We start from the raw sequence: 131,595 nt of genomic DNA, 5'->3' as shown, positions 1-131,595 counted from the left end.
CCTTGTCTACACTGACTGTCAGAGAGTAAGCATACCACTTCAAAATTTCTTGCAAATTTCTCCTGTGTCCAACCCTGGGCTGAGATCTACTGGGAAAGGAATTCTAGAAAATGTAGTTCTGTTTAGCCAAGTTGACATATTATTAAGCCACCACTATACACACACACACACACACACACACACACACACACAAAATCTATATAGTAAATATTTGCATAACTATGTACCTATATAGGTATATGTAACGTAATTATGTCAATTAGGGACCAAGATATTTGATATAAGAGGAAAAAGATATAGACCTAACAATCCAGAAGTGAAGTCCATGAGATATTTAATTTGAATTGAAAGGTAAGTATGAACTCATGATTTGTTTCTCTTTTTTGAAAAAAAAATTAGTATGCCTTTCCTAGCTCTCAATCAGAAAGGCCTTGAAGCAAGCACAACAGTAGCATTGAGTATAGCTGATATCCATTCTGTTGTCTCCAAAGACCATTTCTCACTAAAAGGAACCAGGACTTCTTGAGAAATGGCTGTTTACAGGCCTAGGGCAGGAAAAGTACAGGATGAGCTTCAAACATCTCATATCAGAAAGCAAGGAAACTATCAGACTTTGAGGTTAATGTCAAAAACACAGGAATCAACTTAAAGGGAAGATTGAAACACATTGAATACATAAAAAATCATTAGTTCATCGTGGCAATGAAAGAGAAAAAGAAAAACACACATGTGCACACTCAACAACTCATCAGATACCAATAAACGAGTGGCTGGATAACTGTCTCCAAAATAAGTACTTTAATCCACAGTTTCAGCAAAGATGGGAAATATCACAGTTCACTTCATGAAGGTGTCCTAAGCATGTTGTGAAAACCTGACAAAGCAGCACAGAAAAGAAGCAGAGCATTAATATAATATTAACCAATAGAATGCAGTCACGTCAGAAGACTAACACAAATCTATTATCCTTAGAAAATCCTGCCACATTTTTGAGGTCACCAAAACAATCCTCCGATGGGTTCTTCCAGTGCTTTTTGGTTTCAGTTTTTACAGATAAGATTTATTTATCCCAGGATAGGATGTGAAGAAAGTTACTCAGTTTCCCCAAATTCATTCTTATTGTCAAAATATTCAAACATACATAAAAGTTGACCTTATATGCAGAATAGAATGACCTCCTGTCATCCAGCTTTAACGATTATAAATATTTGATGATTTCTGCTTTAGCTGTACCCTTCACACCCATCTCCTCTGACTCAACTATTTTACAGCATGAAGTCTGGACTTCATGATGTTCTAGGCCACTGATGTCTCTATTCAAATGCTAGCACCACATAATTTTAACTGCTGTCACTTTCAATACATTTTAATGTCATATAGAAAACATAACTTTCCACCTGAAATACTTTGGGATGTACTCTAAGAGATAAAAATTCTTCTCTTTTTAAAAACATAACCACCACATATCTATTATCTTCTCTTTTTTTAAAATGTTGCTTTAATATTATCAAATACAGTCAGTGTTTAAATTTTCCCAACTGTTGGTTTGGCTGGGTGGCTTAGTCAGTTAAAAATCCTACTCTTGGCTTCAGCTCAGGTGGTGATCAAGCCCCAGATGGGGCTTTGTGCTCAGCAGAGTCTGCATGAGAGTCTTCCCTCTCCTTCTCCCTCCCCATCTCCTCCTCTGTACTCCCTACCTGCTCACTCTTGTGCTCTCTCTCAAAATATATAAATAAAATCTTAAAAAAAAATTTTTCCCAACTGTCTCACAAATGTCTTTTCACAATCAGTTTGTCCAAAGCAGGTCCAGACAACGCATTTGCTAAGTCTCAAGGCTGCTTTAGATATCAACAATTTACCTCTCCTCCCCATTTTATTCCTACCATTTGTTAAAGACATTGGGATAAAAAAAAAAAAAAAAAAAAAAAAAAGACATTGGGACGATTTTCCCGTAGAATTTCTCACAGTCTGATTTTGGTTGATGGAATCCTTGTTGCTCACTTAATATTTAATATATCCCATATTACTAGTAAACTGATGATTAGATCCAAAAATGTGTTGCCATTCAGATTCAATTAGGTTGGAGGCAAAAATACTTCAAAGGTGGGGCAATATATTTCCTATCGCATCTCATGAGTACGTTCACTTAGGCCTGGTCACCTGCCTCAGTCACACAGAGGTTGAGTGACTCAGGTGTGGTCACCCTGACCATCCAATAGGACACTCCCCATCAACTGTTTACCTGCTGGCTTTAGAGGCCATTCTTCATTGCCTGGATCTGTTATTTCATTAGAAGAGGCACACAGTCACTTTCCAATGGTATCTTTCTCCCTGCCATCATTAACTTTGATCCCTCTATAAAGAAAAACTTATTCCATTAACTAATGTCTACTGTGAAACAACCCATCAGGGAGTCAGGGTAAATGCTTCACCTTTTCCCCTTATGTCCCAATTTTTGAAACAGCAAATGAGCACCATACCAAACTTAGAGCCATCTCCCATCCTATTCTCTCCTGTCCCCTCTTCATCTGAGTTGGCTTTTGTCTATCTTTTAAAGGAATTCCTTGGGGAAGTGGTCAAATCCCCCTTCATATACTTGCATAACTGTTATTCTACAACAGATAAGAATTCATTTGGTTGCATGTAACAGAACCCAATTTGGAAAAGCTTAAGAAAAAAAAAAAACATGCAATTTATTGGAAAGGTACTAGTTATTGCAGAATCATAGGAAGATCTAACCCAGAAGGAGAGGGAGTCGGGCCAGCTTTGAGCACCTAAACGGCAGACATTGTGGGCTTTCTCCTTAGAGAGTCACCACTTGTGTGACTCAGCAACACGGACTTCCAGAACCTGTATGCAGGAATTTAGTCCGTTGCCCAGTTAGAAGAGTTCCTGCAAGAGAATGTCCTTCCCTCTGACATCAATTGCAAGTTGAAGAGGTTCCCAAAACCACCTTCAGTTTTTATAACAGTGATGGTTATGTTTATTACGGAGGGAAAAAAAAAACAGATTAAAATCAGCCAAAGGCAGGGACACATGGGGCAGAGTCCAGGAGGGTCCAGACATGGAGCTTCTGTCTGGGCATCTTCTCCAGGTTTGCTGTGGATCCTGTTAACTTCTCCCAGCCATGATGTGACAATATTCATGGAGGACTGCCAACCCAGAAAGCTGACCAGAACCTTTGGTGTCCAAGATTTTTACTGGGGTTTGATCACATACTGCCCATGTGGCTGGACTCTGATCTCCAGCCTCTAAAGTTCTGGTCGATACTTTTCATCTCTAGTCTCTTGCAGAAGCAGAACTGATACCATGTAGCCCAAAGTCCTCGTCATAAAACGTTGTATGGTTGTATGGCTGTCGGTGGACAAAGATCCTAGGCAAACAAAGATACTCCCATCAGGCAGGACATTCCAGGGCCAGGAGATCACCTCCCAGTAGCTGAGGGCAAAGGCCAGACTTCCTCGTGGGTCAGGTTAATCCTTCACTGCACATTGGGTCCCTCTGTCGCAAGTATAAAATTACACAAGAGACAGAAACTGTGGAATCCAGTTTCTACAAAATCACTTCGTTCAGATAGAGCTACTAGAAAAAGACCTTCTCTATTTTATGTATACACTTCTTCCCCAACCATTTAGAGATGCCCCTGTCTAACACAACGGAACTAATTTGCCATGAACCCCTCTTTCCCCAAGAGGACATGACAAGTTAAGTTCAGCAGCTGCCTGTGAAAGTCATTTCATGGAGCCGCATTCCCCACGGTCAATATCGCAGGCTAGTCCCATACTTCCTTCTTTAGTCCGACTGAGGTCTCATTTCAATGTTCTGTACCTTAGGGACATGGGCACATTCAGAGGACAATATCACATTCAATATCAAGAAAAAGAGAGAAAAGAAAAGACAAATTATAATAACTTATTTTTAAAAAGGAAAAGGGTGGTAGGACACCTGGGTGGTTCAGTGGTTGAACATCTGCCTTTGGCTCAGGGCATGATCCCAGGGTTCTGCTTCTCCCTCTGCCTGTGTCTCTGCCTCTCTCTGCATCCCTCATGAATAAATAAATAAAATATTAAAAAATAAAGAAAGAAAAAGGTGGTTATCAGTTCACCCTGGCAGTAAGCAATAAAATACAGATGGAGGGATCCCTGGGTGGCTTAGTGGTTTGGCGCCTGCCTTTGGCCCAGGGCACAATCCTGGAGTCCCGTGATTGAGTCCCGCGTCGGGCTCCAGGCATGGAGCCTGCTTCTCTCTCTGCCTCTCTCTCTCTCTATGTCTATCATGAATAAATAAATAAATAAATAAATAAATAAATAAATAAATAAATCTTTAAAAAAATACAGATGGAAGCCCTTTATCTATTTTTCTGCAGCTGGTTATGAAGTTAGGATGGTAATGGGTTGAATTGTGTCCCTTCAAAAAGATATAAGGTGTCAGAATGTGACTGGATTTGGAACTGGGGTCTTTACAAAGGTGATTAAGCTAAAATGTCATTAAGGAGGGCCGTCATCCAATATGGCCAGGGTCCTTATACAAAGGGGAGATTTAGAGGCAGAAATGGGCATGTACAGAGGGCAGATTATGTGAAGAGACACAGAAAAAAGATGGCAATCTACAAGTCAAGGAGATAGATCTGGAACAGATCCTCCCCTCTCACCTTCAAAGAGAGCATGGCTTTGCTGATACCTTGATTTCAGATTTCTGGCCTCCAGAACTGCAAGACAACAAGTGTTCACTGCTCTGAGCCACCCAGCTTCTGGTACTTTGTGACAGTAACCCTAGCAAACTAACCCAGCTGGTAGTTATGCCTTTCCCCTTCCATGGTGTAATCTGTCCAGTGGCTGTGGCCCACCCTTACCCCCTGGGTTACTTGTCTGGGTGCAGAGGCTCAAACCTTACTGAGGATCTAGCTCTTCAGTCAAAACTATAATGCCCTTGGGCATAGAGAGCCCAAAAGAGCCCTGAGGCCATTTCATCTTGTAATTCAAAGGAACCATCATGGCGTCCTGGCTGCAAACTCCACTTTGACTATTTGGACACGTAACAGCTAAGGACTTACTGCCTAACTCCACAGCTAACCTCATTCCAGGGTTGTTTTCTTTGAAAGGAGGAACCTCACTCACCACAGACTTCAGAGCATATGTTTAGTACAACCTGTCTTTGATGTTTCAGTTTTCATGAGACCCAGAGTGGGACAAAGGAAAAGATAGCCCAAGAATGGAGTTTAGAGTAACAATATATCACCCTCAGGCAGGTTCATTCCAATAGTTGACGGTGTCCGAGTCCTTGCCACATGTCTGTCATTGGCTGTAAGCAGGCGCAACAGAAGCAGCCCCAGGTGAGTCATTTCCTCATTGCCTCAAGCTTGCCCAAAGAGATGGCCACTGTAGGGCCCTCACTTTTATGCTGGTTGGGTCTAGGACTAACTCTTCTCAAGAGGGGGTAGGCATTCAGAAGCCTACATCAGGACAAATACCCCACTTATATTTGGTTTAAATATATTTTAAACAGTGTCAAAACCTAATATTCTTAATATTGTACTATAACTAGAGATTATATCACCCAGTTTTATCACCATCAAGATTCTCATCATCTGAGGAACAGTCCAGAGACCAAAGAAAGAAAGACGAGGTAAGTATGCAAGTGTGCTTCTAAGAACACACAAACTTTCTGGAAGGACGCATGATTGAGTGCTAAATGGGAGGTACTGTGATGAATGCGAAGGATAGAAAAGAGTAAAAGACTTGTTTTTCTTTTATGCTTTTCTCAATTGTTTGAATTTCTAAACATAAACATGTATTAGTTTTACAATTTAACAAAAGGATTTCGGGATGCCTGGGTGGCTCAGTGGTTGAGCGTCTGCCTTTGCCTCAGGTCATGATCCCAGGGTCCTGGTATCAAGTCCCGCATCAGGCTCACCACAGGGAACCTGCTTCTCCCTCTACCTATGTCTCTGCCTCTCTTTGTGTGTCTCTTATGAATAAATAAATAAATCTTAAAAAAAAAAAAAGGATTTTTCCGTTGATGGATGAATGAATGAATGAAAGAAAGAAACGTGGTCTATACATACAATAGAATGTTAGTCATCCTTATAAAGAAGGAACATCCTGACCTTCAACAGATGAATGGATAAAGAAGATGTGGTCTATATGTACAATGGAATATTAGCCATCAGAAAGGACAAATACCCACCATTTGCTTCGACACGGATGGAACTGGAGGGTATTATGCTGAGTGAAATAAGTCAATCAGAGAAAGAAAATCATCATATAGTTTCACTCATTTGTGGAATATAAGAAATAGTGAAAGGGATTATAGGATAAAGGAGGGAAAATGAGTGGGAAAAATTCTAGAGGGTGATAAAACATGAGAGACTCCTAACTCTGGGGAAGAACAAAGGGTTTGCAGAAGGGGAGGTGGGCAGGGGAATGGGGTAACTGGGTGACTGACGGGCACTTGATGGGATGAGCACTGGATGTTATACTATATGTTGACAAATTGAATTTAAATAAATAAATAAGAAGAATAAGTAATCAACTTAAAAAAATTTTTTAAAAAGAAGGGACATCCAGACACATGCTGTAACATGGATGAGCCCTGAGGATATGTTAAGTGAAATAAGCCAGTCTCCAAAAAAGAAGTACCGTATGTTTCCACTTATATGAGGGACTTAGAGTAGTCAAATTCCTACAGACAAAATGTAGACTCATGATTGCCATGGTCAGGGGAGGCAAGAATGGGGCGTTATTGCTTAACAGGTGCAGAGTTTCAGTTTTACAGAATGAAGAGAGTTCTGGAGATGGCTGCACAACAATGTGGATGTACTTGATGTCGTTGAAATGTATACTTAGAAATGGTTAAAATGGTAAGTTTCGTATTGCACAGTTTTATATAGTTTATATAGAAATTATATAGTTTATGTATTCTACATTCTATCACAATTTACAAAATTACTTTATTTTTGTTTACTATTATGAATTATATTTTGCCCTTTACCACTAGTCCATTTATTTGAACTCTTTACACATTAGAAGGTACTTTTTAAAAACTTATTTATTTATTTATTTATTTATTTATTTATTTATTTATGAGAGAGAGAGAGATTGAGAGAGCACACAGAGGGAAAGGAGAAGCAGACTCCCTGCTGAGCAGAGTCTCAATCCCAGGACCCTGGGAATAATGACCTGAGCAAAAGGCAGATTCTTAACCAACTGAGCCACCCAGGTGCCCCTATATGTTGGAAGATATTAACCTTTTCTTTTGTATTTACTTAGAGTATATTTCAAAATTTGTCACTTATTTCCTTTTCTATTTGAAAAATGGGAATTTTTTAACTTAGAAGTTCATCATAATTAGTCATTTAAAAATCTTTTCCTTTGGGATTTCTCTTACAACTTTAAGCTTCTGAAGCACCCTAGCCCTCTCAATGTTTTGATATTTTTTCAGTTTTATCTTTTTTTTACATTAAATTCTTTGATTCATCAGTCATCCAGACACAAGTAATTGAACAATTTTTCATAACTACTGAGTTGAGATAACTTAATCACATATTAAATTTTAAATATAATAATCCAGTTGTTTGACTTTCTATTTTGTGCCATTGGTGAGTGTATTTTATTTTACTTTGCTAAAATCCTATTTAATGGGCAGCCTGGGTAGCTCAGCGGTTTAGCGCCGACTTCAGCCCAGGGAATGACCCTGGAGACCCGGGATCAAGTCCTATATCAGGCTTCCTGCATGGAGTCTGCTTCTCCCTCTGGCTCTCTCTCTCTCTCTTTGTGTCTCTCATGAATAAATAAAGTCTTTTAAAAATAAATAAATAAATAAATAAATAAATAAATAAATAAAAAAAATCCTATTTAATTATTGTAGTTTTGTGTGGCAGATTGCATTTTGCGAAAAATGACTGTGATAATATTTCCCATCCCACATAGTCTTCTAGAACCTTTGCCTTCTTCCATTAAGATGTAGAAGCTGTGTTTCCTCTCCTTAAAACTGGGTAGACCCTTGTAATTGCCTCAGGGAATATGATGCAATGAAGGTGATCCTGGGTGACCCTGGCTTTGGGAGTCCTGAGCCATATCCAACAAGTACTGCTATCCCAAGTCTACCATGTTGGAGAGAGCATGGTGGAAGAGAGAGATGACCAAGAGCCCCACAAGTCCAGCCTCAGCAATTTGAGTCCTCCCTGCACAAGTACCTACCAGGTCTGGGAGTGAAAAAAAATTTTTTAAGATTTTATTTATTTATTAGAGAGAGAGGGAGAGAGAGAGCACAGAAGCAGGGGGGAGGGGCAGAGGGAGAAGCCAACTGCCCACTGAGCAGGGAGCCCAACTTGGGGCTGGATCCCAGGACTGCAGGATCATGACCTGTGCCAAAAGCAGACACTTAACCAACTGAGCCATCCAGGCACAACTGACCTGTATTTGTTTGATAACTAGTGATGTTAGACATTTTCCCATTCATGAACTTTGCATTGTGTAGTCATGTCCTTTGCCAATTTCTATATTGGAACCATCGCTTTTCGTATTAACACTCTGAGTTTTTTTAGTGTTTAGTTCTTTATTGGTGAATGCAATGGGTGCATTAACCTTAAAAATAAAACTGCCAGTTATTTTGCTTGCAAAGATGAATTTAGGCAGGAATAGCAGAGATTTGCAGCTCAGAACTTGGAAGCCACAGTGAAACCATAGACAAGTCCAAGGAACAAAGGGGAGGAATGCTCTTTTATAGAGGAAAGAGAGGCATGGGGAGGGGTTGTTAGAAGCAGAGTCCATGGACTAAACTGGGAATTCAAAGTGTAGTGGCTCTTTGTTGGCTGAGCTGTGACAGTGTCTCATTGGTTGGGCTGTTGTGGGAGGAAGGAGAAAACCCTTCTTCCTCCAGCTGAGGTAGTAAAGCAGCATTGACTTGTAGGGTACATCTCTTCCTAATTGGGTCTGCAATTGACAAGGAGTGTTAGGGCAAGAGAGCTCCCCCTCTGGCTTCCCCATTTCTAAATGGAATTTTGAATAATGAGATTTCCTTTTATAGACTTTCACAGTTGCCACTTAGAACCCCCTTGAAGACAAGGGCTCTCATTGCCGCATTGCCAAGCAGACGTGCTGTGGACATTTAGAATCTGCTTCCTTCTCTAGTAATTGTCTTCAGGGAAGGGAACACCTTGCCTAAGGTTAGGCCCCCTCTCTGGGAGCACCATAGTTGAGTCCAGGGGAAACTAGCCCCCTTGACTCAATTTGAGACCATTCTGCAGGGCCATCTGAAGCCTGAGCTGCTTCTACATCACTACTCAGCTTCTTCCTCTGCCCAGCCCTGCTGCCTCCCTCCCTCGAGGGGGCTGTTTACAGAATCCTCCTCAATAAACTTTTTGTTCTTTCAGCTTCACTGAAATTACTATAATTGACAAATAAAATCATAAGATATTTAAAATGTAAAAAATAATAATAAGATATTTAAAATCTGAACGTGGGACGGCTGGGTGGCTCAGTAGTTGAGTGATCCTGAGGTCCTGGGATCGAGTCCCACATCCCACTCCCCTTGAGGAGCCTGCTTCTCCCTCTGCCTATGTCTCTCTGCCTCTCTCTGTGTGTGTCTCTCATGAATAAATAAAAATCTTTTTTTTATGTGAACGTAACAATTATATATACATATATGTACAAAATTTTGAAAAGATTCTCTGTTGAGTTAATTAACATGTCCATCACCTCACATCATTACCTTTTGTGTGTGTGTGTGAGAACATTTCAATTCTACTGTTAGCAAATTACAATGATATGGTACAGTGTTTTCAGCTACAATCACCAAGTCATATAGTATATTTTCAGATCTCATTCCTCTTATATCTGAAATTTTGTAAACTTTTACCAACCTTTCCCTACTTCTCCCACTCCCAGCCCCTGGCAACCACCATTCTGCAATTCGTTTCTATGAGTTTGATTTTTTTTTCTAAAAATCTTTTATTTATTTATTTGAGAGAGAGAGAGAGAGAGAGAGGCACAAGCAGGGGGAGGGCCAGAGGGAGAAGCAAACTCCCAGCTGAGCAGAGATCCTGATATGAGGCTGGATCCAGGACCCTGGGATCTTGACCTGAGCTGAAGGCAAGGCACTTGACCACTGAGCCACCCAGCTACCCAAGTTTGACTTTTTAAAAAAATACTACATACAAGGGATGCCTGTGTGGCTCAGTCAGTTAAGTGTCTGCCTTCCACTCAGGTCAGGATCTTGGAGTCCAGAGATAGAGCCCCTTGTGGAGATCCAGCCCCATGTCAGGGGCACTCTGCTCAGTGAAGAGCCTGCTTCTCCCTCTCCCTCTGCCCCTACCCCTGCTTCCACTGTGTCTCTCTCTCAAATAAATAATATCTTTAAAAAAAAAAAAAAGATTCCACATACAAGTTATACTGTGCAGTATTTGTTTCTGTCTGGCTTATTTTGGTTTGCATAATGCCCTTCAGGTTCATCCATGTTGTCACAAATGACAGGACTTCCTTCATTTTTAAGGCTGAATCTTAAACATTCTGCTATATAAATCTATCACATTTTCTTGATCTGTTCATCCACTGACAGAAACTTAGAGTCACAAAAACTTCTTGTATACTGAAGTTTCATCTTAGCCGGTTGCCAGGGAACCTGATCGAAGGCAACAATTAATCACTTGTTTCTCATTGACCTGTGATATTTCATCTTTTATCTTTTCACCTTTTTTGTTAATTGCAGATACTGAATTTCAAAATATGCATTCACTTCTTTTTTGCTATGTGATTTCTTCTAAACTTAGAAGACTTCCTCACATCCACACACCCGAGGTCTAATTACTATTCCATTATATTTTCTCCCAGTCTTCCTATGATTGCCATCTTATTCTTAGCTTCTGCTTCTAATGAATGTACTTATAGTGAAGGATTTGAAGTGAACGAGAAAATGCCATTTGTTGACTATGCCTCTCTCTCTCTTCATTCTCTTCATATATCTTAGATGGAGGCTGTGTTCTTACCATATTCTGCAGCTGTAAGAAAAGTTCAGAAGAAATACTGCTTGGAAATAATTGTCGATGCTGTCAACAACTTCCTCTCTGTGCATGGACTTCTCAAAGGTTCTTGTTGATGAAGTGCTCTGGCCAAACCCCCCTCTCTGCTCCCCTTCAGCAAGAAAAAGCACATTACCATGTTTAAGAAAAAGGTTGGATCCCAACACTGGCCCTCTTTTACTTTCCAAGAAACTTACCCATACATTAACGAACTGATAACTTTGCCCCCAGACACCAAATGGAACTTTATATTCAGTACAGATGTTTATTGCCAAATTGCCAAGAAAACATTCACAATTTCACTTCTTAATTAAACCAAATATTGTAAATGAGGGGAAAAGGAGTATGAAATTAAGGTCAGAATTTTATTGTCCAGTAAGCACACTTTTTGTGTGTGTTGCCAAGTGAGGATAATATGCCCTTTTAATACACAGTCGGCTCATTCATGTTTTGCCAACCAGGCATGAGGCTTATTTCAAAAGATCTTAGTGTATTTGGTGCCAACCAAGAAGTTTTTATTCAGATCTGTTGGCAGAGCCTCAGCCAATGGGTGTGTTTTCACTTGTGTGTTTTTTCCTCATAAGTGTTCATGAGAAACCTATTTATAACGTTTCCCAAACTAGAATTTCTGAACAAATCTGAATGGAATTCACACGTTCAAAGCTTAGGTGCAGTTGAAACAACCCCTGGAACGAAATGAGGGGCCATGATATTCAGAACTAGGGTTTCCATAAAGCTCCCCCTTAATGAGCTGTGCACACCATGAAAACAATCCAGAATGTGTCCTTGGTGCTCCTGGGCTGGGGGAACTAGGGAGGTGGGCATCCAGTGCATTGTACATATCACATAGGACTCAAGCGACTCATGGTTTCCAGCATTAAAACCCACATGGCGGGGCACCTGGATAGCTGAGCAGTAGTGTCTGCCTTCGGCTCAGGTTCTGATCCCAGGGTCCTGGGATTGAGTCCTGCATCAGGTTCCCCGCAGGGAGCCTGCTTCTCCCTCTGCCTGTGTCTCTGCCTCTCTCTCTCTCTGTGTCTCTCCTGAATAAATAAATATATTAAAAATAAATAAATAACAGAGTTTGGAGACTTTAGGGAAAGAGTGAGAAAGCTAGCACTTCAGGCTTTCTATTCTCACTGATGCATCCCTTTGTGTCATAATAGAGAGCCCAGTCTCACTGCCCAAACCTCTTATAACAGAAATCCAGTGGGTAAACACACTTTCTTCCCAATGCCATTTGTCTTTTTTATTTCTTTTCTTCTCCCCAAATTCCGGCCTCTCCCCTATCTTGGCAGCACAAGCTTCCTCCTCCCTTGCCCCAAGATGTGAGCAGATCCCAAACCCTCTGTGGCATCTTAGAGATTTTCCCAGCCCCCTCCTCGAATTGTAAATCAAAGCTATTTTCTTCTCTGCTTGTATCTGCTAAATGGAGGGAAGGTGCAAACACAGGAGCCCACAATTAAACAGAGTGAGGAGGAAGGGGTTCTGGGTGATTCTCCACTTCCCAGGTAGAGTTCGGTTTTTTGCTTTTCTTTGGTTGTTTCCAAGTCTATGTTTTTTAATATAGTTCACACTGAAACATTTAATCTTTTTACCATTGCCCTTTTGGGGTTTTCATGTGGACTTAAATCTCCAACCCAGCTGCTGCTGGCATGTGTGAGTTTACTATAAACAAAGAGTATTGGTTCAGCTCTGGCCTTTGGTTACATGACAAAGCCTCTTCCATCAATTTGGCATTGGTAGGAACCAGACCAGTGGACACTTCCCTCACTCCTAAGTAAAGCAACCGCATAGTTTTGGTGTTATCTATGTATTTCCACTGCTAGACGTGTTCTCGCTTCATCATTTGCTCCTCTCTGTCTCTGCTGTTTCGAGTGCATGGAGTGAAGCAATTGGAGCAGCTGACTCTGAGGTCTGGGGGCACACAGTGTACCCAGTCTGAGAAGTGGGCAAAAGCCACACTCATGGATGAGCCAAGAGGGTTGGTTGAGACACAGTGACTTCCGTGAAAGATTGGTTGCAACACATTTTTGTCAATTCTGTTGAAGAGTCTAGTGCCACGCAAGGTATTTTGACAAAGGCATGACTCGGGCCACCTCGTACCAACATCTTCAACATTCTTCCCCAAGACCTGAATAAAACCACCCTACTAATCCCTGAGTCATTCAGTCACTTACTGACACATCACAAATATCGGGTCTTATATATACATTTTTGGAGAACCTCTTGGACTTGATCAATCTAGGCATTTGTCTGAGGGGCAAGCTCAGCATGATTTCACCTGAGAGACACTGCCCCAGACATCTGTTGATGAAAGTTGGGATGGGGCAGCTTAGGTGATTCAGCAGTTCCTCACCCTGGGTGGAGGTCCATTTCTGCTGCCATGAAAGTCTGCCCCACCAAAAAGTATCACCGGGACAGTCAATAATAGCATCTTGTAGTGGAGACCACTAGTAGTCCATCACCCTGTGTTCCATAGTAATAGAGTTTAGACTGAGCTCATGGCTGCCCAGCTAGAGACTACATTTCCCAGATACCCGGGAGGCTAGGTGTGGCCCCGTGACTAAGTCAATAAGTGAGTAAACGCTGAGCAACTTCCTCATTGCTGGACAGGAAATTGCTCCTTCTGAACTTCTGCTTTTTGTCCTTACAGTGGGAAAACCAAAGTACCCAGTTTTGACCAGGCTTTTGACCAGGTCATAGTAGGACTATAACTGTGATCTAATACAGGGCTCTTAGGACCTTGTGTGCCATGGACACATTAGAGTCTGGTGACACCTAGATATGCCTTCTCAGAAAAATAAGTGCATAAAATAAAACACGCCACAAAACACCTACAAGAGTGACTAAAGTTTAAGACAGATAATCCTTTATATTTGTGAGAATGTGGGGCAACTGGATCTCTCATACGTTGCTTGCAGGAGTATAATCTCATTCAACCATTTTGAAAAATAGTTTGGCAGTATCCACGAAAGCTACACATATGTTTACCCATGACCAGCAACCCCACCCATACAATTAAATCCAAGGGAAGTGAGTGCACATATATACTAAAGATACATATCGGGGAGCCTGGGTAACTGAGTCAGTTGATCTTAGTCTAACTCTTGGTTTCCACTCAGGTGGAAATCCCCTGATCATGTAATTGAGCCTTGAGTCAAGCTCCACACCCAGTGCAGAGTCTGCTTGACTTTCTCTCTTCCTCTCCCCTTGTCGCTCCCCACTACATGCTCTCTTTCTCTAAAATAAATAACTAAACCTTAAAAAAAGATACATATATAAGAATATTTGTAGTAGCTTTATTTATGTCAAAAACAGGAAGTAACTCATGTCCATCAACAGAAGAATAGACAAATCAATTGTTCCTATTCATAAAATGAAATGCTATGCAAAATAAAGGAAATGGATTAATAATAAACATAAAAACTTGGATGAATCTTAAGACATTATGTTGAGTGAAAGAAACCAACACAAAAGTGTATACATATTTACTAAACTTTGTAGTTATCATTCCACAATAAACACAAATATCAAATCATTATGTTGCACACTTGAAATCAATATAATTTTATATGCCAATTAGATCCCAACAAAAAAAAAATATTCCAGAGTCACAGGAAAAGATGAATAGGCACAGCACAGAGGATTTTTAGGTCAGTGAAAACATTCTGCATGATATTATAACAATAGATATACATCATTAAGCATTTGTCCAAATGCACCACCAAGAGTGAACCCAAAAGTAAACTATGGACTGAGTGATCATGATGTGTCAATATAGGTTCATTCTTGGTAAAAAAAAAAAAAAAAAAAAAAAAAGTACCATTTTGGAGAGTTGTTAATGGAGGAGACTGTGCATGTGCAAGAATAGGGTGACTATGAGAAATTCGTACCTCCTTCTTAATTTTGTTGGAAGCCTAAAACTGCTCTAAAAACTCTTTAAAAAAAGTATACACACTATATAATTTCATTTATAGGAATGTCAAGAACAGATAATACTAATTAATGATGACAGAAGTCCAAATAATCATTACCTTTGCAAGAGATACACCACATAAGGACACAGGAAGTATCTGGGGTAATGAAAAAGTTCTATACCATCAGAATGAGTATTTTTACCAACTGATACACATGATATTTGTGTTTGTTTTATTCACTTTATTGTATATATAACTCAGTGAAAAAGCAGAAGAAAGAAAGAAAGAAAGAAAGAAAGAAAGAAAGAAAGAAAGAAAGAAAGAAAGAAAGAAAGAAAGAAAGAAAGAAGAAAGAAAGAAAGAAAATTCTTATATTCTGTATCAAAAATATACAATTCTTGGAGAACCTGGCCCATTTTCCACAGGGCTATTATGTAAAGGTCAAATAAAGCTCTATTTTTGATGAGCCATCCTATCTGGGGGCTCTTTGTCATAGCAGTTTAGCTTTTACCTACACTAATACAGACCACTATTCAGTGAATTCATGAACTTATGACCCTTTCACCGATTCCAAGTGAATTACTTCTCAGATCCTGGTTGTTTGGGACCTACTGTCCCTAGAGGGAATCCATAATGGAAATCCATTGTAATTATCCTCTCCTAGAAGATACATTTATCAAGTGAGAGCCCTAGAGTCCTGCCCCCTCTCCCCCGTTTCAATTCTAGGCCTTCAAATGGAAGAGCATATTAAAGAGCTCCAGCATAAAATTACAATATCACTTCCATATGTCTTAAATTCTTTCAAACAAACAATTCTTTAATATATAATTTTTAAAAACTATAACCCCACATACTTACTACCCTATGGTGCCTAGGTCAGGTGGCTGGGACACACAGCTCCACTAGGAGACTGTGTTCACAGACCCTGGGCTCTACATCTCCACATTGTCACCGTATCAGTGATAATTATCTCTGGCCACATGAGGGCTGCCACCTAGGATCTCTGGGAAAACAACTCTAAACTCTAATAAATGGCTACTAAAACTCATCTTCAGCATATACCACCATTAGTGTCACTTTCAAATCTTGGATTAATAAACAAGGAGGAAATTTTCTCCCCAAGTGGAGTTAAATGTCTAGAAATGGTTAAGAAATCAAACTGGGGTGCCTGTGTGGCTCAGTTGGTTAAGTGTCTGCCTTCTGCTCAGGTCCTGGGATTGAGCCTCATATAGGGCTCCCTGCTCAGCGAGGAGTCTGCTTCTCTCTCTGGAGCTCTGACTCTCTCCCCACTTGTATACTCTGTCTCTCTCAGAAATAAATAAACAAATCTTTTTAAAAAAATTTTTTTAAAAGGAAGGGATGCCTGGGGGGCTCAGCAGTTGAGCCTCTCTGCCTTCAGCTCAGGGTGTGATCCCAGGGTCCTGGGATTGAGTCCTGCATCAGGTTCCCCGCAGGGAGCCTGCTTCTCCCTCTGCCTGTGTCTCTGCCTCTCTCTCTGTGTCTCTCATGAATAAATAAGCAAAATCTTAAAAAAAAAAAAAAAAGGAAATAAAATCTACAGAGTTCAATAAATGCATTTTTGTTGTGGAATTTGTAAATTTGAATTTGATATAATTGCGAAGTTTTTAATGATTGGATTATCAGAGTCAGAGAAGTTAGCACAGTAATTCAAATTTAAAATATATAGGGCAGCCTGGGGGGGGGGTGGGGAGGCTCGGCAGTTTAGCGCCGCCTTCAGCCCAAGGCGTGATCCTGGAGACCAGAGATCGAGTGCCCTGTTGGGCTCCCGGCATGGAGCCTGCTTCTCCCACTGCCTATGTCTCTGCCTCTGTGTGTGTGTGTGTGTCTCTCATGAATAAATAGACAAAATCTTTAAAAATAAATAATTAAAAATAAAATAAAATGTATAACTACTTGATTTGTATTTTGTTGAAATCTGACCATGCATATATACTGTCAAAATACTGAGAACAGAAGAGAACAGAAGTTCAATTTATGAAGTTTTATTATCTACTTAAGAACTTGAGGAGCACCTGGATGGTGCAGTCGGTTAAGCTACCGACTCTTGGTTTTGGCTCAGGTTGTGATCTCAGGGTGGTGAGATAGAGCCCCAAGTCTGCTCTGCTCAGTGGGGAGTCTGCTTACATTTCTTTCTCTCTGACTGCCCCTCCTGGCCAAAAAAAAAAAAACAAAAACAAAAACTTGAGAAAGCTTTCAAGTTCAAGGTGCTTTAAAAAATCGAGTATATTACACAGTTTGAAATATCTAAGGGAATTTAAGTTGTAAAAAATCCCTCTAAAAGCAATGGCCGAAAGGTATCAAATTAATAAATAGAGTAAAAAGGTGGGGAATGGAGTGTAAATGCTTAAGAAAGAACTAAGTTTTTACAAATTTTAATTAATTGTGACTCATTTTCCCAATATTAAAAAAAAAAAAAAACTCTAAAAGAGCAGGAAAAACTCTTCTTAGCCAAAACCAAGCTGAGACAGCATTCCTGATGACTACCTACCTGGAAACCCTTGTTTGTGAGATTCTCGTACTAGCCTGGCTCTCGGTGGCTCCTGAGCGACTCAGGTAAAATATGAATTGCTCAGCCTCCACTCCAGACTAAATCAGGAATTGGGATGAAGTCTGGGAGCTGTGAGTTTCCCCTTCGTGTACCAGAGATGAGGACACCTCTAGTGCATTGAAGTCTGTTTGATATTAATGCCATGCTTCCAGTGAGGAACTTAAAATGCTTTCATATAATATCTGCTCTGTGCTAATAATATCGGAATGTGTGGTAATCATCACTCCAGGCATAGTGGACTTAAAAATGTCTCCATGGTAACAGTTCACTGTCTGGTCTCCATGGTGAGGTTTAGAAGGACCCTCCAATTTGCTTTATTTGAAATTCTAGGTTATTTTGCTGTTCATCCGACACACATAAAGAGCTTGGTTTTTAAAAATAACTCTAACCCTATTTGAAGAGTACTGTAAAAAAGAATAGAAAGTACTGGAAAAAAATAAAAAGAAGAGTAACAGCAATGAATCAGTCTCTCTTGTGAAAGCTCATTTTACATAGCAATGAATCAGAATATCAAGGTCAAATAGTGTAAAACTGAATTAAATAGCCTACATATTTTTTTTAATCTGACATCTATTTCTCATCATTTTGTATTATTTAACACATAAAAGGATTTATTGTTCAACTAGACATCATTTTGGTGCATTAAAAATTGTATAACTCATCTCAATATCCTTTATTCAGGAAACATATTTCTTTCCATCTAACACAGCTTACACAGATGTCTGATTGTGGGAGAAGCCACTGACAAACTGCTGTTGCATCAGACTGTCAGTCCCTGACGGGGAGGACATCGCACAATTAAATACACCATTTTAACACAAGTCCCTCCAAATATGTCGCAAAGTGTACCAGGCTTTCCCCTTCTGAAGGGTCTGGGTTCATTTACAAACGGAATTGCCAAATAAGGAAGCACTCTGCACATTCCAACCTCCAGGCCCCCAAGAGCGATGAACATCTATTCCTTAACTGCTTGCCTGAGCAGTGGCTCCCCAGAAGGGCTGAAATGAGTGGACTGAATTATGACCAGTTCTCCAGGGGAGGATGAACTAGCTCTGGGCCACACAGCACACACACTCTACTCTTTAGGAAAGGGACCTGCATCTGGCCTGTCTCAGGGTACCCACCTGAGTGCCCTTTTTCTGGTTCACTTTCAGGAGGGCCTTATATTTTTTTTAAGATTTTATTTATTTGGGGATCCCTGGGTGGCGCAGCGGTTTGGCGCCTGCCTTTGGCCCAGGGCACGATCCTGGAGACCCAGGATCGGATCCCACATCGGGCTCCCGGTGCATGGAGCCTGCTTATGTCTCTGCCTTTCTCTCTCTCTCTCTCTCTCTTTGTGACTATCATAAATAAATAAAAATTTAAAAAAAAATTTTTTTAAAGATTTTATTTATTCATTCACGAGAGACACACAGAGAGAGGCAGGGACACAGGCAGAGGGAGCAGCAGGCTCCCTGCAGGGAGCCCGATGTGGGACCCCATCCTGGGACCGCAGGGTCATGGCCTGAGCCGAAGGCAGCCGCTCAGTCGCTGCCCGGGCCTTCTGCACACTCACACATTGCTAGCTGGGGTACTTCCGAAGGTTCCTTAGCTCAGTTGTGTGAAAGCTTCATCTGGCCAACAGCTCAGCCGGACAGGAGACCACCTGTCAACACCCACAGGAGCGCTCACCTCTTGGTTTTCTCAGGTCCCTACTGCTCTGGCTCTCAGAGCAGGAGCCTGTTGCATATTTGTGGACTGAGAATGAATGAATGAACATCAGTGGATGAAGGACTCGAGTTGGCACAAGCAAGGGCACGGGGAGAAACACGTAGTCTGGGGGTGCGGTCGCCTGGGGCACAGAGCCTAGGGTGCTGGGATAAGGCCTTGGCCGGGGATCTAGCTCCACTTCACTGCTTCTTCTGAATACAGGCCTGCCCTGTATCTTAACTGCTACTTTTCTTCACTTTATTCCAGCACATCTTATCTCACTTCTACTTTTGGAACAAAGGTCTTTCATTCGTCTGTTATCGCAGGGCTCTAGTCTCCTAACACGGACGGGTGTGACATTGAGCTGCTAGTGAAAAACAATTATTTTCTAAAGAAATGATAGATGTCACGTGTGGTGATTTAGGAAAAAAAAAAAACAGGGTGGGTTCTACTTGGCCCCTCAAAAGTCTGCTTCTGGTTGTGGTCTCTGACACCACCAGACATGTTTTATTGTAGTTGTTTTGTTTTGTTTTAAGATTTTATTTTTTCATGAGAGAGAGAGAGAGAGGCAGAGACACAGGCAGAGCCCAGTATAGCCACAAGTAGAGGCTTCAGTCCAGGATCCCGCCCTGGGCTGAAGGCAGGCGCTCAACTGCTGAGCCACCCAGGGATCCCACCACATGTGTTTTTTAAAGTCACCTAGCAGGGCGCCCGGGTGGCTCAGTAGTTGAGTGTCTGGCTTGGCTCAGGGAGTGATCCAGTCCCATATCGGGCCCCCCACAGGGAGCCTGCTTCTCCCTCTGCCTGTGTCTCTGCCTCTCTCTGTGTGTCTCTTGTGAGTAAATAAATAAAACCTTAAAAAAAAAAAAAAAAAACAGTTTTTAAAAATAAATAAATAAATGAATAATAAAGTCACCTAGCATCCTGGGCCTCATTTTCTCCACCTGTAAACTAAGCTGAAAAAAGCAGACAATCTCAGGTTCCCTTCTAGGTCAGGATTCTCTTCTCTGCCTGTGGGTCTCCCACATTTAATTGCATCCGTGCTGGGGCCCAGCATGTTGGACACTGAGGCCACGTCCCTGGACATGCGCCCTCATGCAGCACGGCTGGCGCCCTGGGCCTGAGCGGAGAACAAGCCCGGGCTTGTCCTGGACCAACAGCAGTAAATGATCCGTGTATGCCATTCATCCTGTTATCCAAAAGACAGTGTCGGAGGATCAGGAGTTCACTCAAAATCACCAAGCGCCCTTTCCGGAGCTCTGGAGCCTATGGGAAAGCCAACTGGTGGGCGGGAAAACTGATGGTGTTGGGAGCATGAGTGGTTCATTCAATCAGCAGTCTATTTAGACAAACTTAACTGAACGGTATCTTGGTCATCTGTGTGGTTTTTATTAAACCAAACACTCCATTCTTGGGATAACTTTTGCCCTGGATCTCCTTAAAGTGACATTCAATCTCTAATATGGTATGCAGTCGGCAGAATAATGTCCCCCTGCCCCCAAACGATGTTCACACACTACTCCCTGAACCCTGTGGATATGTTAGATTACATGGCAAGAGATAATTAAGGCTACAGGTAGAATTAAGATGGCTAGTTGGCTGGCTTTAAAGAGATTCTTCTGGATCATCCAGGTGGGCCCAGTATACCCACAAGTAGAAGAGGGAGGCAGGAGGGGTCAGAGTCAGGGAGGACACTTGAGGATGCCACACTGCTGACTTTGAAGACAGAGGAGGGAGACGAGAGCCAACGAATGCAGGCAGCTCCCAGAAGCTGGAAAACTCAAGCAAATAGGATTTCCCTTAGAGCCTCCAGACAAACACCTTAATTTTAACTCAGTAAGACCCTTTTCAGACTTCTGACCTTCAGAACTGTAAGAGAACAAATGTCATTTTAAATCACTAATTATGTAGAAATTTGTACCAGCAGCAACAGGAAACTGACAGGCGGTATGTGTTTTCATGCTTCAGAAATGTAGTATAATGATCTCATTAAGATGGACGAAAACTGATCAATTTAAAGCAAAGGAGCAGCCAATTAAAAATTCCAGAATAAAACTACAAGGAAATGAAATGCACATTATTCTTTGAGTTGAAAAAAATATAATTGTTTCATCTTCCATTGTCATTGGGTGAACTGCGAGTACCAACTGGTCATGGAGATGCAGTAAGGTATCCAAAGTGAGAGAAAGGGAGGATGGGAAATAAGCACGGGATATGAAATTGGACTGAACCCGGAAGGTGCTCAAACACCAGGGTTCAAATTCAAAAGAAAAGTCAGAATGTTAGAAACGTGGGTAGGGCAGCCCGGATGGCTCAGCTGTTTAGCGCTGCCTTCAGCCCAGGGCGTGATCCTAGAGACTCAGGATCGAGTCCCACGTCGGGCTCCCTGCATGGAGCCTGCTTCTCCCTCTGCCTGTGTCTTTGCCTCTCTCTCTCTCTCTCTCATGAATAAATAAATAAAATCTTAAAAAAAAAAAAAAAGAAACATGTGGGTACCAGAAATCTCAGCAGGGCAGCGGGCCAGGCAGGTGTCAGGGACCACAGAGGGGTCTCGAAGCTCAAGGCAGGATTAGAAGCTAGGAAGAAAATAATGACAGCAGACCCAGGGCATCCCAGGGGAAGCTTTTAAAGTAAGGTACCATCTACATCAGCCAAGATGCCTCATACACACTCCCTGATAAATCTAGACCCATGGAGAGGGGGGGCAGACAAGGACCCAGAGGTGGGACTCAGGTGAGATGTGTCAAGGAGGTGCCTGCTGACAGTGTGGAGCCACAGCAAAGGAGACATTTTTTTGACATGTGCCCAATTTTAGATTAGGTGATGTCATTTGTCTGGTCATTCTTTAAGGTTTTTACTATGAAAACTTTCAAGGGCGTTGGTTAAGCATCTGCTTTGGTTCAGGTCATGATTCCAGAGTCCTGGGATCCCACATCAAGCTCCCTGCTCAGTGGGAGCCTGCTTCTTCCTCTCCCTCTCCTAGTTCACCTGTTTGTGCTCTTTCCCTCTGTCAAATAAATAAATAAAATCTGAAAGAAAGAAAGAAAGAAAGAAAGAAAGAAAGAAAGAAAGAAAGAAAGAAAGAAAGAAAGAAAAGAAGAAAGAGAAAGGAAAGAAAGAAAAAGAAAGAAAGAAAGAAAGAAAGAAGAAAGAAAGAGAAAGAAAGAAAGAAAGAAGAAAGAAAGAAAAAGAAAGAAAGAAAGAAAGAAAGAAAGAAAGAAAGAAAGAAAGAAAGAAAGAAATTTCAGATATATACCCAAAATGGCCAATTTTATCTGCACCCTCAACTGCTTGTCTCCCAGGGAAGCAAGTCCCAGACATCATATCACTTCACCTGGAAACATTTCAGCATTAGTCTCTTAAAAGTAAGGTCTCTACCCGACAAGTGTTTAATAGAAATACTCATGCTAAATTGCTTTAGCTCCCTTGCTCGACCTGCTTTACTGGTCCCCACCCTCCCACCAGTCCGATTTATCTTTATCCTTTGGAAATACTGTAATTGGCTAGCAGCTGGGAACTCTGTGCGCCATCTCGGACAGCCACACTCCTTTCAGTACCATACCCCAGGTGCTTCGGAATTTGCAAGTTGCAAAGAACTTACACACCTGTGCATCCATCCCTCCAGAATGCTTGACGTTCTAACCAATGCTGGCAATATTTCCCATAGTCTTTTCTGTCTTTCGGTATAGGGACAAGTGAACTAGCACTACAGGCAGGAGAATGGGTTTTGCAAAGCTGTTTGAAACATGTAGTATCACAATTTCCCCATGACTCATCCCTCCACATTATCAAACACTCGTGGCAAGCCTAGGGATTGGCCTAGGTATTTTAGATGTGTCGTGTCATTGAAACTGCCCATCCTCTGGAGTTGACGCCATTACAAATTATAATGGCACTTTCCCCCATTTTACAAATAAGAAATCTCAAGATCAGAAAGGTGAGGGAGCTAGTTGAGGATCAACTCTGGAACACTCTGGAATACCAGCCCAGGTCTGTCTGGCTCCTATTCCTGTGCAGTGATGGACCACACGAGGCCCCAGCCCTGCCCTGCCCAGTCTTCCTGCATCTTCACCATCACCCATTCCCTCTTCCCCAAGGGCAGCGAAGGAGTTGGCTGCTGGAGCTCTAGGTCCTTTACCCCCTAATGCAAAAACACTTCAGTGTATTTTAGTGAAGAATAGAGAATAAACAGATCACTCGTCTCCAAGCATTTCAAATCCTAGAGTTCTACTTCCCAGACAGTTAATGAAGCTGAAACTTTAAGGTCTCTCACTTGTTGAGATTCTCTCAGGCCTGGGAGGCACCCTACCAATATGTTCACACAGTCTTCTGTTCTTGTAAAATTGGCGAAAGTCAGCAATTTTTAATTTTTTTTTTTAAAGAGGCCCCAAATCTCTGTAAGCTGCAGGCCTCATAGACTGGATCCCCATAGACTGGACCCCACCACCACCAATCTCCCCAATCCCAGAAGCCTTGGCTGCCCTTTGGGATGTTGGCTTAGGATCTGGAGGGGGGAGTCGAGGAGGGGGCCCAGGTCCAGCATCCTATGTAGGAGCAGCAGGAAGCTGTGTGTCTAGCTCCAAACATTTGAACAGCCTGAACTTTCCCATGGAAGCCCTGACACAATATCTATGTGTAGTTGAAAGAATGTATTTATAACATTTCTCAAGTACATTGTGGGCTAAATGAACTCTTGTGGACAGACCAGAAACACAAAGAGCAGATAGAACATTGTTTCTATGCAAAGTACATTCCAAATACCAACCCGTCAACTTAAAAAGAAATTGTGCACCATTGATGAAAGTATGTTAGTCAGCTGCACCTGTACGGATCCTGCCCATTCTTCGAACCTCAGTCTTGAATATCCACTTTACCAGCCTTCCTGGATTGGCTCCAAGCTGAGTCATTCCTTTGCGTTCTGAAATTCCAACATCTTACAACACTTATCACCTTCTTCCTTGAATGATAGTTATCTGTGTGCCTGACTTAACTTGTCTGCTCTACTGCAAGTCCAAGGAGGGTGGCCCATTTCTTACTTATCTTGAAATCCGCTTAGCGTCTAAACACGAGTCCATAAATATTCATTGGTTGAATAAATGAATGAATTTGTGATGGAGTGAATGACCTGTGTTAGGAGTCCATCTCTCTTTTGAGTTTTAAAATCCCATGTTTACCTTTTCTCTCTAGCAGTTGAATATATACCACATATCGCCTATGACGGCTCTTGTCTGCTTGTTTTTTTTTTATGATCGCACATATTACATTTTATTTTTAAGCTTTCATTTAAATTCTAGTATAATTAACATACAGAGTCAAAGTACTTTCAGGTGAACAATAGAGTGATTCAGCATTTCCATAACCACCCGGTGCTCATCACAAGTGCACCCATTGATCCCCTTCACCTATTTCACCCATCCTCCCATCCATCTCCCATCTGGTAACCATCAGTGTGTTCTCTATGGTTAAGAGTTCATTCCTTGAGCACTGGGTGCTATACTATATGTTGGCAAATTGAATTTAAATAAAATATTTCTTTAAAAATAGTTTGTTTCTTGGTTTGTGTCTCTCCTTCCTCCTTTGCTCGTTTGTTTTGTTTCTTAAATTCCACAGATGCATGAAATCATATGGTATTTGTCTTTATCTGACTGACTTATTTCACTTAGCACAATACTCTCTAGACAGCTCCTGTTTCGTCCACTTTGTCCTCAAGAAAAAGTCAAGCTTCTTTAAGAAGGAATCATGGGGCAGTCCGGGTGGCTCAGCGGTTCAGCACCGCCTTTGGCCCAGGGCCTGATCCTGGAGTCTGGGATGGAGTCCCATGTTGGGCTCCCTGCATGGAGCCTGCTTCTCCCTCTGTCTGTCTGTCTGTCTCTCTCTCTCTTCTCGGTGTCTCTCATGAATAAATAAATAAAATCTTTTTGAAAAATTAAAAAAAAAAAAAGAAAGAATCATGACCTTCATTTTTGGTCTACTCCACAGTAGTGAGCCCTGGGGCTTGTACAGAATAGGAGGTCGGTAAACATTGCTGGGCTGAATGATCAGCTTTCAGGCAGAGGTTTTAGAACATGTAGAATCACGCAAATGGAACAGAAATAGGCCTTGATGTATCAAGCACTCATTCACAGGAAAAATTAGCTCCCAGAGATGTAAATCAATCAGCACAACGGACACTAGACCTGTTCTATTTAAATATCTTTACTACCAGGTCTGGAGCAAAGTTACCCTGGAATTCCTTGAAATGCAGCCAATAAAAGAGTAGCTCCTTTAACTTTCGAGATGAAACAAAGTGAAAAAATCAAATACAATCCAACATCAAAACTAAAAGAAACAAAAGAGCACTATTTTCTCTATGACATTGTCTTAGATTGGAAACTTCTCACACAGAGAACTGTCGCTTTCTTATTGAAAATGCGTACCCAATGTTTTCATGCCCACAGGCACCGGGGAGTTAGCAGAATTCATTTCCTTTTCATGCCTTGTTAACAATCCTCAGCAGCACAGGGAGTTCTTACCTGACTGGAGGCCTCTCCTACTTCAGTTTGAACAGGGACAGGTGCGGTGCAGGGATAGTTCTAATGCCAAGATAAGGGCCCCACAGGGCTCGTGGCCACAGGGCTGAGTCACTTCGTCTAGAAGCCATCACCAGCGCATTGGTTTTGTTTTAAAGTGGTCTGAGATGAAATGGCACTTGTTAGGGAAGAGAAATTCCATACATTTTTAAGAACAAGATAAGAGCTAAATCAACAACTGCACAGTTCACGTTGTATTATACGGTATTCCGGGGATGACAATGGGTGCACCACGGGACAGTGGCTATGAAGTCAAATCAGAATGAGAAACACCGAATCCGAGCTACAGAGAACGTGTATACACGCAGCGCATCCACATCGAAGCCAGGCTTTGATTATGACAGGCTTCCACCTGGGTCAGCACCATCCTCTTCTCACCCCAGTTCTAGATAGATGAGGAAAGTCAGGCCCAGAAAACCTGAGTGGGTAGCTCAAGACCTTTTTTTGAGCCTTGTAAAATGTGAGATAGGGACAAGAGGAAATAGGCGGGAAGGAACGATGATGGTTGAGGGAATTGAAGCTTCATCTAAATCCTGTCTATGTGAGTTCTTCTGCTTTCTCCACTCCCCTAGTCATGCTCCTTGTGATTAAACCCATTGAAGGTTCATCATCAGACACATTTAAGAATCTGACTTCCAGGGGGGAATCCCTGGATGGCTCAGAGGTTTAGCGCGCCTGCCTTTGGCCCAGGGTGTGATCCTGGAGACCCGGGATCGAGTCCCACATCGGGCTCCTTGCATGGGGCCTGATTCTCCCTCTGCCTGTGTCTCTGCCTCTGTGTGTGTCTCTCATGAATAAAATCTTAAAAAAAAAAAAAAGAATCTGACTTCCAGTTGGTGCTAACTCTGCAACCTTTGGCAAGCTACTTTCTCCAAGGTTCAATTTTCCCATCACCTCCCTACCATTGGAGATGGCACTTCCCCACAGTCTCATTGTGAGCGCTACTTGCAGCCTGCATGGAATCTGAGTTACGATAGACACTTGGCAAAGGAGACTCCTAGGCCTCTGTACCCATATTTCAAACCAGGATTGTACATCCTACAGCATCCAGCTTTGTATAGTTTGTATTGAGTCTTTAGCCTAGAAAGCTTTCATTCTGGGGCATCAGGAAGTGGGAGCCCAGCCCCAGAAGCACTTCTTCCTTTGCATTTGTAGAAGTTGCCCTCTATTAAGAGCCAGGAGGGGATTGAAACCAACTGCCATGGCCTCTTCTTAAGGAAGAAGAGGCCCCTCTGGCTTCTCCAGCCTGCATACTGGTCTTTGTCAATTCTGAGTCACCTTGTTTGACTTTCTGATAAGGGTTGGGGCAGCAGTAATGTTGCTTATTCCTATGATTTGCCCTAGACTTTGACACTTCGCAGCAACACATGGCACAGCCTAATGGTCTTCAGCCCTGCTCCTGACAGACTGGAACTTCCTGGAGCACGCTTAGTGCCAAGCGTTTATGTTTTCCTCACTGGAAGAGAGTAAGTAAACAAGGCACAAGAAGTAGCCAATGACTTAATTGTCCTTGGTGCCCAAGCTTGGGGAACTTTTGCAGTCTTTGGTTATTAACGCAATTGGAGCAGAAAACAGAAAAAAACTGATACAATTGAGCAAAAAGCCATTATCAACCAGGCTTTGTTTTTTTTTTTGTTTTTGTTTTTTATTTTTGTCAATGTCCCACATTTATTTACATATGAAATGTGTTTAATACAGTTATGATGGATGTAGTGCATAACACCTGACAGCAGCAAGACCTTTTGAGAAACCGAACGAACGTTGACTATAGTATATCATGCAAGTATCTATATATACACAAACACATTTCTTTTCTTTAAAAAAAAAAAAAGGTACAAAATATGTTTAGGGATAAATACAAGATATAAAATGCAAAAGAAAACACAGAAACAAAAACTGAAAAATAGAAGTCTCCCAGAGAACTATAAACGGAAGGGACAGAGGAATACCCCTGCTGCACTTCGATGAAGCGGAACTGCTGATATTGTACAGATGCCTATGGAAACGACCGAACTGAAGCCCAGTGGCTCCGGTGCGTAACCAACCACAAGGCCAATCACGACACGCACTTCGCTGCATTGATAGGTCGGTGGTGGAAGTTGTACATCCCAACTCCAAGTACCAGAACGTTTGGCAGTAGCACCCAGAACAGGAAATGCCAACTCTTTAGATAGCAAAGAGTTAAGTCGACTGTGATTTGTTTTTTTCCTGTCAAAAGCCAGAGAAATACTTGATATTTTTAGTTGTGTCTTTGTAATAGTTAATAAATTACATGACAAAAAACTCAACTATATAAATCTATTGGTCTAACTACATGTGTGCAACTTTTACAGTAGTCCAGCCCTTTTGTGACGTGACCTCCTTGTGCTCTTCCAGACAGCCGTGCAAACCTAGATGCCCAGAGAACCGCCAGCCTCTGGTGCTCCCTTCCTTCTGCATTCTACAGTGGAATTAAGGAAATCCACGCTCCTTACGGGAGTTCTGGCTCAAGGTTTTTTTGTTTTTGTTTTTTGTTTTTTATCCGCCACTGGGGGATGCTTTAGACACCGTGTGGCGTGGCGTGGAAGAAGATGCCACACGCCAGAGTGCAGTTACACGCAAAAAGGTGCACTCGCTGCTGACTCAGAGCAGGCACGTTGAGGGTAGTGCTAAGACACTTAAAAGTCTCTAGTGTTTTTGAGACCCACAATACCTACAATTTATGTAGTGAATTCTAAAAATTAAAAACACTAAAAAAGGCCTTATCTTAGCCTGTAATTAGTTAACCCATACAAAATGGTTTATTTGAATTCAGGAACTGCCCCTGTTACTAAGAACTCTGTGTTAAAGGAACAGTACAAAAAAAAGAAAAAATTCTAACCCAAAATAAAAACCCAAAAGAACAAAAACAAAAACGAAAACAAAAAAGAAAACAATAAAACCTCAAAACATTTTCCACTAAATACTGATACAAGAGTTTGTATATATTTAAATGAATAACTTTTCAACCGGGTTTTAAAGAGACAAAGATGTGTAACCAAGTCCAATAGGGCAAAGAAAATATTTAATATGAGGGCAAAGCAGCAAAGATAGTTGTGAATGCCAAACATTATCACACATTTCAAGGGGACAAGAGTCACTTTTTTTTTTTTTTTTTTTTTTTTTTTGGTGGATGATACAAGTTACTTGTTTTTGGTGTCCCAAATGATAGCACATTGGCGCCAGCCTATCATCTGTGATAGTGCCTAGGTTTTATTTTGCAGAAACTGAGACAGTGCTATCTTGCCTCATTTTTTAATCTGTTACTTGAGAGAATCTCCTATTAGGAACTTCCATTTTTCAACATTCTAAAAGATGAGCATCTTGAAATTACCTAGGTAACTACCGGCAAGTACAGTTCTGACATCGTTGTGTCTGAATTCTGAAAGCAGAGGCTGGGCTGGCCAGGGAGAAACAATGGTCATTTGTGAAGGAGAGGATGCTGGGAGCTCTGTGTCTCTGTAACAGGTGGCAAAACCATGTTCACCTATAAGGCTTCAAACCTTTGTTTAGTGAAATGAAGTGTTAGCAAACCCAGAGAGTTTTTAAGAGCTTATGCATCCATCAGAACCAGAGCCACAGAGTGGGAAGAGAACCACAAGACATTTCCACAAATACCTGTGGCTTTGTGTAAGTATGAATGAATAACAAGGCAATCTGTTCTTTTACTCTAAAATTGTTTTCCACTTTGAAAGAAAATCTGATTGACTTATGATGGCTACACAAATTTGTGACTGATTTATTAGACTTCTCCAATGCATCATTTCTCAAAACAACTGAGTACCAGTTAAGAGGAGGAAACAGTTGTATTTCCGCCTGGCAAATAATGTTGGTCATACTGCATGCAGGCACATTGGCTTTCTAGATATGCCCTTGAACATTCAGCGTCTAATGTGGTCTTTATCTTAGCAAAAGGGCAGCAATCCGTCCATAGTCTTAACACTACATGGGGCTTATACATTCTTAAAAGAGGTTGGCCTCCTTAGAAGAGGGAGGGAAAGCTTTTCAGTCTTGTCAGAGAAAACATTTTAACAGATTGGATTGGATTTCAAATAGAAACACAAGAAAACTGCTTGACCTACAATAGCAGAATTTTGCCTGATTCATAAAAATTCCTGTCTATCTAAAATCATTTTACTTTTCAAATCTTTTTTCTTTTTCAAGATTTATTTATTTATTCATAAGAAAGAGAGAGGCAGAGACACAGTCAGAGGGAGAAGCAGGCTCCCTGCGGGGAGCCCAATGCGGGATTCAAACCCGGGAATCTGGGATCATGCCCTGAGCCCAAGGCAGACGCTCAACTGCTGAGCCACCCGGGCATCCCTACTTTTCAAATCTTTCATATATAAATTTAAAATCCCTCAGGATGGGCAAGGAAAACTAATACTTGCAGAGTGTCTAAAACAGACCAGGCATTTTGTTGGGGACTTTGATACATTTTCATTTCATTTCCACCAGAGCCCTGGGAGACCAGTAGTTAGGAGCCCTAGGGACCACTTTATTACACCACTTCTGGTTGAATCAAAAATAAGGCATTCATTTCAGTTCATTCATTTTCAAAGTCTCTGTTCCCAAAAGAAGTAGAATTAAGGCATAGAAATTCTTTTTTCAGAGAATACGACTTTATCATTGATAATCCATTTGTATCTCGAGTGATCCTCAAACTAATATTGTAAAATTGTATCCAAAAAGGAGAACTGAACAGTTTTTCTAGTAAAAATCCAAGTTCTTGGGACACCTGGGTGGCTCAGTGGCTGAGCTCTGAGCTCTGCTCTGCCTTTGGCCCAGGTCGTGATCCTGGAGACCCGAGACCAAGTCCCACATTGGGCTCCCTGCATAGAGCCTGCTTCTCCCTCTGCCTGTGTCTCTGCCTCTCTGTTTGTCTCTCATGAATAAATAAATAAAATCTTTTTTTAAAAATCCAAGTTCTTGTGTATCATCTTGAAGTTATAACTTCAATAACAGGTAAAACAAAATAGATACAGTCAAAATAAACTTTAACATACAATTGGGGAGCTTTAAACTATTCTGACAAGCTTGGGTCCTATTTTTAAAATGAATTTTCCCATATAAGAGTATCATTTGAGCAAGTATTCTCTTATCAGAATCCAACATTACAACTGCGAATTATGTAAACATTTTGCAGTCATCTTTTCTGTTAAACATATGGTTTTGACTTTGGAAGAATGGGATGAAAGCAGACTCTAGTAGGTTTGTGAAAATGATCACCAAATCCCTGAAGTACTTGCGCTCATACTTGGTCTCTTAGGTCATTTTTATATAAGTGTATAAACATATGGGTGAGTACCCTAGCAACAACTGAGACCAGGCCAGCAGAAAGTCATCCAACAGCATTCCACAGCCCTTACTCTTCCCACAGCATGGGGAGCTAGCAACATTGCTCTTCTCTTTCTTAAATGCGGACACAATGAGATTATTTCTAATGTAAATCTAATTCAATGTATGGGAGGGGAGAAAAACACTAAATATAAACTCTATGGTTTTCATGGGATTTGATTCTTCTACAGTTATAAGAGCAGAACTGATGATGGATATTTCTGAATTGTCAAAATTGGAAAAAGCTGTATCACTAAGGGAAAAGAAACACGGGACATCTACCAACTGATGAGTTGATTGGTAGATTTAGTTGATCTCTGCTGAAGCACTAAATGACAGCTTTAACGTATCTTTGTGAGATATTTGTGTTGATTGAGAATGCTGGAAAGCTCAAATCCTCTCAAGATTCACAAATTGTAGTATTTTAGGCATTTTATGCCTTGAGATAACAGGAAGATATTCGGGAAAAGGCAGTCCTGCATCCCATACAGTAGCCCACCAGTGAGCCTTCAGTTGACTGACTCCACTGATAATTCTCACTAGAAAAAGTTAAATCATTGAGGTGCCTCGGTGGCTCAGTCAGTTAAGTTGTCTGACTCCAAGTTTCAGCTCAGGTCTTGATCTCAGGGTCAAGAGTTCAAGCCCTGTGTAAAAAACAAACAAAAAACATTTCACTGTTCAGCATGTTATTCCATCTATATTTGGACATGATCTTCATATTTAATTACAAATTGCTACTTCAGGAACGCCTGGGTGGCTCGGTTGAGCATCTGCCTTTGGTTCAGATCATGATCCTGGGATCCTGGGATCAAGTCCCACATCAGGCTCCCCCCAGGGAGCCTGCTTCTCTCTCTGCCTGTGTCTCTTTCCCTCTGTGTGTGTGTGTTTCATGAATAAATAAATAAAATCTTTTTTTAAAAATGCTACTTCAATAAAACTTATGTCTAAACATCCAGGCCAGGAGTAAAATGTTTCAAATGAAACTGAAGTGGAATTTCTTCTATGTGTGTGGAATGATGCTAAATTTCATCATAGACTATAGACATGATATCCTGATCACACTTTACTAACTGCACTTTTGGTATGTGCTCAGTTCCACCATCAAGGCTTCATTCATTAATATTTCCTGAGTGCCCACCCTCTGGCAGGCACTGACTGGCCTAATTACCAAGACTACAGCAGTAAGGTGACAGAAAGACCCTTATTCTCAAGGGTCTTACATTCTTATTATGAAAAATGAGGATTTACTATATTTTGGTTGAGCGTAGGACGTTATAAATAGGAAGGAAAGTTATAGGAAAGTCACCACTTAAATTTAGATGCATTAAAAAAAAAAACTAAATATTTCCTGCTGGTTGGAAAGCTATGACTTTGAATGACTCAAAATGGCACCAACAACAGGTTGCTTTTCTGTAGTAGCACAGAATTCTACAGAGAAACAGTAGGTATCTCATTAGTCACTTATTTATTAAACATTGTGGGGCAGCCCGGGTGGCTCAGCGGTTTAGCGCCGCCTTCAGCTCAGGGCGTGATCCTGGAGACCCGGGATCGAATCCCACGTCGGGCTCCCGGTGCATGGAGCCTGCTTCTCCCTCTGCTTGTGTCTCTGCCTCTCTCTCTATCTCTCTCTCTCTCACATGAATAAATAAATAAAATTAAAAAAAAAAAAACATTGTGATGGTTAATTAGATGTGTTAACTTGGCTAGGCCACAGTACCCAGATATCTGCTCAAACATTACAGATGTTGCTATGAAGGTGATTTGCTTGTTTTTTAAAGGTGAGATTTAATATTTAAATCAGTAGACTGAGTAAGGTAGCTTACTCTCCAAAATGTGGGTGGGCCTTGTTCAATCAGGTGAAGGCCTCACTAGAACAAGGACCAAGGTCCCCTAGAGAGGAGGGAGTTTTATCAGCAAACTCCCTTCAAACTCAAACTGCAGCATTAACTCTATCCAGGGTCTCCAGAATATCAGTCTTACAGATTTTGGACTTGCCAGCCTCCACAGTCACCAATTTCTTAAATCTTTCTCTTTCTGTCTCTGTTGATCACTGTCTCTCTCTCCATATATCCTATTGGTTCTGTTTAATAGGAGCACTTATATCACATTCAGAGATGTTGAACTACTGTGCAAGCCAGATTTCAAGCCATACATATAAACAAGAAGGAGCAAAACTTGTGGGCCTTGCCCATTTAGGAAGCATGTTCACATATACATTAAATTTTCATACAGGTTTATTATCACCAATTTACAAAGAAGGAATCAGAGGCTCAGAGAATTTAAATGACTTGTACAGGTTCATACAGTTAGTAAATAAGAAAGCCAGGAAAATGTTTAAACATAAATTTGAGGGGATCCCTGGGTGGCTCAGTGGTTTAGCACCTGCCTTTGGCCTAGGGTGTGATCTTGGAGTCCCAGGTTCGAGTCCCACATCAGGCTCCCTGCATGGAGCCTGCTTCTCCCTCTGCCTATGTCTCTGCCTGTGTCTCTGTCTCTCTCTGTGTCTCTCATGAATAAATAAATAAAATCTTTAAAAAAACCCATAAATTTGAAATCTAATACATTTTAACCTTCTATCATAATTGAAAACTTCCAAAATAAAAAAATACCAAGAAGAATGTAGTATGATCTACCCATTAACGAGTTTAGCAATAAATATTCAACACCTTTGCTTCATTTTTGCTGAAAGGTTTTCTATTAGAAACATGTCATTTCATCTTTAAATACTTAGAATGTTCCTCTGAACAATAAGGACATTTTCCTGCATAACTATAGTAGTATTAGCAACAAACCAAATTAGCAGTGATTCCTCTCTCATCAGCAAATAGCCAGCCAATATTCAAATTTCCCCAATTGCACTAAAATTGTCTTTGACAGGTGATTTATTCAAACCAATTCCAATTGAGATTACATCCTCCATTTGGTTGTTTAAAAAAATTTAAAATTTTGGGCACCTGGGCTTTGGCTCAGGTCATGATCTCAGGGTCCTGGAATCAAGCCCCACACATTGGGCTCCCTGCTCATTGGGGGGTCTGCTTCCCACCCCACCCCCTACTGCTCCCCCTGGTCTCACTCACTCTCTCTATCAAATAAATAAAAATAATTCTTTAAAAAAATTAAAATTTTCTTTTCATCAGTACTTCTCTGCTGCTTTTAATCTCGACACTAACTTGTTGAAGCGTCCTGTTTCATCTCCCACTTTCTAGAATTCTCCGTTTTCTCCAGATGCCGTTTCACTTGCTCTTCTGTCTCTTGTATTTCCAGTAACTTGGAAGTTAGATGGTTAAAACTTGATTATGTTCAGGTTAAATACGTTCTCGTTCTACTATATCACCCAGATTACTCTGTACAGAAATTTTACCCATGATAATTATCCATCCAGCTTTGTCAGTGACTTTTTCATTTTGGGAAGTTAAGAAACCAGGACATACCTTGCCAATGAGGACTTTGGGGGTGCTAGAGTAGGCTTCGTGCCTCTATAGATTCACATCAAGGGTGCTTACCACCTCTTGGTGCATTATCGCCAAGGCTGGACAACCTATTGACTAAGTTGAAGACTACTCCTGTCCTAGTCAGTTTATTTAATAAAAGAGAATTGAGAGTGCTATTAATTTGCCAGAAAAGGAAACTGGAGTCCTTTCTCCAAACATTCATGGTGGTCTACACAGTAGCAAGCTCTAGTTTTGGCCTGGTCCCTTCAGTGGCCAACAGCTGCTTGGGGTAAAGAAGCATCTGTGGCAAGTGTGTGGTGTGGACCCTATAGAGGGATTCAACTTGTCACCTGGCTTATTATAACTATTTTCCAATCAGCTGAGTTGACCATGTTTACAAAAGAACTTACTGAAAAGATATAATTTCTGCAACTTAAGGATTAGCCTTTCATATGTTCCTTCTTTGTTCCTCTACAAATATTTTTTTTCCTGTGGAGGTAAGTTGTCATTTTACTTCTAAAGATGGGGTCAGTATGAGTTGGAAGATATCCATTCCATGCTTAATTCAAGAGACTTTTTGTTTTTATTTCAAATATGGGGTGGGGGTGGGCACCTAAGCAGATAGAATATGTCACAGGAGAGAAAATGTTTAGGTTCTTCTTAAAAACAGTTGCAAATTCCTTTTGACAATGATTGCTCAAAAACATCAGATTTGAGGGAGCTTGGCTGAATTCAGTAAATAGTTGAGCTCATGCTACCATGTGTAAGGCACCTTGTTAGGGCCTTAATGGAGACTGCAAAAAGGACTTCAATTTTGTAAGAATGTCAAGCTGATCCATTGCACAAAGCAAGAATGAAGACAGAATAAGCCAATGTGTGTGTCATCCCTGGCACCACCTGTGGCATGGCGTGTCCTAGTGCATGAGGCTCTTTGAAGTGGCATCATGTGCATGGGGTCTTGTAGCTGAGCAAGCTGTTTCCAGCCACTTCCATTACTTTGTGTTTCATCTGGCTCTCAAAACAGCTGAAATTTGGAAAGTCACTCTGAGGAAGGCCGCACTCACCAGACAGCCAGGCATAGAATAAGCTAAGCCCCCCAGAAGTGGTTCTCGTGGGATGGCTTGTCATCAGGAGACAAAGAGGTCCCACAGATCCAGAGTCCCCAGGAGTTCCAGGCACGTGTCCCCAACAACAGGAAGATGGGTTAGCATGATCGCTATTTTACAGAAGAAACAAAGTCCTTTTTATGAGCTATGTACCTGGCAGATGAGGAGCTTTCAATAATGATATTCAAACTAAGTGAGTAAAGGTAAGGTCACACAGCTAAAAGGTGGCAGAAATAAAGTGAGGTCCCAGCTATTCTTTCAACCTTACATTTCAAATGTCCTGTGTTTATTAATCTGGGCAGATCGGTAGGCAGCTTTTTTATTTAAACAGCAAATAGCCCAGCCCCATTCCATGATTTATAGGACTCCAAGGGAAGGCCTTTAATTAAAAGCAAGACAAGCAATGTTGGGGGCCTTCCAGGGATTTTTTTCTCCTCTCTTGACTTAAGAACATAGCCCATAGAGGATTGATTTAAGTCAGGCACTGTGTGTCTTGTACTTGAAGCTTTACCAATATCGTTGCTCGTGCATGTCATAAAAATGGAGAGTTTGACAAAACTATATCCTCGATGTCACCATGCACTTCCAAGGATATAGATGCTTTTTCAGAATTGTAATTCATGTTTTTTCATTGCTATCTTTTTAATCTACTTTGCATTCTTAGTGTTTTGCTGTAAACACAGCTGCCAGGTAGGGAAAGAAAAGAAGCTGGTCATGTGACCCCGATCCACCCCTATAGCCTGTCTTCAGCCTGTCCTGCCCTGGGGTCTTCTCAACTGGGTCTTTAGGGATTGAAAACACAGGCCTTGGCTTTATTGCCCCCTTTTCTTTCAATACAAAGGTGTCTTCTATGGAAATAATCGTACATTCTCACCCATGAAATTTTGAAAATCTCAAGGTGCATCCCTTTGATTTTTTAAACTTTTTCATGGCTGTGTAATAGATGTTCTGTTTAAGAAGAGGAAATTTGAACATTTGAAAGAAGCAATCGTTATTTAATGCACATTTGTGAGATTAGTACAAGCTTTCACCACAAGCTTTGTGTATGTCAGTGGCCCTCAAAGCATGGCCTGTAGATCAGCAGCATCAGGACATGAAGCAGAAATATGAATTCTCAGGCCCATCCCAGACCTACTAAATCAGGATGGAGGCCAGCAATCTGTGCTTTGGAAAACCTCCAGAGGTATTCCTAAACAAACTACAGTTTGAGAACCACTGTTACAAGGCTTATGCAATGCGCTCAGTGTGGAGGCCGAGAAAAATCAAGGCCATCCCACCTCAAGTTTAGCATTAGCACAAGTACAGCCATCTTAGGCCCCTGTGAATAAGAGCTGAACTTTATGGGAAAAACTGCAGAATGTCCTCAATGTGTGTCTCATACTTGAAGCTTTACCAATAGGCAGGTAATCCCATATCAGAAAGACAACAGAGCCCACACCCATAGTAGAAAGTCTCATCTTAGAATAAGAACAGAGCTCAATGCCCTTGAAAGCCCCACATCAGAATGTAAACAGAACTTAGAGAAATTCTTCCATCCCTTCTGAAAATCCCCTAGACCAGCCTATAAAAAACCCAGCTGTAACCCACTTCGAGGTCCAAGTCCCTGCTCTGCTGTGTCGGGCACACTTGGACCCAAGCTCGAGCTTGCTAATAAATCCTCGTGTGTTTGCATCGGTGTCGGCTCCTCGGTGGTTTCTCGGATTCGCAATCTTGGGCACAACACTCAGCAGACAGCTAAACTTCCTAACCCAAGAGGGTCGACTGAATTCATGGTCAACTAAAGCATGTCGATTACATAATTTTCTCAATCTGATACTTGCTGGAATCCATTACATCCTTAAAGAAACATGATCTCTTTAGTCAACAAATACAATTTAAATACATATGCTATAAAAATTATTCACATCCTTGTGCAAATCCTGTGGACTGAAGCAGCGTAATAGCATAGCTTGTGGCACAGTGGCCAGCAGGCAGGGCTGGACACAGAAACACAAGGCCACAAGCAGCAGCTTGTACCTGTTGGTTGTGTGGTCAGATCTACAGACAAAGTCCAGGTATGCACCCTTTTTTGTTTTGTTTTGTTTAAGATTTTATTTATTCATGAGAGACACAGAGAGGCAGAGACATAGGCAGAGAGAGAAGCAGACTCCATGTGGGGAGCCCGATGTGGGACTGGATACCAGGACCCCTGGGACCACGACCTGAGCCAAAGGCAGACACTCAACCACTGAGCCACCCAGGTACCCCCTATGGACTCTTCACTATAGGCTGGGACTATGGGTCAGTGGCTGTAGAATGTGCTCACACAGAATCCGTGCTTCTTGCTAACCTAGGTTCCGTAGGGGGCACATCTGTGAACAGGCAAAGAACTGAGGCCCTCGGCACCTCATTAGGTGTCTTTAAATTAGCTTCCATGGGAAGAGCCAAGATGTCCATGGACAGATGAATGGTTTAAAAAGATGTGGTATATACATCGACGTGGATGGAACTGGAGGGTATTAGGCTGAGCAAAATAAGTCAATCAGAGAAAGACAATTATATGATCTCACTTATATGTGGAATTTAAGAAACAAAACACGATCATAGGGGAAGAGAGGAAAAAATAAAACAAGATGAAATCAGAGAGAGAGCCAAACCATACGAGACTATTAACTATAGGAAACAAACTGAGGGTCACTGGAGGGGAGGTGGGTGAGGTGGTGGGGTAACTGGGTGATGGGCATTAAGGAGGGCACATGATGTGATGATGCAACTGATGAATCACTGAACTCTGCCTCTGAAATTAATGACATACCGTACGTTGGCTAATTGAATTTAAATTAAAGAAATTTAAAAAGTTAGCTTCCATGGAAATGTTATTGTAAAATAAAAGTGTAGAAATCACACAAAAATAGTGTATGCATAAATGGGTCCGTGTATACTAAATACAGATTGAAAATCAGAAAAGACAATTGTCTAAAATTCAAAATTATGTGGTCCCTTTTTTCTTCCATGTTGCCTATGTACCTACTTTATAATGTTTAAACCTACTTAAAATAAAGTACCCACTTTAAATAATAAATAAGTACCTACTTTAAGCCTCCTGAGTCAGAAGGCCTGGGTTTCGCCCTCACTGGGCCACAAACTATCCACACGGCCTCACCTAGGTCTCTACTCATCAAAGTTCAGTCTCATCACCTGTAATTTGGAACTAACACCTGTTCTTTGATCTCGCAAGACTGTTTTGATTAACAGCTGAAATAATTTATAAAGGTGTTATAAGCTACAAAATGAAAGAAAAAAGGCCTACTTGATAGGGCCCTTGGCAGTTCTGCACTCAGGCCAGTGTATTTATAAAATGTCCTTTGTAGGCTGTGCCCAGTAGTAGCTAATGAGGAAGCAAAGAGCAGCAAACACCAGCCCCTGTAACCCCCTGTGACCTGGGCAGCATGGTGACACCAGTGACACCATTATTGGGAAGGTGGCAGGAATGAAAACAAATGAATATGAAAACCAAATATTTATTCGTAGGTCTGATTGAAATCAAAATGTGGCTCTTGGTGTCTTTCTCAGTGGCCTTAGTGGCCTTTCTTGTTCTCATCCTACTTGCTCATCAGATTCTGGGCTTGGAGTCCTCACTGACCTTTCTCTCTGTTCAGAAATGTGACTCTGAGAAACTGCATCACTTTGGTATAACTACAGCTTTCTGTTGCTCTCCAAGCTTGTAATCTTCTCAGGGGGAACCTGAGAAGTTGGTATTTTCAGTGTTTTGTTCGTTGGGAGAGGCAGCAAGATGTGGTACTGGCTTATGCAACTAGGCAATGCTCTCCTGGGAGGGTGACCAATACCAGCTGTGCTCTAGGACGTGGATAGCACAGCGACAAGACCAGAGGCAGGCCATACTCGGTCTCTCAGATTAACTTTCCTCCTCTGTAAAATGGGGGCAATCACAGTCCTTGCCTCATCGATGGCTGTTTGAGGTATAATTGCTTGGATTTTCAGGAGAGTCCCATGAGAAGGCTACAGGCCACAGTGTCCAATACTAGGCTCACTGGTCTCCAGAGACTATGTTTGAGCTGACCTAGGACATGCTCACAGAAGGTGAGGAGCTACAGGCAAGATTCTGGGTGCCAATAAATAGATAGGAATGGACCAGGTCACTTCATCTTTGGTGCATGAAGGTCATAAATGTCACCGCCTACAAATGGCTCAGGCAAGCCATGGAGGGGAGACCAGAGCAAACTGATTCCTGTGGGTGACCAGCATTCACAAAGGAGCACTCTGTTGGAACACTGCTGCAGGTGCTGCCCATAGAGCATGCCTCACTTAGGACCTCTGACCCAGTACTGTGTCCAGCCTCTTCAGAGTCATCCTGACTGTTCCCAGAGCACCCTCTGCCATCTCCCATCAAAGCACTCAACACATTTCATTCCGACTGTTTTACTCTTTATTGTCCCTGGACTGTGGGCTCCTTGAACATGCTTTTCTTACAGAACCCTGTCCTGTTCTTACAGAACACTGAAGCATATGGAAGGCACTGAGTAAATATTTTTCTGAGTGAATGAATAAGACTTATGTAGTAGGCTGAGTTCTTGGACATCTGCCTCCATCAGAAGCAGGATCTCCTGAGAATAAATTGAGATGAAAGGGAAGCTTTATTTGTCCATCAGCATCTCCAGTGAGCACTGGTGCTATTTGACAAGAAAAATGACGCTAAGTCTTGCCCTAGAAGGATAAGTGGTGTCCTAACCGTGCTGGTCTGGATTGGCGTAGGATGTTTCAGAGTCTGAGTCCAGAGGCTGCACAGACCTGAGATACAGCATCCTTAGGAGCTGACTTGCAAAGCCATGGAGACTAGCCATCTGGAGAGTCATCCATCCAGAGAGGTAAGTAGGGGAAGAAGACTCCAGCTATAAGCTGAAGGAATGAAAACCAGGGAAGTCGAGTAGCAGAGAAGCTTCAAGCAGAGCTTGGGAGACTGGCTTCTTCCATGTGATGGCATCCATACAGCCTTGAGGCCAGGACTGCTCCTTAACTGTGCTGATGGCATATAACCATTACACACTAGCAGCTGTTAGGTGCCCCACACGCTTTTTCAGTTGGATCAACTATCAGCGTCTCTAACCATCACTAAGATGGCCTGCATTTGAATACAGGACTATGGGTAATAAGAAACGACCTGTCTGACATGTCTAACCATGTAAATAGTTGATGAGGTCCCTTTTACTCACAGCACCCCAGTTGCATTCCAAAAATTGATCTCAATATCTTCCTCATTTCTAGAATTATGAAAAAAGTCAAGCAGTACCGTGACATACACCACAGACATGGTCAGGCGTATTAGCTCTCACTTTTTCATATCTCATCCAGTTCTGGACTTACCTCCCTCTCCCCTTGATACAATCAAGGTCCACTTGGACTTGACACGTGCCCAGTTCTTCACCTTAGGACTTCCTTCAAAGCTCTGGTGTGTATCCCCCACCTCCCACCCCAAGATTCCTAATCCTGGACCATGTAAAGTAGTGTATTTGTCCCAGCTTGGCTCCCAATTGTGGACCCTGGTCCACTGACTAGTGGGGACATCAGATCTTTCAAAGAAATGCCTTTTTCTATTATATCCTCCTGGTGCACTAGGAAAATGCTTTATCTGCAAAGTCAAAGCATCTTGATCAATGTTCTTTTCCCCATTTACTTCTCAGGAAAACCTCATCCTCACCCTGCCCGTTGTAGTCAAATAAGCATGTATAACACAGAAATATCTAAAATATAAAATGATTTTTTATTGTGATACAATATATGTAACCTAAAATATACCATTTTAAGTATACAATTCATTGGGATTAAGTAGATTCACATTGTTGTGCAACCATCAAACTAAAACTCTCTACCCATGAAATGCTTACTCCCCATTCCCTGCTCCCCCTCAAGCCCTGGCAACCTGCATTCTATTTTCTGCCTCACATAAGTAGAATCATACAGCAGCTGTCCTTTGTGACTGGTTTATTTCACTTAAAATAATGTCCTCAAGTTTCATCATGTTGTAGCATGTGTCAGAATGTACTTTTTAAGGCTGAATAATATTTCATTGTGTATGGAGGATATGTGTGCATGCGTACGTGTGTGTGTTTACCACATTTTGTTTGTTCATTTATCCATCAGCAGACACTTGGGTTGCTTTTACTTTTTGGCTAATGTGAATAATGCTACCATGAATATAGTTGTACAAATATCTGTTTGAGTCCCAGCTTTCATTTCTTCATACCCAGAATTGCTGGATCATATGCTAATTCGATGTTGAATTTCTCAAGGAACCACCATACTGTTTTCCATAGCAGCTGCACCATTGTATGTTCTTGCCAGAAATGCATGAAGGTTCTAGTTTCTCCACATCCTTGCCAATGCTTGTTATTTTTTCTTTTTCTTTTTTTAAATAATAGCCATTCTAATGGGTATGGAGTGATACATCATGTAGTTTTGACTTGTATTTTCCTAATAATTGTGATAATGGGCACCCTTTTGTGTACTTATTGGCCATTTGTATCTTTTTGGGGAAAATATCCAAGTCCTTTGCCCACAAAATATATAAATAATTTTTACTGGAATTCAGGGGAACTCATTTCTTATAATTCTTTAATATATATAAAAATACTTTCATCTTATTACAGGCCAGTGTCCCTTGTCAACCCATATTGATTTGGGACACATTGAGGAAAAATATAAAAAATATAAAGAAACCATAGGCAAGTTGAACTTACTCATTACCTACATTTGAGCAGTGCACTGAATAGTTTTCATGGCAAAACACCAAACAACCAAATCTTAAAAACCATATCCAGCCAAAGCTGGGAGAGCTCCAAATTCACTCTAAGCTGAAGCAGAAGCTAAATGTCATCATCACAGATTAAACCTCTGAAGTATTAAAATAAGTGGTATGTTATCAAAAATTTAATTAGGATTATAATTTGACCCTTAAATATTTTAGTAACCAATATTTTAAAGTTTGACGTTATGGTGAAGGAACAAAATTTATCAATGCTGTCATCTGTGAGATCACATTTGCAGGTGCTTTGCCACACATTCACGTGACTAAACTGTCACCAGCACATTGAACAAATGGCATTAATCTTTTATGAATGACAGAACATAATTGGGTTTTCAGGACTGACTTTTATCAAAGGAACTGTGCACCTAGGAAAATCTCAAAAATATCCTTTATCTTCAGTTACCAAAAAATAGTTGACAGACCACAGTAAACATCTGGCAAGCTTCATATTTTTTTAAAGATTTATTTATCTGAGAGAGAGAAAGCACATGTGGGAGGGGCAGAGGGAGAGAGAAGTATAAGCAGACTCCACCCCCACCTCCCCACTGAGTGCGCAGAGCCCCGGGGAGGCTCGATCTCACAACACTGGGATCAGGACCCGAGCCAAATCCAAGAGTAAGGTGCTTAACCAACTGTGCCCCCCAGGTACCCCAGCAAGCTTTATATTTTAATGTTTAGTTTCTATTGGCTCAAATCTATAAAGAATGGTTTTCTTCTAAGTGGTCTTACAGCATCTATTTTTAAGTTTATTCGAAGGAACAAAATGTATTTGAGATACCTAGCTTTTCTCTAATTTTCTTTTTTTCTTAAGATTTTATTTATTTTAGAGAGAGAAAGAGAGAGCACACATGTGGGCTGGGGGACAGGCAGAAAGGGAAAGAGGATGTGTCAAGCAGACTCCTGGATGACCTTGGAGCCCATCACAGGGCTCAATCTCAGGACCCTGAGATCATGACATGAGCTGAAACCAAGTCAGTCACTCAAAATGACTGAGCCACTCAGGTGCCCCTCTAATATTTCTTTTCTTCCTACTATTGACACACTTCACTGTACCTATTTGGATTAAAGATAGCTTGTCGTGGATTTATTGTATGCTGTTTTGGAATTACTTTTCTTTGCGGAATTGAGATGGCCAAGTTGACATTATGATTTTAATACCACTCTCATGAGATATAAAGAATTTTCAAATAGAACTTTTTTTAACAAGCCTCTTGGCCTAAAGAGAATATTTGTAACCTAAATCAAATGCAGTTGTTACAGATTATTTTGATTAGTGATAGAATTGCAAGGACAACAAACAATTCTGAAAAGATTGGAATCATGATATAATCACTATCTATCCTATTACCTTATGTTAGTAATTAAACTTTTTTTTAAGATTTGGCTTATTTATTTGATAGAGAGAGAGCACAAACAGGGGGAGCAGCAGGCAGAGTGAGAGAAGCAGGCTTCCCGCTGAGCAGAGAGCCTGACGTGGGGTTGTTCAATCATGTATCATGACCTGAGCCCAAGGCAGACACTTAACCGACTGAGCCTCCAGGCGCCTCAGTAATTAAATTTTTATGAGATTTTTTGGCTCCAAAAATATATAATGTTCTTTCTAAAATTAACTATCTAAAACACTCTCATTTAAAGATTTCACAATATTCATGAATATTGCAGCATTTACTCTGGCAATTATAAATTTATGGAGCACTTTTCATTGGCGGAATTTCAACACAGGAAGTACGTAAGGAGATTTTCCTCCAAGTTATATTTAGAATGCTTAATTATATTTGAGAGGGTATCTTCAGATAATAACAAGTCCAGGCCACGGTTATTGCCATTAGTATCACTGTCACACTGATCAGATGCTTGGGAATCTGTGCATATACTTGATCACTGAGAAGCAGTATCTCAGGGATTCTCGAAAAGTTGCTCCGGAAGCACTGGGCCGTTTAGCCTTCCAGAGGCTGAAAGCAAAGTCAAAGTTAAATAGCAGAGTTGGGCTGAGCCCCAAGGCTGTAGTCGAATGCCATTGCATCCCTGAGTTATGCATTATTTATCTCTAAAACAGCTGAAAGATAGAAATGAGAGCTCTGTGAGCGTGGGGATCCCAGGCCTAAGTGCCATTAAATTTGGGGGGCTGTCATTTCCATTTTCTGAAGAGCAATGATAGTTAAAAAAGAAAGCAATCAGAGGCAAAGCTTATTGGAACTCAGCTAGATCTACTAACGTTACTCCTTACCTCAGTAATTTCAGATGCTCATAATGGTGACTATTTAATAGACTCTCTGTTGAGTTTACTTACTGAGTTCTCACCGTGTGGCAGCCGCTCTAAGCACCTCACGGGTACTCACCCATCCAGGCCTCACAGTGATCCATGAAAAAGGCACTTCTATCTTATAAAAAAGTTTGCCTTTTCACAAACTTGGGAACCAAATAGAAAGAGGTGAAGCAATTGCTCAAGATCCACAGACATGGAGCTGCAGAGCAGGATCTAAGCTGGAGCCCTGCTGACACCCCCACGCCCCGGGGGTGGGGGTGTGCGAGTCCTGCAAACATGAAGGGATCCCACGAGGAGTGTAAGATGCCCTGTTCTCTCCAGGCCCAGGCCTGGGGACTTTGACCCGCGCTTAACGCCCAAGGGGCAAGCAGGTGCAGGGAGAGGCTGAGCATCCAACAGGGCAGCTGAGGGACACAGGGCTAAAGACAGCAGGGAAGGGAAGAAATGAGAAGTAAAAGAGAACAGATAGAGGAATAAAACCAAGGAGGTGTGATGGTTTCTTTAATTAGCCTGGAGAAAAGAAAAGTTTACCTTGCTCATGGAAGAACAGGTTGAAAAGACAAAATAGTTACTAAATAATCAAATTGAGTTAAGGATACATTTTCTTTATAAAACATCCAAACAGAAAAAAAAAAAAAAAAACCCAAATCGTAACATAAAGCATGAAAAATTATTAGGGAGTTCACACATCTATCTGCAGCCTTCACTCAGGTTAAGAAATGGAACGTTTCCCACACCCAGAAGCCCTGCTCAAATCCTTTTAATTTTATCCACTCATCCCCCCCAGACCCCTCCCCATTATCTCTAAACTGACTTCTAGAGCGATGGCTGCCCCCTGTGTGCTTGTCACCAGCTGCTCCTCCACCTTCTCTGGACACCAGCTGGTCCAGGATAACCTCAGAGCAGAGGATCTTATTGTGGAAGTGACTGCCGATGATGCCATGAGGTTTTATCCCTGGACCATTGATAGTAAATACTATTCAGCAGGTACCAATCTATGTGTGGTGCCAAACAAATTTCTAATCACTGCAGAAGTCATGGAGTCTGTCCAAGCATTTGTGGTTTACTTTGACAGCACACAAAAATCTGGTCTTGATAGTGTTTCTTCATGGCTTCTGCTGGCAGAAGCATGGTTACCTGTAGTCATGATCTTGGTCTGTGACAGAGTGTGTGGAAATGGTGTAAACCGGCAAAAAGCTCAAGAATGGTGTATCAAACATGGCTTTGAATTGGTAGCACTCAGTCCAGACGAGTTGCCTGAGGAGGAGGATGACCTCCCAGAATCTACAGGCATAAAGAGAATCGTTCAAGCCTTGAATGCATACGTGTGGTCCAATGTAGCGATGAAGAATGACAGGAACCAAGGCTTTAGCCCTCTTAGCTCATTGGCTGGAGCAAACCATAGCACTGGGTCAGCAGAGACGTATCATTCAGAGCAGCCCCATTTGCCAGCACCTGCTAGGACTGAACCCCTCTTGGAGCATCGGGGTGGTGCATCTAACACAACAGACGCTCAGGCTGATAGCATCGTGGATCCCATGTTAGATCTGGATATTCAAGAATTAGCCAGGCTTACTACTGGTGGAGGAGATTTGGAGAATTTTGAAAGACTCTTCACAAAGTTAAAGGAAATGAAAGACAAGGGTGCGATGCTCCCTCATGAGCAAAGAAAGCTGCATGCAGGAAAGGTGGCCGAAGCCTTCTGGGTGGCAGTTGGGGGAGACAGAGATGAAATTGAAGGTCTTTCATCTGATGAACACTAAATGATTCATGCTAGGGTCTGACTGCCTGAGATACTTCCCTGCTCCACCCAGTTCTATTTTGCTGAACTTCCCATCATCATGTTGGCCACCTGACTTAGTTCTGGGGCCCCCTTACTTTTAGTTTTTAGTAGGGGATAGTAGGGCTTTTCTCCCTTGGTATATTTTAAGAGAGTGAGGAGTACAAGGACAACAAGGAGTGAGAGTTTTTCAAATACATCTTTTCCAGGAATAGGAGTGAAATGAGGCTCAGCGGCCTGTGTGATTTGCCCAAGTTGAAAGAGAAGGCCACCACACCATTCCAGGTCTGCCTTTTATGTAATGTCTTCTGCAGTTACACTCGATTACTGCAGATCAGGAGCTGGTGCTACCTTTCCTCGGGCTTCTGGATTTTCTGCTTTCAGGGAGCTTGCTGCTCTGAGCTTCGGTGCTTTCGATTGCAGAAAGGGAGCAGCTGCTGATAGGATTTGTGCTGTAGTCGAGGTGGGGCCAGAGTCAGTGGACCTCAGGTTAGTCTCCAGCTGAAAAATGCCTCTGGACATTTCATCTGAAATAGAGGGTCTCAGCTCACACTAGAAGCTGTTGAGAAACAAGTATGAATTTTTTGACGATGATAGAGGAGGCAAAGGTGTCCTCCTCTGCTATAGAGATAAAACAAACCCATCTACCTTGCTGGATTGCTGTTGTGGGGGCACAGGTAGGGATTTTTGTTTAAGAGAGAGAAGGGAACTTCAGGAATTCCCTGTTCTGGGCCATTGAAGCAGCATGTAATCGGAACCGGAGGCTTTTGCATTAGTCGCACCAAGAAGAAACTGTTCTTCCTTAGAACTCTTGAGATGTCAGAGCTTTGCCATCACACTTTATACCCTCAAAACAGGGCAGTTTTCCCCCTCTTTGTCTCTGAGAGCCAAACAGATCACTGCCAAAACAGCCATACTGCAGTGTGGGTGAGCCAGGAAAGGATGTGAAGGGCTAGGCAGTGAAGCTCTGAGGACCTATGCTACTTCCAGGGCTGGGGGGACGAGGCAGGGGCAGCCTGAGGGGAACTGATTGCCAGAGGGAACGTTTCCAAAGGAAGGGAGGAAAGAGAGCAAATAAAAATCCCTATTTCTGTGTTTGTAGATACTTGGTAATGCATGCCATTAACCTTCACCGTGGTGGTCACTGCCCCGGTTCTAGACTGGTGCCCCATGGCTCTAGACTGACTGGATGGTGCTGGCTAAGAACTAATCCTGGCCTACCATGGACTGTGAACTCCTTCGATTACCAGCAGAACCAAGTTTCAGATGCCGCTCTGTGCACCGCCTTCTAAGCACTTCAGAAAGAATGGCTGGAAGACTGGAATGTCTCAGGTTCTGGACCAGGGCAGCCACCAGGAGGGAAGGTTTCAGTGATTGGAGCACTCAGGAAGAGCCATCATCACAGGCAACTTTAGCAGTTACCTTGCTTGGTGACTCTTTTTTTCCCTCTTCCTTTTCTTTTTTCCCCTCTTTTAACTATTGTGAAGGTCTTTGAGACGGTAGTTGAACACCATCCCATCATTGTTTCTTTGAGGTGACATTAGCTATTTATTAAGAATATAAGGGAAGTTGGCTCTGGGATTGCAAAATGAAAGGCAGAATGTTCTTCTCAAAACATGAAGGGTTCCAAAAAATCATCAGGTCACATGGTTAGGAAAGACAGACTAGAAAAAGCTGTGAGTGTGATTTTTGTGGATTGAACAAAGCCAGGTGATTAAAATATGATTTATTTATAAAGTAAAAAAAATAAATAAACTGACTTCAAACACCAAAGACTAGTTTTGCCTGTTTTTAAATCTTAAACAGATGGAATCATATGGAATGTATGCTTCATTCTCTGGCTTCTATCAATTTTACATCTGTGTGAGTCACTCATTTTACAATAGATGACACTTGCTCATTCATTTTTGTTGCTGTATAGTATTTTCATGATATGAATATACCACAACTTTGCCTATCCATCCTGAATGCTGATGGACACTTAGATATTTTCTAAATTGGGAATTTTTACAAATAATGGTGTACATAATGTGTACATATCTTTTGGAGTGAAATTGCTGGATCATAGGTTCTGTGTGTGTTTGGCATTAGTAAATATTGCGAACTATTTTCTAAAGTGGTTGAACCAAATCTCCAAGAATATTGTATGAAAGTTGTGTCACTATGTGGTGGAATAATGGTACCCCTGTAAAGGTATCCATTGTCCTACTTCCCAGAACCTGTGAATATATTACTTTACATAGCAGAAGGGACTTTACAGTTATGATTAAACTAAGGATCTTGACAGAGAGGGATTACTCTGGATTATACAGGTGGGCCCAATGTTATCGCATGAGTCCTAAAATGTGGAAGAGAGGGAAAGAAAGTCAGAGGAGATGTGACCATGGAGGGGATGGTCATAGACAGGTAATGCTGCTGGCTATGAAGATGAAGGAAGGACACACAAGCCAAGAAATATGGAGGTCTCTAGAAACTAGAAGAAGCAAGGAAACGAATTTCCCTGTAAATCCTCTGGAAAAGAAAACGGCCCTGCTAAAGCATTGATATATCCCAGTGAGACTTGTGTCAGACTTCAGACTTCAGACCCACAGAACTGTAAGAGAATATATTTGAGTTGCTTTAAGTCCCTAAATTAGTGATAGTTTGTTATATCATCAACAATAAAATAAGAGACTCCACATCCTCAACAATATTTGGTATTTCAAGCTCTCCGCTATTCTGGTAGGTGTATTATAGTATCTCATCATAGTTTTAATTTATATTTCCTTGATGAAAAATTATAGTAAGCACCTTTGCATATGTTTCTTAGCCATGTGGATATGCTCTTTATGATGTCCCTGTCTATTGCCCGTTTTCCTATTGACTGTCCTTTTCTTATTGATTTGTGTAGTTCTTTGTATATCTTTGTATTTATATTATCTTCCACTTTATAGCATGTGTTTTCCCTCTCCTAATAGTGTCTTAGGATGACAGAACTTCTAAGATAGTCCAATTTATGGACTATTATCTACGGCCAATTTATGCATGGCCAGTGTTATGTCTGTTTAAGAAGTCAACCCTTACCCCAAGGTCAAGATATTCTTCAAGAAGATATTTTGAAGCTTTATTGTTTTGCATTTCATATTTGTATCACAACCCCTCTGGAATTGATTTTTATGTATGGAGTGAGGTAGGGATCAAGTTTCTTTTTTTTTTTCCCCTCACATGACACTCCAGTTGACCTAGCTTTCCATTACAACTCTACAGTGTCTTTCTCTTACTACTTTAGATTGCTGCTGCTGTTATCAGGCAATTCATACACGTGTGAGTCTGTCTTCTGGACTCTTTATTGGTGTATTTGTTATGTCCAATCCATTACCACACACTCTTAATTTTTGTAGCTTTAATATATATCTGGACATTCAGTAAAGGATATTCATCTCATTTGTTCATTGTCCTTCAAAATTATTGGCTATTTTTGTCTTGGCCTTTTGCATTTCCACATAGACATTTCTTTTTTTTTTTAATCTTTTTTTAAGACTTTATTTATTTATGTATTCATGAGAGACACACACAGAGAGAGGCAGAGACACAGGCAGAGGGAGAAGCAGGCTCCATGCAGGGAGCCTGATGTGGGACTCGATCCCAGGACTCCAGGATCATGCCCTGGGCTGAAGGCAGCGCTAAACTGCTGAGCCACCCGGGCTGCCCTCCACATAGACATTTCAAATCAGACTGTGAATACACACACACACACACACACACACACACAAATTGCTCAGATTTTTATTGAGAATGAATCGAATCTGATGCAATTGACATCTTTACAAAATTGAGTTTTCTAATCCATGGCCTTGATGTAGCCTTACATTTTACTTAAGAATTTAATAAATTTTGCTCAATAATGTCTTTCTAGTTCTCTATGTAATGGTCCTGCATATCTTTCATTAGATTTATTTCTAGGATTTGACTTTTTTTTTAAGATTTTATTTATTTATTTGAAAGAGAAAGAGCATGCATAAGAGAGAAAGAGAGAGAGAGAGAGAGAGAGAGAACAAGCAGAAGGAGAAGCAGGCACTCCTCAGAGTAGGGAGCCCAACATGGGTCTTGATCCCAGGACCCCAAGATCATGACCGAAGCCGAAAGCAGACACTTAACTGACTGAGCCACCTAGGTGCCTCTAGGATTTGACTTTTTAAATGATATTATAAATGGTATTATATTATAAATGGTATTATATTTTTAGATCTATGTACAATTATTGAATACTGACATATAGAATTGACATTGTGTCTAGTGACTTTACTAAACTTACTTCTTAATAATTTATTTGTGTATTCTTGTATTTTCTGCAGATACAATCAGACCATTTATGAATAATGACAGCTTTACTTTGGAAGAGGCACACTTTATGTAGGAGAATGTGGAGAAATTGGAACCCCTATACATTACTGATAGGAATATAAAATGGTGTGGCTGCCTTGGACAACAGTTGGCAATTCCTCAAAATGCTAAAGATATAGTTACCATGGGATCCAGCAATCTCAATACTAGGTATATAACCAAGTGAACAGAAAGCATGAATCTATACAAAAACTTGCATGTAAATGTGTATAGTGGCATTATTCACAATAGCCAAAAAATAGAAAGCACCCAAATGTCTACAACTAATGAGTGGATAAATAAAATGTTTACCTACATAATAAGGTATTATTCATCCATAAAAAGGAATGAAATACTGATAGATGCAACTTGAAAATATTATGCTGAGTGAAAGAAGCCAGTCACAAAAGGCCACATATTTTATGAACCCATTTATATAGTACATCCAGAACAGGCAAATCCATCCAGGCAGAGATTAGTGATTTTCTAGGCCCAAGGTTTGTGGGGGTGGTAATGGGGAGTGACTATTGAGTACGTTTCTTTTGAGGATGATGAAGTATTCTCAAACTAGATGTGATGATGGTGGTACAACTCTATGAAATAGTTTCAAAACCATTGAACTGTACACTTTAAATGGATCACTTCTATAGAATATGATTTATATCTCAATAAAAGTATTAAAATTTTTTTATGTGGGACCTTGAAAGCTTAAAAAAAGGAGCTAAACATAAACTAATGTTTTGTAGTATAATAGGTGAATTGGGAGATTTTTGGCAATTCTTATTTTTTCTTTATACTGTTTTGGATTTTTATACATGTATTTTTTAAAAACATTTGTGTATTTTAGAGAGAGTGTGTGTGTGGGTGGGGGAGAGAGAGAATCCCAAGCAGGCTCCATGCCCAGCGCAGAGCCTAACACAGAGCTTGATCCTGTGACCCCAAGAACACAACTGGAACCGAAACCAAGAGTTGGATGCACAACCAATTGAGCCACCCAGGCACCCCTATACATTATTTTTATAACTGGAAAAATAAAAAAGAATATATGTCACAAAGAGGTAGAATTTCTCCCTCCTCAACTCCCCCCAGTAGCAACAACAATAAAAACAAACAAACAAACAAAAACACTAGGAACATAGTTTGAAGGAGCAAAGAATTGGCATCTGAGTTCAAGATTGTCTTAACCCAGGATAACTTGGCTTGAAACAAGTGTTAGGTGGTGGTAAATGACAGCTAATGAAGCAAAGGGCATTTGGTGGAAAGACTATTTATATATACTTATAGTCTTTATATATATGTGTGTGTATATATACACACATATATATATTTAATTGAAGTAACTGGCATACAATATTGTATCAGTTTCAGGTGTGCAACACAGTGATGAGACACTTGTACACACTGCAAACTGTTTGCCACACTAAGTCTAGTTACTGAAAAGATGCTATTAAGGCACATGTTTGGGATTTTCACGGAATTAGTACAAGCAAAATATTAGAAAGATAGTTTTTGCATTCTTGGCCAGAGTGAACTGAAAAAGACTGGTTAGAAAGTTGCTAGTGTGGTTTGAAGTGGTAAATACTCTGGTCAGGATGCTTTGTGAGAAAAGAGTTGAAAAGGTGATCTTAAATGTTTCAGTGGTTAAATCAGCAGGGAATAGTGAAGGCCTAGTTGGCAAGAGCTTACACGTAAAAGGACAGAGGCTCTCCCGATGCCAGAGAAATTGGCTGAGGAACAGTTTTGATGGAAAAGTCGTGAACATGATGATATACGAATGCTATTAGAATGAGGATTCCAATGTTTGAATTTCAATTCCCCTACTTGTGATCTGACTTCTGACAAATTATTTAACCTCTTTGAGCTTTGGTTTTCCTTATTTTAAAAATGGTAATATAAGGGGCGCCTGGGGGGTCCATCATTTAAGTGGTGTCCACCTTCAGCTCAGGGGGCTGGGGGCTCCGGGGGGGCCTGGGATAGAGCCCCTTGTCCCCGCCCTGCTGAGCAGGGAGCCAGTTTCTCCCTCTGCCCTTTCCCTCCCCCCGCTAACCTCTGCCCCTACTAAGCTCCTCTCCCCCCTTCAAATAAATAAATAAAATATTTTTAAAGAAATGGTAATACCAGTATCTACTTCACAGTTGTTTTACGGGTTAAAGCAGGAAGTACATAAAAGCATTCAGCAGGATACCTCACACATATAACTAAAAAATATAGTTGCCAAATGCACTATATTACCATTGAGGGGAATGAGGTGGCGGGTACACAGGACCTCCTTGCACGTTTTTTTTTTTTTTTTTTTTTTTTTGCAATTTCCTATAAGTCTGTAATTATTTCAAATTAAACAGTTTTAAAATGTATTAGCTATCTTGTGTACGAATTGTATTGCGTCGTCGTGTTAATTCTTTTTAAAATGTTTTATTTTTTCATCAAGTGAAGTAAAGACCAGGAACACAAGCAATTGGTTACAAAGAGTTACCCAGAAGTGAAATGAGAATGGAAGCAATTTCTTCTGAACCAGAGAGCCACCATAGAACCACAAGGCAACATTCCTGTGAAGTGACCTTGGAATCAATGTATGAGGGGCACCTGGGTGCCTCAGTGGTTGAGCATCTGCCTTTGGCTCAGGTTGTGATCCCGGAGTCCTGGGATCGAGTCCCACATCAGTCCCGCTCCCCTCCCTGCAGAGAGCCTGTTTCCACCTCTGCCTATGTCTCTGCCTCTCTGTGTCTCTCATGAATAAAAATAAAATCTTAAAAAAAAAAAAAAGACTCAAGGTATGGTTTATTCGCTGAGTTTATCTGGGTTTCAATATGCGGTTTACCTATGGTATTTTCCTGGTTCATCCTGACTCATCCATCCAGATTTAGAATAATAAACATTTCCTCAGCACATACTCTTGTGGGGTAGGCTCTTGAACATTGCTTTGAACTGCAGCTAACATTTTCTGCATTTTAAGAGAAAGGCACACATTAATACTGCTATTTTAATACACTTCTTGCTTGCCATTCTCACATCTTAGTATTTACAATAAAGTTAAACCTTGTGAAACAAATTGTACAGGATGCTGTACCTCGGCTGGAATAACTGTATCTCCGTGGAAAATCCTTTTGGCTCTACTAATGTGGAGAACAGGAGAGCACTTCACATAGTGGATAAGAAAGAGGGTTTATTTTCTTTTATACTGGGTTTACAATGGTGGTTCTAACAGGATGCTCTATTCTGTTCAGAACAAGCCTGTGCTAAAACTTGCAGTGGTGGCTGACCACAGGACAGAGCTTATGTTCTGCTGCATTCCACGGGCAACCTTCAACTCTTAGAAGTAGAGAAAGAATGGCCTGAATAGGGCTGACTCAGATGGGGCTCAGTTCTGCAGCTACTTTCTCTGCCATTCTGTCTTTCTTTTCTCAGATGGTCTGACAAAATGGATGTTTAGCTGATGTGAGTAAAAAGAGATCCAATGTCGTTGAAAAACAACCAAACTATGAAAGACCTGGGAAAGGCTAAGATTTCACATTTTGGAATGTCGCCTTGACATAGAACTTAAAGGGACCTGGAAGAGGCAAGGGAACAAAAAGATAAATATTTTACACAAATATTTACCTTTTTACAATTTACCAAAATAGGTAATGGAGGCTTTCAGTAAGAGATTGTAGCCATTAATTAAAAAAGAAAAAAGAGAAAATGTTGTTTTTACTTGACAATGGCAATCTTTGAGGGACATTTCATCAACCTGGCTCTTAGAAAACAGAGAGATAAATAAAAATGAATTTAAAAATGTGTTTAAAAAGCACTTTCTCATATAAGTATTTCTCCATTTTCAGACTGGTTCATCTTTTATTATTCAAAACAATAACTAAAAGATCTGCCTTTTATATCTTTTCACCTTCAGGAATGAACATTCTGAAGAAAAAAGTAAACAGTTCAATTACCAATACAGGAATTAATAGCATCAAGCAGTGCCAGGTAGGTTTCTTTTTCTGGTAATATTTTCCTCATGATATTTATTGTGTTTGAAGAGCCAAACACATTGATTTCCAAGGCTCCTTGGCAACTAATGGAAGTTTTCACTTGAAAGAGGACTTGTTCTGAAAAATTCAGGCTTTCATAGCCACATACTCAATAATTTTAAAAAATTGACTTGTGGGGTGCTGGCTAGCTCAGTTGGTAGAAGATGTGGCTTTTGATCTCGAGATTGTGAGTTTGAGCCCCGTGTCAGGTGTAGAGATTACTTAAAAAATAAATAAGTGGGGACACCTGGGTGGCTAAGCGGTTGGGCGCCTGCCTTTGGCCCAGGATGTGATCCTGGAGACCAGGGATCAAGTCCCACATCGGCCTCCCTGCATGGAGCCTGCTTCTCCCTCTGCCTATGTCTCTGCCTCTCTCTCTGTGTCTCTCATGAATAAATAATAAGTAAGTAAGTAAGTAAGTAAGTGGGACGCCTGGATGGCTCAGCGGGTAAGCCTGCCTTTGGCCCAGGATGTGGTCCTGGAGACCTGGGATCGAGTTCTACACTGGGCTCCCTGCATGGAACCTGCTTCTCCCTCTCCCTATGTCTCTGCCTCTCTTTCTGTGTGTCTCATGAATAAATAAATACATAAATCTAAAAATATAAATAAGTAAAATCTTTGAGAAAAATTGACCTGTGACATTCCCTCTATTTTACAGATTTCAGTGGCAAAGCAGGTTCAGACTTTACACTTTGTGTGGTGCTTTCACCACTTAACTTCTAGAATCCACAGGCTACATGATAAATGAAATTGGGGTAAGGGCATATAGAAAAATGATGGCTATTCTTTGTTTAAATACCATTTTTCATAAGGAGGGAACAGAGTGAGTTTTATAAGTGCTGGTTTAAAAACCATGTATCTTTACAGAAGGAGTAGAGAAAAGAAATCAAATGTAAAAAACATGTAGTTATGCTGAACTATGAGTAGGGAAACCCTCATCAAAATGGCTAAAAATCATACTGCCTAAAAGGACCTGTAGTAACACGTAAAGCAGGTAGGATAACAAGTGCATAGTTCTTGAAGAACATGTACAAAAATTACATAGACCCTCCTCTTTTGCTGCCTTCCCAGAGAGGGGTGAGAGAAAGTTTACTGAGGCCCAGCTACCAAAGGCAGAGTTCCTTCATCTTTCTGTATCCCAGGCTAGCAATCTGGTACATCATCTCTATTTTACTACCATCACTGAGATTTATAAATCTGACTTCTGGGTAGATTGTCCAGATAGTTTTTGTCATCTTTGTATCTCCAGTGGCTGAAGTAGAGTTGGAAGCCTGTAGATTTTGTGTTATTTGTAGAGCAGCAGTTAGTGCAAAGAGCCAAATCTTCTCCCCCTCTTTTTTTGCTAAAATGGTAGGTGGTCAAGACAAATACCCGCAAGCAGGGCCGAACTCTCATGGACTGAGTCAACTGGGACTGGATTCTGTTAATAGTTTGTGAATTTCCAATTGCCATTAAGGATTTCTGTCATTTTGACGGTTTAGCATCAGCTGAATTCACATAAGGGCATTCTGCAATGGAAAGAAAAAAATATAATGAGTTTGGCCTGTATTCTACTTTTGAGAAAATTAGACACACATCTGGAGTAATAGATTCTATTCTTATTTTTATTGCTTTTGGAAATGTAATACATAATGTATACAATCTGTTCTACCTTCTAATATCTGAGAGGGAAGTTTTTGGAATACCTATGTGGAACCCACTTTATTACACAGCATTATGAATTTCAGAGGATTGATCCGATCCTTAAGTCTGATTTTCAACAGCATTAAATGCCCATACAGTGGGATAAGGTGCCCAACCCCTTGCAGTCAAAAGTCTATGTAAAACTTTTGACTCCCCCAAACTTTATAGCCTATTGTTGACTGGAAGCCTTACCAATAACTTAGTTGATTTGTATATAGTATGTATTATATACTGCATCCTTACAATAATACTTAAGTTTTTCCAAAATTTCTAGGCTACGCTGTTTGAGCTTTTTTTTTTAAAGATACTTATTTATTATTATTTATTATTTACTTGTTTATTTATTTATTTATCTGAGATACAGAGAGAGAGAGAGAAGCATAGACACAGGCAGAGGGAGAAGCAGGCTCCATGCAGGAAGCCCGACGTGGGACTCAATCCCGGGTCTCCAGGATCAGGTTCTGGGCTGAAGGCGGCGCCAAACCGCCGAGCCACCCGGGCTGTCCTGTTGAGCATTTTTAAATCGTTGCAAATCTCCCCCAATTTTTCCAATATATTTATTTTTTTAAACCTACACACAGTTCAAACCCATGTCGCTCAAGGGTCAACTGCATAGTGTCCTCCGTGAGGACCGCAATGCAGAAAGGGACAAGCTGATAATTCAGAATTTCCTCTCTCCAAGACACCAGGCCAGCCAATGTGGTATCCTTCAAACGATTGGGTGTTTTGTTCTCCACTTTGGGAGATTACCATTTTTGAGGCCCGTAGGTGGAGCTGGAATAGATTAGAGTCTCGGAGATAGGACCGTGTGGAATGGGAGTCAGAAAACTTGGGTTCAGCCTCCACTTTGCACTTGAGCTAATCCCTTAATACATGTTAAAAAAGAAAAAAAAAAAGCGGCGATAATAAAATCTGTAATAGTGATTTCAGTCGTGCACATGAAGTGCTAGCGAAACTATTTAAAGTGAAAAAAAAAAAAAAAAAAAAAAAGCGGGCAGCCCGGGTGGCTCAGCGGTTTAGTGCCCAGGGCCGGGATCGAGTCCCACGTCGGGCTCCCTGCAAGGAGCCTGCTTCTCCCTCTGCCTGCGTCTCTGCCTCTTTCTCTCTTTCTCTGTCTCTCATGAATAAATAAATAATTTAATTTTTAAATTAATAACTTAAAATTTTTTTAATTTAATTAATTAAAATTAAATTTAATTATAAATTACAAATTTAATCAATAATTTAAAAAAATAATTTTTTTAAAAAAGGGTGGGGGGAGCTAATCGTAGGGCTGTTCCCGGGGCACCACGTCCCAGGTAGCAAGTGCCCTGCTGGGTTGCTCACGCTCGTCGCCGGCCGCGGTAATCCTGGCGCAGGCTCCCCCTCCACCGGCACACGGGCTACCCCCCAAGAAAACGGCAGGACGGGGATCCGAACCCAGGCCCGCGCGCGCCCTCGCTGGAGCTCTTCCCGCTGGGTCAGCGCTCGACGGGCAGGCCCGGGGGCGGGCGGCGCCGGGATGAGCGTGTCCGTCGGCCGCCTGGCGGCAGGACCCCGCGCTTTGTCCGCCGCCGCTGCGCCAGGGCCCCGGCGCGCGGGGAGGCGGCGCTTCCTGCCCCCGGAGGGTGGGCCCCGCGGCCTCCGCCGGGCCTCGGATCGCCGACGACGTGCGTGCAGCCCCGGGGGCGAGCCCGCCGGGAAGGGCCGGGCAGGGCAGGGCCGGGCAGGGCCGGGCAGGGCCGGTGGGCGAGGCCGGTGACCCAACAAAGCGGGCCGCGCCGCGCCGCGCCGCGGGAGGCCCCGCCCGGGCCGCGCTCCGGGCACACGCCGCAGGGTCCCGGGCGGCTCTCGGCGTCAGGGCGCCTCGGGCCCAGGGTGTGAGCGCGCGCCGCCGAGCCGGGAGCGAGGGAGGCGGAGGAGCGGCCGCCCGGGAGCCGCACGGGAGCGGCGCAGAGCGGCCGGGCGAGGCGGGGCGGGGCGGGGCGGCGAGGGGCGGGGCCAGGCCGGGCGAGGCGGGGAGGGGCGGGGCCAGGTCGGGCGGCGAGGGGCGGGGCCAGGCCGGCCCGCGGCGCCCGCCCCCCCGCGCCCCGGAGCCGCCCCGCCCGCGCGCGCCCCCGCCGGCCCGGCCCTCCTGCTCGCCGCCCCGCCCGCGCGCGCGCCCCGGCTCCCCGCTCGCGCCGCTCCATGTAGCCCCGGCTCCCCGGGAGACGGAGGAGGAGGGGGCGACCACAAGATGGCGGGTACGTGGCCCCCTGGCCTCCGGGCGCGGCGGCGGCGGCGGCTGCGGCGGCGGCGGCGCCTCCCCCCGACTGGCGGCCGGCGCGGGGTCCCGGCGCGGGGAGGAGGCGCCGCGGGGCCGGGAGGGCGGGCGGCGGGGGCGGCGCGCCGGGTCCCGGGGCGCTGACCGGCCTTTCTTCTCTCCCCTCGGCGCAGACCTCTCGCTGCTCCAGGAGGACCTGCAGGAGGACGCGGACGGATGTGAGTGCGCCGGCGGCCCGCGGGGAGCGGCGCGGGAGGACGGGCGGCGGCGGCGGCGGCGGCCTGCGCTCGGGGCTCGGCGCTCGGGGCTCGGCGCTCGGCGAGGCGTGGCCCTGGGCCGGCGGGGCCGCGAGCCGCAGGAGGGACCCGCGCTGGGCCCGCGGGCGGCGGCACTCGCGGCGTGTGGGCCCGGGGAGCTCGGGGGCGCGGGCCGACGTGTGCGCTGGCGCCCGGCGGGCCTCCGCGGACCCCAGCCGCCGCGCCCGGGCTTCGCCTTGCGGAGTCGCCGGCGAGTGTCAGCGGGCGGCCGGCCGCAGGGAGCCGGCCCGGGCGGCGCACCCGGGAGTCCCCGGAGCTCGGGGCGGTGTTGGGATGCCGGACCCCCCCTGTGATTCGTGGATTCCGGGAAGGCTGGAAGGTGTGGCCTTAGCTGGAGTTCCTAGCGCTGGGGAGCTTACTGCTCTATTGCAGATGTTCGCGGGGCACCCAGACCTCCCAAAATAGGACGATTTCAGCTTTTCCGTGAGAAAGGGAAGTTTTAAAACAGGCGATCTTTTGTTTGAAAAAACAAAACAAGACAAAAAAAAAAAAAAACAAAAAGGAAAGGGGAGGAAAAAAGAACTTTGACGTTGTCTGCAGAAGACTGTCAGGAAGGAACTGGTATTTAGAAAGGAATTTGTTTATTTCGTGTGTGCCTAAGCATCCGAAGATAATTTGGAAATTGTTCTGCGTGGAAATGATAACCACGGTAGAATTTGTGGCGTATTTAGGGGGAAAGCCTGCCCGTTGCTGAGATTTACTGTGGCTAATACCTGGGTAAGTAATTCAGGGATGGTTGCATTCTGAAATTGCTCTTCTAAATTCTGTGTGGTTCAGCCTTAGCGCTGTGTAATGTGGTTTCCCTTGGCCGAATTAAGCTTCATTTTCGAATTCCTAGGTTTTGAGTGAGGTAAGGGGAATTTACCATTCAGAAGGGTTCTCTAAAAGGAGTATTTTTAAAGCAAACGAACCATATGCAGAATTAACTTTCGCTAACTCTGGGTTGGTGTTTTTGGTGTTTTTTGTGAAGTACAAAGCTCTCTCACACAGGGAGCAGTACTAACATAGTGAGGGACAGCTTCTACACTTCACCTAATGCTTTATGTTAGGCCACCTGTCTGCCTGCTAGTGAGTTGAAAAGGCCATTCAAGGCAGCTGGTGATTGCTTGCAAAGTTAAGGTTGGTAAGGTGGCTCCCATCGTTATCTCAAACAGGGGCTTCTCATTTCTGTGATTAGCTTCAAGACTTTATAAATAGAAGACACAGCAGTCAGCAGGGGTTTAGGAATGCACGCAGCAAGAACTTTTGCCCCTTCCTTTATTTTCATTTCTTGTGACATGCACTCTTAAAGGATGAGCTAGTGTCCCGTTTCCTCATTGAGTCTATAGAAGCCTAGTCTAGAAGGGAAAGCACACCTGTGAAGAACTCAACAATGATTTATTCATGAGCTGCAAGACTTCTGTGTACTGAGGATATAGCTCTGCAAAGGACGGCCACAATCTATGCCCTCTAGTGGTTTATTAGCAGTTTTAATATAAGTGTGATGAAGAAGATATGAGAGGCAGCATAACAGTAGTTAACAGACAACACTCTAGAGCCAGACTCTTGTGTTCCAGTTTTGTTATTATCATTTTGGACAGACCCCTGCAACTCCCTAAACCTCTGTATGCTCACGTTTCATCGTTTGTAAGTAAGCATACTAAGTATTGCCTATTTAGAGTTGTTTAGAGCCTTACATAAATTAAGATACGTAAAGCGCTGAGTACTTGGTAAATACTGTTAAGTGGTGGTGGTTATGAGTGAAGAAGGGAAGCTTAGAAGAGGAAATACTGATGTTGAACATTACAGTACAGAATTAATATAATTATAGACGTTGCTAATGCTTGCAATTAACTTATTAAAGGTTCTGTTAGTTCCTAGTGTGTTTTAATTTAGGATAAAACATTACACATCTGAAGGCATAGTTTATTTGCATATTTATGAATTGATTTAAGACTTCGTTAGAATAATTGCATATTTTTTTCAGTTGCTAAGGTCTTTACAGGTGCTACCTTTACCTGGAATATTTGGGAACAAAGGATCTTTGAACATGTGGCCAGTTGAAGGACCACTTGCTGTCTGTTGTGAAGGGAGAAAGAATGAGGAGGAAATCTGGCTTTGATGCCTAGGCCAAGGGTAAGAGAAATGGAGAGAAAATGAGAAAGCTTGTCACCTCCTGGAGAAGCTGGAGAAGGTAGAGAGGACCAGAGATGTTAGAGAGAATGAAGCTTGGGCTGCCCTTACAACTAGAAAGTATCGTATGAACTTGATTTTCTGTCTCAGGCAAACCCTGGGATGGAGGCCCGCCTCCAGGGTACTGTATACCAGGTCCTGCTGCTTCAGCCCAACTAGGTCTAAGTCGGTGCTCGTGATGGGAAGAAATTACGTTCTTGCCGAACTCTAGAATCTTGGTTGTCTTTCCTAAAAGCAGAACCTAGACTAAGAAGAGAGAAAATGTACAGGTGATCTGCAGCTGTGGAGGCTAGAAGGGGATCTGGGTGGGGTTTGGATCTTGAACAGTGGTAGGGGGAGGCATTGCCAAGCCTTGATAAGTCCGAGGTCTTTTGTTTTGGTTTCTCTTACGTCCCAAAGTCTCTGTACAGAGCCCATAGAAAAGTGGGTAGACTGGGAGAAGGGTTGGTCAAAGACTGACTTGGCTGATACCCTTGAGAAAAAGAAGCAAAATCCTAGTATGTGAAAAGTGGTGCATTGTATGTACTAGCAGAACATCATGAAGGTAAGTAAAGGAAATGATTAGGTGCTATTAAGGTTGTTCTAGGTTAAAAGTGATACTCTACATACGGTGTCATGAAGCATACTTTGAATTTCAAAGTGAAAGCAAGCCAGTGACACTCATTCGAGTATTTCAGCAGAGTGACTTCAGAGTTGGGAAAACACTTTCTGTTTCCTGAATCATGGGAGGCAATGCAAAATCACAGACTTTCAGGGCGAGAGATTTTAAATTTCTATTGTCAGTTTTCCAGAGATACAGTTTTGATTTATATGTCAATTGCTACATTTCTAAAATAGGGGAGCTAGGACTTTTACACAGATTATTCTTCACAGCATGCCTGTGAGATGTAGGCTGTAGTATTCTGATATTAATAAGTCAACTGATGTGCAAGGGACTAAATTATTTTCTTACGAAATGAAACTCCTTAACTACCAGCCAGAATTTTAAGCTAAACCTCCTGATTCTAAATATTGTATTTGAAATACTGTCTTGTCTTAAATTGCTCAGTTTACAACGTTGAACAGCCCAAGCCTGTTGTATAGGCAATTTGCTTGAGCCCACGCTTAGGATAACCTCGAGGATTAACCTAGCATGCTGCATATGGTTTAATTTAACCAAGAGGTCATTTGAATGAAGCTTGGGTGTAATATAACTTATTTAGTCTTTATGTTAATTTTTCTTTGAGCTGTAACTAGCATGATGTTGAAGAGCTTTTGGAACTGTATCATGGCATATGCCATACACAGAATTGTTTATATGTGAAGAAGTTTTGGAAATCTTTCACACTATAATGTTTTTCAGGTTTGAGGGAACTGTTGGATGAGTGAATTAAGGGTGGATCCAGAACTAATTTGGTATAATAACTGCCTGGACTGTACTACTTTCAAAGAGTCTCTGGGCCCTCTGACTACTTTTGAAAATTAGTTTTGATAAGATTCTTAAAGTTCTTGCCACCTAAGGGAAGTAAGGAGTAAAAAAAACTGGGGCTGTGTGTAGTAGTGGCCAGGGAATCAATTAAAAAACTATAGGAAGGTGCCCTTGAAAGTCATGATATTTAGAAGTGTTATTCAATGGGGATTTGGAAGAGTGAGTCATGAGACTTGATAGCATATTTTGATTGTTACCAACAAGACTGGACAGGAGTAATCTTTATTTAGAGATAATATAATTATTATCCTAGAAAAGCATGCTTAAAAATGGTTTTAGTGGTACCCCATGTGTATAGAATCAGACTTTTTTTTTTTTTTTCTTTTTTTAAAGAAAAGGGAAAACCCTTTGTAAATATGCATGTCAGCTGCCTGGGCTTGTAGTTGCATGACTTTAAAAAAAAAAGCATAGGTTTTTGTTTGCTCTTTACGCCTATGAAAGACAAATAGCCTTTGCTAGGTAAAGTTCATTAGTCTACCACATTTGTTTGGTAAGTAGTTTAAGATTTCTGGTCCTTTTGCCTCAGTTCTTCCTCTCATCAAAACAGAGAATTTATATTTTAAACTATTCACTCTTCTGTTTGCCTTCTATTTGGGAATTTGGAATTTTTCTCTCTTGATAGCAAAGAACTTTTTGTCATCAGCTACACGATAGGGTGGGCCGTCCCTAGACTAGAATTAAAGTGTTATTCTGCGGGGATCCCTGGGTGGCTCAGTGGTTTAGCGCCTGCCTTTGACCCAGGGCGTGATGTTGGAGACCCTGGATTGAGTCCCACATCAGGCTCCCTGCATGGAGCCTGCTTCTCCCTCTGCCTGTGTCTCTGCCTCTCCCTCTCCCCCACCCTCTGTCTCTCATGAATAAATAAATAAAATCTTTAAAAATAAAAATAAAGTGTTACTCCGCATTTAACTTGGATCTGAAAATAATGTTTTGGGAGGAGGAGGATGTGGCACACCTATGGGATTTGGGCTAAGGAGGTTAAAGGGCTTGCACTGGACTTTCAGCCAGCAGGTCACTTAAGGCCCACCTTTTCTCCAGATCCATCCTTTGATCCTCCTGTTAGGTCAAGTGTTCTTAGTTCTTTATACCACCACACCCCCCCCCCCCCCCCCCCCCCCGCCTCCGCCACCCCCCTACCCCCCCACCCACAGACTTGGGAGCAGACTTGTTCTCTGGCCTGCTTGATGTCAGGTTGGTGTTTGAGCATTTATCATACTGTAATTCTGGAATATATCTCAGTATAGTTTCCTTTTAAAAAAATTTATTGAGGGAGTGCACACACAAACAAGGAGAGGGAGAAGCAGAAGTTGACTCCCCTCTGAGCAGGGAGCTTGATGCCAGTGGATCTCAGGACCCTGAGCTGAAGGCAGGCTCAACCGACTGAGCCACCCAGGCACCAATTCCAGTAGAGTTCTGTGCAGAGGAAATAGCACTTGGTTTTGTAAACATTAGGCCTACATTCTGATTCTGGCCCGTGCTGTTTATTCACTTATTATCTTGAGCAAGGTACTGCACTTTTCTCAGCTGTTCTCTGTCTTTAAAATGTTGACAGACTTTTGGAATGATTCCAGGTTTTGGCTATTACAAATAAAGCCGTGGTGACCATTCCTGTACAAGTCTTTGTGTGGACACATATGTTCTTTCTCTTGGGTATGTACCTAGGAGTGGAATGGCTGTCTCCCTTTTTAAGGAATTGCCAAACTGTTTTCCAAAGTGGTTGTACCATTTTACTCTCCCACCAGCAGTGTGAGAGAGTTCCAGGTGCTCTACACCTTTGTCAGTGTTTGGTGTGGGTGGCCTTCATTTTAGCCATCCTATTAAGTATGTATGGTGGGTTGATTTTTGTTTTTTGTAGTTTGAATGTGCATTTCCCTAATGACTAATAATGCTCATGTTTTCTTGTGCTCATTTGCCATCTACAATCTTTGACAAAGTGTCTGTTCAAATCTTTGCCCATTCCTTCATTGGATTGCTTTCTTAAGTTTTGAGAGTTCTTTATATATTCCAGGCACAAGTCCTTTTTCAGGTATGTGATTTGTAAATATTATTTTCTAGTCTGTGACTTGTCTTATTGTTGTCTTAAAAGTGTATTTTGAGGAGAAGTTTTGAATTTTGAGGTTCAGTTTGTTATTTTTTCACAAATGCCCTTTTATCATGTTGAGAAACTTCCCTGAGTTTACTGAGAGCTTTTTTGCAATTAGGAGGGGATGTTGGATTTTATCACTTTTTTTTAAAGACTTTATTTAAGAGAAAGCATGAGCAAGGGGGAGGAGTAGAGTTGGAGAAGCTGACTCCCCACTGACCAGGGAGCCCGATGCAGAGCTCGATCCCAGGACCCTGGGATCATGACCTGAGTCAAAGACAGATGCTTAATTGACTGAGCCACCCAAGTGCCCTCTTTTTCTGCATCAATGGTTTTTTTTAGTTTTTTTTTTTTTAATATGATGAATTACATAGATTTAAAAAAAATTTTTTTTTTTTTTAAGATTTTTATTGTTCATGAGAGACAGGTAGAGACACAGGCAGAGGGAGAAGCAGGCTTCCTGCAGGGAGCCCAATGCAGGACTCAGTCCTAGGACCCTGGGATCACGACCTGAGCCGGAAACACATGCTCAGCCACTGAGCCACCCAAGTGCCCCAATATTGTTAATTTTTTTAATGGAAAATTTCAAACCTACACAGCAGATGAGTCATCATATACTGACTACTTAGCTTCAACTTTCATTTATCCCCCTCTAACGTCTGGGCTTTTTTGGGGAGAAGAGAGGAGGTAGCTACTTTAAAGACATCCTAGGTGTCATTTTAACTATATTTCACAGGGCATGTATTGAAGTGTGATGTGATGCTCTAATCTATGAGCAAAAGGGTGTGGTAAATTATGTAAATAAGGTATAGTAAATAATGAAAGCTTGAATGATTAAATTCTTTTTTTGTTTTTTAAAGATTTATTTGAGAGAGAGCTTGTGGGGGTGAGGGGCAGAGGGAGAGGGAAAGAAAGAGTCCCAAGCAGTCTGCACCTCCATAACAGAGCTGGACATGGGGCTACATCTCAGGACCCTGAGATCATGACCTGAGTTGAAATCAAGAGTTGGACCCTCAGGCGACTAAGCCACTCATACACCCCTAAATGATTAAATTCTTCAGACATTTTTAAAAAAGATTTTATTTATTTATTCATGAGAGACACAGAAAGAGAGGCAGAGACATAGGCAGAGGGAGAAACAGGCTCCATGCAGGGAGCCTGATGCGGGACTAGATACCAGGACCCCAGAATCACGCCCTGAGCTGAAGGCAGTCGTTCAACCGCTGAGCCACCCAGGCATCCCAAATTCTTTAGACGTTTGCCTTGCTGGTTCTACTGCAATAAAGCACATTTGATAATTACTAAATTCACTTTCATATTGATCACCAGATTAAGAGAAGTAACATCTTGTTTATTTTTATCAAGCAAAGCACATTTCACCCTTTTGGCCAGCCTTTATGGTAGCGAAAGAATACTGGTCAACAAAAGTTGAATTTTATATTTTAAATTGGTTTGCCCTATCTGGAAGATGACATAAACTTTAAAAATCTGAGTTGTGCTGTACCTCTAATGAGCCAGTGATCCCAGAATTATAGAAACCAAGAGTAGTTAGGGCAGCCTGGGTGGCTCAGCGGTTTAACGCTGCCTTTGGCCCAGGATGTGATCCTGGAGACCCAGGATTGAGTTCCACGTCGGGCTCCCTGCATGGAGCCTGCTTCTCCCTCTGCCTGTGTCTCTGCCTCTCTCTGTCTCTGTGTCTCTCATGAATAAACAAATAAAATCTTTAAGAAGGAAGGAAGGAAGGAAAAAGAAAAAAGAAAAGAAAAAAGAAAAGGAAACCAAGAGTTAGAGGGCAGATTATATATTTGTTCTTTAAGCAGAAGAAAGTTTAGGCCCCAGGTCTCCTAGATAAGGGTGGCAAGGTGACAGAGGCTAGAATATGATTCAGATCTTGTAGGTTTTGATATTATTTTCCTAGATATCATGTAACCTAGCTCTTCAGCTGCAAAAGGGAGGTGGGAAAATTTTTTCTGGATTTTATTTTTTCTAATTACCATTTATTGTCTGTTGGGCATTGTGCTATAACCTTATAGTATTCCCGTGAGGTCTGTGGTAACCATAAAGTTACAAAAGTGGTATCCAATGAGGTTCATCTGATGGTTAAATAATTTGCTCAGTCACCTAACTTGAAAGTGTTAGGTTAATGAACTTCTATGGCGCAATCTTTCTACTTTATTACCTTTTACTACTGTATTCTTACTGTCTTCCAACTTGACGTCCTTAATTTATCACTTAGGTCATTAACCTCCTAAAGGTTCTGGAAGATATAAAGGTAGTAACATGCTCTTAAGTATTTGATGGATAAAATAATTTTTGTCCTAAGTTGCTCCTGTCATGGAAATGTTAAAAGCAAAATACATACCTTTTGTGTTTTAAGACACTCATGTACAAGAGAGAGCCAGTCGTCGTAGTAAAAGTGGGTAAGAACGTTGATGAGATCTACTCCTGTCACTAGCTAATCCAAGTGGTCATTCCAAAATCTGAATTTATATTTAAACTTATTATACTACTTTTAATTTATAGTCAAAGTCAGGTTTTGATATATAAGCCATTTTTACATTTAAATCTATCAACTTAGTTTTTGGTAGAAGTAACTTCAAATAAATTCAGGACTTCATTTATTAGAATATTAGAGATTGGTGGTAATTTGGACCTGGATTAGCTCTAATTTTATACCTGGATTACCTATGGAAGGAAGGATTACTTACCAAAGTAATTGGGTTAATAAGACTGTAAGGAAATTGTCTACTTAAGTGAACGAACATCACATCTATAATGTATAGGCCATCCACACTTACAAGGGCTTTGGTATGCTGTATGCTTCTCAGGCAAATACTGTTTAGGAAGCATGGTCTTGGTAACTAATTTGACAGTGGATAAACACACTGTTGCCTCTTTTAATCTTAAGTATACTTTAGGGAAATCCTTTTAGAATATTCACATAGAGTGAACTTTAGGAAATTACTCTGGCTTCAATGAGGAGATTAAACATGCTATAGGATGACTTTATACGTATCAGTAAGGATTTAGTAAGCTTTTCATGTTTATAGTTAAAGATATCTGATGAACATAGTGTCACAAAGTACAAATTGAAACAGCATACCTGTTGCTTGAGGCTATATTCATAAGGACTAAGTTATACAGTCCTTCAAATTTGTTTTGTCTTTATTTTTTTCCCCAAGCAGTGGCTTAATTGCATTTCTGCTGTATTACTAGACCAGGATTGGAAAGTTTCAGTAAAAGACCAGACTAATTAAATATTTTAGGTTTTGGGGGGCATATGGTCTCTGTTGCAGCTATTCTTGTCTGCCATTGTAGGAGCAGCCATAGACAATACAGAAATGAATGAGCATAGCTCTCTGCCAATAAACTCTGCAAAAACAGACTAGGGGCCAGTTTAACCTGCTGGCCATAATTTGTTGTTCCTGCACTGTAAAGTCCAAGGTCTGTTACATTTTTATTCTTTATCTAAAGCAGAGTGCCCATCACATAGTGGACCTTCAGCACATGCTAAAGTGAATCTTGGTTTTTCTGGCCAAGCTAAATATGACCATAAAACCTTACTTGCAGTCAAATAATAATTATAATTTATTTTCAAATACAAAAAGTTGAATTAAAAAGTTGAATTAAATGAATTTTTAAAATTTCAGACCCATGCAGAAGTTACACAGGTGTTATAGTTAATTCCAAAATCTCTTCACCTACATTGTTACTGTTAACATTTTGCCACTTTGGTCTATTTTCCTCTATACACTTATATATACACATACATAATGTAACATATACATTGTTCTTAATTTTGTCTTTTGAGAATAAGCTGTAGGAGTCAGGCCCTTTAGCCTGGGTCTCCTAAGAGCAAGGCCATTCCCTCATAATCAGCAATCAGATTCAGGAAATGTAACACTGATACAATTCAAATATATAATAAGTAGTCCATTTTCAAATTTCATCAGTTGTTTGATAATGTTTTTTATGGTGACCATCTTGCCAGTCTAGGCTTCAGCATTGCATGTAGTTATAATGCCTCATGAAAAGGCTTTGTCTTTCATGATATTGATATTTTTGAAGAATCAATTTGGTTTTATGTTTCCTTATAATTTGATTCAGGTTGTGTGCTTCCCCCCCCTCCCCCCGCCCCCCAAGAATACTATAGATAAGCAGTACTGTGATTTTTCTCAGTGCTTCATCTCAGGAGGCACCTGATGTCAGTTGTCCATTATTGGTGGTGGTAATTTTAACCACTTGGTTAAGGTGATATGTGCAAGGTTTCTCCACTTAAAGATTCTGTTATTTTGTAATTAGAAAGGGGAATAGTTTGGCACTGGGGAAATATCCCATTCCCAAACAAACTTACACATTAGTGTTAGAATATGTCCAAGGTTCTTACTTGAATCAATTTACATTTACTGGCTGCCAGTCTGCTTTACAGAAGAGCTTCCCCTTCCTCCTTATTCATTTGTAGGTTTATTTGTTAAAACATTATCTTAAAGACTTTACCTTAAGATAGGTAAGTCTTATAAAAGTGATTAAATCTCCAAAGTACATCTTGTTTTCATTTTTAAAAAGAATGTAAAGAATTGGGAAACAAAATTTGGCAAGTTTTATTGTGGTCTAACTTGTATCAAAGGAAAAATTGAAAGAGAAGAGTGAGGATACATTGTCTGCTTTTTTCAGTTTTAGAGGCTATTATTAGAGACTATATAGCTAATAGAAGGATGTTGTATTGTGATCAAGCTTGGTGAAAGTTAGGTCCTACAAATTAACCACTCCTCTTTGGTTTGGTACTCCTCAGATTCATTAAAATGCTAATGAGCTTGACTCTATCTGAGCTGAGGATGAAGTATCCTACTCCCCTCCAGGATCCCTGTGGGCTTTCACTAACAAATGTTAATGAATGTGTGTTATTCCAGAGAAGCATTAGACTCTTTTTTAGGTAATATAAAGATTAACAAGACCATATTGCCTTCAGAGAATTTATCTATGTTTGGGGAGGGCTGAAGAAAATGAAAGAAGAAAAAACAACTCCAACACTGCTATTACAGGCAGAACAAAAGCTAGGGCACCTAGCCTGGGGAATTCAAAGCAGGAAGAGATCTTTTTTTTTTTTTTTAATAAATTTATTTTTTATTGGTGTTCAATTTACCAACATATAGAATAACACCCAGTGCTCATCCCATCAAGCCCCCCCTCAGTGCCCGTCACCCAGTCACTCCCAGCCCCCGCCCATCTCCCCTTCCACCACCCCTAGATCGTTTCCCAGAGTTAGGAGTCTCATGTTCTGTCTCCCTTTCTGATATTTCCCACTCATTTTTTCTCCTTTCCCCTTTATTCCCTTTCACTATTTTTTATATTCCCCAAATGAATGAGACCATATAATGTTTGTCCTCCTCCGATTGACTTATTTCACTCAGCATAATACCCTCCAGTTCCATCCACGTCAAAGCAAATGGTGGGTATTTGTCGTTTCTAATGGCTGAGTAATATTCCATTGTATACATAAACCACATCTTCTTTATCCATTCATCTTTCGTTGGACACCGAGGCTCCTTCCACAGTTTGGCTATTGTGGACATTGCTGCTATGAACATCGGGGTGCAGGTGTCCTGGCATTTCATTGCATCTGTATCTTTGGGGTAAATCCCCAGCAATGCAGTTGCTGGGTCGTAGGGCAGGTCTATTTTTAACTCTTTGAGGAACCTCCACACAGTTTTCCAGAGTGGCTGCACCAGTTCACATTCCCACCAACAGTGCAAGAGGGTTCCCTTTTCTCTGCATCCTCTCCAACATTTGTGGTTTCCTGCCTTGTTAATTTTCCCCATTCTCACTGGTGTGAGGTGATATCTCATTGTGGTTTTGATTTGTATTTCCCTGATGGCAAGTGATGCGGAGCATTTTCTCATGTGCTTGTTGGCCATGTCTATGTCTAAGAGGAAGAGATCTTAATGGGAAAGAATAGGAAATGCTTCCTGGATGGTATGTTAAATAGGTAAATTTAAACTGAGATGAGGGTAAAAGGGCAGAAATGGGGCAACTATAATCACATATGACATGAGAGTTGTGGGAACTGTGACGGGAAATGGGCCCCTGTATGGGCTGTATGCAAGAGAAGGAAAGAGGCTGCCCCAGATCATGTAGTCCCTTGAATTACAGCATGAGAAAGTTGTCCCTAAATCCAGGCTGCTTGGGAGTTTGGGGATGGGGGAGAGCAGGAAGGAAGGGCAGGGAGTGTATTGAACAGAGTAGGACTTTAGGAAGATGAAGGTGGTTGTGATGTGTAAACTGCGTTAGAATGCGGGGAGACGAAATTGAGGGCAGTGGACTTCAAACACAATTACTGTATGCTTCCTAAAAGAGTTTCAAAAACTCTCTCATGCATTTTTAAATTTACAGTTCTTTTTTAAACCTTATAAATGTAACTGTTACAAAAGTTTTGCAAGTTAAAACTGTATAGCATAGCACTTTGATACCCACTCAAGCTGGGGGGAGGGACAGAAGGACAGAGGGAGAGGGAGAGGAAAAAAGCAGATTCCCCTGCTTAGTGGGGAGCCTGAAGCAGGACTCCTCCCAGGACCCTGAAATCATGATCTGAGCCAAAATCAGCCACTTAACCGACGGAGCCATCCAGGCACCCCAGGGATGGGGCTTTTTAAAAAGCGTATTCATGGATGAGTATAGTTTATTGCCAGGAAACAATATTTATCATCAATTTTTACCTTTTATTTTAAGACTTGTGTACACTGAGATATTTTGTTAACATAAGTTGATGGAAAGGGTTTTGTCAACAGCACCATTAATTTCCTTGAACTTCTTCCAACTTATATGCTAAATTTTTAAAAAACATTTATAATATGCTATCAGCCTTTCAAATTTTTTAAAAGCAAAGAATTGAAAAATATCAATATCTGACTTGTGTAAGTACTTGTTACAGTAGAGAGGTGATCTGATATCTTAACACTTTAGTATCTCAACGAGTCCATTTGTCTGACAGTGGAGGTTTTTCCAGCTTTAGGGCAATGTAACATGGTGGCCTTGGACCTGAGAGGTCTTTACTTGTCCTGTGAGAGGCTAGAGATTTTCAAAGAGAAAGCCTTAGGATCCAAGCCCCTCCACACATTTTTGTGATAAGAATATTCCAGAAATTTGGGGTATGGAATATTCCTTAAAGTCATCCATCGTATTTATTCCCAGGAAAAATCTTTGTGTACCTTGTAGGATTCAAGTGCCCTGGTTTTCTGTCAACAAAAGATGTCAGAGCCGCTGAATTAGGGTGTCAGGAACTGAGAGGTGGGAATACAGAATACTTTATAAAAGTAGAATTTATGGTTCTTAGCAACTGATTAGATAATGGGAGCCAGAAAGGTACCTTAGGAAGGTAACTGAAAACTTCATGTTTGAGAACTCAAGGACACGGAGAAAGTCCTGAGGAAGAGCTGGGTCTTATAAGATCAGTTTGGACAGTTTACTTTTTAGAACAAATGTGACATTGAGGTAGAGATTCTATGAAATACCTGCAAGTATGGATCTGGGGATCAGGATGGGAGAATTTTGGAGATTATTTGCATTATAAGTGATAGTTGAAGCCATGCATTTTGAAGGCGGGGGCGGGGGTGTGTGAGAGAGAGAGTGTGTGTGTGTGTAAAATGTGAGGACAAGAGGCACCTGGGTGCTCAGTGGTTGAATGTCTGTCTGCCTTTGGCTCAGGCCGTGATCTCGAGTCCTGCATCAGGCTCCCTGGAGGGACCTACTTCTCCCTTTGCCTATGTCTCTGCCTCTCTGTGTCTCTCAAGAATAAATAAATAAAATCTTTTTTTTTTTAATGGTGAGGACAAAAGTAGAAGGAAACTACGTAAAACAATCAGAAAAAAATAATAGTCCAGAGAAGTAAGAAAATACTCAGGATTGTGTACTTCCAAAGAACCCAAGAAAAGAGAATTTAAGGGAAGGATGTTGAGATCAGGGAAGTCAGCCTTCTCGAGTGCTGTGGCGAAGACATAACAGATCTAAGAAGGGCTGCCTGATTTGGGCAAATCCTTAAGAGGAGAATCACAAGAGTGAAGGAGAAATAGGACAGATTGCTTATCTTGAGGAGGAGGTGAAGGCTGCAGAGGGAACTACCTCTGCATTGTGAGATGCGTACCAGGACAGCTGAAGCACTGCTTTATCTTCTCATGCTCTTAATCATCTGCAGTCAAGAGTAGAATGGCAGTCAGGAGCACTACCCAGACTGGCCTCCTCTGCTTTTGTTCTTCTGGTTGCTGGCACTGTTTCCCTCTGACTTGGTGATATCGAGTTCATCAGATACAGTTATGATGGTAAGGCAGGAAAGGGAGTTGATTTTTTGAAGCTAGTTCTGGGAACTTAGAGATTTGGAACATCTGAGAGAATTTAAGATTTAAGAATCCTAGATTCCAAATTCGTACTGAATGAGCATGAAATTAGCATGAATTTGTAGTGTCTGAACATTGTTAACAAGGAATAGAAAAGAGGCTTACTTGCGGTAGTGATGCAGGTACAACCAGGATTGTCTCCACTGAATTAGGATGTTGTACTCTCGAAGGGGACTAAGGCTTCCCTACTCCCCTCCTCCTCTGCTCTAGCAACTAAGAGTGTCATATAATCGGAAAAGGAGTAATGTGACACGTGGGGTTCTCTTAGAATGCTGTGTAAAAGCAAAAGGTCTTTTGACTTGGAAAAGACATCATGATCTTTGCTTCTTGCACAACTTTAAAAAAATGATGGCTTTAATTAATAATCAAGAATTTTAATAAAGCCTTAGTGTAGCACAGTTGAATAAATGTATATGCTGCCCAGAATTGTGTGTTGCCCTAAAGAGGTAACTGCTATTAAATTTAAGTCGTTGCTTAGTATTCGTATGCCAATCCTAATTACAGGGTGGCATTGTGATTTCTCTAGCCAAGTAAGAGGATATTACAAAATGTAATAATGTTACTTTTAAAAATTAGAAGGCTAGGTTGATTTTTGCTTGGCCATATTCCCCTATTCTTCCTACTTTGCTTCTGTAGGAACCCCGTGCCCTACCTGTACTACATAGTCCTTGGGCAGTTTTCCAGACATGCCATGGTTTGCCTTTACTTCCTCATCTCTGTGCTTGGAATGCCCTCTTTCTGCCCTCTGTCCTGCTTGGCAACTCCAGTGTATCTTCCAAGAATTGCTTGACTTTTTGAAGCCTTTTTGTACTCACCAGGGGAGATTTAGACATATAGTAACTAACAGCATGTAATAGTTAACAGTGTATTTTGTATTCTTATACTGTGTATCTTTTTTTAGTATATATGTCTATATGTATACATATCTGCACATATATACTTACATGCATGCACTTTTTGTCTAGTGTTTATATCTGTGTTCTTTGTTGAGAACTTGGAACTCACAGATGTGCTGTCCTACTTACTGGTTGAAATGTAAAAAACACATGGAAACCACATTGAGATTTCTCTGTATCTAGAAACAGACCTAAATGCAGAGGGGAGGCAACACTTATTAGCTTGATACCATATTCAAGACTTTATAGACATTATCTTAGAATGTGTGTTAGAAGTCTTGATAGCTTTATTGAAGTCTTACGGTGTTTTATAGATGAGGAAGCAGACAAATTAATTAGGTATTTGTATAAGTTAACATAAATAGTTCATGAGTAGCAAAACATGAGGTTTGAACCCAGATCTGTCTTACTTTGAAGAGCCTCTGCCCTTTTCATACCACTTTTGCTGTGACTGTGTAGGCGTTAAACTAATCATCACCAAGACTCCACATGGGTCCAGCTTGTAAACTTTTACATTTTCCTTAAGTTTAAAACAGCTGAAAATTGGGTCATTGTTTTCTGTTACTTTGGATTCCTCTTGGTGCTGGTGCAAGGAGCTAAAAGTAGGTAGAGGATACATCCTGAACTGTTAGGATATTTTTTCTCTTCTTATATGATCTGTTAGCTTTATACAAAGGGAAGTATTCTGTTTTATAAGTTAGAGAGAAATGTCGTTTTCTCTTGTCACTTTCTCTTTTTTTTTTCTTGATCTCTTTGTATTGTGCATTTGCTTATGACTTGGAATTAGAAGGATCTGTTGAGTCTAATATATGTCTTGGACCTTTGAGATATGATGGACTAAGCCTTAAATATAAGGCTTCAATTTGTACTTTAGGTTTCTGTTCCTATTAGGAATTCTATTAGGATTCTAGTCTATTAGAATTCACTAAAACCCACAAGTTTTGATTAAAAGATTAAAGAGTACGCTTATGATGATGAGTACTGAGTAACGTATAGAATTGTTGAATCACTACATTGTACACCTGAAACTAATATAACACTAATATGGTATGTTAACTATACAGCAATTAAAAGTTAAAAACTTAAATTTTTTAAAGATATCATACAGCTTTTTTGTGGAAGCTTTTATTTTATAATTAAATATGAGGTTTTTAAAAATGAAGATTGGCTACTTAAATATTTATTGGAATTCTGTCTCTTACATAGAGCTTGCAAGTCCTCTTCATTTTTTTCACTCCATCCTGGTTACCCTTCAGCTAAGACAGTAAATTTACTGGGGAAGAGGAAGTATGGGAATTTGAGGAGGTCAGATAATTTGAAAAAATATTTCAGAGTGATCATTGTTTTTTGTTTGTTTGTTTGTTTTTAAGATTTTATTTATTTGAGAGAAAGGGAGAGAGCACAAGCAAGGGAAAGGGCAGAGGGTGGGGAGAAGCAGTCTTCCCACTGAGCAGGGAGCTGATGTGGGGATCCCAGAACCCTGGGATTATGACTTCAGCCGAAGGCAGATGCTTAACTGACTGAGCCACCCAGGTGCCCCTAGAGTGATCACTGTTTTTATATGCTTTTTGGTTAATTTGAAATTTCAGACAACATGAAGGGATGACATGACTTTTTTTTTTTTTTTTTACTTCGTCAGTGGAAGAGTCTAGGCTTTTAAGGCTGTGAAACCCTAAAGAACTATTACTGCCATAGTGTCCAAGAATCCATAAACCTAAGTTAGTTCTCCAGAAAGAAAGCACTCAGCTTAGGTATGGAGGCATAAAATGTCTCCCTTCATCTGCTGTAATAGTCCCTGTTCTTGTCTGTTTTGTCTAGTGATAATAGCACCACTCTAGCTTTCTTAGGCTTACAGTTTCATGTTCAATCTTTTTTAAAAAAAAATTATTTTCAAACTTTGGTTGAAATTTTGGCTTAAAACTATGTCTCTGGTCGATAGGCTATAGTTGGGTATTACTTTTTTATTGGGGATCTCTGCTTTTAAATGTTTATCCACTTATATATAATGTAATTATTGGTCTGGTTGGATTTAGGTCAGCCTTTTCCTACTTGTCTCTCTCTTTTTTTTTTCTCTGTTGCTTTTTTCCTGGCTTTTTTTGGGCTAATGATATTTTTTAGTATTCTATTTTAATTCCCCTCTTGGCTTTCTAGCTATTCTTTCTTGCATGTTTTAGACAGTACTCGTAAGGATTATAATTTATATCTTTAATTTATTACAATCTACTTAGTGTTCTGCTTTGTATAAACTATAGGAACCTTGTTAGCAGTACTGCTACATTTACTCCCTCTGTGTTGTCTATTTTACATTGGAGGGTGTTTTTTACTGTACCATCACTTGGTACATGCTGTAGGATTTTCCATTAGTGGTAAGTCTTTTTTTATTGGTTATTTTCGTGTTTTTCTTTATTGTAACCTGTGGCAGGCATTTGCAGGATGACTGTACAAGACCTAAAGTATGCAGTCTGTAACTATGGTAACCAAATCCTTGTGGCCTCCATAAAGATGAGATCCATAGTCTTACTAGTCCAATCAACAATTGATGAAAAGGGGTACCTGGGTACCTTTGACTCAAGTCATGATCCAAGTGTTCTGAGATCGAGCCCTATATTGGGCTCCCTGCTCAGCCAGGAGTCTGTCTCTCCTCCCAGCTTGTACTCTGTCTTGCATTCTCTGTCTTTCTCTCAAATAAATAAAGAAAATGTTAAAAAAAAAAAAAAAAAAGAATTGATGAAGTCTTGAGTTCAGAAAGGAGGGTTTAGGCCAGAATGGTTCCACAGATGCTGGCAGGAAGCAGCAGTTCTGGGAAATAAAAATGAAGCTCTATCACCAGCGCCTATGCCAGAGTGGAATACCTCCTTCTCTTTGGCAACCGTGATGGATAGAATGGTAACAGAAGTTGATGCAAAATACCATTTTGTTGCCTTCTACCAGTATGTTTCTTAAATACGGTTGCAAACAATCTGCATTTGAATTAGTAGAGGTATTTATTAAAAATGAGTGCTCCTGGGCCTCACTCCAAACCCCCATAATCAGTATTTGATTATGTGACCCAGAGGTCTGCACTTAAAGGTAAGTGCTCCGAGCTTGTCTTGTAAATGGCAATGTTGGATGGTCAGCACTCCAGGAGTCCTGGCTTTCTAAGGACGAGAATCAATGTTTTTAATGTTTATCTTTAAGATTTACAAGTATGAGACTGATGAAACAGTTTGGTCATAGTCATAGAATTCTAAAGCCTGCATAAAGGTGCCTTCGAGGTCATGCTAGCTCAATAGTCCTGTGCTAGAAAGGAGAAAACAGAGGCCAAATGAGAGCATCTGAGTGATTTTTACAACTTCCTGATTCAAAATAAATAAGGTACTTTGCTATGAATTGTAGATCAGCATAACCTGTATTAACCTTATCTGCACTATGTAAGTAATTATTTTAATGTTAGGTGTTATTTTTAATCCAGTGCAAAAACCTCTGCCTTTTAGTTGGGCTATTGAGACTATTTACATTCAGCATGGTTACTGACAAGGTTGTTTAAATCTCTCATCTTACTATTTTTATTCTGTTTGTCCTATCTTTTCTTTTTATCCTCTTTCTCTGCCGTCTTTTGGAGTATTTTTTTTATGATTCCATTTTATGGCCTTTATTGGCTTACTAACTATGTCTCCTTGGTGGAGTTGTTTTGTTTTGTTTTTTTGACGTTTAATAGCTACTGTAGAGATTACAATTATTATACATCTTGATACAGTCTGCCTTCAAATAGTATGTCTCTCTTCACATATGGTGTAAGAACTTTGTACTTTACCCTTTTCCTGCCTTTGTGTTATTATAGTTATATATTCTACATAAACCCAAAGTACATTTGTTAAAGTGTTTATTTAAAAAAAAAATAAAAATAAAAAAAATAATAAAGTGTTTATTTAAATTCTAGTTAGCATACAGTGTAATTAGTTTCAGGTGTACAACATAGTGATTCAGCACTTCCATACAACATCTGGTGCTCATCACAACTACTGTACTCCTTAATCTCCATTACCTATTTCACCCATTCCCCCCACCCAGCTCCCCTCTGGTAACCAGCAGTGTGTTCACTCTAGTTAACAGTCCCCACAGTACATTTTTTATCTTTTTTTTTTTTTTGAAGTACATATTTTTACCTTAATCAGTTATCTAAGAGATTTTTAAATAAGAAAAGTCTTTTGTATTTACCCACATATTTACCATTTCTGGTGTTCTTCATTCCTTTGTATAGATCTAGATTTCCAATTGGTATAATTTTCTTTTTGCTTGAAGGACTTTAATATTTCTTATAGTACAGTTTTGCTGGTGATGATGTCTGACAGCTTTTGCGTGTCTGAAAAGGTCTATTTTACCTTTGTATTTGAAAGATATGAACTTCAGAAATACTTTATAAAGATGTTTACTGGGTATAGAGTTGTAAGTTGACATTGTTTTTTTTTTTTTTTCTTTTAGTCTTTTAGTACTTTAAAGATTGTTCTATTTCCTGGCTTGTATTGTCTCTGATGAGAAGCCTGGTGTAATTCTTATGTTTGTTCTTTTGCTTATAGTGTGAGGTTTTCTGACTGCATTGCAGAATTTACTTTATCAGTGTTTGACATTTTATTTACAAGTTGTTAGTGTTCTCATTGAACGTGTAAGTTGTCAGTGATCACCCCATGCTGATTTTCTGTAGCCTCTGACCCCTGTGTTTCTAGAGAGAACTAGAATGCCTATAGAAAAAGGAGAGGAGAATCTTTCAGTTATTCATGGCTTCAGAATTGATGTAAGAGTCTCTTGTGATCTGCTTTGCCCCTCCAGAAACATTAAAGGCAATTTTACTTATGCTGCTTCAGACAGGCAAGGGGTACTCTTTAGTTTCAAAGTATTATAAGGAGTATTTCTGATGTCTCTGATAGTTGGTGTGGATGACTACAGCTCAGAGTCTGATGTGATTATTATACCTTCAGCCCTGGACTTTGTCTCACAAGATGAAATGTTGACGCCACTGGGGAGATTGGACAAGTATGCTGCAAGTGAGAACGTATTTAACAGGTATGTGCATATTCGTTTCATTGTGGAAGTGGAAGGATTATTACATTAATTTCAGTAGGGAAAATACAGTTTTCTAGTTTAAAAGTGGTAGTAACGTGCAGTCTCAGTCAACATGTTTTGTTAATAATCACAGCCGAAACCTTTTTTATAATTGTTTACTCATGATCTTAATAATAAGCATGTGGAGCTCACTCTTTGCTTCTTGGCAAAAAAAAAACAAAAAAAAACAAAAAAAAAAGCGTTACTTTTGCTGATAGGTAGAATTTTGTTATTTGTGTAAGGTGATTACTGAGAGGAGTATATTATTCTTTCAACAGATAATGTTATATACCTACTGTGTGCCAGGTAATGTTCAAGGGGATGGAGAGACACTCCTCTGAATGCATTGTTTCTCCAGCTGTGGTCCCCAGAATACCTGTACCAGAGATTTCTGGGAAATCTGAAAGTCTTAAATTTTTTGAATATAGATGTATATATCATTTAGTAAAAATGCATGAAGGTAATATTTTATATAATGGAGAATGTGTGTATTTTCCTATTTGATAATTGAAGATAACTGTTGGAAATTTTATAGAATTTTCAGTGACCTTAGAAATTTGTCACATCAGCTAAAGATGAAAAATAATTTGGTAAATATTCTTATTACAATAAAATTCATACTGGCATTTGTCACTTAGGAAATTAGTGACTTAGTATATATTATAAAATATATTTTAAAATTCCTTAAAATTATGTAGATTCTAAATCTACATAATTTGGAGTTCTTTGGAATTCTTTGGAATTCTAAATATCACTTATTAATGCCACTAAACACCAGATCCTTTTCTTCTTCTGTTAGACAAATGGTGGCCCGGACTTTGCTGGACACGTTGAGGGAAGTCTGCGATGATGAAAGAGATTGCATTGCTGTTCTGGAAAGAATTAGCAGATTAGCTGATGATTCAGGTATGTTTATGCAGAGAAAGGTTTCTTTTACCAAATTTGAGGTTTTAAAAATGAATGAAAAACTTAGTGTGATATGAGACTTTTTAAAAAGATTTCCTAAGTAAATGACCAAACACATCAGGAAGAAGAAAATAACTTTCTAAGAGCTATATTTTGTAGTTGGTCTGTTTAATTTTAGAAATTTCTCATCAGAAAAATCTAAAAATTGTTTTTGCAGCATATATGTTAATATTATAGGATTACTAAAAACTTAGAAATGATTTTGAATAAATTTAAAAGGGGTAGAGTAGGCTGTAAGTTTTTTTTAGACAAATATAAAATGCTTTCTTTTCCTCTGCTCTCTCACTTCTGAAAAATGTGACTCAGTCATGGTAAAACTAAAACGTTTTATCTCCAAAGCTAAGACAGGAGGGTTTGCTCAAGAAAGAGATAAACTTGACTTGAGGCTTGGAATATGGTTAAGTTTTTTAAAAATATTTTTATTGGGGCAAGATATGCATAACATAAAACTTAACATTTTAACCTGATTTTTTTTAGGAAAAGATTTTATTTAGGGCAGCCCTGGTGGCCCAGTGGTTTAGCGCCGCCTTCAGCTCAGGGTGTGATCCTGGAGACCTGGGATCGAGTCCCACGTCAGGCTCCCTGCATGGAGCCTGTTTCTCCCTCTGCCTGTGTCTGCCTGCCTCTCTCTCTTCTCTTTCTCCCTCTCTCTCTGTCTCTCATGAATTCATAGATTCATAAAATCTTTTTTTTTAAGATTTTATTTATTTATTCATGAGAGACAGAGAGAGGCAGAGGGAGAAGCAGGCTCCCTGCAGGGAGCATAATGTGGGACTCAATCCCAGGACCTTGGGATCACTCCCTGAGCTGAAGGCAGACACTCAACCACTGAGCTACCCAGGCATCCCATTTTAATCTTAAGTCATATGCATATCTTTATTTTTTATTTTAGAAACAATTAAAAATAAATATATTTTTTTCTTAAGCCCATTATCTCTTTATTAAAATGTGTTATTTTTCACTAACAAACTTTTTGCATGTCAGCAGTTTCATTTTTAAGTTTTTAGATGGGCTCATCTTTGGGTGAGCAATTTGTTTTATGGGAATATATTTTACTATTTACATAGCCTTAAGTATTTTTTATTTTCCTATAGGGTAGAAAAAAATTTGTAAACTTACAAATCTGTCTATTTACAACATTCTGTGTATGTACTTGCTCATGTGTATCCTTGTTTCAGAATGGTTTTAGGAGAATCTCATCAATTATAATTTTTACTTATTTTTTGCATTGTGGCTATTGCTTTCTTAGTAGAATAGATATTTTTAGGGAGGAATTTATTTTCCTTTACCTGTTTGTCACTGATAGTGCTTGTTTTTATAAATACATATGTGTATATATAGTTGACCCTTGAACAACATGGGTTTGAACTGTGCAAGTCCATTCATACAGATTTTTTTTTTATGAGTACATTAGTATAAATGTATAAAAAATACATGTTAATCAACTGCTTGTTATTGATAAGGCTTCCAGTCAACAGTAGGCTATAAGTAGTCAGGTTCTTGGAGAGTAAGAAGTTATATGTGGATTTTTTACTGCACAGGGAGGATTCAGTGCCCCAGCCCCCTAGTTGTTCAAGCGTCAACTGTATTTTTTTTATTTTTATTTATTTTTTTATTTTTGTTTTTTTTTTGTATTTTTTTAAATATATTCTCAAGTCTTTGAGTTCATGATAAATATCTCTATTGACATTTATATTTTTTGTTCATTCAGTGAACATAATACAGTGCACAGTCCTATGCCAGAGTCTAGAATAAATGCTAGAGCAGTTACTAAGGTGAATAAGAATTCTTGTCATCAAATTAACAGTTTAATGAACACAACTAACTTATAAACAATAAATTATAACGGAGAGGATTGGTGCTGGCTTTAGAAAGTTAGTGAATTGAGTTGACTTTAATAGAATGATGAGGTACAGAGAAGGGAAGGAGCATACTCAGAAGAAAAGACCAGTTTGGAGTCTTAAGGAGTTCAAGGTAGTGGCCCATTTGATCAACGTGTGGTTTAGTGTGTCTGCAGTTTAAAATAATGAGGCTGTTCAATAAGGTGGTTGAGGTCCAGATTGTAAAGGTTTATACTGTGCCAGCTAGAGCGTGTTTTGTGATTTAGAACAGTTACATGTACCAGTACAGGCTAACTTGTAGTGATAGACATGATATAGATGGGCAACAGGAACTCTTGCTGGGGAACTTTGCTATTTTAATATTGCATAAAACTAACTGCAAAAAGTATACAGACTATAAATTTTCAGCTCCATGAAGTAAAGCAAAAATAAAGGCCCATGAAATTAGAACTCAGATCAAAAAATAGAACCTGCATCCTAGAAACCATCTCAGGGCACCTGCTCATTTCTGTCCTGTTCTTCTTCCCCAAGGTAATCCATGTTTGGACCACTGAGTATATGGATTAGTTTGCCCCTCTGAACTTTTTATGGAATCATACTGAAGATATCCTTTTGTGTCTAGCTTCTTTATACTTCGGAAGCTTATCATATTGTTGATGTGTAACTGTATAGATATTAAAAATTGAACCAGGAAAGAGTTGGATGAAAGATGTACTGATGAAGGAGGGAAAAACTTAAGCAAATTAGTGGTGAATCTAAATAAGCACTTGCTATATAAAATCCTAAATATATATATATATGACTATATATATATATGTGTGTGTGTGTGTGTGTATATATATAACAACTTTAGAGGAAGTTATGTGACCAAAAAAGTCAGTAAGGTTAAGGCAGAGGAAAGACGTAAAGATTCTAAGCCCCTTGTTTGCTTAGGAGAATGGATTATATGCATTAACTTTACAACTGTTTTTCAGTAGTTGTGATCAGCCCAGCCCACCACGTTAGAGACATTAGGTTCTATTGCCTTTTCTTGCTCCATTCCCCTCAGCCATCGTGGTAGCTCTGAGATCCCTCCCAAATGACTCAGAGTGGGTTCACTTCTTGACACTGTTTTGTTCATTGGTCTATTTGCCTGACTGGGGCTTTGAAGAAAGAAAAGTTACCAATTTCATCCTTAACCAGAACTGTAACTTGTATCCTTCTTTTGCTTCAAAAATACATATTATTAAGTCAGTGTTAGCATATTCAGGGTCAGTGAGGAAAAGGAGAAGCCTAGGTCTTTTTTTTTTTTTTTTTTTTTTTAATGAATTACATTTTTATTTTCCAAAACAGAAGCACTGTTTTGTTCAATTACTGTCTAATTTCAGATGATAGAGCCATGTAATAGAAATCTCAAATATTGATTGGTTTGTTAAGATTCTTAGGTTTGTAAAATGCTAGTACATTTTCTGCTAATAGTTTCATTAATTTCTGTTTGTTGAAATCTAAAGTTCCTCTGGACCCATGCATACATATTTACCTTAAAGTAACTTTAATAATATAATCATGCATAGGTATTAACTTCTAATTAGGTCTGATGAAATCAATTGTATTGATAATCCATCATGTCTGTATGTGTTTTGCATCACTTGCATCTCTTCTGTGAATTGCACATTCATATTCTTATTTTCTTTCTTGTGTTCATTTGAACAGTGGGTTCTTTGTATAATTAGTCATTAATACTTCAATATACATGTATTTTCTGTATACATGTATTTTCTCCTAGGCTGGTTTGCCTTTAACTGGTACCTATGGTCTATAATGGAGGCTTTATAAAGTGGAATTAGTTGGTCTGATAGTTGGTTTTGGGGTTTTGTTTGCCTTGGAAGGGCTTCTCACCTCAAGATAAAATATTCTTTTTTAATGTTGTCTTTTAATGTGCTTTTGATCTTTAAAAAAAAATGTGGAACTTTAATGCACTTAGAATTCACGTATGATGTGCAATATAGGAATTATCTTTTTTGGTCACATAACTAGGTAATTCTCCTGCCATTACTCTTAGTTCATCCTTTTGAAACTCAGAGATTGGAGATGCTATATTTGTCACACTTAAACTTGCTGTACATATTGAGTCTTTTCAGGTTTTTTTGTTAAAGACTCTTTTGGGCTACTTAAATGGTCACTTCCATTTTAGTCTTAGTGAAATTTAACTGTAAATTCTCCATTTGTTGATTAGATTAGGAGCCAATTTTTTTTTTTTTATGGCTTGACCTAGGAGGCTTTTAGATAGTTCATAGATAATAGATGTTTTATTGATGTGAATATTGGATATTTAACCCCAATTAACAGTTATGACACAGTGTAGGTGATGGATAAATTTGGTCCTAATAGGAAATGATTGTATAGTTGGTACATAGTAGGAAGTAGAAGTCTGGGATGGGAATAGGGTCTTTTACTCATGGGATTGACCTGCATATGATTGTGAAAAGGATCCTAGAGTTAGAGAACATTTTGTAAGTCCTTTTTATGTCAAAGATGGAAGTCCAAAGCTTTCCTATATAGTCTTAACTCCAGGCAAAGATTTTGTTAGTATGGTAGAATGCATTTGCTCACATTTTTATTATTTCAATAGAACCAACCGTGAGAGCAGAACTGATGGAACAGGTGCCTCATATTGCATTGTTTTGTCAAGAAAACCGGCCTTCAATCCCATATGCTTTTTCCAAATACTTACTGCCTATTGTGGTTAGATATCTCGCAGATCAGAATAATCAGGTAAGAGTGCCATTTGCATGTTCTTAATGGAAATTTAGATGGTACTGTGTATGCAGAATGGCCTACTCTAGGTGGTCTCATTTGAGTGTTTTTTCCTCTTCAACTTCATTATTCTGTTTTTCAAAATGGCCATGTGTCTTAGACAAGATATATGAGAGTCTGGCAAATCTCGGAAGTCTCCTTAATGGTGTTAAAAGATACTGTCCAATAGCTGCATTCTTATGTGGTACCCTTATGGGTGTCCCTCAGAAAATTTGCTAATTTGTGAGTCATCTTTCACAAGGATGGCTCTTCTTCTGCATGTGTGAGAGCATATGAGCAGGGGTAGGGGTGGGGGGCATGGGCAGAGGGAGAGAAGCAGACTCCTCACTGAGTGGGAGCTCAACTCAGGGTTTGATTCCAGACCCTTAGATTGCCACCTGAGTGGAATCAAGAGTTGGATGCTCAACCGACTGAGCTGCCTAGTCCCACAAGGATGGCTTTTCTGTTTCATTTCATTTGTCGTATCCTAGTTTACCATTATGTCTTTGCAATAGCTGGAGAAAATAGCAACAAGTTTTTATTTGCGAGGTTTTGCCAGTTATGAATCCCTTTAAGTTGAGATGAAAGTCTTCAATTTTGTGAAAATCAAGTAATAGATTTTTGTTATATCGTGTATGTACTGTGTTTATACTGCTGATTTTTTCCCCCTAGGTAAGGAAAACAAGTCAGGCAGCTTTGCTGGCTCTCCTGGAACAGGAGTTAATTGAGCGATTTGATGTGGAGACCAAAGTATGCCCCATCCTCATAGAGCTAACTGCCCCAGATAGCAACGATGATGTGAAAACAGAAGCAGTGGCTGTAAGTAAAAGGCGCTTTTTCTATTTAGGTGAAAATTAGTCACTATATTGACAAATAGGAGATGCTCAAATATTGTATTATATGCTACGGAGTTTTACATATATCAGCTATGAAAGTAACCACAAATCATTAGAAAGGGCTAGAAAAGGATGTAGGCATACAAAAAAAAAGGTCTGTGTTCTCTGGGCCCCATATTATGCTTCACACCTGTGAATCTGATGGCTCTTTCACCAGACTCTGAGAAAGCAAGATAGGCATCAAGAGAATAACAAGGAACTGTAAATTCATTACTATGGAAAAAGAAGATAGGAGAAATCAGTGCAGTTAAAACAAAAAACCCTGTATTGGGTGAAGAAACATTTGTGAGAATCTAGTTACTGGTGAACACTTTTCTAGGCACTGTGTAAGCACAGGAAAAAAAATATAGCTCCTGCCCTTGACAATATGGTCTTTGAAGGAAGGATAGTCAGGCACATAATTTTATAGTGCTATATATGTGATATAAATTGTGATTATAAGAAAAACATGCATATTTAATCATTATGTACATAACAAAGGTATAATCCATCTAAAAATCTATTCAACTCTCTTTGGAGGGATGCCTGGGTGGCTCAGTGGCTGAGCATCTGCCTTTGGCCCAGGGCGTGATCCTGTTCCTGGGATTGAATCCCACATTGGGCTTCCTGCATGGAGCCTGCTTCTCCCTCTAGCTATGTCTCTGCCTCTCTCTGTGTGTCTCTCATGAGTAAATAAATAAAAAATCTTTAAAAAAAAAATCTCTTTGGATAGTGAGAGTTTACTAGTTAAACCTAAAATAGGGGTGCCTGGCTGGCTCGGTTGATGGTGCATGCAACTCTTAGGGTTGTGGGTTCAAGCCCCATGTTTTGTGTAGAGATTACTTTAAATAAAAACCCTAAAATAATGGCATATATATATATATATATGCGTGTGTGTGTGTGTATATATATATATATATCACTAGTATGAAACCCATGATTCTTTTACAGTTGGTTTATTTGATCATGTTATGCACTCCCTGGCCTCCTAGTAGTTTTCTGTCTTGGAAATAATTCATTCTGATAAGTTTAATTATGTTAGGTCAGTGATACAGTATGTAACATTGGATCTTTATGATTTGAAAATGCTTAGAAACTGTATGGAGTGAAAAAACAAAACTGGCTTTGGGATTTGGGAGATACAGATGTTATCTCCAGTTCTGAGGATGCTGGGATTTTGAGAGATTGTGTGGAATCTATAGATCAGTGTGGGGATAGTCTCCCACCTTAGCAATCCATGAGTATGGTAGATCTCACCATTTACTTAGATCTTCTATGTATCTCATCAGTGTTTTGTAGTTTTCAGTAGACAGAACACATAGATATTTTGTTGAACTATATTTCTTAACATTATTGTGAATGATACTGTTTAAGTGTTTTTATTTCATTGCTAATGTATAGAAAAACATTTGATTTTTGTATTCTGACTTAGGTTCTGCAAACTTCCTAAGCTCACATATTTTCTCGTGGCTTCTTTGTAGATTCCTTGGGATTTTCTATGTAAACATGAACTATATGAAGAGCTTTCTTTCTTTGCAATCTCTATTCCTTTTACTTCTAATCATGTTCGTATGGGCTAGAAGTAGGTGTAATAATAACAGACTATCAGATTTCTTTCTATACTGTGGGGTGGGGTGGGGAATTTATTTTAATAGCATTGGTCCAGTTTTCAAACATAGTTCATCCTCATTTGCCTGGGGCTGTGTTACCCGAAACTGTGTGTGTTGGAACTGTGTCCTTGCATTCCTTGGAACCAAGGGACACAGTTCTCTTATGCACGACTTTCTGTTAATATGGTACTTTGCAAGGTAAGGACTGCCTCTAGAGAGTCTTTCCTTAGCAGTACAAATGTTCTAAATCCAAATTCTTCTTGTGGATAATCTTTCTGTTTGAACAGTGACCATTTATTTTCTTACTGGGAAAATATAGAGTGGTTTGCTTTTAAAGTTATCAGGCAAAATGATTAATAAGATTAAAACTATAGTCAGGAACGAAATTTTTCAGATTTTCTCTGGGTTTTATTGTAAATTTAGTAATTATTGATTTTATTGGTAGTAATACCTATTTTTGTCTTCAACTTGGATAAATAAGATGAATGTTTTTGTGATGTATGCAATAAAATGATACCATATCTTCTTTTATATTTCGTTTATTTTATAAAATAAAATATATTTTATTTTAAAAGTATATACTTTTAATAAGTTAGCAAACTTAACTGGAAAAGTCTTAGTTTGAAGATGTTTTCAGTGTGTTTTTTGTTCTTACCCATTTTAGATCATGTGTAAAATGGCTCCCATGGTTGGGAAGGACATTACAGAGCGTCTTATCCTCCCGAGGTTTTGTGAGATGTGCTGTGATTGCAGAATGTTTCATGTTAGAAAGGTATTCTTTGGGTATTTTGTTTCAAAATACATAATTTTAGTGGTTATTGATATGTGAAACTTAAAAGATTTATTTGAAAAGCACTGTGTATGTACCATTTTGAAATGTCAGTGATGCTTTTGTTTCAGGTCTGCGCTGCCAATTTTGGAGATATTTGCAGTGTAGTTGGCCAGCAAGCTACTGAGGAAATGTTGGTAAGTATTGCAGCAATAAAGGAGTAAGCAGTACGTTACAAAGTAACACATGAACCTGAAAATGCATACATTTACCCCCAGATTTTATTAACACAATCCCATGAATGTAAACTAGAAAGATAATATGACTTTGAGTTTGAGAGTTTAAATTTCTATAATCTGAGCACTTGAATTGTGTTTTGATGATAGTTTTTTTAAAAATGCAGATATGTGATATATAAGAACCATTGATGTATTTTTACCTGTTCCATTTCTGTTAACTCAATTCTTATTCAAAGAAATCTGTCATTTTGTCGCAACCCTCAAGTATTCTAGTGACAAATTAAGTCTGTAGTTTGTTTTTAAATGGTTAGTACATAGGGTATACATGCTTCCTGTACAAGTTAACATACTTGGAGTTTCTGAAACCATTCATTACACAAAACAGTTTAGGTACAAGCTTTTGTATAACCTTTAAGCTGTGTTTGTTGTTTCAGCTTTTCCACAGTCAACAGTGCTGTGAATTAGGTGTGATTTATTTCAGATTACTCAGTTTTAATATGAAACAGGTCTCCTTATTATAGGAAAATCTAATATTTTGAAACACTGCAAAAACAGAAAATGAAATAAAATGAACCACTGAAACCCGCGTTGTCTGCCTAACAAACCACTGTCCTTGTGTAGCTGCCCAGGTTTTTCCAGCTTTGTTCTGATAACGTATGGGGAGTCCGGAAGGCATGTGCCGAATGCTTCATGGCCGTTTCCTGTGCGACTTGTCAAGAAATCCGACGGACAAAATTGTCAGCACTGTTTATTAATTTGATCAGTGATCCTTCACGTTGGGTAGGGCTTTGTCTAATTATTGTTTTTGCAAAATAATGCATTTTATACAAAACATTTTTATTTCATAATTTAAGAAATAATTTATTGAAGTATGTTATTGTTAATCCTTTTAGGAATAGGCAACAGGCAAACTACATACTAATTTTTTTAACTAGACAAAACTGTACAAATATAAATCATTTTCATTCTAATGATATGATGTGCTATATTGGTTTTCAGGTGTTAAACTAACCTTCAGTAAGTCTCACTTGGCCATAGTTTAATAAATCTTGATATGTTCCTGGGCTCAGTTTGCTGAGCCGTTTTTTATATCCGTTTTATAAGAGATAATGGTCTATAGCTTCCTTGTGATGGTTTTTTGTTTGTTTTGTTAACAGGGTAATAATGGCCTCATAAAACAAGTTGGGAAGTGCTCCCTCCTCTTCTCTGTTTTGGGAGAATTTGTGAAGAATTGGGTGTTCTCTTTTAAATGTTTAGTAGAATTCAGCAGTGATGGCCATCTCAGCTTGCGCTTTACTTTGTGTATAGTTTTTTGTTTTTCGTTTTTCTTACTAATTTCTTCTCTTATTAGAGGGTTATTCAGATTTTTTCTTCTTGAGTCAGTTTTGGTAGTTTGTCTAGGAATTCGTTTCACGTAAGTTACCTAGTTTGCTGGTGTGTATGATCCGCAGTATTTTCTTAATAATCTTGGTATTTCTGTAATGTCAGTAGTAATGTCCCTTCTTTTTGGTTCTAGTAATTTGACTCTGGTCTCTGTTTCTTGGCCAGTCTGCTAAAGGTTTGTCTGTTTTGTTCATCTGTTTAAAGCTTTAGTTTCATTTATTTTCTCTGTATTTCTGTTTTTTCACTGCTCGCTTTTGGTTAAGCTTGCTCTTCTTTTTCCAGTGTCTTGAGGTGGAAGGTTAAGTTACCAGTTTGAGATCATCCTTCTTTCTTTGAGTTACCATCCAGGGTAACTGGCTTTCAACCTGAAGAGCTTCCTTTTGCATTTATTTTAACATAAATCTGGTAGCAACAGATTCTGTTTCACTTTATCTGGATATGTCTTTATTTTGCTTTCATTTTTGAAAGATAACTTTATTGGGTATAGGATTCTTGGTTAACCTTTTTTTTTTTTTTTTTCATTTCTTCAAGCACTTGGAATATGTTTTCCCTATTGCCTTCTGGTCTCTCTTGTTTTCGCTGGGAAGTCAGGTGTTTATTTTATTGGCGTTCCCTTGTAAGTGATATATCACTTTCCTTTTGTTGCTTTCAAGATTTTCTTCTTGCTTTTGACTTTTGGCATTGTTGTGTTTGTAGATCCTTTTTAGTTTATCCTACTTGTTGAGCTTTTATGATGAGTAGATTATTTTTATTTTGGGACATTTGTAGCCATTGTTTATTCAAATACTATGTCTTTTCTCTCTTTCTTTCTAGTAGTCCTGTTACACATATGTTGGTGCACCAAAATGTGGAGTCCCACATTTTCTGAGATTCTGTTCGTTTTTCCTCATTTTCTTTTTTTTCTCTGTTCTTTGCCTGATCTGTATTAATATACTTCGAGTTCACTAATTCTTTTTTTCTGCCAGTTCAGATCTACATAAGTTTATGTGGTGAGTTTTTTATTTCAATTATTGTACTTTGCAACTCCAGAATTCCCAACTGGTCTCTTCATTAACCTTTGTTTATATGACACTGTCCTCACACCTTCTTTTACTTCTTTACTCTGCTTTCCTTTTGTTCCACGAACAATTTATAATGGTCACTTTAAGGTTTCTTTCTAAGTCCAACATCTTAGTGTTCTCACACATAATTTCTGTTCCCTAATTTTTTCCCCAGTGTATGGATCATACTTTTTTCATTTGCATGCCTTACAGTTTTTGTTTTGTTTCTGTTTTGTTTTTAAACTGGTCATTTTAGATAATACAGCAAATTTGGGTACTGGTATCCCTCTCTGACGCTTGTTACTGTTACTTCCTTATTTGTCAATGAACTCTCACTCCCTCCCATCCCAGGAGGCACAGTTTTGGGCATGCTTAGATGCCTGTATCCCCTCATGGAATGACCACATTTTGGTGGGTGTGGGAAGGACAGCAGCCCTAGGTTCTTCTGGCCTATCTATCCTGGCCTTACAAGCTGGGGCAGGACTGTATTCTGAGTATTCTTAGGGCCCGGTGTTCTGAGCCACATCCAAAGTAGAGCCTCCATTCTACCAGTGGTTGTTATGCAGAAGAAGGGAGTACTCCCCACTTCCCCATTGCACTAAGCAACAGGTTGCTGGGGGCAGGATGAGAAACACATGGAAAGCTCTCTGGCTGGAAGCTAGAAGAGAGGAAGCCCAGTGTTTCTGGCTACAGTGTTTTGGAGTAGAGGTTCTGCCTCCCTGATTCAAATACCACAGACGCTCAGGTTTTTTAATTGAATGTTTTTTAATTGAATGTTTATTCCCTCTTTTGTTATTTGCCCTTAGGACTATTTCCAGGTGTTTTCATTGGTGGGGTTTGGGAGTTTTTCTTTCCATTTTCAACCGTTTCACTGGACAATGGGTCAGTGGCACTCCTTATGCTGTCATGCCTGAAATAGATCTCAGGACCTTATCATGTTCATTTTCCAAACAGACTCTTCTACATAGAGGGAAAGACTGTTAAGCTTTAGCATGATTTTAATGTTGTTTAAAATATACAAGATTGTTAGATTATGAAGCTTATTCAATGTTTTCATTTTGAAACTTTATCATTGTCTTGGTTTAGTGATATACAGTATTTCCTGTTAATTTGGGATTATGTTTATATTAAAATAAAGGACTCCTTAAATCTGTTATTTGAGGTATATGTAAATCCTATGCCTGTTTGAGATAAGCTCAGAATTTTAACAGTATCCAGAGTAAACTCATGCATATAAATTTAAAAGTTAACCTTTTATGTTTCTATGGCAATAGCATTTATTGACTATAAAGGAGAAAGTCTGTAAGTTCACACATACACTTCTTTTTGCTATCATGTGTATAATTCTAGCCTTTTAAAAAACCAATTGAATCATTTTGTATCTGCTTCCTTAGAAGGTAAATATTAATAATAGGCATGCTTCACCTGTATTTGTCTTCACAAAATTTACACGTCATGTAATCTTCATTTTAAATCACGGAGAAGGGTAGGATCTTTTTTTTTTGTTTGTTTTTAATTCATGAGAGATGCAGAGGGAGGCAAAGACATAGGCAGAGGGAGAAGCAGGCTCCCTGTGGGGAGCCTGATGCAAGATTCGATCCCAGGACCCCGGGATCATGGCCTGAGCTGAAGGCAGACACTCACCCACTGAGCCACCCAGATGCCCCTAAAGGGCAGGTTCTTAGAGACATTGGTTTGCAGTTTCTCCCATCATAGTTGCCTCTTGCAGATGGTGTCTGTCATTCTGCTTCCTTTTGTAAAACCACCCTCCCCCAATTTTTTTGTAATCAAGATTACAAAAATAATATAGGAATGCGGTATGAAATAAAGTTCTGTAACATCTTTTTCAGCTCTTCTACTTGAGACATTCATGGGTAACAGTAGTATGTACATCCAGATTTTTGTGAAACATTTTAAGTCAATATTCTATTTCTGATAAGTGCATCTATAGTTCTGGCACACCTACCTTGTTTCCTTGTAGTAAGCAAATTATAGTCTTTCCTAACAGAAAACATGAAATGGATTTATCACATTTTGTCGACTTTATTGCTCTACATTTTCTGTTTGGCAATCTTGGTTTTCTTCATTCTGTTTTCCTTGAGAACACTATGGGATTTCCTTTAATTCTATACAGATGCTTTATGGGGTCTCATATTCATATTTTTGTGGTTTAAATATTCAGATTTTAAGAAATCAAAAGTAAAAAAATTTATAAAGAAGCTAAATCCTAGCAGAAGAATGATTTACGATTCTGAATCTGGGAAGGTTTTTTAGAAAATACCTTATTACTCTCTTAACCATACTTTGGTATATGGAAAGTAGACTGTTAATGATCCCTTATTTTTATATTTTATTACCACTCTCTTATTCTTTCCAGGTTCGCCAAGCAGCTTTTCAGTCCCTGGGACCTTTCATATCTACTTTTGCTAATCCATCTAGCTCAGGCCAGTATTTTAAAGAAGAAAGCAAAAGCTCAGAAGATACATCAGTAGAAGACAAAAATAGGTATGATTTCTTTAAGCTTTACTTTCCAGCTTTATTGCTTGTGGACATATTTTTCATTTTTTCTATCTTATAATAAATGGTCGTTTCAGAGACTTTGCTATTTCTCTTGATTCTAAAAATCAGTAAATATCTTTAAAGAGCTATATTTTAAATACATTTGTTAAATGTTTCATGTTATGTGAGAAGATGAAGATGCATGTAGTACACTGAGCTTGATCTGTCCATAGAGAAAAGTGCAAAATGATGGATATGATGATAATTTTTTAATAAGTTTATTTAATAAATCAGTTACCTAGTAAACCATCTATTGACATTTAGACTAGATGAAGTAATGGTTATACAGTGTAAAGGGTTTAGTGTTTTAAGGGGTAAAACCTAATTTAGGAATGTTTCAGTATCTAGTCCATTTCTTACTGTTGTTTTTCCCTTTCAGTCAATTAATTTAATTGTGGACCTTGAACTCTGCAGAATGATTATAATCTGACAATTGAGGGGGAAAGTATTGTAATGATTAGCACCAAATTAATGTACTTACTAACTAGAATATCAACTCTAGTACCAGGGCAACTACTTATTAAGATAAAAAAGGCAACTCTGTTTTTTAAGGTTTTTTTTAACATAAAAAATTTTGAGTTTAAGTTTTTAAAATTTATTATACTCTATACTCAGGGGGGGGAAAAAAAAACCAAGCCTATCTTAGTGCATGGGAAATATGCACTTTTACAGGTGTACGCTTGAAATAATTTAGAAACGTGTTTTTGAAACAGGCCCTTCTATAATGCTTGAGTTACCATGGTGTCTTGTCCCTCCCTTGTCATGATGCTAATGGACATTTTCTTCTGTAGGTCTTGATACTGTGATATTTGCTTTCTTGGTGTTTTGATTTGGCAGTTCTTCCTTTCTTCTCTGCTGCCTTGTTTTACCTTTTTGCCCGTTCTCCTACTGTCCTGCTGAATAGCCAAACAAACCTGAGGTACTGTTTTTTGTAAAGGAAGAAAATCACTCTAAACTGTCTTCCTAGCAAGCAAGTTTGGTCAGTTCTTTTGAAAAACAGCTGCTGCAAGGAGTTTGACAAAAATGATGATGGGGGGAAATGTTACCTGTCTTTCATTTTTAAAGTCAGCATACCTTGTTCACTACCTAAATCTGGAGAGAGCCTAGTAAGTGAAAATATGAATTTACAGAGAATTGTATAGGTCAGGGGTCGGCAGGCTTTCTGTAAAAGGCCAGCTAATAAAGACTTTCAGGCTCTGCCGTGACTGCTCAGCTCTACCTTTGCATCATGAAAGCAGCTACAGATCATACGTAAGCAGATGGCCTGGCTGCGTTCCAGTAAAACTTTATTGACAAAAATAGCTGGTGTGGCCGTCGTGGCCATAGTTGTACTGACTGCCAGCGTAGGACGTCGTTGGAAGAGGTATTTAAAGGTAGTTTTCGTTTACCTGCAAACCTTAATTCCTCTTCCATTGTAATGAAGTATGTCTTAATGTCAAGTCAGTACTCTTTGTAGCGTTGGGTTTTCACCATATTTTTAGACTTTATTGACTCCTGTTAATGGTATAGGAGAGAGAAGAGATCATTTCTGGCCAAGGAGGGAGTTGTGTTAAATACTGTGAAAGCTTTTGTGTAGTTTTATTTCCTAACTTCAAAAAAAAAAAAATAGTCCTATGTACTATTAATCTCAGAACCATTAGTTTGTTTACCCCCTCTTAAATACTGTACTAGCTTTTGTTCTATCTTAAAACTTGTTTTGTTATTTAAGATTGGTTGGTTGATTATGCAGAAATTAATTGAGCACCTACTATGAACCAGCTCCTGTAGCTAGAAATCAAGAACTTGGTTCCTGTTCTCAAGGTCCTCTTCAGTTTTCTTAGAATTCAGATCTCTCAAACAAATATCTTACAAAGTAAACAAGTTTTTGACAGCCTGTTTCCACTACTATTTATTTGCTATATAGTTTCATCTGATTCTGGAAACATTTAATATCACTTAATACTCTTCTGAAGCTTTACTTGATTTTAAACCTCTGACTTTGTATACCAGTTGTATTCTTCACCCTAGATCAGGCTATTAGTGCTTCTTGGAAGGTGTTAATAAAGGGAGCTTCCAGAAGCAGAGTTAAATCTTCAAATTTGCAATTTTAAATTATGTAAAATAACCATTCTCTTTTCTTCTTAGTTGATCAGCTATTATATATCGTTCTCCGAATACACTGTGTTCTTTTGGTTCTCTTTGCTTTCTGTTTGTGAAGCTGTTCTGTTCCATCCATGCCTGTTTGACAAAGTAAATTGTCAGTGTGTTTGCTGTCTCTAGACTCACTACGTCCCCAAATTCTTTTCCTGAGATTTTTCGGATATTCAGAGCTTTTGCATCTTGGCTGTCAATAGTGCCGGAATGAGAGCACTGCTTTCTGATCTGTATCTTTTCAATTGTGTATTTGTGTGTATTGTCCAGCAAACTGCAAGTACATCTGCTGTAGCAGTCTAGTTCTGTATTTTTGCAAATTAGAGCACCTTCAATGGGCCTGACACATAGTTGGCACGTAATAAACCATGAATGAATTGTAAGGAGATCATTTCCTCTCAGATGCCTTAAGTAGCTACACCTCTTACGCCAGTGTTCTTGTCAGTTTAGCACAATGGCAACTTTTGAAAATAAGATTGATTGCTCTTGGTACAAATTTGGAAGTATTTCACCGATGTGAAAACTTCTTTTAGTTAATTCACAGTACTGGAAAGATGTATGTTCTTTGCTTTTGTCTCAGGATATAGTGCTTCTTGAACCAGATGTTCCACAGGTCATTTTCTCCATGAAATACATGTACTTATTTTTCTAGGCCTTGAGTTGCTAGTGCAGAACTCAGAGGGTATTAATAGGAAACCTATGCAGACACTAAAGGAAAATTCAGGTTCTGTTAGAGAAATCCCTGGCTTACCCTGGTGGTCTTATTGACCCACACCTCTTAGGAAATTGGGGATTCTCTCATTTTGCAGAATCAGAGGTCTCCTCAGCTTTCAAAACAATGTTTGCTTGTGTAATAGCATTTGGAAATCTGACAGCTAATATCAGAATTTTGGTATTTAGCAGCTCGATCTTGCATTGACTAGCTCTCAGCTCTGGGAAAAATCAGTATTCAGATAATTTATATTTTTGACAGTTTGAAGCAACTATATTCATGTAGTGTACTTCTTCCCGGAATTTAATAGTAGGGAAATTTTTTTTTTTTTGTCTCTTTAAAACCATACACTAGGAGTTTTAAGTTTGGACAGACTAGTAATGTAACCTTAGACAAATAGAATGATTTAGCCATTCCTTTTTTTTTTTTTTTTGCTAAGAATATTAAAATTTAATCTTAACGCCACAGTGAGAATAGCAATCAAGGAATTAAGGAATTTCAGGCCCATGGAATAGTTTTGCATCCTGAATGGCCTTTATTGTTGTTTTTTGAGAGCGGGGGGTGGGGAGGGTGGGCAAAGGGAGAGAGAGAATCTTACGCAGGCTCCACACCCAATGTGGGACTCCATCTCACAACCCTGAGATCAGGACTTAAGCTAAAATCAAGAGACGGACACTTAACCCACTGAGCCACCTAGGTGCCTTCTTGAATGGCCTTTTAATTGGGTTCTTTTTGTGTATTTCAAATGCAGGGTTTTTAAAACTTTATCAGAAGTCTTACAAGTTTAAACCCATTTGGTTCCCACTCCCCCCAAACAATTATCTTGTTTCTATAATTTTTTAAATTTAGTTTTCATATCAGAAAAACTGCAAAAAATAGCACAAAGAATCCCATATGCCCCTCAGATTCTCTAGATGTTAACATTTTACCATATTTGCTTTACTGCTTTGTTTTTCTGAATTCTTTGAGGTTTTAGATATGATACTCTTTTTACCATAAATATTACACTGTGTATTTCCTCAGAATGCAGGCATTAATATATAACCATGGTCCAATTACCAAAATATTATTAACACAGATACAATACTTTCATCTAATCTGGAGACTTTATTCAAATTTCCCCAATCACCCCACTAAATTTTTTTAAACAAAAGAAAAAAATGTCTTTTAATAAGGACTATGTGGTTGGAAAATATGTAATTCGTGTAGAAGACATTTATTTGGCATAACAGCACTAGGCTTAAGAACTGTTTTGGAGGGACACCTGTGTGGCTCAGCAATTGAGCATCGGTCCGCCTTTGGCCCAAGGCGTGATCCCTAAGTCCTGGGATCAAGTCCCACATCGGGCTCCCTGCATGGAGCCTGCTTCTCCCTCTGCCTGTGTCTCTGCCTCTCTCTCTCTCTCTATCTCTCGTGAATAAAGTTAAAAAAAAAAAAATCTTAAAAAAAAAACTGTTTCAGAGAGGGAAGGAATCTTAAAGGATGTCTAACCCAGTCCCTTATCTTATGAATGAGGAGTAAATGTGGAATCATCAAGGCCTTGAAAGGCTCACAGGTTTACGGTGATGTCGGGCTGCTCTGGGACAAGGATGAAAGAAGTCAGGGTCCAGCTCTCCTGCAGGTGTAGCACAACTGTCTCACATGCATCCTGTCCGTTATCAGACCCTCTGCATGGAGCCTGCTTCTCCCTCTGCCTGTGTCTCTGCCTCTCTCTCTGTGTGTCTCTCATGAATAAATAAAATCTTAAAAATAATAATCATGTATTTTTAAAGATACATGTCTTTGAAAACAGTGTGAACATGACCATGAGATAAAGCCTAGCAGAGAGAAGTTGATAATTGAATGAGAACATGTGTGGTAGCTACTTAACTGGGATGTTCCACAGGTGTCACCTTCCGTTTGCATGGTCCTGGTAAGCCTCCTGTTTAATAGCTTTTTACTGGGTATATTTAAAGGCACATATTGTTACAGGAGCGCCTTTAATTTTTTCCCACACTCACTTTCAAGTTTACCTACACCCATTCTTACTTCCCCCTCATGTTTCTTAGAAAGAAGTGTGTCTTGGCCCATTGAGTCTGTGGGCCTGTGTTCTTGAGCTCACGTTCTTTCTTGCTTCTTTGAAGAACACTGCTTTATCAGTGAGTTCATCCATCTCCCGTGCCTGCAGTTCCTACATCTCTTCTGACCTCTTTCTCTAAGGCATCACAAGAAAAATGCCTTCACTCTGTTACTCCATATGCCTGTCATGTTTCCATTCATCTTTCTTGCCTTGTGGGCATCTGTGCCCTGCACCCGTCCTTCTGAGTTGATAGAGCTCTGATCCTGGTGTCTAACTGGTTTCCCATGGACGTCCCCACCCAGAATGCAACCGAGATACCTCACTCAACCTGGAGACCAGGTTGGAACTGACCAGACTGGAACTCATTAGCCTTCTCATCACAGCATTCTTGTGTTTTCCATTTTTAGTTGGTGCTACCAGAATCTGTTCCATCACACTAGCCAGAAATTTGGCAGTCTTTCCAGATTTCTCTGTTTTTTCCCATCTCCAGCATGCAACAAGTAAACAGATCCTATTGTCTTGTCATCATTTGAATGTGTTTACTTCTTCATAGCCCCAGACGTACTGCCTTCATTCACCAAGTCCTCTCTGGCTCTCACTGCCATTCCAGAGTTCCTGCCTCCTGTCTCACCTCCACTCCATTTTCTACACTGCTTCCAGGATGCTCTCTCAAAAATCACACATCTACAAATGCGATTCTCCTAATTTTTCCATTATTCCCTGTAGCCCATAGGATCCATTCCAGAGGTGTCAGATATGGCATACAGTGGTTCTGGCAAAGCTTTTCACCCTAGTCACCCAACATTTCCTTCTCCATAAAACAACAACAACAAAACAACACCAAAAAAACCTCATGGCTATTTTCGGAGTACTATAATATGTCTTGTATGATTCCTGCCTTTGTGTATGCTTTTTCTCCCTTGAATACATGTTCTTCCCCTAGCCTCATAAACATTTACTGGTTTCTTCTAAACGCAGCTTCTGTCATTTCCTCTGAGCCTCTTCATTTCCGCTCCATCCTGCCTGCTATGCCCAGTGTATGTACTTCTGTACTTAACACTCTTTCTGGTGATTACTTGCTTACATGGTTGTTTCTCCTGTTTGCTTCTAATTGTAATCTCCTTGCCCAGACCTGCACCTCATTCACATGTGGATCCTCAATACTGGTTTCCTTCCCTGGCTCCTAGTAGGTGCTCAATACGTGTTTGTTAAATTTAATGGAGTCAAAATATACTGGATAAACATTAAAACTTAACTGTCAGTGCTTTAGTTTAGATAATGGATAGTGGTTATTAGTGGACTTTAATTTAGGAGCTTTGTACCATCTGTCCATATCAATTGAGTCATAACTATCTTGGGAAAACATTTGGGAGTACAGCTGGAAAGTATGAAAGAAAGGAAAAAAAAACTTCATTTACACTAAACTGGATGTTAATATTTTGAGATAGTAAATAAGGATCTTTCCTAATACTGTATAGAGGTTTTTTCCTTTTCTTTTTTAATAAAAGCAAATAGGTTTTAATTTTCAGCTTTGCAATACATCATTGGAGCAGTGGCAATACCATAATCCTAAGAACCAGATCATTTTTGAAGTGCATTGTAGGAATTTATCTTCCTACAATTTTTCCTTATTATTGGAATTAGCCTGGTATTTAAGAATTCTGGGGCTCTGCAATGTTAGCTTTTCCAACTCATGTAATGCTTTAATATCTAGACTTATGCTTAACAGATGTTTACATCTCTGAACACAGAACAACTGATGGAAAAAGAAGCATTACCAGTACATACACTACTCATTTTGTATGAATAATCTGTAATTTTTAATATTGAACTTGTCTAAATACTGTATGTAGTGTCTTTCATTGAGTTTTTTTCAGTAATTATTTTTATACTTTCATTTTTTTCCTGCCCCAAATGAAACAATAAAAGGATCAGAGATCAAGAAGTCCCAGAGGATGTACAGATCAGGCCAGAGGATGTTTCTTCAGATCCCAGTATTAGTAATTCCAGTGTCAAACTGGAAAACATGGTGGAAGATCGTGCTGAAACATCTGGGAAATCTCCAGGTGAAATAAGTGTCCCAGTGGACAGCTCTTTACTTTGTACTTTGTCCTCAGAATCTCATCAGGAAGCAGCTAGTAATGAGAATGATAAAAAGCCTGCTAACTACAAATCTGCATTACGGCCAGAGGGTGGCACCAGCTCACCAGATTCAGCTCTCTTAGATCAGGAATTGTACAACTCCTTCCATTTCTGGAGGACTCCTCTTCCTGAAATAGACCTAGATGTAGAGCTTGAGCAGGGCTGTGGGAATACTCTCAGCCCAGAGAGACCAGAGGAAACACCTGAAGTCACCATACCAGGTTCCTCAAATATCACTATGGCCACCAGGAAGGAACTTGAAGAAATGATAGAAAATCTAGAGCCACACATCGATGATCCAGATGTTAAAGGTATGGAAAGAGTCTCTCAAGTTCTTTACAGCTGTTATAAAACGTTATTTGCTGACTTTTTTTCCCGGAAAAAAATGCCTTTTAAAAACTTATTTCACCATCATCATCATGTATTGGGTCTTGAGAAATACGATTAATCCGATGCTTAGCAAATCTCATTTAGATGAGCTCATCACTGTTGCTAACTGGCATACAGATCGATGGGTCACTGGCCCTGACATCTTCACAGTCCATCCAACAGTGCTGTACAACTTCAGATCTGGAGCCCTGCCTTAGCTGTTTTGCTCTGGGTCTCATTAACTTTTTTTTATAAAATAGCAGATACAGTGTTGCTCTTTAAGAAAGGACTGTGGTCTTATAACAGTAGACAGAAATACCTGTTTCCCATGGAATATGATGTTTTAAGAGTTCTAAATATAAGAGTCATTTGGATTTCTGTTTCTTCAGTTTCGAATTTTTTTCCATTGGGTTGCACATGTATCACTCAGGTCCTTTCATTGTGAATGATAGCCTTAAAGGTTGTTCTTTGTTAAAAAGGAGCCTCTTACAAAGGGGGGAAATATGTTCTAAGTCAGTCAGTGAGAAATGAGCCACCCTGAACCAGTCCCCGTTGTTCCATCTGCTGGGGCTTAGGACACAGCTTAAGGTCCATGGGGCTGGGACCTTAATACTGGTGTTGTCTTTTCCTTAGAAGACTAAAACCCTCCTCATGACTCTTGTAACCAGTGAAATCTGAAAGAGTATTCAAAACAAAAACCAGTTTTGGATTTCCTATAACTACAAGTCTTCAGATTTTCCATCACTTCATGGACTTTTTCTCTATCCCACTCTTTTTCTCTCTCTTTCTTTTTCTTTCTCCTCTTTTTCTTTTCCCTTTACCTTTTTTTTTTTTTCACCTTGTTAGTTCCAGAAGCTAAAACTTCTAAACTATCAGTTTGCTCATTGTTGGGAAATTTTTAAAGCAGATAAAATGATAGCTTCAGTATAAAATATACAAAACCTGTTATGCTTGGGATACCTTGGTGCCTGAGCGGTTTAGCACCTGCCTTCGGCCCAGGGCCTGATCCTGGAGTCCCGGTATCGAGTCTCACATTGGGCTCCCTACAGGGAACCTGCTTTTCCCTCTGCCTGTGTCTCTCATGAATAAATAAATAAAATCTTAAAAAAAAAAAAAAAAAAAGTTGCTCTATTATAATTTTATACTTAGAGAAAAACTAAATGATTGAAGGCAAATTCATATCCTTGACTGTTGAATGTTATTTTAATTTAACTGGTAGATGATCGGTTTCATTTTTTTTAACCTTTTCTTGTAGGTTTATCGGGATATAATTTCTATCAGTAGACTCTAGCATTCTGAATGGACACTTGTATGAGCTTAGACATGCATGCAGTTGTGTGCAGCCACTGCCACTGTCCAAATACAGAACCATTCTACCACCCTAGAACACTCCTCTGTGCACCTTCTAGTCCATCTGTCCTTTCCTGCCCAGCTACTAGCAACCACTGACCCATTTTCTGTCCCTGTGATTTTGCCTCTTTCAGATGCCACATAAATAAGAATCAAGTAATATAAGCCTTTTTTGAGTCTGTTTCTGTTGCTTGGCATCTGTATTTGAAATTTATCCTGGTTATTCCATGTATCACCAATTCACTCTCTTTTGTTTGCTTTTTCTTTTTTAATCATTCCTGTTTCATATATTCTGAAACAAAGGCAAGAACAGGGGCAGCCCATGTGGCTCAGCGGTTTAGCGCCACCTTCAGCCCAGGGCCTTATCCTGGAGACCCAGGATTGAGTCCCACGTTGGGCTCCCTGCCTGGAGTCTGCTTCTCCCTCTGCTTGTGTCTCTGCCTCTCCCTCTCTCCCTCTGTGTCTCATGAGAATAAATAAATAAGATCTTTAAAAAAAAAAAAAAAAAGGCAAGAACAGAGGATGGAATATTTCCAATAGAATATCCTATTTTTTATCTCTTGTGGTAGGTTATTTTTTGTGAAAACCTTAACAGCTTTGCTCTCTCTGCTTATCCTCAGTGTTGCTCCTGTCGCTGATGTACCCCCTGACCTAGTAGTCTGCATTATGTGACAACTTGATGAGGTTGCGAAAATTGAGTTGAGTTTCATTAGACTCTTACCTGAGTAATTTGCCTGCATCCCTTCCTCTCTGCCCCCCTCAGATGAGAAGCATTGAGACACACAGAATTACTCCTAAAAACTCAGGATGTTTACAGCCAAGGATACTCAATGTTTGATAAACATTTGCTTTACAGCTTTAAGCTTTAAAAATTTTAGCTTTAACAGTTTTACTGTTTATCAGGTTATCCAGTTGATCAAACTTTAGTAATTCATATATTGAGTGAATCTTATATTCCACTTTTATGGAAAAAAGATCACTAGTTTGGCTTTTTAGGCCTGTTCTGGGAGCTCTCACTGCATTCCAGTACCTGCTAGATCTCTGACACATCTTAGCACTTAACGAATGGTAATTGAAATATTTGAATAAGCTATGTTAAAAAAAATTTTTTAACAAATAAGCTAAAAGCGATAGTGTGCTTTTTCAAAAAGACCTGTACACACATACAGGTTTGAGAATATGACTATTTCAGAAGATAGCTAATGCTGTTTCATTTAAAATAGTACTGCAGATGTACAGGCTGCAGGTGAGAGATTTCAATACAAATGCTATATTGCGATTTAGTTGGTTCTCTTTCTAATTCAGCTCTTAAGCCTGCTGAATTGAAAAATTGAAATTACAGTGTTCTTTCTGTCCATAATGATGACAATAACATACGCATTGATTCATTGATTCATTTAGCATTACTTAGCACCTACTGTTGTGCTGGATCCTTTCCTAAGCACTAATTATATAGCAGCAACAAACCAGACAAAAGTCCCAGCCTCAAAGAGCACAGAGGGTGACAGCACACAGACTGCCTGTGCATCAGATGTTCTGCAGTAATTAAGAGGTGGGCAGTGTTGAGCATTTTCTGTTTAGGCTACAGAATTCCTGAATGTTTTATTTTATTGAAATCTGAGGGTCTGTTTAACTTGTGTTAAATATCAGTAACTGTGCCTTGATTTTCCATAGTATCAGCAGGTGTTCTGAAGGGACTGGACCTTAACTTTGGATGCATTCTCATTTCTAATTCTGCCATTGTGGGCAGCCACGAATTGTCAAGAAATGTCCACCTTTTTGGAGTAGTTCTGTCACATGTGTAATTTTTTCTTGTCAGCTGAGCTGTAAAATGGTAAAGCAGCAATGCCCAGAGAAAGCTTTTTAGGACAGATGCTGAAAAGTGAAGTTTGAGCATTCCCAGGCCTCCATGTCCCTTGTGTCTTCCCCTTCTCGTTAGCCTTTAGGGGTATTGTCACAAGCCGGAACGAAGCTGGGGCTGCTTCTTAGAAGGTGACCTTTGCTTCGCAGTCTTGCTAATTTAACTCTTACCCTTGTCAAAGCATTGGTGGGGTTTTTTTCTTTGTGGATTTTTGGTCAAAAAATGTGTTTCCATCGACTAGGAAGATACTGTTGTCAGGAAAAAGAAAGCTGTTTCTCAGTCCTAGAACAAAAACATACCCTACATGGCATGCCAATGAGGGAAGTTGTAAGAGATCCCCCCTTTTCTAAAATACTTACCTAGGGAATGTGACGTTTTTCTGTCTTTGTCTAGGGCAGTTTCAAAATCTCTGGCATTTGGGATCACCAAGCTAAGTAGGATTACCAAAGTGATGCCACCTTGGTTTTCTAAAGCTAGATTCATAGACTACTAAAGGAAAAAATGCCCAAGCTCACAAAATACAGATTTCTATCCACTTTTGTCTCAGTGGAAGAATTGGGCCGTTTTGGTAGCCAAGATCAGAAGAATCGTATTGTTCCCTGATTGAAATAAATAAATTGTTAAGAAATTGTGACTAACCACAAGTATATATTATATGGAAGAGTTGGAGATTACTAAAAAGTTTTTAGCTTAACTGTACCAGCTTCTTCAGGGAAGGAATAAAATTCAGTTTCTAGGTTGTCCCTACTTCTGAGCATGAGTCACTAGGGACTGTTTCTTCATAAGTCCACCATTAAACCAGCCCTGGTTCCTGGCATTTCTGTGTATCTTTTAGGTAAAATGCAGATTTTGATGAAGGCCCAGGTGTTCGGTGTTCTTCTGTTTGTTGCTGTGGTGTATCCTGCTGAAATTTCAGCATTTAGCTAGGCATTAGAGTCTCCATTCTCTGGCTGGAAAGTGGAAGCATAAGGTTTCCTCAGAAATCAGCAGTAGGCTCTGTCTGGATGATATTTATATATCAACTTTTTTGAGAAATGTAACTTCACAGTGTAACTCATGGAAACTCTTGTGAATGTACAAACATTAAAGTGGACACATATGTAGTCCATTTAGAGAGAAATGACTCCAGGCCTTTTCTGTGAAAGGCCTTGATTAGTTACTATCCTGGAAACAAATAAAATGAATTAGGGCTCTTTTTCACCCTGTGCATTTTATGTGGGACAAAACATTTTAAACTTTATATATTGTGCAATCTCCTTTAGTACTATTTTGATTTTTGTTTTGGAAACTTTTTAAAAGATTCCAGAAGGGAGCCTAAACTATTTTAAAAGGATTATTACACATTGCAGCTAGAATTCTCAAAAGAATGAGCATATTTTCATGAGTAACTTTTTATGATTAAATGCCTTCAGTTTACTTACTTAATTTAGCAGCTGATGACCTAATAGAGTAGAACCTCATCCTGTATCTGTGTTGCCAGGGTCCCGATGTGCTTGGGCCTAAGCGTCATAAATGCTGCAGCACCGTAAGAGGCTGTCTTCATGAAAGTCCTGTGATTGCTTTTTTATAATCTTTGAGTGGAGTGGGGACACACTTTCTGATCTTTCTGCCAATTAATTTCAAAGTTAAAATTGATGAATTTTTATATTTTGAACATCCAGGTGGATTTTACTTGAATAAGGAATCAAATTTTTTTTTTTTTCCTGCATGTCTTATTTGTTTGGGAGAAGAAAGAGTGCCTTATAACTGAAAATGTAGACAGTGAAATTTGCCAGATTTTGGAATAACTGCTTGGTAATTTGTTGTTTTGGTTTGCTGCAAGCAAGATGTGCTCACCTGGGGGTATCTAAGTCACTAATTTCATTTTCAAAAGGAATTAGGAAAATAATATAAACTGGAATAAGAAATGAGATGTTGAAATGTAACTGCAACAAAAATCTTTGTAATTACCATTGTTTTATGTTGGCAGGGTTTGTGTGACTGCTCTTCTGCTAAAATAGCTTAGTAAGTAAGCCTTGTCAGTTTGATTCATGCACTACCAAAACATAGTTAACTTACACTGAAATTGACTCCTTTTAATAAACTGGAGGTACCTCCAAAACTAGATAGCATTTCTCTTTCATACTAACGCAGAATAATGTACAGTAGTAGATAAACATTTTTAATCTCACGAAAGCATATTAGTTTTCTCCTTTTCCTCTTGAAGGACTAATGATTTACCACAGTAGTTTTTTTTCAGCTTTTTGATGGCAGTGTCAAAAAAGTGTACATTTCATTGATAACCTGTAATGCAAATGGAGAAGAAACTTGTGAGCACGTTGCCCATTCTGCCGCTCACATGCCGTTTCCCTGTTCCGCCCATAGCGCAAGTGGACGTGCTGTCCGCCGCGCTGCGCGCTTCCAGCCTGGATGCTCGTGAGGAGGCCAGCGACGCAGAGAAGAGAAGTGACATGCAAGATGAGCTGGGTGTAAATGAGCTACCAAACTGTAAAATAAATCACACCGCCTCCGTGCCTTTAATCAGCGATGCTGTTGAGGTAATGCACTCAGTAAAGTGTTTATCTAGTGAAAAATCGTTCCAATCAGAAGTCTTTTGTTGGGGAATAGTTGTAGCTAATCACTTTCAAATTAGTACATTCTGTTTGTTACTGATTTTCTCAGCTCTCTCTTTTGCATAAAGTAATAGTAATTGTCACCACATCCTGTCTTTGTGACATTAGTGTGTCATGTTCAGTGCTTAGAAATGTAAATCCCAATCTCGTCTACATGACCATTTGAGTAGCCTCAACGTGTTAACGTAGCTCACTGCAGTGAAATAGTCTTACTGGAAACAAAGCCCTTTATCAAGAATAATTAACTCTTCCCTTTTCTTTTTGGAGAGGTGCTTTGTTTCTGATCGGACCATTTCACTGCAGCAAGCAACACAGTATTCTGAGCAGAAGATCGGGACTTGAGGCCATGTTGCGGAGGGGCCAGTGGCATTATCTGGACTCTGGAGTGTGAGGGTGGGTACTGTTACTAGCATCATCTTCACTGTGTACTTGGAGCTGTTCTGTGTGATCCTTCCCTAATTTCCTACCACGTCCCTCACCCCCGGCCAGCATCCTGTGGTATTGATATTTCTTATCCCTTGTTTGTATAAACGAGGGGAAGGAATAGCACCACTGGTTGCTAGAATCAAAAGGTCACAGATCAGAGCAGCTTGAGTGATAAGCTCAGGAAAGAGTGCCTGCAAGCACACTGGGGATGGAGAGGGTTCTTAGAGCTTCAGTGGATTTCTGTTTTGTTTTGTGTTAGGTGACAGTCAAGTTAGAAATCTTACATAATACCAGTGCTTCGGAATGAAACCCTGGCTACCTGTCGTCATTGGAGATTTGAATACTGTGGTATCTCTGCATTTTAGAAGGTGTTTTGTTTGTTTGGAGTTTCTTGGAGCTATTAAAAAAGTATATTTGTGAAATTAGAAACAGCCAGGAATAGAAACAGTAGAAGAAAAATTACATAGGATATCCCATGGCCTCTACAATGTTGACCAAGAGCACCCCCTAAATACTATTTATAAGTAAGCTAATTTTAGAAATTTGAGCCACTTCAGAATTACTTCCCAGTTTACATTTTTTAATGAGCTTATTCTGGAATTCATTTTCATACAGTTAGCAACCTATTCAGCAAGTTTAACTCAAGTCAGGGGAGTTCTTATGAGGTCTTAGGTATTTTCATAAGCTTTTACAAACATGAAAAATTTATATGTATTTATATCTTTGGGCAGTCCTAAAAGGTAAGTAACCTTGTAAGATGGTTTAAGTGAAGGAAACTTACAGAAGGGACGGTTCTTCACGTAAATGTTTTTTCCTAACAGAATATGGACTCCGCCCTTCGCTATATTCATAATGATTCAGACTTGAGCACCAACAGTAGTTTCAGCCCTGATGAGGAGAGGAGATCTAAAGTACAAGTAAGTAACAAGTCTTTATACTGTGTGGGTCTCTTGTTAATTGTCTTCTAAACCCATTTCCCACTGAATTTGGTTCTCCTTACAATGAGCTTTTTAAAAATAAGACTACTATATCATACTTGTGATAAAATTCAAATAGAGTAAAATACAAGCAGAAATCTTCCTCTTTTCACACCTGTGATCACATTCTTCAGAGTAACCATGGATCACAACTCCTTGTATCTCTCTATCTTCTTTCTTTCGAGAGGAGGGCCTAGGGTAGAGAGAGCAGGAGAGAGAGAATCTCCACACCTAACACAGACATGACACGGGACTTGAACTCAGGACCCTAAGATCATGACCTGCGCCAAAGTCTAGAGTCAGATGCTTAACTGACTGAGCTACCCAGACTCCCCTGTGTATTTCTTCATAAACATTTTGTAGGTACAGAATCATGCACACACACCCCTTTATGTCTGTCAAAGACAGAATCATGCCGTCGTACCTAGGTATTTCATGATGCCTAATTTGCCAAGAATTACAAGATAACAAGTCAATTTCAGATGAAAATACCAAAAAAGTCCCAAAACCATATAAAGTGCCATCAGTGGCAAGTTTTACTACTCCAATTTCAGAAATTTTAAAAGTGGGAAAATACACTTAAGAAATATTTGGACTATGACAGTTTGTACCTTTCTTCTGTGTGTGTGTATGTGTATCTTTCCATATGCTCACTCCCCCAACCCCCGACCCCCACCCACCACAGCAGCACAGTGTCAGCGCAGCGTGGCCTCCATCTTGAAAAAGGCGCTCTGCCTTCCGTGGTGCCATACACACCTCCAAATTTAGCTCAGTGATTTTACACGCAGTGCTGCATTCATCGTGATTGTGTGTGCTATTTGCTTCTGGGACTGGTTTTCCTAGGTCAAATGGCATATGTTTTTTTATTCGATTTAGTAAAAAAATGAAGTTAGTACTCATAGTGTAGTACTCATAGTGTTGTAAACCTGCTTTCACCACTTCTATTATAGACATATTTTCAAGCTCATAAAAACATTGTCTCTGGCTCCTGGGTGACTCGGTTGGTTAAGCGTCTGCCTTCGGCTCAGGGATCAAGTCCGACATTGGGCTCCCTGCTCGGTGGGGAGTCTGCTTCTCCCTCTGCTTTTGCTCCTCCCTCTGCCCTGCTCATGCTTTTTCTCTCTCTGTCAAGTAAATAAAATCTTTAAAATATATATGTATTTTCATTCTCTTAATGAATTTAACTCCGTTTTAAAATATTTTTTTAAATAAGTTTATATAGTTCACAATTCAAAAGATATTAAGCCATTGATGATACCTCCTTCTCGATTTTCTTTTCTACCATCCACTTGGCTTCCCCTAAAGCAACCAAGATTTTGTATACATTCTTCTTTTCCTCACATTTATATGAATGGTTAGATGTTTATTCACTTCAAATTTTTATAGATAATTGCTCAATTTCCATCGAAAGGTGGGTTTTGTTTTCATAAAATCCATGTTGGTGATAGTGCGCCTATTTTATCACTTTCACAAGATTATGTCAGACCTGATGATCTTTGCCGACATTAAGAGGTGCTGGTCTTTTACATTTAGTGATCAGTTCTAATCATCCTCTACGCTGTATTCTGTTTGAAGATCTTAACGTTTTTCTTCTGGAGTTGCTGTTTTATTTATGTATGTCCTTTAACATGTTTTTCCTGCCTCTTAGGATATACCTGAAGCTTTGAGACTGGGTTTTTCTCTGCTAGTTGAGATGCTCAACTAGGTGAAAGTTTACTCAGTTTATGTCTAGACTGCTAAAACGCATCACTGCCGTGTCTCTCTCTTCGTTAGGATGTTGTGCCTCAGGCTCTGTTAGATCAGTATTTATCTATGACGGACCCGTCTCGTGCACAGACGGTCGACACTGAGATTGCTAAGCACTGTGCATACAGCCTTCCCGGCGTGGCCCTGACGCTCGGCAGGCAGAACTGGCACTGCCTGAGAGAGACGTATGAGACGCTGGCGTCAGACATGCAGGTGAGTGGGGCGACAAAGGCGTTGACAGAGGGTATGCGTGGGTGGACGGCCTTGTGATCGTCCCTACAGAGCCCAGTAGCATTTTCTGTTCATGTTCCAGCAGATACTTGGTATTAGAGGAAATCATATGCGGAAAAGCTTAGGAGGAATACCAGAGAGCTTTCTTCCAGAAATTTCTCTGCCAGTTTTTAAGACTGAGCAGGGATTTAAAACTAACCATTGGGATGCGTGGGGGGCTCAGCGGTTGAGCGTCTGCCTTTGGCCCAGGGCACGATCCCGGAGTTCTGGGATCGAGTCCCGCATTGGGTCCCTGCAGGGAGCCTGCTTCTCCCTCCATCTGCCTGTGTCTCTGCCTCTCTCTGTCTGTGTCTCATGAATAAATAAACCTTTTAAAAAATAAAAATAGAGATGCCTGAGTGGCTCAGTGGTTGAGCGTCTGCCTTTGACTCAGGACATGATCCTGGACTTCTGGGATGAAGTCCCACATCGGGCTTCCTGCATGGAGCCTGCTTCTCTCTCTGCCTCTGTTTCTGCCTCTCTCTGTCTCTCATGAATAAATAAATGAAATCTGAAAATAAAATGAATAAAAATAAAAATAAGCATCTATTCCTGCTATTCTGTTCCTATCTAATTGTTTGAAATTGATTAGTAACATTCAGATCTGTTAGCCTTCATAGGCCAGCTGAGGGCTAAACCACTCATTACCGTGTACTTCACTTACGAACACTGTCCTCTTTATTTCTGCAGTGGAAGGTTCGAAGAACGTTAGCCTTCTCCATCCATGAGCTTGCAGTTATTCTGGGAGATCAGCTGACAGCTGCAGATCTGGTTCCGATCTTCAATGGATTTTTAAAAGACCTTGACGAAGTCCGGATAGGTGTTCTTAAACATTTGCATGATTTTCTGAAGGTAACCTTTAAATTCTTCTGCATAAAAACACACTAAAGTTCTACCATAGGCCAAAATTTTTAGTTTTCTGTTCCCACCAAGATGGAGTTTCTGTAAGTTCCCAGAAAGAAAGTGTAGCCATGAGTTGATAATGAGATATGACTTAAAAAGTCCCATTCTGATCACTTTTGCTGGTGTCCTTTGAATTTTTAATTTTAAAATAATTACACTGAATTTCATTTTTAAACACTGTTAGATCATGATTACAAACACTTTTCAAAGTTATTGAGTTAAATATGTGTACAAAAATTCCCTGAACATAGTTTGGAACCTTTATGTGATATTCTAGGAGTCTGTATTTTAGAAGTCGGTGTGCATTTAAAAGTGGTTTTAGAAGTGAACAGTTGTGATCTTACAAATTATTAGTCCTAGAATACTATTGTTTCTCAGAATGTAACCTTGAATTTGGCTCTTGTAGTTTGAAGTTTTGGGGGACAGAAGTAATGTGATCTCACTTTCACAAAACGTTGGTATTGTGGTGTTATATTTTATACACATCATACTGAGATTCCTCGGCCTGTCCCGGTAATGTCTGTTATAGGTTCCCTCCACAACCCCAATTCAGAATCCAATCAGGAATTGCATATTGAATTTAAATATCTTGTCTCGTTAGCTCTCTTAAATCAAGAATGGTTTCCTGACTTTGGTCTTTAAGGTAACTGGCATTTTTGAAGAGGCTGAGCCAGTTTTGCAGATGCCCCTCGGTCTGTCTGGTGGTGTTACACAGTGAGATTCAGTTTACACAGGTTTGCTGGGCAGGCACATTACCTATCTGCATCACATCAGAAGGAGCACAATCCCTGGTGATGCTGACTCCAGCTACTTGATTATGGTGGTGTCAGCTCACTTCCTCCATTGTAAAACCACCTCTTTCATGATTAGTAATGACTTGGTGGGGCAGTGCTTTCAAACTCCCAACACCTTTGTCTCTTGAGAGCATTTGCATCTGTACATTTGTACACACTTTGTTGCTGTGTTGGTTGTAAAATACCAGTTTTCTATTTTTTAATTCCTTCTCCATTTATTAGGTGACATTCTCATATAAAGTTGATCTTTTCCTTCTCTCCATCCTCCTTCTTGAAAGTTTTTTTAGGGACGCCTGGGAGGCTCAGCAGTTTAGCACCTGCCTTCTGCCCAGGGCATGATCCTGGAGTCCCAGGATTGAGTCCCACATCGGGCTTCCCACAGGGAGCCTGCTTCTCCCTCCGCCTGTGTCTCTGCCTCTCTCTCTGTGTCTCTCATGAATAAACAAATAAAATCTTAAAAAAAAAAAAAAAACTTAAAAATTTTTTTTTTAGTGTGTGAACCCTGGAATTATTTTTTTATTCCGTGTAATCCGTTTCTGTCCTTGGTTCTGAACATCAGTTTGGCTAACAGGAACTCCTGAAAGCTGCCTCCTGTGCCCCTTTGATGGCCCCCTCACATTTAAGCACATCCTTACTTTCAGAGCCACTTTCTCCTTTCTCTGCCCCAGCTCCTTTCTTTGCCTCAGCTGTTTCTCCAAGGAGCCTGCTTTTTCTAGTGGAGAGCGGTAGTTAGAAGCCACAACCCCGGCACTGGATGTGCACACTGCTCCGGGGTGTCTTGTCCTTTACACCTTCTCAAGGGACAGGAGCTAGGAGGGGCTTTTGGTTTGGGGTATTTATATATATATAACTGAGCTCAGCTTCCAGTCCAAGACCATTTCCTCTCCTTTTTCCACTTTGTTTTTTCTTTTCTCAAGGTAAAAACTCTGTTCTGAACATGAGCATATTCAGTCATTCACTCAGTTCCACAGCATACATGAAGCAGTTTCAGAGTTACTCCACCAGGGACACCTGGGTGGCTCAGTGGTTGAGCAGCTGCCTTTGGCTCAGGACTGATCCCAGGGTCCTGGGATCGAGTCCCATACCGGGCTCCCTGCAGGGAGTCTGCTTCTCCCTCTGTGTCTCTTCCTCTGTCTGTGTCTCTCATGAGTAAGGAAAATCTTAAAAAATAAGTAAATAAATAAATAACTCCACCAATGTTTCTGACATCAACTCCACTAAGTGTAATGTTCAAGACTTCTTTCGGCACTTTGTCCTTAGAATGTGTTCATGGTCACAGTACTTTTTTTCTGTTTGATATTCAGTTAAGTTTGTTTGCTTCTGTTTATATCAAGTTTTAAGGTTTCCCCCCTTACCGACCATAAACCTACTTTAAAATGACTATGGAGCAATTATTGGGATAATTTTTTTTTCATTCATCAAATATTGATTGAGCACCTACCATGTGCCATCACAGTGCCATGCAATGGGCTCACATCTGTGAATAAGAACATATTGCTGTCTTCAAAGAGTCCACAGTAACGAGGGTGTCCTATGAACATAGCAGGTTAGTCCTACCATATATCTGTGCCCAGGGTACTGTAGGGTTCAGAGAAGGTCACACATGGCTCAAGGAACAAATATTTCAGAAGAAAATAAGACTCTTGACAGTAGATGGGATTATCAGGGAAAATGAACTTAATGTCAATTCTAAAACAAGTAAATGTACCTACTACATCTGTTCTCAGAAGAATTAATAACTATATTACAAGTTTTTTCAAGCAGTCTAGTAAAAGTTATAATGCCTACATTTTGTCACTTAAATAAAAAAATGAATTTTATTTTGTCACTTCAGCTTCTTCATATTGACAAAAGAAGAGAATATCTTTATCAGCTTCAGGAGTTTTTGGTGACAGATAATAGTAGAAATTGGCGCTTTCGAGCTGAACTGGCTGAGTAAGTTCTAACAATTTATTGAACCATGTTTGGAGGGGTATTTACTTCATGTTTACCTTTTCTGGATTTGTTCATTACTTTGTATAGATTAAGTTTCTGTCTCATGTTCTCTAAAACATTTCTTGAAGGGTCTTGCCTGCAGTGAATTTTTTTCAGCTTTTTTTTTTTTTTTTAACTATTTCACCTTTTTTATTCTTATTGTGAAAAATACACATAACCAAGTTTGCTATTGGTGAAATTTAGTACATTCATAGTGTTGTGCAACCATTACCATTGTCTAGTTCTAGAACACTCCATCCTCCCAGAAGGAACGCCATGCCCTTTCACAGTCATTCCTCATCCCTCTATGCCCTTGACTTCTACTTTCTGTGGATTTGCCTATTCTGAACATTTCACATAAGTAGAATTTTATAGTATGTAGCCTTTTGTGTGTGACTTCTTCACTTAGCATAATGTTTTCAAGATTCATTTGTGTTGTAGCATGTGTCAGAACTTTATTACTTCTTATGACTGAATACTCCATTGCATACCACTTTTTAAAATTCATTCACCCGTCAACACATTTGAATTGTTTCTGTATTAGCTGATGTGAGTGGTGCTGCTGCGAACATCCATGTATAAATTTTTCTTTGAACAGTTATTTTGTGGTGGATTTGCTGGGTTATTTGACAATTTTTTTTTAATTTGTTGAGGAACCACTAAACTATTTTCCACAACAATTGTACCATTTTACATTCCCATGAGCACAGTGTACAAGGATTCTAGTTTTGCCACATCCTCTCCAACACTTGGTATTTTCCTTTTTTAAAAAACTATAGCCCTCAATATAGTGGGTGTGAAGCAGTATTTTGTGGTGATCTTTTGATTTGCATTTAATAACTAGTGGTGTTGAACACCTTTTCATATGCTTGTTGACCATTTGTATATAATCCAGAGAAATGTCTATGCAGGTCCATTGCCCATTTTATTAATGGGGTTGTTTGTCGTAAGTTGCAAGTGAGGTCTGGAATCTGGAATATATAAAGAACTCTGGCATTTTTATTTTATTTATTTATTTATTTATTTATTTATTTATTTATTTACTTATTTATTTATTTATTCATTCATTCCTGAGAGGCACAGAGAGAGAGAGAGAGAGACACGGGCAGAGGGAGAAGCAGGCTCCACGCAGGGAGTCTGATGCAGGACTCGATCCCGGGACTCCAGGGTTGTGCCCTGGGCCAAAGGCAGGCACTAAACCGCTGAGCCACTCACGGATCCCCTCTGACATTTTTAAAAGACGTCTTTGCTGGGTCCAGAATTGGGACTGGCCGTCTTGCTTGTTTTCTCTGTACGTGCAGGGGGTCCCCGCTGAGTGCTGGCCTGCCGGGTTCTGATGGACTAGGCACATGTCTTCCGCTGGTGATGTGAGGGGAGAGGCCGTCTGATCGCGAGCAGGCCGGGTTTGGCTCTGTGGTCGCCAGGATTGCCTGGAGCGCCCAGCGCGCCTGGCTTCCTCTCCCCGGGCCTGCCGGGGCCCCTTGCTGGCAGCGGGAGCTGGTCAGCTGTCCCCCGGCAGCTGGTGGCTCTCGTGCACCCCTGCAGAGCCGGCGGGTGTCCCCCCTCCCTCGGCTGCGGCTGCAGACCACTGCGCGGATGTGGGAGGCTTGTGCTGGAAACGGGGGAAGCTGTCGTGGGCTCAGCCCCAGGCGCTGAGGCGCCGCGTGTGCCTGGCTCCGTCAGGTTCCCCCTCCCCATGGCACGCAGCCTCTGCCTTGTGTCTGTGGCCAGTGCTGGGCAGAGGCCGCTGCCGTCCTCAGCAGGAGGAGACCTCGCTTGTCACCGGGTAGGGCCTTAGCCCAAGAAGCCGTGCCGCGCCGCGCTCTGGGGTAGAGTTCGTTCTCCTCTGCCCCCGGCTGCAGTGTGTCTGCCTGTGCCCGTGGGTGGACGGGCTCTGCTGCCCCTCTGTCAGCACCTTAAGGCTCAGGCTTGGTAAAGAGAGGACCCCGGGGCGGTGCATGGGACTTTACCCCTGTACCTCAACATGTGTCACTCATTTCCTGCCTGCTGAGGGGCCTCTCTCCAGTTTGCTTTCCTGACCCCAGACTTTCTCCTGAGGTATGCACCCAGGGCAAGCCAGCAAGAACATTTGCAGAGTCAGAAAATGGAGTCGAGGGATGCCTGGGTGATTCAGCAGTTGAGCATCTGCTTTTGGCCCAGGGCGTGATCCTGGAGACCCGGGATCGAGTCCCACATGGGGCTCCCTGCATGGGGTCTGCTTCTTCCTCTGCCTGTGTCTCTGCCTCTCTCTCTCTCTCTCTCTCTCTCTCTCTGTGATGAATAAATAAAATCTTCAAAAAGAGAGAGAAAGAAAGAAAAAAAGAAAATGGAGTCAATCATTGTGCCTCTCATTTCTGAGTATTTATGTGTGTGTGTGTGTGTGTGTGTGTATACACACACACACACACACACATACATACAGGTACCTTGGTCATTGCTACATTATGTATATTCATGCCTCTAGTTACTCCCTGCTGATAACGAATGTAAATAGTCTTAAACATGAAATCTGAAAGGCAAAATCTCACTGGTATTGGAGGTATTTTTTCCCGGGCATTGTTGCATCTACTCAAAGTAGCCAGGCGGATACGGTCAGTCTTCAGGTCTACCCAGATGTGATAGAAACAGTCACTAGAGGACCTCTCTGCTTCTCTTATCTCTAATAGGGGTGTCATTCCCTTAGGAGCTGCTCAGAGCTTGGACACACACACCTCAGGCTACCTAATACTACTTACTAGAACTTCTTATTTAGGAAACTGATTTGTAGAAGGAAGTTTCTCAGCATTCTGAACAGTTACATATGTCCATGTCCCAACTGAACATACTAGGAAGTGCTTTGCTCTGTCTCAGTCCCTGTGGACTTAGAATTCCACATTTGTTTTCCTTACATTTTGAGGGGAGGAGATACTTGAACTTGCATAGTGTTTAAAAACATTTCTAGAGACATACAGACTGGTGATGACTCTGTGCATGAGAGACCACATTGCTCACTAGTCTTTGCATGTGTTCATCTTACAAATAGTATCCAGTATTACAAATTATTCAGATGATTAACTTATTTTCATTTATTTATTTTAAAATTTTAATTATATTTTTATTTTTATAATTCATTTTTGTAGACAGCTGATTTTACTTCTAGAATTATATAGTCCCAGAGATGTTTATGACTATTTACGTCCCATTGCTCTGAATCTATGTGCAGATAAAGTTTCTTCTGTTCGTTGGATTTCCTACAAGTTGGTATGTGTTACAATTTTTTCAATTTTAGAACAGCACACTGTTTAATAAGATCCTGGAACAGAAAGTCTTCCTCATGTCTCTGCGCTCCCCCTCCTAGGTTAGTGAGATGGTGAAGAAGCTGCACATGGCAACGCCCCCCACGTTTGGAGTTGACCTCATCAATGAGCTCGTAGAAAACTTTGGTAGATGTCCCAAGTGGTCTGGCCGGCAAGCCTTTGTTTTTGTCTGCCAGGTAAGTGAAGACTTATGCGTGCGTGACACATTTTTCTATCTAAAACTATGTTTCTTCTTTCACTGTGCTTCCCAACACTCTCTTTCTGATCCTTAAGGAACACTTTTGCCATCTGGCTCTCCAGGGGATCACCTGTTCCCCAGTTGGTGTCTGCCTGGCTCATCCCACAGCCATCCACTAGGGGGCGCTCGGGGTCCATGGCATAGCCTGTGGCGTGTGTGTGTGTGTGTGTGTGTGTGTGTGTGTGTGTGTGTGTGTGTAAATGAGCATGACTGCACACTCCGGGACTCAGGAGAGCCATTAAAAACCTATTTGTCTGTGAGGACTTAAAATTATGTCCTCTTAGTTTGGGGTTCCCAAGCGCGTGGAATGATAGTTTAAAAAGAAGTAGCTGAAATCTGTAGTGCTTGGGCTGTTAACAAAAGAGAATGTTAGCCAGTATTCCAGGGTTTGGCGATTACCTTGGCAGATTAAAGGAACTGTTTGTCCTCCTAGACTGTCATCGAGGACGATTGCCTTCCCATGGACCAGTTCGCTCTGCATCTGATGCCGCATCTGCTAACCTTGGCAAATGATCGGGTTCCGAACGTTCGAGTGCTGCTTGCAAAGACGTTAAGACAAACTCTCCTGGAGAAAGGTGGGTAGGTGACTGTTAGGAAAACCGTGTGCTGCGGGGAGGAGGTACACGGACTGCACGGATGGAGACGTAGCTGAGCGGAAGCACTATATGTTCCTACGTGTTATCTGATGGGAGAAGACTTGAGTTGTCAAGTGGGGGCTCCCCCTGAGAGAGGGCACAGATTAGATGACAGGGACTTGTTCGCCTTCCTGCTCCAGGGGCATTTCTTCTATAATCAAGACAGTCATCATGAAGACTGCTAACTCTGGGAAACGAACTAAGGGTGGTAGAAGGGGAGGAGGGCGGGGGGTGGGAGTGAATGGGTGACGGGCACTGGGTGTTATTCTGTATGTTAGTAAATTGAACACCAATAAAAAATAAATAAATAAATAAATAAATAAAAAAAATCAAGACAGTCATTTGAAAGATTAGGTATTCTCTTAAGACAGGATGAGAAACTGCCGTCAGTCTGTCCCACGTGACCTGTGTTACTGTTGCTCAGGGCCAGGAGGCATGTTTGTGTTTCCTCCTCTTCACTCCTTAGGCAGAAGACAGATGCTTCCTGGTATTTGCTTTGCTGCCACATACTAATAAGCTGCTCAAGATTCAGCTGTGTTTTATTTATTGTCGGCGCCCCCCCCCCATATCTAACAAATAGCATTTAAATGCATGAACTCGTGAATGAAGCATAGAAACGTTTGTTAATAGGCTTCTAAGAATATGGGTAAATGAATACTGCTTTTCCCTCCTTTAGAATTCATTTAAATTGTTTTAATAGCAGTAAGGAAATAGCTAAAGAAAACTGGTTCTCAACCTGTGTGATTGGTACTTGGGGTGTTTGTACTGAATTAATACCTATCACAAGTATAAGTGTTAATATATTTATTAGCTTTGCTGCCATTTAGTCTGTTCTAAAAACAAGATAAATCATACAATTCTCTTAGGCTTGGGGATATTTTTCATATCACACCAATCAACTTGGATTACTATTTGTAATTCGACATAGCTTGTGTTTATACTTGGAGAAATTATGTTTATGACTAAGAACTTAGTATACTCATACTTGATAAAACTGAAATGTTAAACTCATTTTATTTGTAATCTGCATTTTGCATCTCCAGAATATTTCCTAACCTCTGCCAGCTGTCATCAGGAAGCCGTAGAACAGACCATCATGGCTCTTCAGATGGATCGTGACAGTGACGTCAAGTATTTTGCAAGCATCCACCCTGCCAGTACCAAAATCTCTGATGATGCCATGAGCACAGCTTCCTCAACCTACTAGAAGGCCGGAACCTCATCCTTCCGCTTCATAGGGAGCCAAGGGCTGACAAGTGCTCCACACATGCGATCTGGGCCAGCCTTGGGGAGGAGGAGAGACCTTCCTCGCTTGCAGATTAATTGCAGGTGCAAGTTGCCTACATTGATACCAGGGATTTTAAGAGTCAAGAGAAAGTACAGTAAACACTATTATCTTATCTTGACTTTAAGGGAAAATAATTTCTCAGAGGATTATAATTGTCACCGAAGCCTTAAATCCTTCCGTCTTCCTGACTGAATGAAACTTGAATTGGCAGAGCATTTTCCGTATGGAAGGGAGGAGATTCCCAGAGACCTGCATTGCTTTCTCCTGGTTTTATTTAATGCCAGATAGATGGAGTGGCAGCCAGAAGGTGGCTGCGAGCCAGGATGTGACCGAGACCTTCAGTATTAGCCCGCACTGTCCCCACGCAGGCAAGGACCTGTTGGTTCCGTGGCCAGCCGCCCAGCCCGGCCCTAAGTGTGAATAGTTGCCGACGTGTGTAAATGCGAAAGGAGATTGGGGGGTGGGTTTCTCCTAAGGGCTTGATGCTAACACTAAAGTAGAATCTGATTTTAACTCTTAAATGCAGCATATTGCTGTGCACATTTACAGAATGTTGGCTGAGTATCTATGTCCCGATTTTCTTCATGCTGGTCATGACCCGAAGGAGTGGATTGGCGCGTGCTGTATGTCAGGTGTTTTTAACTTGATCATGATCGGCTCTGAGGTGCAGCTTTACTTCCCACGTGTACATACCTGTGACCACTCTTGGGAGTGCTGCAGTCTAATCATGCTGTCTAAACTTGTGGCACAAGTTCTCTTGTCCGAATAAAATTTATTAATAAGATTATATAGAGAGATATATACACTTCTGATTGTTTTCTAGATGTCTGCAAATAAATGCAATTTGTGACCTGTATTAATGATTTAGTATGAAGTGGGAAAACTAGATTAAAATATTTGTCTTTTACCTAGTTTAGTAATTTGTTTGCCATCTGCATGTGCCACTTGGGGCCAGGTTCTGTTCCCAGCAGACAGTGGGGTGTCCGGAGTTCAGCCCAAGGCCCCGGACACATAGTCCTGCAGCTCTGAGTCCCCACGGCCTCTGCACAGTGGGAACGGGAAGCCATGCCCCATCTGTGGCCGAGCGGCCTTGCACAAGCTGGGACTGGGACGCTGCAGACTGCTGCATGGAGGTGGCGGTCGCTCTTCTGAGCCCAGCTTGAAGGACCCTTGGCCTGAGTCCCTGGGGTGCACCTGTGAGCTTTGCTTTCCATGACTCAGCCGGCAGGGTCCCCTCGAGCCTCGGGGTGCGGATTGGGGAACACGTAGGCCGTGTTGTGTACAGACTATCGCGACTATCGCAGGTGAGACCTGTGTCTCTGCCTCTTGCATTACAACCCTGCGAGCGGAAGTGTGAGCCAGTTGCCCTGGGATGGAGGAAGCGGGGGTGCACGGCGGTCTATGGAGGGGGTCGGGGGGGTTGGTGGGGCCTGGCCCAGAAGGGGGGCACAGATGGGAGGAGGGCGCAGCCCCAGAATTTCAGTTGTGTAAATGACGTGACCGTCCCACACGAAGCTGCGTTTTTTTTTTTTTTTTAAGGTTTTATTTGTTTATTCATGAGAGAGAGACAGAGAGAGGCAGAGACACAGGCAGAGGGAGAAGCAGGCTCCATGCAGGGAGCCTGATGTGGGACCTGATCCCGGAACCCTGGGATCAGGCCCTGGGCCGAAGGCGGTGCTCCACCCGAGCCCCCCTGGGCGTCCCGGTGCTGCGTGTTCTCGTAAGCGACAGCAGTAATAGTATATTCGGGATAAAGGACTTGAATTTAGGGCAAGCGTACAAAGGCAGCACAGGCCCCTTCCCCGCTGGCCCGGCCTCTCCGCGACCTCGCTGCTGCTCGGCGCTGCCCTTGGAGCCCTCCCGCGTGGTCGCGTCTGAAGAACCGCGGGCCGGGCCGCAGGAGGTGGGGGCTCCGCTCCACACTCAGCGCCATGTGGGCCGAGCCGGGCTGCTCCTGCCTCGGGGCGGGAGCGCCAGGGCTTCTAAGGGAGAGAAGTGGGCTTCCGGAGGCAGCACAGGACCCAGCAAAGGAGGAAAACTGACCGTCCCAGCAGATCTTTGAAACCCTCCAGGAGGTAGAAACTGCAAACCAGCTCAAACTAATTTCATAATCAGAAGAGGAATCAGGTGGTGAGTATGTCCTCATAGGGTTAATGCGGGGCGGCTAATCTTAGGAGATATTCTCTTCCAATCCATGAGCATGGAATATTTTTCCATCTCTTTGTGTCTTCCTCAAGTTCTTTCAAGAGTGTTCTGTAGTTTTTAGGGTATAGATCCTTTGCCTCTTTGGTTAGGTTTATTCCTAGGTATCTTATGCTTTTGGGTGCAATTGTAAATGGGATTGACTCCTTAATTTCTCTTTCTTCAGTCTCATTGTTAGTGTATAGAAATGCCACTGACTTCTGGGCATTGATTTTGTATCCTGCCACGCTACCAAATTGCTGTATGAGTTCTAGCAATCTTGGGGTGGAGGCTTTTGGGTTTTCTATGTAGAGTATCATGTCATCTGCAAAGAGGGAGAGTTTGACTTCTTCTTTGCCAATTCGAATGCCTTTAATGTCTTCTTGTTGTCTGATTGCTGAGGCTAGGACTTCCAGTACTATGTTGAATAGCAGTGGTGAGAGTGGACATCCCTGTCTTGTTCCTGATCTTAGGGGAAAGGCTCCCAGTGCTTCCCCATTGAGAATGATATTTGCTGTGGGCTTTTCGTAGATGGCTTTTAAGATGTTGAGGAATGTTCCCTCTATCCCTACACTCTGAAGAGTTTTGATCAGGAATGGATGCTGTATTTTGTCAAATGCTTTCTCTGCATCTATTGAGAGGATCATATGGTTCTTGTTTTTCCTCTTGCTGATATGATGAATCACATTGATTGTTTTACGAGTGTTGAACCAGCCTTGTGTCCCGGGGATAAATCGCACTTGGTCGTGGTGAATAATCCTCTTAATGTACTGTTGGATCCTATTGGCTAGTATCTTGTTGAGAATTGTTGCATCCATGTTCATCAGGGATATTGGTCTATAATTCTTCTTTTTGGTGGGGTGTTTGGTTTTGGAATTAAGGTGATGCTGGCTTCATAGAACGAGTTTGGAAGTACTCCATCTCTTTCTATCTTTCTGATCGTGAGTCTTAAGTGATGTCAACAAAGGTGAGGAGGAAAACGGTATTTTTCAAAAGCTGGAGCTTAGTCCCCCCGAGGGAAACTCGGAGGCCGCACTCCTGCCTCTGCCCTGCGTCCCCGGGGGAATCTCAGCTGCTCCCCCCTTGTCCGGGAGAAATTGTCTGCAGGCTTTGGTGCGTTTTCAGAGTGTCCCTTCACCCAGGCCCCAGGCCACCAGACCTCCTGTTGGCGGAGTGGAATGGCTCAGCGGGCTGCCTTCGGGCTGTGATCCTTGTGCTTAAGTCTTGGAGGTATTTCTGTGATGCCAGACCATGGTTTGTCTGGAACCTTCTAGCGGAATTGGCAAATGCTGAGTTCCTAACTACACTGCAAATGCCTTCTGAGCTGTCCAGGTGATGGCACCCTGATTCTTAGTTTGCGGGGCAGGTGGTCAGGTGCACAGTGTGTGGCCAATTCTTCTCGTACCTGTTCCGTCCAGGGCCCACTTCATCTTGGGCAAGACTGTTTCCTGGCGTGCTGGAAGCTGAATGTGCTGAAGGAAGCAACTCGAAAGTCTGGCACTGCAGTCGGGGGACCGTGGATGCCTGAAACGCCAAGCTGATATTTTGGGGGAGCATCAGGAAGCAACACTTCTTCACAGATGCTGCTCCAAGGAGGAGGGAGGTGTGGGAGGCGGTGGCAGGTTTTCAACTGACCATCTAGAGGAAAGAGCGTTGCATCCCTGCCCCAGGACACACGCGAGGATTTCCTTTAATGGGAATATTTCCATGCAAGATTCCAGGAGACAGAAGGAATGGGTGATGGGAGGAAAAGAAACTCCTGGCAACTCACACCAAGCAAACAGCCTCTCTACAATTAATAATCTTCTGAGTCAAACCAGAGGGAAAGAAGTTGAATCTGGAAATGTAAGCAAGACCTGGCAGTTCTGTTGTATTTGTGAATTCCCCATCTTCAGCCTCTCTAAACTCAAGAGCAGGGCTGATCCCTTTAGTAGCAAAGGGGACAGCAGGTGTTCATTCAGTGGTCAGCTTTTATTCCATGCAGCGTTTTATGTGGCTGTTTCAGGTTTATTTCCACCAGGTCTCATTTTAAGTCAAGTCTTGCCGAAATACATGTGGCAAGATTTGATACTTGGGTTTTTAGTCAGAAACTTTATCCTATAAATCTTTCACCATGCCCCACTGTGTTTAGGGTTCACAATGCCCACGGCTGTTAGGAATTGGACTCCAAGCATCACTTGGGTAGTGTTTGTAGATGTCCCGTGAGGAAGCTGTGCTCAGCTCAGGTCCCCATCCGGTACCCGTGAGCTGTCCCGGTCCAGAGCTTGCTGGCAGCCCAGCACGAAGAAAGCACAAGATTGGGAGCAGAAATCCTGGAGGAGAGGAAGTTGCACGGGAACATTGCCTCAGCCGTCACCCAGGGGAGGGCAAGTGGGACAGCTGCGGACGGGACGGGACAGACTCAGCTCCCCAGAGGCCGCCCAGCTGCCATTTAAGCTCTGATATGTCACAGCAGGGACGCGGCCCCGCAGTCCACGAGGAAGTCTCGGTCTCCTGCCCAGTAAGAACATGCTGCGAGCTGCATCTGCGTGCATCATAGGGCTGCCACCGACTTGGTTTGGATGGCCGTTCTTTATGAGATTCTTCTGGGGTTTTAGTTCTCATTCTGGCTTTTAAATATTGCTGGCAATTCAGGATGCTGCCTTCAAACGTTCATGTACATGTCGGTCACCTGGACTCGGATGTTAAAGTACACACTGTGATCCAGCAGGTCCGGGGTCGGGCGTGGGATCTGGCACTTCTCCCAAGGATCAAGGTGACTTCTTTTTTAAAAAGATTTTATTTATTTATTCATGAGAGACACACACAGAGGCAGAGACACAGGCAGAGGGAGAAGCAGGCTTCACGCAGGGAGCCCTATGGGGACTCGATCCCGGGTCTCCAGGGTCACGCCCTGGGCTGAAGGTGGCGCCAAACCGCTGCCTCCCCCCGGGCTGCCCTCAAGGTGACGTTCTCAAATACCAGGATCCTAGAGGCAGCCGTGGGACCTTGCCGTTCGGATAACTCCCCCCGCACAGTTATCAGGTTCATGGAATCTCTGAATCTCTGAATCGTCTGCTGCAAACCGCGGCTTTCGGCTGTGCTGCGGCCCTGGAGCCCCGGAGCCCCGGCCCCGCACCCGACCGCGGAGGCCGAGCTCCCCTTGCTCCCCCCGAGCTCCCCGAGCTCCCCTTGCGGCCGTGCCTCGCCCCGTCGCTGCCCGCGGCCCCCTCCGTTTCCGTGCGGTGCTGAGGGCTCCGCCGCGAGGGTCGCCGGCCCCGTCCCTGTCGGCCGCAGAGGAGGGCAGGACGGCTGCACTGCACAGAGGTGGAGGAGGTGGAGCTCTGCTCTGCTCTGCTCGGCCCGGCCCTGCGCCGCCCCTGAGGACGTCGGGCCTCGGGCCGGCCTGGTGGCGCCAAACGCCGTGTCCTTTGGGCCCCGGGTGAGCCCAGAAGCTTCTGGCCACAGGGGCCGCGCCCGCTTCTCCCCCCGCGGCTTGAGCCCCTCCGGCGGGCCCGGCGCCCCTTCCTTCCCTCTGCGCCCCAGGATGTGCGGCCACAGGCTCGGCCACAGCCAGCTGCGGGCCGGGCCACCGCTTCGGGCCGCGGTCGCCATCGTCAGGAACGAGACAACACGCGCAAATGGAGTCGCTTGTGCCCATCCCCACGGCCCCAAGCCCAGACTCCAGTTCCAGCCTCAGCTCCCCAGACACGGAACCGAACGTCCGTGACCCTGGGAGGGGACAGACCCAGCCAGGCCCCCGAGGTCGCGGCTTTGCATAGCCAACCTGCTGTTTTGCCGATTGTGACTTCCTTGCCCTGCGCCCTTCTGCCCATGAGCCTTGACTTTGTTCCACGCCTCGGAACTCCTCTCCGTCCGCTAGATGGGCTGTTGCTGGATTCAAGTCAATCTTTGCTCAAATAGGCTCGAGTTCTGTAGCATGCCTCCGTCTGTAACCGCTCCAGTGCTGGATGTGGGACCTGAAGGAGACCTTCTGCAGCCCTCAGGCCCAGAGGCCCACTGAGCCCCTGGCTTTCCAGTTGCCACCGGAGGTGGTGGGCAGCCCTCAGATCCAACCAGCCTCGCAGCTTTTGCATTGTGAGCTTTCAGACTTTATTTGAGCATTATTTTCCAAGACTGGGTCAGACTTAAAAACCAGAATGTTTAACCAGTTAAATCTGGGTCCAACCAGAAAACTGGACTGGGGCCAAGGCGGAAACCAGACTGGCTCTAGGGTAGGACTAGGTCTAACTTAGCTGCACTGGGTCCAGTGTGAGGCCTCAGATGAGTAACTTTTTTTTTTATTTGTTTGTATTTATTCATTCAGGAGAGACACAGAGAGAAGGCAGAGGGAAGAATGCAGGTAGCCCTACGTGGGACTCGATCCTGGGTCCCCAGGATCATGCCCTGGGCCAAAGGCAGACGCTCAACCGCTGAGCCACCCAGACAGCCCGAGGAACATTTTATTTTAAGGCTGAGCAAGCAGGTTTTCCTTACCAAGGGTAACCCTGGGTTAGTGGCAGCAGTGGACAACTTTTCATCTAGATAAGCTTATCCATTTATGAGATGTCTAGAGAAAGAATGGGTCTCAGCCAAAGCCCTCCCCACTTAAAGTAGAAAGTTATTTTTTTCCCCTCTACAGTTTCTGGGAACCAGGAAGAGCCCTGCTGGGACAACCCACCTGCCCTGGAATCTGCAGGTGGGATCCTGGAAAACTGGCAGGAGCAGCAAACCATGAGAGAAGTCTTCCATATCTGGTGCCTGGACTAGAGAGGAAGCTAAGATGTGACCTCGTCCATTTCTTTCCACCTTGAGACTGGCAGGCAAAAAAGCATTTGTTAAGAATTAGATCTTTGAGTTAGAACTTGAAATTTGTTTTCAGTTACCCATTGGTTGTTGGTCCTTCTCTCCCATGGACAGTTCTGTTGCTTTGTTGTCTCATTTTGTGTCCACAGAACTTGGCTTGTCAACTGTCAGGCTGGGGACCCCGAAATATGGTCGGGACAGAAGTGGTGGCTTGCACTCTCCCTTTGCGGCCAGGGTCCAAGCACCTGTTGCGGGCTCTCAGGGATTGTCTTTAGGGGTGGCTCTGGGTAGTCACATGGCACTATCTTCCGCGCCTCCTTTGGGGACACCTCTTGGGACCACAGGGTGGCTCAACACTGACAGGAATATTTACTGTTTGTCTCAGCTGAAACCCAACAAGCTGTTTGAAAGAAATTTTTTTTTAACTAGCTAAACGGCCAAAAGTTGGCCCAAGAAGCTGATATTCAGAGCCTGATAGTTTCATTGTAGCCTTGGGGAGAAGGCATACAACGAAGTTCCTACGTGTCCAAAGGAAAGAAGCACATTCTGAAGTCTTTGTGGAAGGATTTACTAAAACATTCCAGAGACACACAGCTCTCAGTCTAGAATGTAGGAAATCTCTTGATTTCCCATCTTAGTTGAAGATAGTCTCCCTAATTGAAAAGAAAGAAAAGCAAATTGACGATAATGTAGTTGGATGGCTGGGTCAACCTCTTGATACCATTCAGGCTGCAGCCCAGTTTTTTGAGGAATTTAAAACAACCGTACTTGGGGTGTCCGGCTGGCTCAGAGCAAGCAACTCTTGACCTCAGGGTTATGGGTTCAAGCCTCACAATGGGTGTAAGAGATTACTAAAAACAAGTAAACTTTAAAAATAAATAAAAACAACCGTGCTTAACAAATTGAGTCTTGATAAGAATAGAAATGTGGTTCTCAGGCACTCCTGTCATCTCACCGCTCACCCCGTCATCTCTACAAACCCCCAAACCTCCCTGTGCACCTCAGGAGGCTTTGGGCAAGTCCCTCTTAGCGGAACTTGCGTTCTCTCTGCATGCCTCCTATGATGGAAGAGTTCTACTCTGCGCAATTCTTATCGGGAGAAAAAAAAATCTTTAAAATCTTCTCCACAAAATATTGGTGAAAAGTTTAAGCCATCTGAGCAGGTAACCTTAATGTATTCCATTCTGCCAAAGCGAAAAATAAACTAGTGAGTTTTGGGCAGCCCCGGTGGCTCAGCGGTAGTGCCGCCTTCCGCCCGGGGCCTGATCCTGGAGTCCTGGGATCGAGTCCCACATCGGGCTCCCTGCATGGAGCCTGCTTCTCCCCCTGCCTGTGTCTCTGCCTCTCTCTCTCTCTCTCTCTGTGTGTGTCTGTGTCTTATGGATAAATAAATAAAAAATAAACTAGTGAGTTTTGCACTATTTTAACTGTCTTACAGCTAAACTCTTGAAAGCTACCAGAGCTCTGTGTCTATGGGCATAGGTGTGTCAATGTGTGCACCCTGTAAACATGCGCTGTCTTTTGTAGCTGCAGATGTTGCCAAAATTCATCTGTAAAGAGCCCAATTTGGCTTAAGACAAATATTCTATCAATCAAGTATATGCTCAAACACAGAAACTAACCAAATGTTTTTCAAGTTCATGTGATCTAGGATAATCTTCAGTAAATAAAATCTAGTTTGTTGGCTTAATTAAAACAGGCATGTCTTCTGAGTTTTTAACATTAAATATAATGTGAACATACAACTTACTCTACATTAGTTTGTGACAGTATTTGTTAGCAAGAAAAGATGGTGGTTAGGGTTTAATACTGTTAAATTTTCACAAGTGGTCTAAATTGTTAACAAGTGAATCAAATAGATGTAAATAAGACAAAACTTTATAAATGAACTTTTCAACAATAATTAGGCTTTTTGAGAAGTCTACTTAAAAATAGTTTTTTGGTAACTTAAAACCTTAAAGTTACACTGAGATAAATAATGGATATTCATGGAGTATCTAGATCACTTTCCAATAAGATGAAAATATAGAAACATTGGGGCACCCTAGTGGCTCAGTCAGTTTAAGGAACCGACTCTTGGTTTCAATTCAGGTCATGATCCTCTCAGGGTCATGGGATCAAGCCCCAGGTGGAGGGCTCCATGCTCAGCGGGGAGTTGGCTTGAGATTCTCTCCCTCCTCCCTCTGAATGCCCCTCTCTAAATAAATATTTTTTAAAAAATACTGAAACATTAACTACTGAACAAAGGTTTACCACTTTGGCTTCCTTTTACAGAGGAGGTAAAGACATTCCACTTTATCAGTAAACACATTTTGTGCTAGATGGAAAATTTACTGAGACGAATATGCATTTAGAAACCATGAAAATGTATTTATAAATTTGCCGATCCACAGAATGCCAGCTTAACAGTCCACAATTTCTTACTTCTTCACTTTCACTAGGAATGAAGGATCCTAAAGGTTACAAATTCTAATCAATGTGAAAGCTACTCAGCAATAAGTCACTCAGATGGGGGGCACCTGAGTGACTTAGTTAAGCATCAGACTCCTTGATTTTTTTTTTTTTAAGATTTTATTTATCTATTTATGAGAGACCCAGAGGCAGAGACAGAGGAGAAGCAGGCTCCCTGGAGAGAGCCTGATGTGGGACTCAATCCCAAGACCCTGGGGTCACAACCCTAGCGGAAAGCAGACACTCAATCACTGAGCCCCCAGGCATCCCAGACTCGATTTCTGCTCAGTCAAGGATCCAGCCCTGCCCCTGACAGCTAGCCCTGGGCATGGAGCCTGCTTAAGATCCTCCCTCCCTCTCCCTGTCCCACCCCCCCTCCGTTCTCCCCACCTCCAAAGAAAAGGGGAAAAAAAGGGTGAAAGGAAACATCTGTGTATGGAAAGTAGGTAAGGAAAGTAAAATGGCTGAATTTTCCAGAATTAAAAGAGAAAACCCAGGACAAAATCTGAATGGATAGAAAAAAGTTGTAGAAAGTTTGTGGAAAGCAATGTTGGGAAAGGAATTTTATGTGTGGTGAAGCAAGCTAAGATTGGAAGAGATTTCTTCAAGTTATTTTTAAATGAGTTTTAATAACAAAACTACAAAATTAGAATTTAGTTTTCTGTTAAAAGGTCAAAGTTTTCTTAGATGATTGTTCTCCTAATGAGAAATTGCAAAGGTTGTTTTGTGGGTTTTTTTTAACCTTTGGACAGCAAAGATTTTTTTTTTCTCCCAAATTACTTACTCTGCTTTACACGGTCTTTGTCAGACTTGTTGATTCCATAAAACCCAGTCTTCACAATATTCAGAGCTAACTTTTGTTTCACAACTATAGAATTTGTGTATTTACCTGAGTATCTCCTCTTGTCACTTTCACTAGACAATTATTACTTCATAATTATCTGTGATCCTACTTAATCAAATGTTGAAACTTTTTGATATTTTCTTAAAATTCTCAATAGTCTGGGCAGCCCAGGTGGCTAAAGCAGTTTAGCACTGCCTTTGGCCCAGGGCCTGATCCTGGAGACCCAGGATCGAGTCCCACGTCAGGCTCCTTGCATGGCGCCTGCTTCTTCCTCTGCCTGTGTCTCTGCTTCTCTCTCTCCTCTCTGTGTATTCTCAGAAATAAATAAGTAAAATCTTTAAAATAAATAAATAAAATTCTCAATAGTCTTTTAGACCTCCAGCTAACTTTTGAGATTTCCCAGAGGGCTCCTAGAAAATCTAAGGATGTCTCTCATTAATTTAACATGTTAAAATACATGGGAAGCATTGTCAAATGCTTAGGTTATATGTGTATGGATATGTTATTAACATAAGTATTCCAGAAATTGAAGTTTCTAGATGTTTGTCAAAACTCTCATTGTCCGACTATTACCCTAAATGATTGTAAGCCACAGAAATAACATTTCCTTCCCCCAATGAACTCATCAGATCATTAACTGTGGGCATTTTTAGTTTTGTCATTTACAGTCGCTTTCCTCTGAAGCTTTTGTAGATTGAAATTCATGGAAAGGACCCTACTAATCAGTACTCTGACTACTGACACTGCTGCCGACCTACAAGGTATTAAACCCTGGGTGCATATTTCACTCTGAAGACGGCTCCACCTGACGCCTAGTCCTGTGCAAACGGCTGGAGACCTGAAAATAAAAGTGGGATCCTAGAGAAGCAGCCAACACTGAGGTAGAAGGCTTCCTCGGAAGACGTGAGGCCAAGAATGTTTCTTTCTACTCCTTCCCTCTCTGACCTTTTCCCAATTCTTGCACCATGAAGGTCTTTAGGATTGTTTTGTTCACCTTTTGCCTCGCCTCTGGCCCAGAAACTACCTTGTTCACATACTTGAAGTGGGTAATCGACATCTAAACAACTGCTGGTGGATTGCCAGGATGCTGGTGATCCTATAGTCTTGCCCATGCCAAACTTCTGATTTCCAACACTTCGGTTTCTTTTGAACAAGCTCAGTGTTCTCTCAGTCCCGTCAGGCTCCCTCACCCCTGGAGTCCATCTCCCCATCACCAGTTACCAACCCCAAACCCAGGCTCTGGATGAAGAAACAGATACGAGACACTCCCCAGGCTCTGGATGAAGAAACAGATACGAGACACTCCCCAGAAGAAAACCACCTGTGCAGTCCACAGATCCTGAGACTGTACTGGACTCCATGGGTGTCAGCTGTCCAGTCCCAAGCCGCAGACTCAGACCAGCCTCTCCAGGAAGCATTCATGATTCCAAATTCACTTCCTCCAGGAGATTCCCCTGGCTAAGCATAAGTGCAAATAAGGCTATGACCAGGAACTTCTTCACTCCTGAGGACACTGAAGAATCTGCTGCTAAAGCAATGGCTGCACCACAGCAACAGTAATGAGCAAACCCTTAGCTCTCTCACCAGAGACACTCTTGTTCATATGAAGCCCTTGGTTGTCAGCTGAGCAAGGAGATGGGTGTGCTGTGGCCAGTGCCACTTGCTGGACTTGAACTGATGCCCGCATGGAAGGTGAGACTCTGCTAGCTAAGATCTGTGAATGAGCCCGTCGGCTTCAGTGACTCCTTCAAACAGGGTCTTTGTTCACTGATTTGGGTCTTGGGGACATGGCTCCAAAGTACACTTCAAATACTGGGAATTCTCCTGCTTATGATCCCCGTAGCTCCTGGTGCACTCCAAAGCTTTAAATCCACATCTGCACCACGGGCCACCATGCAAATGATCTCCCCAGGAATATAACCTCAGGAAGGGAACAGTGAAAGGCTAACTTGAAGAATATGAACCCAACACTGTGCTCTGTGGATGCCACACAGACTGGGCGAGAGCTGCAAGAATGCCAGAATGGTGGCAGAGTGTTAGCCTTAAATCCTAATCCCAGCTCTCAAGGCGGAGCATCTCATCAAAAGGGGGGTTACTGTCAGAAATCAGATGCCCAAACAGAGTCACTTATGCTAAGCCCCATGTGGGCAAACACAACGTGATGATAGGTTCAGCTCTCCCAGCAGTGGCGTCATAACCAATGCTAGTTAGATGATCAGACGCCCCTGCCAGCCCCTAAAGGAAAAGGACTTTGCAATAACCGACCTGCTATATTGCCAAGTTGGGCTGACTGCCCCG

The 131,595-nt window shown here is 41.1% G+C and overlaps 2 protein-coding genes and 2 long non-coding RNA genes across 10 annotated transcripts; 3 read left to right on the top strand and 1 right to left on the bottom strand.

The window, feature by feature from the left end:
• The first annotated feature begins 5,362 nt into the window (after positions 1 to 5,362).
• On the top strand, positions 5,363 to 11,360 carry LOC119872704. Of its 2 annotated transcripts, none has more exons than XR_005361734.1 (3): positions 5,363 to 5,625; positions 6,767 to 6,859; positions 10,966 to 11,360. It is a non-coding gene; the product is annotated as an uncharacterized LOC119872704 (long non-coding RNA). The 2 variants fall into 2 exon arrangements; XR_005361735.1 differs by having other exon boundaries at positions 6,753 to 6,859.
• A 34,188-nt stretch (positions 11,361 to 45,548) lies between these two features.
• LOC100685772 (alpha- and gamma-adaptin-binding protein p34-like) lies at positions 45,549 to 46,487 on the top strand. The gene has a single exon (XM_038541820.1). It carries the CDS (start codon positions 45,549 to 45,551, stop codon positions 46,485 to 46,487), a length of 939 nt encoding a protein of 312 aa, XP_038397748.1.
• A 9,169-nt stretch (positions 46,488 to 55,656) lies between these two features.
• Positions 55,657 to 58,091, bottom strand: LOC102152025. The gene is made up of 2 exons (XR_005362682.1): positions 57,880 to 58,091; positions 55,657 to 56,378 (listed from the first exon to the last, which is right to left on the bottom strand). It is a non-coding gene; the product is annotated as an uncharacterized LOC102152025 (long non-coding RNA).
• Positions 58,092 to 58,666: 575 nt separating this feature from the next.
• On the top strand, positions 58,667 to 119,943 carry PPP4R1 (protein phosphatase 4 regulatory subunit 1). Of its 6 annotated transcripts, none has more exons than XM_038543861.1 (20): positions 58,667 to 58,775; positions 58,969 to 59,013; positions 79,074 to 79,158; positions 79,997 to 80,103; positions 84,616 to 84,758; positions 85,452 to 85,598; positions 87,929 to 88,036; positions 88,165 to 88,230; positions 88,894 to 89,052; positions 93,073 to 93,200; positions 100,085 to 100,608; positions 106,242 to 106,414; positions 107,737 to 107,832; positions 109,666 to 109,851; positions 110,599 to 110,760; positions 113,440 to 113,540; positions 116,699 to 116,819; positions 116,917 to 117,051; positions 117,547 to 117,688; positions 118,792 to 119,943. In XM_038543861.1, exons 1-20 carry the CDS (start codon positions 58,769 to 58,771, stop codon positions 118,953 to 118,955), a joined length of 2,799 nt encoding a protein of 932 aa, XP_038399789.1. In that variant the 5' UTR covers positions 58,667 to 58,768; the 3' UTR covers positions 118,956 to 119,943. The 6 variants fall into 6 exon arrangements, with proteins under 6 accessions (XP_038399789.1, XP_038399788.1, XP_038399793.1 ...); XM_038543860.1 differs by having other exon boundaries at positions 79,023 to 79,158; XM_038543865.1 differs by lacking the exons at positions 58,667 to 58,775; positions 58,969 to 59,013 and adding an exon at positions 59,425 to 59,829.
• The last annotated feature ends 11,652 nt before the right edge of the window (positions 119,944 to 131,595 follow it).

The sequence above is a fragment of the Canis lupus genome, chromosome 7 (assembly GCF_011100685.1).
Source record: "Canis lupus familiaris isolate Mischka breed German Shepherd chromosome 7, alternate assembly UU_Cfam_GSD_1.0, whole genome shotgun sequence".
Lineage (NCBI taxonomy): Eukaryota > Metazoa > Chordata > Mammalia > Carnivora > Canidae > Canis > Canis lupus.
The sequence above is the reverse complement of the archived record's forward strand: the minus strand, read 5'-3'. Positions and strand labels throughout refer to the sequence as shown.

Bases quoted from the DNA above. Each gene is read 5' to 3' on its own strand.
- PPP4R1 (XM_038543860.1), top strand. The intron at 80,104-84,615 runs GTATGTTTATGC...TTATTTCAATAG, and splicing joins CAGATTAGCTGATGATTCAG to AACCAACCGTGAGAGCAGAA. The intron at 117,052-117,546 runs GTAAGTGAAGAC...TTGTCCTCCTAG, and splicing joins CCTTTGTTTTTGTCTGCCAG to ACTGTCATCGAGGACGATTG.
- LOC100685772 (XM_038541820.1), top strand. From the start codon at position 45,549: ATGGCTGCCCCCTGTGTGCTTGTCACCAGCTGCTCCTCCACCTTCTCT.